Raw genomic sequence first — 144,179 nt, forward strand, 5'->3', positions numbered from 1 at the left:
CTGATTGAACCGGTGGATCAATGGTTCAATTTAAGTTATGTTATCTTATCTGTTTGTAGTTCAATTGGTTTACTACTTATAATGGAGGTCAGCTAAGGGTATCCTAGTCTAGTTACAATTGTCTTTAGTTGCTGTTATAAATAAAAAACAGGACAGCAATTGCAGCCCACTATTTTACTCTACAGAAATTTGTTTTCTTGGCTGTGGTGAAGCAGCGATCTCTGCCTTGTGGTGATTCAATGTGACAATTGTTGATGAAACCACAGCCCATAGATCCCCATTGCTAGTTATCAGCCTCCTAGCTAATTTTACTAAAAGAGTCCTATTATGAGTAAATGCAACTCTTAGTAAGCCACCCAAACAGTTAGGCATTCAAACTTTGCTCCATGCAATAAGAGAGATTCCTCTACTTCATTAGAGCCAACTAAGTATAATTGTTAAAATTGATGTGCAATGGCAAACATTCCATCAGAAACAGTTAAGGGTTGCATGTTTCATACCACCATATATATTGGTCTAAGAGGAACCTTTGAGTTTGACCCGTGGTGATCTACAACAAGGAGAGACGTCATAACAATATTTCCAAGATTGTATCAGTTATAAAATATTCTGGCCAAAGAAAACCATTGAACACAGTAAATCAAAGTTAACTATTCTTGGGCATTGAAGACTTGGCAGTGGATCCATTACATGCAATAAGATTGATCAAACAGATTACTTCAAAATAATGGAGAAAGGGGGGGGGGGGGGGGGAAGCTACAGACAATAAAAATGAAAGGAAAAGTTGTTCTTGAGTCCCAGTGGAATCGAACCACCATCCCATGGGTGAAACCCCATGTGCTCTTCCGTGAGCTAAAGACTCACCTACCTAAGCAATGACAAGGTTTTAGTGACAAATTGAAGTACCTAGTGTACTCCTAAAAGAGACTAAACAGTAGTCTTCATTCTTCAATTCTCCCGCTAGTCCTTGCATAACAAACAGACAAAAATCCACAAAGTCTGCTAATAAAGGCCTTTAGCAAGGTCCAAAAACAGAAAGCACAGTGGAATGTAAGAAAAATAAAGATACTGAAAACAGAAGCCCAAAGGCTAGTACCAGAATCAGGGTGTGAGAGAATCCAAAAATCAAGCTCAAGGCAACTAACAATGGCATCCTTGTTCTGCTTACCAGTTCCAACTTCCAAACACACACCCCAAGGTAAGTACATGCTTGTTCCCTACTCCCTAGTATGAAAGCCATAACAGAAAAAATCCCTTACAAATCCACACAAAAAGTCCTAACTTATGATCAAAAAAGTTCGATTGCAGCTCGTCTTATGATAAAAAAAAGTTCAAAAAAGTTCGGTCCCTAACACCAAATCCACACATAAAATGATAAAAAAATAAAAAACAACATAGCCCTAACTTATGATTTCAGAATCTCATTAGCACGAATGAAAAATCCCTAAGAAATCCCTATCATATGCAACAATTTGTGAGATTTGAAGAACTCACAAATCTCGCCGAAAATCCCTAATCCCTTGATTTCAGAATCCCATTATAAAACATAGAGCAAAGGAAGGAGGAAGAGAGAGCGAGATAGCCCTGGAACATACCTGGAGTGATTGAAGTTGAAGATGAACGATCGTCTCAGAGTTTGGCAGGGAGGGAGTTAGGGATTCCAAACCCAAGAAGTTCGATTGCAGCTCATCGCTGTTGGACATTGCGCCAGCGTGAGGGTGTTCCGCCGTGATAGATGTGCTCCATCGCGTGATGGTGGTCCACCGTGATACTCTGGTTTGGCCGTCGTTCACGAAGAGGATTTTTTATTGTAAACATTGGATTGGAATTTTCCACGTGTCGACCTCCCAGGGTGCACTTGAGGTGCAATGGGGGAACATGTACTGGGGGTGATAAAAATCCATCTACAACAGAGTGTGTGTGTGAGAGAGAGAGAGAGAGAAAGAGATGATGGAAGAATCATAGTTAATTACTTGTTTTGCTTATATTTTTAACCCTTACATATAAAGAAATGATACCATATCTCGGATGGTAATGAACCACATAGTCTCAATAGTTGAACGTGCATTTGCTAATCCCCATTCGTCTTTTGTTGCTATTTTCATAAATTTTGAGTCATGAGGAGAATCATGCCTATTTTAATGGCTCTTGAGACTTTATCGAGAATTTATGTTCTTTCTCAATATCTTCCCACTTTCCATAGTATTTCGCCCAAATTTAAACATTTCAGCATAACTTTCCGTGATGTTTTCGAGATCTCCCTAATGTGAAATGATCAGAGAATTTATGATTAACTTTTCATAAACCATATTTCCTATGGCAAAAATATATATACTTCTTGCCTCTAGGACTCCATTTCCCCCTATCAACCTAATGAGTAAGTCGGATTTTTTTTTAATTTCACCACTTTTTTTCTGTGTAAATATCTTTGTTGCTATCTATAAATGGTGCCCTACTGCACTCCTCTAATTGGTTGTTATTTGTGCATGAGAACCAATCATGTTGCAGGGTAACTGCTCTGTTTCCTTTGATGGAAAGACAGGGATGATTACTATTCTTTTCTTCAGGCAGAAACAAGTAATATTGAACAACAAATGAAAATGAAGGAAGTACCGCATATATTGGCAGGACAGAGGGTAAGTAAAACAAAAAGGTACTGAATCAATAAAAATTTATTAAAAGAGCTTGTACCTGATCAATGGATTGTGGAGACTCGTGAGTTGCTGCAGCTGAAAGCGCCGATACAAGGACTTGGGTTTCTAGTACAAGGTTCAATTAATTTATCCTGCAAAAACAAAGCAACTATCAGAAAAGTCCATATTCCCATTAAACATAATTGGACACTATGCATGGAGGTTTAGCATAATTTTATTTTAGAAAGAGCAGCTACCAAAGAAATTTCTCTCTTTCCGAAGGCGGGAGCAACTTGTAACTTGCATATGCTAACAAAGCCTCTTGGAGGAACTCGGCTAGCCAGACAACAGATAAGCTGGGCATGTTTGATATCTGTGGTACTGCTTGGGGGGGAACCCTGTGATAGGCGATTAGCCTTTTATTATTTTATTTATCCTTCTCTTTGGAGGCAAATGCATGTTTTAACTTCAAGGAAGTCAAAAATTGACTTGGGGCTAGTGTATTCAATAACATTTTAGTCAGAAATGCAAATGTTGTAGGCAGTCACAAACTGATGGAAGAAAGGCTTAACTGTGAGCATGTAGATAACTGAAGAGACCAACCACTATAAACATCAAAGGACAGAGACAAAGTTGCCTTTCAAGAATCCTGAAAATCTATTCGACTCATCTAGTTTCCAATCCCTAAGATAAAGGACATATATTCCAAAAGGGATACTGAAGGGGAGAATAATTTTCAGTAATCAAAGCTCTTATGAAAGAGCATGCTGGGGACAAGTTACAAGTATGCCACCATTTGACTGGAGCAATATAAGAATGAAAATATGATGGACCCAAGACTTAACAATGATCCACAGCAGTTCAAACTGCATATAATTGAAGTGGCCTGAAAAAATAAAGATTCAGAATTTTCAAGGATGCTTCTTCAGTGGGATATGGCCCCAAGACTACACAAGCTTTCCATGCAAAATTGCATTAAAGGGCATGCCCTATTCCATTTTCTGCCCATTTCATCACAAGCTTGAACAGGGCTTGTAAATTTTCCTTGCTAGTGTGTGTTTGTTTGGTGTAGTGGGGGGGGGGGGGGGGAGGAGGAATAAGTGGGTGAGAAGAGTCCGCAATTGTATACTTACTACTATCATATGAGAGGGGCTGAATTGGGGATTTAAGGTAGCTGCTCCAGACATCTCATATCCATGCTATGTAGGCATGAATGAATGATAGACTCGTTTGTTACTAAAAGATTTAATAATGATAGAAGAATAACATAGATATGATAAAAGAATCTGCAGAAAATGTTGCATTAAACAATGAAAGATCAAGTGTTTATATACATGCATGAACACTAGAGGCTATACCATCTGTACCCTCATGATAAATAAGGATTCCCTGTGAGCATATAAATCTATATCCAAAATTACAATCTCCCAAAACCAATGGAACCAAAAGAAACTAAATAATATCTATCCCGACGGACAAATTGCCCTTGTAAAAGTCAAAACCCCTCTCCATGATCAGTTCCTCCTACAGTTTGATACTTTTCTCTGTCAGTCTGTTCCACTATAATACCAAAGATATTGAATCCTTTGATACTGGATTCAATCTGTCATCACCAATAGAAGGCTCATCAGAGCCATTGATCCTCCTCCGCTTTTGACCTCCCACTGCAGATTCTTCGACATTACTCCCAGATAATTGAACCTTTGTATCATTGGACAATTCTGGAGCAGTTTGAACTTGAATACTCTCAGCTTCTTTGGTATTATCAGTATCCTCTGATACGAATGGATGATGCAAAAGCATGGCGGCTGTCCATCTGAACATGCTAGTCCTCACAAAACACCTCTTTAAGAAATCCTTCCCTTCTTTGGACATCTTACTCGGGGTCTCGGGCAATTCCCTGCTGAAGCCGATACGAGAAAGAAGCTCATCAACATCCATGTCAGACTTGCAATTCCAGGCAGGTTTCCCACTAATCATCTCAGCCACAACACACCCAAGAGCCCATATATCAGAGGGGGCTTCCTGTTCCTTACGTGCAACAGTTTCCGGTGACATATAAAGAGGGGTTCCTCTCAAACTCAAAGAATTGCGTTCGTTCATCTTCTTCCTCTGTTCTTTCATGGTATTCTTGGCGGAACCAAAATCAGCAATCTTCACGACACAGTCATCATGACTTGTCTCTGAAGAGGAAGAAGACGAGCGAAGCACGAGCAGAATATTCTTGGGCTTGATATCGCAATGAACGTAACCACGATCATGAATATGGTGAAGACCCTGAAGAATCGAGCGGGTGTAGCGCCTAACTTCGGCTTCAGGCAATCCGCCATGGGAGTTCTTAATCCGAGAAGCTAGGGTACCTCCAGAAGCATACTCCAGCAAGACGTTGTAGGTTAGCTCACCATTCTCCGTAGTGATCTCGTCGCCGTAGCAGCGTAGAATGTGAGGGCATCCTTCGAGCCTGGTGAGTATCTCCCTTTCCTTCTGAAGTGTCCAGGAGTGAGAGACCTCAGCCCACTTCACAGCCATTAATGGTGGGAGATGGTTTCGACGTCTGTTGGCTTTCTGCTTTGCTGTGGCCAAAGAAACAGTGCCGAAGTTCCCTCGACCAATGGTATCGCCTCTCCTCCACATTCCTCCTTGACTCTGTCGATCCATCTTGGAGGGCTCAGAAATCAGAATCTTAGGGTTAGGGCTTCTTTCTTTAGATGGGGAACTTACAATGGAGCGGTAGTTAGGGTTTTCTGGATCAAACAAAGAGCTAAGGATTACTTCCGCTGCAAAGGAACAATTAACGATTTGATAACCGAAAGGGTTCGCGGGGTTCTAATTTATAGAGAAGTAGAGAAGTAGAGAAGTAGAGTAGAGAAGTAGCAAGTCATCGACATTGAGTCCGCAACGGCGAAAAGCAACCGCGTTCGAAATTGAATGGAGACTTGGACGAATGACTAACGAACTCACGTGACGCCTTCTCTCACATTACATGAATCCCGCTTTCCTGCTACGGCGGTACAGAGTCAACTTCAATCCGGACCGTGTCATAGACGTTTACTAACCGCTGATCTGATGTTGGTAATCACTGAAAAGTACACGTGCCCTGTTGTCTTTACCAACTCTGTCTAGACAACATTTATTTAAGTGAAAAAGAATACCACACGTGGCCTGTCACCCCTACGCCCTGACAAAGGAGTGTGTGAAATGACAGCATTGTATCTAGCATGACAGAGTGGTGTTCTTTCTCGCTTTACTTATTTATATAAATTTATATAAAATTTTATAAATATAATCAAAGAAGCAACTTCTTGTCCCTAACGTGGTCAATTAACAAGTTAAATAATCTTTTATTGATTGTAAGGGGAAACCTCTTCATGTTGTATTTTATTCCAACGGTTTTCAATAATGTTGCGATTGGGGAGACTATGACATTAAGAGCATCGATGTTGGAAGTTATTTTAGAGCGTGTTGATCGTGTGTCGTTGGAACTGGATAATAGAAACATCATCAATTATCTTCATGGTGGTTTAACATCTTCACCGTTAAACTTGAGACTTATTTTGGAAGATATTATCTATCTATCCTCTTATTTTAAAGCATGTAGTTTTCTTTTTATTTCAAAGGAGACTAACAGCTTGGCTGACTCCCTGACGTGTACGATAACATGATCTATTTCCTATCCATGGTTAATGGAGTTATGTAATCTTTAGCCATGAGCTTTCATATTATCTAATAAATGACCTTTTACCCCCAAAAATCTTCTTTTGATTTCTCCTTGTTTTATTTTTAAAAAATTATTTAATATAATATTTAATGCAGAGATAAATAAGATTTTTTCAAAAAAAATTATTTAATGTAGTTTATATGTGAAATGATAACATTTAACCTCATTGAAAAAAATATGTATTATACTTTTTTTTTTGATAAATAAAATATGTATTATACTAAAAGGACAAAAAAATAAGATTACAATTTTATTGTAACCAATTTAGTTTACAAGTACTTATAACAAGATTTTCCCTATTATTAAACGATCAATATTTTAATTATTTGGGAGGGTGCCTTTTTTTATAGGTAAAGTTCAGGATTTTGTTTTCCACTTTGACTTCAATCTTGATTGAAACTAAAATATACCTTCAAAATGGTTGAAATGGCCCATTAAAATAGCTGAAATATTTAAATATATCATTAAAATGGTTGAAATGGCACCAAAATAAGATCATTTTAGGTGAAAATCCAAACATTGAAGTTGCCTAAATTCTCATGTCATTTTGTTTCGAAAATATGTCAAAATCAGAATATTTTGATTAAAATTTAGAATTATATTTATAGATGGGATTGACATTAAAACTTAGAAACTCCATTGAGCGGTGGGTGTTGTTGGGACTTGAGGTAAGAGTTGGGTTGGTGTAGAGACTTTCAGAATCTACAATCTTCTAATTAACCAGAAGTCTCTCTCACAGTCATTGGTGTGTTAATATGATGTTGTTAGAGGGATCGGGATCGGGATCGGTGAATCATCACGTAAGTGAGAGTCCACTTCACTTGCACCCTTTAGGCTGACACGTGGATTCCACTCATTTTTTGTTCTTCTCATTGCATTCATCGATTACCTCTTCCTTCCCCTTCTCTCTTTCATGGTTTATCAATTCCTTTTCATTTGTTTATTTTTTTTAAAAAAAATTGCATTCAATGTTCGTTTTTTATTTTAATCCGGCACAATAGTTTTAGGTATCGATCTCAAACATACCAATCCAATACTGATAAAAATAATAAAATGTTGGTATCATCACCAGATGGCGCTACGATCGTGACTAGTATCAATTTGTATCGACATATAAAAAAAATAGCCACCATGACGCCAAATCCCCAAATCATTAAATCATCATATTACTACCATGGCGTCATATTGCCAAATCATCGCCATAGCGTCATATCGCCAAATCACCATATAGTGTGATATGGCAATTTGGTGTCATGGCGACCAATTGGTGATATGACGATTTAACTGGGGCTATGGCGCTATGGTGGCAAAATTTTCCCAATACATCGATAGTGGTCATGACTATAGCGTCATAGCACCGTGGTGCTATCTAGTGATTATACCGATTTTTACCAGTTTGTTTGTTATTTCTTAATTTTTATCAATATCATATTAAAATAAAAATGAATATCTAATACAAAATTAAGGGTAAAGCTATTTATAACCAGCCCGGTTACAATAATGTGTTGTGACCATACTTATTTATCCATCCCAAATGACTCACCAACTTTTTAAGGCAGGGTAATTTTCATAATTTTCTCCTCCTCCCTCTCCTTTTCCCAATCTCCCTCTTGTTCTCTGTCTCGGTCTCCTCTACTCCCACTCCCTGCGCTCAGCCTTGTACCCCATTCCTCGTAACACCCCCTCCCAGCCCACTTCTCACAATTATCAGAGGTAGCAATCCCACCGTTTCCATCTCCACACCATTTTAGCTAAACCAAATCTTTAAAGCCCTGAAAAAGAAACTGCTAGACTTTAGGTACCCAACCCAAACTCCTCACAAACCGAAAATATTTGTTCTAAAAATCAAAAGTTGCAGAGTCCGACCGAATGCTCACAAACTATGAAGAATGAGCTTTCAAAGCACCAAAATCTCATGTACAAATCCAGAAATCTTTGTTTTGAAAATCAGATGTTTGTATTCGGTTAATGCAATGGGAGAGAGAATGAGTGGAATCCACATGTCGGCCTAAGAGGTGTAAGTGACGATTCACTAGGCTTGTTGTTAGAGTCTCTGATGGATGATGGGGGGGGGGGGGGGGTTTCCAGTTAGGGTTTCTCAAAGTTCTAGTCGTTGTTCGTCATCCCCCTCACACATGGATATGAATGGCTCTCCCTTCCATTCGGTGGCCTCTAATCGACCTCTGGTTTCATGTGTTGCAGGTGTTAAGGTAGGCGTGCGATGGTAGACTATATCTTTTGACGAGGGTTACAAACTTGTTTGTCTGCACCATTGGTGCCATAGATTTTGTTCCAAGGAAAGCCATAATGTTGTATTGACTGTTGCTAATGCTACTTCTTTGTCTTTCAAGGGGGAGGATGGAAATGGGTTGGTCTCTTCATTGGCTCTGAATGCTTTACCTTCTTCATTTGAAGGCTCTAAAGCAATAGTCTATAGTGCTCCTCTGTTGGTTGTTGTTTTGACGAGTGTTTACTGCCTAACCCTGTGGAAGCTCCGATGACTCTCGTTGAGTTCCAAGGTTCGTTGGAGGCTATAAATACCCATGTTGAAAGTCCTCCAATGGTATTTGCTATGGAAGTTCTTCCTCTAGATCATTCTATGATGGCAATTTCAAGTAAACCATCTATTTGACCTATGGATCAGCGACAGGCAAGTGATTTCAAGATTTTTTGGATGATGTATAGTTAAACTATACAGTGTTACCTTTGGTCACTAATGGTGGTGATTTAGTTGGGGTTAGCTTATTACCCAAAAAAAAAAGTTGGGGTTAGCTGAATGGGAGGGTTTGAGGACTGGTTTATTGGTTTTCTTCCTGGCCCAGTGGACCAAAAAGTCTCATTACCTCATCTCTCAGGTTTATACTTCTATTCTCCTTCTTCGGTGGTGATTCATAACCACTATTATGCTCTTCCAAACCCTATCTCTTCTAGTGGCTCCTTTGCTATTGGAGCTCCATCTAGTTCCCATATGACAGTCTCTGTTCCCTTTGTTAGGGTTTAGGGTTTTAAGCACAAGGTTGCTTAAAGCATTACACCCTGGGTATCTAGTTTGGAATATCCAGACTGCTGCCTCCAGCTAGTATTTCTAAGAAACTAGGGTTTAGGTCAGATGGACTAATTACTAGATTGCCCCTCACAGCATGAGTATAAATACAAGTAGGATGGATTATATTAGAACATATGAATGGATATTACATAAATACCCTTATAATCTCCTCCTATGTTCTACATATATCCATCACACATATATAGAAATCATTGTTCAATCAGTAATTGAATCAATATAAATTGAATATCAATAATCCAATAAATCAAATAAGCAATAAGTAAACTTCAAGAAATAAAACTAGGGTTTTAGATAAAAAAAACTAAACCTAACAATAAATCCGAAGTTCCACATGCAAGTGGCTAAACCAAAAGAAATAATCAAAAGAAAAAGTCCTTGCAATCCATGTGACTTTACTTATCAAGTAAGTCATCATCATCGAGATCTAGATTCAACCATTCTCCTCCATCTTCGTCATTCTCTGTAATTTGTCAAATATGAATTTCGTAAGATAATATGAATTCAATCATTTGCACAATAGTATCTAGTTCAACAATAAGAACTTAATACATTTCATATATGGCTGAAGGTAAATAAAAAAATAATAAGCATCATCATCAAGTTTCTTTACAAAAACTCGATCCTATATAGTCTCTATCATAAGGACCATACCATGTTTTCATTTGGAATACTGTGTTCGTCATATCAGTCATAGATTTATGTTGTATCATCAAATTTGGAATGGTACACCACACTATGAAAGACATGTCATCAAATTTGAAATGACATAAAGACTAGCATAATATCATTGAAACATATCAAACATTTTTCATATTCCTTTGTGGAAAAATAAAATAAGGAGACTTCACATGAAAATTTGCTACACCATCAAGTTTGGAATAGTTTCACAAACCCCCATACTTAGTAACTTAACTAAGTTATCTGAAACATGTAAACTGTCCCGAATGCTTACCAAGGCTAGATGAGATTCGAATAATTCAAAATAATTATGGGTTAGGTTAAGCCCTGATTAAATGGTCTTTAACCCCATCTCTCCCGTAGTTTTGAATGTTTGATCTTTGTTCAATCCCTTTGTAAGGGCATTTGCCATATTATCCTTCGATCTCACATCAATCAAAGTGATAATACCTTGTTCTGTTTTATAATTTAGCATGGCCTGTTTCAGCCTGATGCGTCTTATCTTACCATTAAAGAGTGAGTTATTCACAATTGTCTTTGTTGCTTGATTATCACAGAATATAGATATAGAGTTTAACTTAAAACTCCTAAATGGAATATCCATGATCAGATCCTTTATCCACTCTGCTTCATCTCCCGTAGAAGTTAGAGCATAAAGTTTCGATTTCATAGATGACAAAGCAATACTAGTCTGTCTCTTGGATTTCTATGCTACAGCTGCTTCTCCTAGTGTAAATACATAATCACTGGTGGATCTACTGTCTCCCAAATCTGAGCACCAAGATGCATCAGAATATCCTTCCAAAGTTGGAAGATGCCCAATATAACATAAAGCATAACCTTAAGTATCCTTAAGGTATCTCATCAGACTCGATAGGGCATCCCAATGCTCTTTTCCAAGATTACTAGTGAAACGACTTAGCATGCCTACCGTAAAGGCTATGTCTGGCCTAGTGCAACTCATTGCATACATGAGACTGCCAATCAGTTTAGAATAATATAACTGATTCATGGTGTCACCTGTGTTAGGTTTCAACCGTTTGTTATAGTCATAGGGTGTCTCAATCGGTTTACAATCACTGTATCCCCAACTAGAAAGTAGCTTCTCAATATAATGAGTTTGACTAAGGGTGATCCCTTGCTCACTGAAGCTTACTCTCATCCCGAGAATGGTGTCTACCACACCAAGATCTTTCATGTCAAATTCTTTGGATAAGATTTCTTTAATGTCACTCACTACAGAGAGATCAGAACCTAGAATCAACATGTCGTCTACATACAAGCAAATAATCGCGATCTTGTTTGACTTAGACAAAAAATAAAGGCACTTATCCGAGTTGCTGATTTGAAAACCAAAGCTCTTTACTGTCTTGTCAAACTTCTCATACCACAATTTATGTGCTTGTTTAAGACCATAGAGAGATTTGTTTAATTTACAAATTCTTTTTTAAGAACCTTGCATGACAAACTCTTCAGGTTGGTTCATGTAGATTTCTTCTGTTAGGTCTCCATTAAGGAAAGCCGTTTTTACATCCATTCGATGCACAATATAGTGCTCAATAGATGCTATGACAAGAAAAATCCTTATCGTTGCCAAATGGCAGACCGGGGAGTAGATGTCAAAATAATCTATCCCTCTCAATTGTTTATAGTTCTTAGCTACTAACCGTGCTTTATACCTGGCTATAGACCCATCCGGATTAAGTTTCTTCTTCAGTACCCACTTTACACCCTATTGTCTTGACCCCTCTAGGCAGATCAACAAGGTGTCAGGTCTCATTCTGCATTAAAGAGCTCATTTCCTCATCAATGACTTCTTTTCATAACTAGTGAGTCTAGATCTCATCGCTTTCTTATAGGTGGATGGATCAACCTCTAAATGGTAGGTTATAAAATCCTCACCAAAATTCTTGGGTACTCGATCTTTAGTAGATACTGTTCTAGATTCTTATTCAAGGAGCATTGTGGGAGTAGTGTTAGAAACAATTGGTTCAGATTTTAAAGGTGATTCTGTAACCACTTCAGTCAGACCAGGCAAGGTCAAGCCTTTATCTCTAAGGAATTTATCATCAAAGAATATAACATTCCTAGATTCTATCACCACATTGGTTGATAGATCCAAAAACTGGTCTGCAGCACTGTCTTCTGTACAACCTAGATATACACAAGTGTTTGTTCTAGTTCCTACCTTAGGTCTCCTAGAGTCTTGTATCCTAACATAACCTATATAGCCCTAAACCTTAAGAGTGTCATATCTACATGGATGATTATGCCATAGTTCATAAGGTGTAGAAGTCAATTTTGAATGTGGTAGTCTATTTAGAATGTGATTTGCAGTCAACACTGCTTCTCCCCAATAGCAAGAGGGCATGCCAGCTGTCAATAACATAGAGTTTAACATTTCTGTTAACGTCCTGTTATTTCTTTCAGCTATGCCATTTGATTGAGGTGAGTAAGGAGCAGTAGTTTCAAGGATTATGCCTGCAAAGACACAGAATTCCTTGAACTCTGTCAATTTGTATTCTCCTCCCCTATCACTTCTAAATCTTTTAATTTTTAAGTTCAACTGATTTTCTACCATATTTTTGAAAATTTTAAAATTTTATAATTTTAAAATGCTTCATCTTTAGATTTTAACAGGTATAAATGGCAATATCTAAAAAAATCGTCTATAAATGTTATCAAATACTTCTGACCTCCTCTAGTTGTGTAGCTTTTAAAGTCACAAATGTCAGAATGTATAAGTTCAAGAAGTTGAGTGCTCCTAGAAACCGGTTTGAAAGGTTTTCTAGTTATTTTGGTTTGAGCACACACCTCACATCTGTTAAATCTAATTGAAGTGTTTGATGGTAAATTATGAGTTTTAACTAGTTTGAGCATTTTCCTATAATTCACATGTCCTAACCTACAATATAGTATTTTGGGATTAAGTGAATTATAGTTAACTTGGTTTATTGTCTCATTAGCTAAACTCAACCTAAACATACCATTCAAATTATAAGCACATCCAAAATAAAAAAAAGTTAACAGACAATGTTACTCTACCACTACTAAAAGTAATAGACATGCCAGCATCAAGCAAAATTCCAATGAAAATTAAATTCTTTTCAAAATCAGGAAAGATTTTAACATTTTTCAAAGTTAATATTTTACCTGATGAAAGAATCAGGTTCGCTGTCCCATGTTGAAGCACTTTCACGACGTCTCCATTTGCAACAGTGACAGTCTCTGCTACTTGAACAATATCAGTGAGCAGGTTCTTGCTATTGCAAACATGACAAGTCGCTCCAGAGTCTAACCACTAATCTGAAGATGTATTGGCCAACCCCTTACCCTTGCCAACCATGGCAACAAAGTTAGTAGGCTCAGTCTTGTCCACCAACATGTGAATTTCCTTCTGTGGTGTGTCAGTGTTCCCTTTCTTAGGACCCCTACACTCAGATGCATAGTGACCCCACTTTCCACAGTTGCGGCACTTGCCCTTCTTTTTAAAATTAATCTTTTTGACCTCTAACTGTTGGAGTTCTTTCTTAGGTGGCTTGGACTGCCTAGGATATTTCTTGGGTTGTGAAACCAAATTGACAGATGCATGTTGTTGTTTCACCATCTCCAAGTTATTCCTGGCTCTGTTCTCATCTTCGATTCTAATGAACCATTTGAGATCATCTAGCCCCACTTGTGTTTTCTTTTTATGCATCTCAGTTTTAAAGGAATGCCAGGTAAAGGGTAACTTAAAGATAATTGCACCCACTAAGAATGCATCAACAACAGGGATGTTTTCTTGGTTCAATTTTGTTCTCAAGTTCTCAAAGTTTGTTACTTATGGAAGTATCTCCTTATCTTCTTGAAACTTGAAGTCCATAAACTTGTCAACCAAGTGAGTTTTTGATAGGTCCTCCTCCTTTTTGAATTGGGTTTCTAGGTTTTTCCAAATCTCTTTTGCAGTCTCATATTTACTATAAGTCTCTGCCAGCCTATCTGACAGGCAGTTCAATAGGTAGTCTTTATAAAAATCCTCATCACTTATCTATTGGGCTTCAGTTAAGTTCGTGCAATCAGAAAATTTATTTACTACAGTGTAAAAAATATTGAGGTACTTCAGTCCAAACTGAGTCCTCCTTTTTCAAGAACTAAACTCAGAGCCACTAAAGCTTTCCAATTTGATCATCTCAATTGGAACAGCGTGTTTCTCCATATTAAGTGATTTGTTTATATGCCCAAGAAAAAATTCAAATAAAATAAATGCTTCAAAGAATAATCACACCTGGAATGAACTACCCTGGATTTAGACGACGGAGGAAAGAATCACAAAGTTACAGTGGTGCCGGCTCTTATGCGATGTTGACTGCTCGCAGGTAGTGGCCGAACCCAAGAAGGTAATCTTCCAAACTGCTTTTGATTTGTATGGACAAAAACTGCTGTCAAAAGGTATCTTCCAAAAAGCTTTTGATTTATACAGACAAAAGCCAAAAGGTATCTTCCAAAGAATGCTTTTGATTTGTTTGTTTTTTTTTTTTTTTTCAATAACAATCAAAGCAGAATAGATTAATTGCTTTTCAAACAAAAGAAAGCACTCAATGTTCTGATCGAATAATCAATGCTTTTGATTTTTTATTTTTGATTTTATTTTATCAAAGCAATCAATCATGGAATAGCTTTTTGACAGAGCTCTCTGACATTTCTGCAAAACTACTTTTGTTTTTGTTTTGTAATCAAATACCACCAATGCCATTGAAGACAAACCTCAAAACCGAGTACGCTAAATCCAGAAACGTGATTCCAGTATGTAGCGCACGATCTCTCAAAATAGATTACAAAACTGATCACACAAATGGATCAATCGCACGATCGAATCCGAAACCAAAATCGAAGGCGATTGGAAAAAAAAAAAAAGAAAAAAGAAAAAAAAAACATTGATTATTCGATCAGAACATTGAGTGCTTTCTTTTGGTGTTGAGAAAGTTTCTACACAAGGATCTTTTGTTGAACCTATGTCAATATCGCCCAAAAGTCTCGCTTCTCCTCTCTATTCTCCAGAGATTGCATCTGTGTTTGGTGTTGAATCTCTGGACCATAAAAAACAAAAGGGAGGTTTATTGGATGTTAGTTTTGATGTTGCAAAAACAGAGGTGTTTAGGCGGTTCTCTTTGGATCTATTGGCTCATATAAGTGACCCAAAAGCTTTGTCCGAGAAAATACGCACTTTGTTGTGAGATTACTTCCAAGGCTGAGAATCATTAGTTTTCTGTTAAAAAGAACACTGTCAAAATGTGTGAGGTTGATGATCATAGCTCAAAGGGTAGGGAACCTTGGGTTTTTCATCTTGGAAAATGCACATGATGTGGAAATCAGAGGACTGGAAGGGACTACAATAAACACAAGGACAAGGATGGAAGGCAGTAGAGTCTAGACTGATTGCAAGGAAGTTGTGGACTAGTTGACACAAGGAAACAAGGATGGCCTTGGGAACTTTATATTCTCTTATCGGACGGTTTAAGCTTATTGAACTCCTTTTTAAACTGTAAATATTGGGGAAAATAGATAGAACTGTTGTTTTAAATGCCTATATTTTGGCTAGGAAAGCTAGGGTAGGTAAGCTTAACCCGTAAATATTGAGGAAAAAAAAGATAAAACTAATATTTTAGATGCCCATATTTTAGCTAGGAAAGCTAGGAAAGGTAAGCTTAAATGTAAATTTTGGGGGAAAAAAAAAAGATAGAACTATTGTTTTAGCTGCCCATATTTTTGTTAGGACGACTATGGTAGGTAAGCTAAATTGCATAGCACATGATGTATAGTCCTATTAGTTTTCTTAATGGTAATTTCCTTTTGGTGAATTTTTTGTCACAAAGGTTTATTATTTTTCCAAATGTCACAATGTATCTATTCTGCCAAGTGGACAAATGATATGTTCATTCTGACCGTTGGATAGAGAGGACATGAGAACAACCAAAATCTTAAATCTCCATCTCTCCCTTCACGCGGGAGTTATACCCAAGTCCCCTAACAAGTGGTATCAGAGCAATTGAGATCTTTTTCAATTTCATCCTTGGAAACCATTAAGGAGAGGGTGCCTCAGTACCTATAAATCTCAACATCGGGCTACTCACATCTAATGTGGGATTATTATTTATGTCTTCCGCGTGGAACCCCAACACACACATTTGTGTATGTCAATGCATGAATACCAATACTTTAGACACTGCTGTACACTCTCCTAACTCTGAGTGGGTCCGTGGGAACATACGTTTTAGATTAAAGAAAACCATAAAAATGTATGACTTAGATTTGTCTTTTGATTTTCGGAAACAATATCTGCCATTGATACATGGATAGTATTGGCATCCTGATTTCCTGTTCCAGCGGTATAGGTTTTCTTGATGGATTGATTCATTATTAATGCACGCAAAGATCATCAATTTGGTTTGCATTCTAAATTATCTTTGTGTGTCCTAACAATTTTGATGCTGGAAATTGTCATAAAAAAATATTTGGTATGAGAATCCTCACCAGAGTTCAAAATTTTTATTGTGTGGCATTTTTGTTGATGCTTAAATTTCAAAAATTAGTTATGCATGTGTGCATATATCTCACATGCATAACTAATAGATTATGTGGTTGTACTTTCCAAGGTTACACCCTTATTGATATGTGATGTTGTTGTTAACTGTAATACATTTAAGTTGGATGAGTTTCAATTGTTCTCTATAAATTTAAATTTCACTTTGCTATGGTATGAGAATCCTCTCATGAGGTCTCAAATCTTTTATTGTGTGGCATTTCTATTGGTGCTCGAAATTCATAAATTAGTTATGCATTTGAGCATATACTTCACATGCATAACTAATAGATTATTTGGTTGTACCTTCCAAGGCTACGCCCCTAGTGATATGCGATGTTGTTTTTATCTCTAGTACATCTACAATTGGATGGGTTTCAATTGTTCTCTATAAATTTAAATTTCACTTTGCTATGGTAAATTGTGGAATTCATGGAATCCGTTGGCACCATCTTACAAGGGCTGCTGCAACGAGCACTAGGACAAGGGTTCTGTCGAGTAGAAATGTGGATTAGTGATAAGGTTTTGGCTAGATGGCTGATTCAGGGATCATATGATGGGTGGCTAGTGGAGTTATTTAAGCCTCTTTTGGATATGTTCTTCTTGTTTAAATTTATGGATGTTTGTAAAGGTCATACCCAGTGCACCAGGCTCCCGCGTTTAGCAATGTCATAACTTGGTTATGTCTGTTGCATATAGGACTACAATGAAAGCCCATTCTTTCAAATTATGTGCTATTGATTAGGATGATTTAGGCATGAAAAAGGAACTTACTATACCTTACCTCCTTGTGCCTATAACTTGACCTCAGCCTTGAACTTATTTCTCATTGGGTGGATCCTGTGCCCCTGCCTATCACGGGATTCTTTGTTTCCAGCTCCTGCACAATGGCAAATCTGTATCACCATCCGCCGCCTTTTCGTTAATACTTGTATGGAGAAGAGGCTGATCTTGCATACAAATACACCGATTGGTGATAGCCAGAGTGAATGGTTGTTGGAGGATAATCAAATGGGGTAGAAGGGCTAGCTTGCCCTGGGGGGGTTAGATTCCCATGCGATCAGTGCGACAGAAGGCACTGGCTAATTGTCCTCTCGATTTACACATGAAAAACGACTCTAACATGCGATAAACTTTCCCATTGATCTCTTTCTCATCACTTGATCACACACAAAAGTGATTACTTTTCTATTTTAATTTTTTTATTTAGTTTCCATAAAAAAAACATTGGTTACAACAAGATTTTATATATATATATATGACGGGAACTGGGCCTGGAAACCCCAACCCAAGCCTTGGAATTTTCAGACGGGCTTCAGTTGGGGTGAAGCTCGCTGGGCCAAACTTGCACCCTTAGGCTAAGGATTATGGTCCCTCATTGGGCCTTGATAGTTTGCCAGTAGCGAATCCAAGGCTATACAATAAAATAATAGGAACTGCCACATCCAAGGTCTTAGGTATCGATATTGATGCCCGTCCTGACCAATACTGATACCAAAACAGATCAGAGTTTTGCCAATCAATAGATCGATAGCTTTAGCTTTTAACTAAAAAATAGAAGGGATTGAACAGAGAGAGAGAGAGAGAGAGATCCTCTCCGGCATATGTGGCCGATGGAGAGATCTCACTGAGAGATTCCCAGCCCGTGCTGGAGAGGATCCAAATCCATACTGCTACATATCGACCAATATGGCCAATGCGATACCAATACCTTGAACCATGGCCCCATCCACATTTCCACAAAAAACTATCCGAAGCATATAGGAATCCCTTCCTATAATCCTATGTGAGCCATGGAAAGAACTGTTTGCCTCCTTACACAACAGATAGACTAGACTGAAGATAAACAGGATTAGAGGATAATGTAGACAGGAAGCAAATGCAAGCAACATGAAAATCTTCGATCAATTCCTACCGGTTCTCGCTGATTAAGAGAAGGATTAATAATATATGAGTTCTCAAAAACTACTTGAAAGAGAAAAAGGGTTGTCACTTGTCACTTGCCATTCCCCAAGCTCTGACCAAGATTATATAGCCCACAAAAAAATTTAAGATATCCATGATCCAAACAAGCCCATGTAACCTCTTCAGAATTAAACCTTCCAAGTTGCTTATGCTAATACTGATTATCAAGGAAAAAGTAAAAGTGAAAGCCCAGTTCTCAGATTCTTCTATAGGTCTTTAGTATTCAATACTGTGTTGTGATTTCATTGCTCTTCTTTTTATCAAAGTTGACAGAAATCCAAGCAGGTAATTTAACACCACATAGACTCACCTGTACTAACTTGAAGAGCAATGCTTTCTCAAGTATGTGAGGTGCCCTCCCAAGTGCCCCAGGGTTGAATCCATCAACCTAAATCGAAAGCTTGCTGCCTCGGCTGTAACTCCCACAAATGTGATGCTGTTTGCAGACATAAGACATTCTTGAATTCATTCTCCAGTAATTTCAACTTTATTAGTTGACTGAAGCTGTTTATAGGACATCAAAGTCACAAGTTGGTTTCTCCTATACCAACATTTTTGTCCCTGATATGATCCAATTCAAGGGTGGCATCTGTTTAATGCTTTGACCCCTAAAAACTAATAGCTTGTAATTACTTTGAATCTCTTTATGATACTGATATGGACCTACCCCCCCCCCCCCCCCCTCAAAAAAAAAAAAAAAAAGGGGGATTTACCTGAAGTACAGGAACAACTAATTTTGCTGCACACATGGCCACAACTAAAGCTATGGTGTTGGTGGCCCCACACCATGGGAGTATCAAAATCCGGAATGGCCCACTAATCAGATTATGCTTGGTTCTAGTTATAAAGTAGGTATGAAATTAATTGTGAAGGCTGGTTAATCCTCTTAATAGTCCACCAATATTCTCTAACACCCTCCCCCCCCCCCCCCAACCAAAAATAAATAAATAAACAAAACCCTTTGACGTCATGAGTTTGAAACCAAATAGGAAGCCATAGCAAGAAGAGATGGTTCTATAAGGTTAAATCATGTAATTCCGACTTCAGAGGGTATGTGCAGTTAACAGAAGTCACTATAAGGATATTAAAATCCAGAAGACACATTTTAATCCCTGAAATATACCAAACACAAAATTGTTAGATTTGACAAATAGCTTAGCTTAGACCAACCTATGTCATGTCAGTCTCACTCCCTCTTGATAATTGATGCCTCTTTAAAATTGAACCCTTATAAGAGTTTTAGATAAAGTACAGTAAAACTAGAAGAGCAAAGTTTGATAGTGCAATGTCCACTTTGCAAGAATTGCAGCAGTGACAGAGTGAGCTGTTCTTTATTTCCCTTTTATCATTGTGAACAGAAGATTTACACAGTTAATGTATCTAGGAAATGAAAAGGCCAAATGAGAAAACAAAATATATTTCAAACCAATACAAAAGAATAATAAAAATCTTATGATAGTAACTTTGGCATGATTTGGAATGAATTCTCCAGGTGCTTTTGATGAATTATATTACAAACTGAAACACATTATCCGTGAAAAATCAAGATTAAAAATAGAAGAAACAGATAAGGAGAAACCTTTTAATTGATGGAGCAAAATTGTTCATTCCTCCACAGAATTGGAAAGAGGCCAGGAAGACCAATTCTTGTTTCAGCGGTCCCATGGCCAAGATCGCAAAGATTGGAGCCTTTCTCCATTCTCATCTTCCCCTAGGGTTTACCAGTTGAGAGAAGACTGCACTGGTGGCAGCATCTTCCGCATCATCGTCAGTACCCGAGTTCACCCCATCAATCATACTTACACTGTGATCAAACGGATCAAGTGGTGTCATTGAAATACCAGGGATGTGGTTTGTGCTGTTATCTTCTGGCTCAGTGAGTGCTGATGAGGTTTCCTCCAGCTGGAGAGCGTACTCAAGATTCCACAAAACATCTCCCATTGAAGGCCTGTCAACCCCATGTTCAGCCAAACACTTCTCAGCCGTCTCACCAAACTTCTTGAGTGATGCTGCATTCACCTTCCCTACCAAAGTTGAGTCCATGATCTGATCCAACATGCCTTTCTTCTGCCAGCTCATTGCCCACTCTGCTATGTTAACCTGGTCTCTGGGAAGCACAGGGTTGAGAGCAGGTCTGCTGCAGAGGACTTCCATCAAAACCACTCCAAATGAGTACACATCCGACTTCTCGGTAAGTTGTTGCCTTCTGAAGTACTCGGGGTCAAGATATCCAAAACTCCCTTTGACAGCAGTGCTCACATGGGTCTGATCCAGAGATGGACCTGTCTTTGAGAGGCCGAAATCAGCTACTTTAGCTACAAAGTTCTCATCCAATAAAATGTTGGTGGTCTTCACATCTCGATGAATTATGCTTTGAGCTGCACCAGTGTGGAGATAATGCAGCCCCCTAGCAGCTCCAATGCAAATCTCGAGCCTTTGCTTCCATGAAAGAGATGGGAGATCTGTCCCATATAGATGGCTTCGTAGGGGTCCATTTGCCATGTACTCATAAACCAGTATCATCTCTGACCGTTCATCACAGTAGCCAATCAGAGAGACAAGGTGGCGATGGCGGAGCTTGGATAACATCTCGATTTCAGTCCGGAACTCAGCAAGACCTTGCTCAGATCTTGGGTTCCCTCTCTTGACAGCCACTGCAGTCCCATCTTCAAATGTCCCTTTGTAGACCTTCCCAAAACCACCCACCCCGAGAAGCAAGCTCTCATCAAACTTATTGGTTGCATCCATTATCTCTTGGAACATGAAGATGCGGCCGAGGTTTGAGGAAGCCAATGATATGCAGCTTGCTGTTCCACTCTTCTGAGAGGTTGTGGAGCCCTTGGTCATGGTTTGAGAGTTCCCGTATAGGGGTAATGGCAGCCAAGGTTGCCCTTGGTGAGTGGTCTTTGCCCTACGGGCTACCAAGCAGCAATAACACAGAAGTATCAAGCCCACGGCAGCTATAGCTCCCAGAATTGATCCAACAATAATTTCTATCTTGGTCTTGTTCGAGGATGATTTGGGCAACAGATCCTCAACAGAAGTCGACCCATCCAAGCTTCCAGCATCATTGCTGATCTTCATTATCTCTAATCCGTTCAAAATTGCATCAGTTATGTCTGCCATTGTGTCTGGGCCCACACTAACAGTTAAAGTATCTGAATCGATTGAGGAGTTGGAGATGAAATCTTTGTAATAAGGTGTAGCCAACTTGCCAGTGATGGATGAGAGATCCAAACTGCCGAGGGCAATATCAGAGTTGATATAAGCATTGAACACGAGGTTGTTCAGAGACTTGCTCACAATGTCACAGAAGTGTAGCCGGATGAAATACATGAAATTAGGATCCACAGGTAAGACCCAAGTTACATTGAAGTTCATAATGGGAACATTTGCATCTCCCATGGTCTCTGCAGTGGCATAAACCCAATTTGGCGCGATTTCAGGTGTGACAGACATTGGATATGTTATGGTTGATGGGTTAACCGATACGTTCACAGCAGAGCTGTTCACATGGAGGTACTTCCTGTCATTCTCCCAAATTCTGCCAAGGGTGTCATTCTGTGGTGTGAGCAAAGGACCTCCCATGTTCAATCGGAAAACAGTCTCAAGGGCAAGATCAGAGAGGCCATTAAAGGGAGAAGAAGGGTACAGAGCAAGTGCCTGATCAGGTATCAAGGCATCAGGGATGGAAACAACTTCAATCGCATTGACAAATGTAACAGAGTTGTTCAATGGGATAAAGGTTAGGGTCAAAGTATCAGAGGTCACATTGATTGCATACTCCTTAAACATAAAGGAACCATCATAGCTCTTGAAGGTGAAGTTATTCAATAGCACAAAATTGTCTGTGACTACCGTTATTGGAGCAGATGCTAGGTTTTGGCCAGAATCAGGAAGAGGATAGAAATAGAGACGTACCCAGTGACGACCCTCTTGCTGGATTTTAAATGTGTAAGAAGCCGGAGAAGTGAAAACTCGGGCAGACTGGTAGATTGGCGATGGCACACTAGAACTGGATATAGCAGCCACGCTATCTCTTTGACCCTTCAATACAACAGAGAACTGCACTGAATCTGGAACAAAAGTCCGACCTTGGAAGGTGACATTTTGTGGAGAACCACACGCAATTAAGTAGTTATCAGCGGGAGCAAAAATAGCAAAGGAGCCATGGAGGCTAAACAAAACAAGAACAACAGAGAGAACCAGAGGCAGACACCCCTCCGTTTTCATTTTCATCTCCACTATTTCTGGTAAATCAAATCTTTAAAGCCCTAAAAAGATTCTTCAGAACCACAAACTCCTCACGAACCCAAAATCTTTATCTCAATCCATAAGCTGCAGAGTTCATACCCAATGCTCACAGAAGTATGAAGACTCTGCTTTCAAAGCACCCAAACAGCCCGAATTCGCAGAGGACGATTTCTTCAAATCCAGTGGAATAAAAAATTTTCAGAAACCCAGATCTATGCGAATAAATTTCAGACGCAGAGAACTCCAGTGGGACAAAACAAAGAAAGGAAATAAAATCTGGGTTTTAACTAAGAAACTAAACAGCAATATACGAAGACGAGGAGACTAGCAAATAAAAGTCCCCAACAGTCGGGAAAACGTCAATGAGAGACCAGTTTTGGATTCCTTCGAAGACCTTACCTCACCATGAGAGCTATACAGATATGTGAACATTTGAACGAGACTAGTAGAATAAAAAAGAAAACCCAGTTGTTTTGACACCAAATGCCACCCATGATACTGATAGACTCATCCTTTGAAGCTTCACTGCAACTCAATCAACCTTTCCAGCCTGTAGATAGATTAGGCTGTCAATTAACAGAGAAGCGAAGGACCCACAAACAGGAAAAAGAGAAAATAAAAATCAAAGTGTGGACTTAAGTCATGATATTCTAGTTTGCTTTTGATACCCGAATCATAGAACAGCTACGAAAAAAAATATATAATTAAAAAAAAAACGAAACGCCATGGAAGTTCTGCAACGGAGGAGCTCTGAGCTCTATTATTTTACGTTTTAGTTATACCCTTAAATGGATATCTAAATATCTAATCTCAAATTTCAATGTCTTTAAGAGGAAAAGCCATGGTTGCATTTGCTGGGACCAACGGTCCACTGGGCCCCTTTTTTTACGCGGTTTATAGAAACGCCGAACCAAAGAACCAGTGTCAGGAGGTAACCGCGCAAGTAGACAGAGATGACCAAAAGAGTCTGACGGCAATTTGACGGCGTTAGCAGCAGAAGTGATTGCTTCTGATGTTAAAGTGACACGTAATTGTATAGAGATTTAATGGACAAAAATACCCATTATCTTGTCGGATCGACCAAAACCTATTCCACTTTTTACTGTTATTTTTACCTCGTTGAGGGTGTTTTAATAGATCCAAGAAGTGAAGAAGGGGCAAAACTGCAAAAGTAGTTGAAACAGTAATACTTTTATGAACAATGATCGTAAGGAGCAAAAAGTAAACGTAGAAACTTTATGAACCTGAAGAGTGCGGGACCCAATAGATGGAACTCAACGTTGTAGATTCATTTCGGTTATGCTGATCTACCGTTCCAGATTTGATTGTTTATCGTGAAAAATAGCGATAAAAAAGGGCAAAAGAAGGCCACCTGGACGCATGATTCCTGCGTCGAGACACGGGAACAAGTGAAATTACCTCCTCAGTCCTCACTCTCTTGAAATAAAAATTTCATCCATGTTGATGCCCTCCATCAAACAAGAACTAAACCGTCAGGTTGAATTGGAGATGGAATGAAGTCAATTAAGGTCCGGTTTTGGTTGAGCTGAATTAGTTTCGAGGTCAAACAGAAACTCTACTCTTAAGATGAAGTTTGGCTTTGAATCAATTTATCAGTTTCTACTTTTCGGATTATTATTGGTCTAAATGCAAATATTTAAAAATATTTTGAGAAAAGAACGCTAATTGATCGTGTGGTTCCTATGCTTAGATACAAGACTGTGTGAAATTATTTTTCAACCTCCAATGAATTGCACGTACACTCTTATTGGTCCCCACGCTGGTGTAGGCACTACACGATCAGATTGCATTCTCTTGCCCAAACATTTTTTCACCTTTTCAGTTTCTTATTGATTTCCTATCAATTTTTTTTTATCAATTTCGGTTCTAGGTTCAATTTGATTTCGGTTACTTGTTTTTTACCAGTCTCCAAAAACCCTAATTTGTAAGTACTCAATAATTGTTTGGTCCAATTTTCATTCGGTTAGTTCTGATCAGTTCAACCAATTCAGGTAGGATTTTGAAACCCCTAAATTCAATGAATGGTCATGGTCATTTTTGGTTGGTGAAATTCATTTAGAACATCCAGACAAAGGGATAAATATCTCTGAGTTGACAGCATAACTATGTCATTACTCTCTCTCTTCTTGACACTCACTCTTTTTCTACGCTTTCTGACAAACCATCCACAGTGTTCTCCATTGACTTGCTCCCCACATCGCGATCTCATACCACTCTCCCTCCAAAAAAAATAAGAAAGTAAGATGCATGGTTGGATTTTACAAACTATAGGCAAATTAATATCTCATATGGGATCATTTCATTGTGGACCCTAATCTTCAATTCCTTATAATGAGCCACATGGCAATTCACTGTGCTATGAGTTGGAGGGGGTTAGGTCAAACACAATATATTGCAATATAAATATGTTAGCTCATTAGGAATAATAGTGATGACTGAACCCTGTTCACTAACTATCATGTCTACCTCCCAAAAAAATAAACAATAATAATTAATACTATTTGAGCATTTATTCCTTTCTTACATATTATAAAAAACATATAATAATAAACTAAATAAAACCAAATGTATTTTATAACTCTATTGTGTTTAACAAAAGTCAATCACAGCAAATCTTGTTCCATATATCATTCCACATGCCATGGATTTTAATCAATTCTTCTTAATTTCTCCAATTCCAAAAACATTTCTTAATCACCCCATCTCTCTTCATTTTTCTTAGATGATCAATTATTTATGGTTTTTCTTTCTCATGGTGATGTTAGGTGAAAAAGATAAATTAATTTATTACAATTTAGCATAACGTGCGAAGACGAAGATGACACCATGCACATGGCATCAAGGTTTTAAAACTCGGAACCAGAGATAGGATGGATCTCCATCGACTTTGATTCAATTCCGAGTTAAATCGGCTTAACTCTGTTGGACTCAATATGCAGAGTTCATTTAGAGAAGATAACATATATAGACATAATGGAATATGGCTATTGCATGTAGTTACTATTGTTACCTATAACTTTCTCAATATGTTATTGGAAAAATGGTCCTTAGTTGAGCATATTTATAAGTTGCCCAAGCCAGTGGTGCAAGCATTTAATTAAGTCACTTAAGAGAATGACTTTAAATAACCCAAACAAGCCGCAAAGCTAATGCGGTTGTCAATGCTGGGTAGTTAGGAGTGTGACTTCCTTGCAGTCTGGTAGGTGGTGTGGGCTATGCAATGTATTAAAATCCTTTGGAGTATCGACGGGGTGGCGGTGCACATCCGACGGCATAGCCGGTACATGTGCATTTTCCATCACATTCAACGAATACATCACTTCCCCAACAAACCATGAATCAATAACTAGTGATAGTAAAAAATTCATGTTTGATTCATGTTTGTATTCGTTTAGTAAAATTCATATTTGAAAAATCGATTTTTAAAAATTATCAGAATCTATTTAAAAACTAATCGAATGCGAATACAGATATTTCAATTTCAGACCATTCACATTCGAAATACGAATATTTCAATTTTAGACCAACTATTATCTTATCCATTTAGGTTTGATTATAAAAAGATAATTAAATAATAATTTCATGCATAATATTTCATGGGTCCTTTTAGGTGTCACTATGTCTAGTGAAGTATAACGTTTTTTGCCACTTGATAGTACATGGGTTGGTCCATGTGATAGAAGACTCCACATACATCTTAATGACCAAATTTTAGTTCAAAGTAAACAAGGAAAAATGCTCAAACTCTAATTCAAAATTTTAGTATTATTACCAAAATTTCATTAAATGGAGATGAATATAAAATACAAAAATGATATCTTTTGTAATTTTAGCAACTTCCTCAATCTTCTCATTTTAAATTGAAATTGTACTAATGAGATGCTTGTTTTCTCTTATATCACATGGATTAACCCATGTACTACAATGTGGCAAACAATGAAATGATATTTCACTAGGCATGGTGATGGGAAGAAAACCTATATATTATAATTTTATTTTTATGCCTCTTGTTTTATTCTCAAAAGTTATTTTAATGCACGGGTAATCTTGTCATTTCACATGTACAATAATATCTTTTGAAAATGACATAATGATAAGTCACTTTCAAATTATTTGAAAATCTTTTTTTACCCATGACTAAAATAACTTTTGAGAATAAGACAAAAGTTAAAAAAGTAAAGTTTTAATGTTGTTGTAACTAACTTTGGTTACAACAAGATTTATCCTCTTTTAAAATACCCTTATCGATTTATTGTATATTACAAGTAATTAAACAAGAAATTGAAAGAAAAATAGATTCACAAGGACATCCATATAATTGAAGATATGACACTTCGACATCAACCCTAGTGATGTCTCAGCCCTTTTACATTTGCATCTTCTCCAATTTCCACTACTCAACACAATTAGTGAAAGTGCAACACCACTCTCTTCAAACTCACTACTCCACTTTCAAATCTCCACTAGGGATTTAAATGGATAATTGAATTTTTGTATTTGATTAATGTTTGTATTTGTTTTAAGGGAATCTGTATTCGAAAAATTGATTTTCGAAAACTATCTAAATTTATTAGAAAGCTAATCAGATACGGATACAGATAGTGAAGCAAGGCGTTATAAAAGAAACGAAAATAAAAATGTAGAATTATAGAAGAGAAGTGAGGAGAGTCGATACTCACAAAGACAAAGGTGGAAGAGACGAAATTAAAATTAAAATCTTTGAACTCGTGTTTTAGTCTTTTAGGATTTAGTTTGGTTTATGTTCAATATATACAATTACACTTTATTTGATTTGATTCGGCTCAAACTAAAAAATGTTAACCTAAAACCAAAGTAAAAAAACGAATTGAATGAAACGTCAAATTTCAAAACCAAAATCAAATAAAAAATTTTCAGTTCGATTTTAAAGGGCCAATTTTGGTTACAATTTTCAATTATGATTCTATATTGACATCATTCCTCCTAAGGGGACCTAGTTGATCTCCCCCAATTTAATGTTCTCGAAAAATATTGAGGCTATTATTTCTAGTAATAATGCTTATCTATATTAAACCCATGTATTGTTATAATGCCCCCAAATGTGACCTAGTTAAAAGGGCAAGAGATCGTTGCTTGGTCATGTAGCCCCTACATCAATGTGGGGTCAATGAGAGCGCATGTAAGGGCATCAACATTGATGAGATTTTTTATTATGGAAGAGGTTGAACGGTAATTTTTTGTGCTCTCGTGTCTGGGTGCAGGAACCATATGATCAAACAACATCCTTTTTGCCTAGTTAAAAAAAAAAAGGGTGACCTAGTTAGGTTCTCTATGGGGATGGGGATCCAATCGCTCCTCTTTCAAAAGATTGTTGTGACCTTCTAAGGGTGTCAAAGTTCAGCCCAAAATGGTTGGACACAAAACAATTAGTTTAATCTAGATCAAATTGAATTGAACCTTATTGACTTGGTTTCAGATTAGGCTTTTATGGAATCTTAGAATTGAAATAAAATCAGACTGACCAAATGCACCGATTGAAACAAAAAAACAGACCGGAGGGATAATAACTCGATAAGAAACCAAAAAACCCCAAAATAAAGGGGGAAAAATAAGGTTTGTCCATTAATTTTCATCTGTATATATGCAAACCTGAAACCGGACCATACCAAACTTGATGGTAGTAGACCAATAACAAAAAAAAACTGATAAGAAAATGAATCAAACCGAACCAAATCTGAAAACTTCCTTAATATTTTGTTTTCTGGTTGGTTCAATAACAAATCGAAACCAATTCAAACTAAGGGAAACCAGATCAAATCAAGGGTAGTTTTGGTATTTAATTATCTGCGATGGAGGTCCTGACGTTTTCTTGACGCCGATCAACAACCCAACGGTAACCTGCGGCGTTGTCTAACGGTGTTTTGTTAGGATAACGACTCGTTAGGTCGTAGACAACTAGACAAGAATTTCCCCTGCACAGCAACTACACATCACATTATGCACCCTAAGACCCACAAGTGACGTTTAGTAAGGGGGTGGAAGAGAGAATCTTGACCCGACGACCGTTACATGTAGACGTCGTAGTCGCCGTCAAGATAACCAATTGTTTTATAATAAACGGAAGGATCCAAAGAAGCACATGGCCTTATGGCCACGAACACTAACGTCTCTATCGGTTACTTTATTTTTTGCACAGGCACTAACGTCCTTATCATCAACAACAACGCCGCTTCTCTAACGAAAGTAATTGATGCTTTTGTGGAATCGAGCTGGAATCGCGAATTTTGTTGTTCGTGAAGAAAAGTAGCTGTCACGAACTTACGACAGAAGAAGAAGGGAAAGCCCCATAGCAGTAATTTACCTTTCACACCCTCTCCGTGATTAAAGCCGGTACGTGCGTCAATCAATTTTGTTTGTTTGGAATAAAAAAATATGGGTCTAAGCAGATATTTAGTCAGATCAGGTCCGTCCATTCATACGCTTTATAAAGAGTCTTTTTAAAGTTCGCTTGAGGGTATTTATGTCAATAGAAAAAAGCCAATTATTTCTAATTTTAAATTTAGATTTTAGAGGTGGGTGTAGGTAGAGGAGTTAAGAGAGGACAAAACAAAATGAACAAAGATGGCGGACCGAGCCACGTTACCACGTGGGTGACGTTATCCTTCCTGTACCGACTTTTCTTTCTGACCATTTCTGTACGATCTAATTTTTTGGGATCGCTTTTCTATTTGGCGCCGTTCTCCCATCCACTGCTCAACATCAAGGTTCAAAATGCAGGTATCGGACTCGGCATCGGTTATTATTAAAATCTTTTTGGATTAGGATCGGATTGGTACAAATCGATCAGAATCCGTAAAAAAATCCCTCAAATTCGTTTTTTTATGGATCAAGTCATATATCGGTCAAAGTTGGTAGGTGTTGTGATCTCGAGATCGATATTATCTGGATTGGATTGGTCAAAATTGATTGGTATCGGTTAGTATCGATCAAGATAATATAAAAAACTTAAAACTTTAAAAAATAAAAAAAAATATTCAGTTGGATCGATCAAGGATCGGATCGAATCGGATCGCTCAATCCAATCGAGTTGGGCGATCCAATCAACGATCCAATCAAACCTTGTTGTATCCATCAAATCTCAGGATCGGCCTCGATCGACACTGATCTGATTCGTCCAATATCGGCCAATTCGATCCGATACCTCAAACCATGGTGCTCAACATGATTCTCTAATCTCGGATCAGATTGGCCGATATCGTTCAAATTGGATTGGTCTTGACCATGACCAATCTGGCAAGGTATTTCTGAATCGATCAACTCAATCCGATGTTTATCATTTTTATTTTTTTTGGTTTTTTGGTTGATATTTTAAGGATTTTGATCATTTTTTTCTTAAATTTGTTACTGATCTATACGTTTTTTTAGTATTTTATTAATATATTTTTATCGATCAAGTCCGATCCAGTAAATCCTGAATTTTGATCATTTTTAAGCAATCCAAATCGATTTTAATCGATCCTGATCCATATCGGATATCAACCATGACCGATCCCGAATCATACTTGGATTACAAACCTTGATTGCTGCTCAAGCAATGAAGCATTACGCGCAAGTCACAAGTCCAAAGGTCCAAGCACGGATTTTTATCGTCTCTTATTCTGACACCAGTCTAATCATCCAGTTCCTTAATCCGATGAATGCCACGTGTATCAAAACAGAAGACGATAAAAATCCCTATTTACCAGGCCCGATCCTGGGCGGGGCATCAACTGTTAGGTAAGGAATTTTTGCCAGGTTCGGGCCTGGGCCGCCTGACTCTACCTGGTTTTTGGGCATCATTAATTCATTACTTTTGCCCTAGCCTGCCAATATGCACGGCCAGACCGGTCCTATGCTTGCTTTCATTCAGGCTATGTTTGGAAGCCTCAAAGAAAAAATTCAAAACAAAAAATAAATAAATTTCAGGATTGAAATAGACACATATACCAATGATTGTATTATCATATATATATATATATATTTTCTTTTATTGGCTTCCAAACATTCCCTCAATGTCTTCTCAATTTTAATGAAAGAAAAAATTTCTTCAAATACCTATCCCAAACCCCCCATAACAAGGTTTCACCTTTGTTGGTAATTGGAACAGTTCTGATAAGTTCCGATCCATTAGAATTTGATCCCGTTTAATAATGGGGCAGTCTAGTTTCGATTTCTTAATAGTTTTAAGTACTCAAAGTCTAAAAAGGTCAAATATATACAAAATTTCTGTAAAGAAAATTTCTAAGAATTTTTCATTTATAAAAATAATTGAATATATATTTTTGAGTATAAAATAATCAAACATCAATTCTTAAGCATACAAATACTCAACTAAACTCAAAATCACCAACATCATGTCAAATTCAAATCTAAAACTATTGAAAGGGAGGGGGATCACTGCCAGGTTATATGGCCCATGCATCAGCACGGGATCAATGAGAGCGCATATAGAGGCATTCAATAGCGGTAGGATTTTTCATTTCACGAGAACAAGGCAATCATTTCGCCCTTCTTGTGTTTAGATGCATGTGCCATGCAGCTTAGCAACATTCTTTGTATCTTTTTCAAATAAACATTTTTCATATCCATCTTAACATCTCAAATCATTCTACCTCCCTAAAAAAAAATTAACTATTTTTTTTTTTTTTTTTGATAAATAAAGTTAACATCTCAAATCACTATAATATGGATTTTTATCCTCTCAACTACGGTGCATTGCCAGGGCGCCACACTTGAGAATCCAATCATCCACCCAACATTTGAGAAGATAGAAAACATCACTGCCCTTGATTTTAGGCATATTAAACGAGTCCTAGTGGTTCTAGTTCTAATCGGTTCTTTATTGTTTTGGTTCTACACCTATTGGGAAACCCATCCTAGATCTACCTTGTCATATTTAATAATCAATCACAAAACTAGCTCCCAAAGCCATCCCATTTAGTAATGGGACAGATCGATTTCAGGTTTTAAGGGATGAGTTTAGGACACTTTCCAATTCTGGACCCAAATTGACAGCCTTAGAAGTCACCCACAAATCCAAGGCCATTATTACTCCCTTCTATCTGTTAAAGGTCCGGCGTAACCCATTTGGCCATTTATCCTTTTTATGTTGAGATATTGAGCAAATTTAGTGGTGCCAATTTAGAAATAGGGCCAGAGAGAACCAGATCGAAACTAACATGCTAGGAACTGGAACCAGCTCACCCATAACTTATTGGTCTGGACCAATAGAGTTTGGATGAGAATGAACTTGATGAACGATAGCATCATTATCCTATGTAACCTGATCATCGTTGTGATCCTTATTCTTATCAGTTAAGAACCGTTGGAACCAGAACAGTTAAAGAACCATTTCAAAGTTAAAAGACACATCCATGATCCATCGCATAATTCAAGGTTTGTACTTTGTAAAGGAAGAGCCCAAGGGGGGAGAACTTGGGAAGAGAAGTCATGGGCTTGCCCAATCGTTATCCCCTTCAATTCGCTGTCCGTTCCAATTCTTCCAATTTCTCACATAAGGGACAAAAATGACCATCCTACCCTCTGCCCGAACACATTGTCCAAGGCTGCCCAAGGTGGGGTCCACTCCCTCTATTAGAGGAATTGGAGGAGATAATTATTCTGGGCTTGCCACGATGACTATTTTTGGGATTCGGCTCCTCTCCAATGAGCATCCAATGGCTGGGTTAATTGGGCGCATGCTGGGATATGTGCTTGCGTGGGGCCTGATGCGCATCCAGCCAGCCTAGCTGTTGAATTCCTCATTGAGCACTCATTGGACATGAGTGTCTGTTTTTTTGCTGGGATGTGTGCCTGTGGGGGGCCTGGCGCTTAACGCGCATCCAGCCAGCCCAACCGTTGGATGCCTCATTGAACAATCATTGGGTGGATCCTCATTGAAGAGGAGCGTTTGTTTTTTTTTTTTTGGGTTGGAGGGTTCTCTATGACTCTCTCTCTCTTTCTCTCACTCTATTATCTCCAATTCATCTATGGAAAATCTCTGCGGCCATAACAAGTTCCACATCCTCCCTCGGCATCTTTTGGTGTCTTTTCTTACATTTTTAGATCTCTTCACGATTTCTTCTCTATTAAGTAAAACTTAGGGGCTCTCAAAAGAAAGGGATAGTTTCATTTTCACCCCCACGGCCAAACATAGACCATGTGCTTGCTTTCTATAGGGGTTGGTCCTTATCTAAGCAAGAAACGTATCTAAATGAGCTAGCAACGAAGGGTTCTTACATTGTTCTAAGTATCAGTATCGCATCAGACAATACGTATCAGTTTTGCTAGTCACCAATATTGATACCATGTTGATACCGTATTGATAATACAGTATGGAAAAGGGGTAAAATGGTCGAAAAACTAATTTTTTTAAAAAATTCAGGAATATTTTTGTCCGATACAGCCGATCTAGGCTGATATTGTATCAATATCATATCGGTTTTGTGGATCATCGATACCCATTCTAATACCGTACACTAAAACCATGGGTTCTTGGGTATCAGGAGGAACAATCACATCATCTCCTCCTCTCTCTCTCTCTCTCTCTCTCTGCATGCAACAAGGCAAGGCTTTGATCCTTCATAGAACCTTAGTATCCTTCATAGAACCTTAGTGGCAACCGTCCCTTGTACTCTCTGACTACTAGCACAATTGGGCCCTGTTGGACTGTGACAACAGTAGGTCCCCACTTCATCCTCCCATGTTCTATAGGCCCATTTGTCACTCTGCAACAACGATGGTATTTCTGGGATTTTCTTAAATTTTGGTAAGGGTGTCAATTGAGAATCGAAATCAGTCCGTTTTAAAACCGAATCAAATTAAATTGGTTCAATTTTGATTTCAAAATCTGGATTCTTTTATCGGTTTGGTTTTGGTTTCATGATTGAAATCGTCTAACTGAATCAAATTACCCATTTTGAAATAGAATAAATAATATTTTTTAAAAATATTTTAATTAATCTGAATGATAAATTTTATTCTATTTTGATGTTTAGAAAATGTTTGGTGGATTATGACCCTAACAAACAAGGGGTTCTTTTGTTGTAAAGATGTAGAAAAATTTACCCAAAGACCTAAAAGAGGGACCAAACCAAATACAAATTGGGTCAAAACTGAACATGGAACCAAACCATGCCAGATTGGTTATGGTTTTTTCTTTTTTTTGGATCGAAATTCGGTTATGGCTTTGAAACACATTTTCCTATTCGGTTTCGGTTTATATATGTTGTATCTTGAACTGAATCAAAACTGGACCGAAAACTAAAACCGAACCAATTGATACCCTTAAATTTTGGACATTAAAACAGTAGAATTGATTAGTTTATTGGTCTCGTTCTGGTCCTGCCATTAAGGAACCAAACTGAGCCCAGAACCAGACCAATTTACACCCCTAAGTAGAGTACTTCATCATTGTTTCTTTAATTATTATCTATGGGCCTTGGGCTTTTAATGGCTAAGGGATCCAAATTTATATGAAATATTCAAGTCTAGGCTCTGCCCTAATGTTTTCGGGCTTTCCCATGCTCTGGCTAGGCTAAAATACAAGTCCAAGCCAACCCTGGATAGGATGGGTTTGCAGGGCCCACACGGAATTGGGCTAACAATTGCAACTCGGCCCACTTCTTCCAACATATCAAAAGTTCTCTGGTATGAATAAGATATGAACTAGGATAATTCGGATCTAATGCAATGAACCCGTTAATGGCATTAATCTTCCCTTACTTTGATAAGTCCCTTTAGTTCACAGTATCCCGATTGGAATCGAATCGATCACCGCCAATACTGATAACGATACTAATCCGTATCGATCCGTATCAGGCCGATACTGTATTAGAAAGTCATTTTTTTCTCAGACAAAGTCTAGGGGTCGGTTTCAATGTTCGGTTCAGTTCGGTCCTATCGGTGGCCCATTGGTTTAGCCCGAACCGAGCCAAAATCAAATGGTGTTCTAACCCGTAAAGCAAAGTCGAACCGATAAGGCATTGGTTCAGTTTGAATAGGCTCAATCGGGTCGGGCCGGGCCGGTTTGACAGATTCGATTTAGGTTTTGATATCCTTACATTAGATAGACAATAAACCCTAGGATAGGCTACAAAGTCATATTTAGTGGATCATCTTAACCATATGGTGCATCATTATGAAATTTTCTTTTTATTTTTTACAGGTGTTTGTTCTTAATTAAAACATATCCATTTTTTAAGAAATTTTGAATTTTATTTCATTATAAGAGCACATGAGAAGCGTGTATATGCGTGTGGAATTTAATATATGACTAGATGATGATGATGACAAAATATCCATTAAATTTAAATTTAAGTACAAACCTAGCTGCCATTGTTTGTTTTAAAGTTAATTCAATCTTATCTTATTCTTCAAATCGGAAACTTGGAAGACTTTTGAGACACTCAAATCAACAAAAGAAGACTTGCACTCAGTGGGAACTTCATTCTCGTATGTTGTGTACACCTTTATTTTTATTGGGAAAATTACAAAAAAAACCCAGTTAGTTTGAAAAAATTATACCGATCCTCTTCAAAATTACATTCACCTCCCCTCTTATTTTTTAGATTATCCTAATCAAGGGTCTGTAGGCCAAGTACAAACTAAGGGGATCATAAACCTACAACTACCAAGGGAGAGGGGAGGGGTTGTTTTTTTGGTACAAATCTGCAATTAGGAGAGTAGATCTCTTGACTTCCTGGGGGCATACACTTCAACCGACAAACCACCACCCAACCTATCAAGCACTCCATGATGGGTTCATTTCTCTTGTATTCATGACTCAATCAACAACAATGAGGATAGCTATCGTTGGAGAAAAATGGGGATTCACATTTGATAGAGGTGAGAGGAGTGTATTCTTCCTCCCAAATTTTGTGAACATGTTTACCATCGAGTACTCGTAGGTAGATTTTGAGATCAATCTATCATAAATTGGGAGAATGCTTTGTAAATTGTTGGGAAGACTCTTCATTTGTTTCCTGGAAAAAAAAGGGCTCTGTTTGTTTTCATGTAAATATGCAAAACTTTCCTTTGGAAATATTACATTAAATTTTTTCTAATGTTTGAAAGAGGTAAAATATGATGTGCAATGTTCTTGTAACATTTTTATGGGTGAAAGTTTTTTGTCCGGAAGTTTGGCCTATGCCAGTACTCACATGAATCTATCTCTTTTCTCACCATTTGAAAAGACACCTCTGCCCCCTTGTTTTGAGGAGGAGAGAGACAAACACATGGGAGTACTAACGTAGGCCACACTCTTGGACTAAAAACTACCTCCCCATTTTTAGGGAAGTAGTTTTCTGTCCGGGAGTGTGGCCTACGCCAGCGCTCCCATGTGTCTATCTTTCTCCTCCTCAAAGCAAGGGGGCAGAGGTGTCTTTTCAAATGAGGAGGATAGAGATAGACTCATGGGAATGCTAACATAGGCCACACTCCCGTACAGAGAACTTTCTCCCCCATTTTTATTTAGCGTTTGTTTGCCATATATTATAAAGCTCTTTAAAATAGTTTCATAAAATACCATTGTGATCAAATTTGAATTATACAACACTTAGCACATGATGGTAAAAATCATCTACAAACATGGCTGGGTGCCACAAATATAGGCCATATGTGATCCATCCAAAGCTACAAAGGATACCCTTAAGATATTGAAAATTTTATGAGATAAGATTTTACAGTTAAATTGCATATAAATTTTGTTAAGATCGACAAAATCTCAAATGTGTAAATTTTTTTTTTTGGTAAGCAAATGTGTAATCTATTTGTGAAAAAAGTAACGATTTTTTTTTAATGAATGAAAAATATATTAATGAAGCACAGAGAATCTTCCTCCCACCCTCCTCCAAAAAAAAAAAACAGAAGGAAAGAGCATTCCCTTTTTAAATCACGAATTTAAACATAAGTAATGAAAAGATTTTTTTACTTGTCAGGTTCCCTATCCCGTTCGGTTGTCCGGTTCCTCGCATAGGGGGGCAGAAATGACAACTTAACCACACCCGGGTAGTGTGTTTGGGCAGAGGGTTAGGTCATCATTTTTGCCCCCTTATGAGAGGAATCGGACAACTGTACCAGGCAAAAAACCTAAGACGATAATGATCCGTAAAAAAAAACTGAATTTTATGATAGAATTACTAGGAATCCATTCACTTCTTAGGTCTGCATGACAATACTTGCAATTACAAATAAGGGGAGAGAGAGGATCGGTACGACGCCAGAATGCAGTTTTCAACGAATTACGAGGTGGGTGATCATACTATAAGAGTTCAGATATGCTACCCACATGAAGGGTTCAAATCTGTCCCCACCTGTCCCATCTGTCCCCATGTGGATAGCAGATCTAAAGTCAATAAAAGACGTTTAATGAGGAGAGAGAATGAGTTCCATGGATGAGCTGTGAGTTGATCACTTGCGTACGAATATGCACATTAACATCGTGAGTTTCTTTTACTCTAAAAACTAAGAGTTTTCATAGAATAATGAAACACCTTAAATTTATTCAAACAGGAAGGAAAGGGCCAAGTGGATCTTAGTACCCACCAATTTTTTCTTCTTCTTCATCTTCATCTAATATAAAGAATCCTAACAAAACGTGTTGCATTCACGATAGAATATAGATAGGTATCGTCTTCACCCAATATAAAAAAAAAAAAACTTACAACTTTTCTATGTCTCTCTTCATGGACAAAAAATCTTCTCTGATGCTGCATCTGCCTGCTGTGTGGTGCAGTATGAACACTAAAGTTCAATACATGGAAGATGCGATATCCAATGGTGCCAAGCTCGAGAAAAATGAAAGAAAAAAAAAAACTCGAGTTATGCAACTTCGCCCAAATCGTTGGCTGCACTACCTCTCACGATGTCTGGTGCACCTTCGAGTGTTCCTATAATAGTCTATCCAATGCGCTTTTTTTTGCTAAAAGGTCAGTAAGTATATTGAGAAATGATAAATATGTACAAGAGGCTATACGCCAGAAAAAGATTCAAGTCTCAACCAAAACAAGACAAATTAGCAGAAGCGGTAGTACGATCTGCCCGTGGCTTCCCTATCAATCGAGTGTGCTATGAAAGATGGGGAATCATTCCACTTCTCCGTAGCCTTAGTGTATGCTGCCCGATTAGCAAGAACATCTGCTGGGACATTCCCTTCTCTGTAACAGTGAGAGATACGCCATTGAATGGAATTAAGATAAACCTTAATAGACCACCAGCGTTGAATGAACTCCCAAGGCATATTAGAAGCTAGAATGCCATTGACTACCGTGGCTGAGTCGCATTCCACCCACACTCGTTGCATCTCTAACTCCTGTGCTTCTTTTATGCCTAAGAAGAAGGCAGCCATCTCCGCTTGATAGTTCGTTCCATTGCCTTGATGAGAGGAGAAGCATTGTCTAGTTAACCCCTAGTGGTCCCTAAAGATTCCCCCTGCACCTGCATGACAGGGTTCCCAAATGATGAGCCATCGATGTTCAGCTTCCACCACCCCATAGGCGGTGGTTTCCAACGAACCTCAATCACCCTCTTCAGTTTTGGAGTAGCCTTGGAAACCTTAAAAATCTTAGCAAGCATGAGATCATTTACTGATTTAATTGTAACCCCTTTGATGATAGAACAGCTTGAGATCTCGTTGATGCATCTTTGCACCACTTGTCTTGGAGGGGAACGCTGGTTATCATATCTTCTTTTGTTTCTTTCAAACCAGATTTGTTGACATATAATAATAAGGAGAGCCTTCCAGATATCAGCTAACAAGACAACTTTAGCTTTCTTCCTCCACCACGAGAACAAGAGCTCCAAAGAAGGGAAGCCAATCCAAACTTCGTTGAACAGACTAAGAGCCTTGGACCACACTTGACTCGCAAAGTTACAGCTGAGCAAGATGTGATGACTAGTTTCTTCTTCAGCCCAACATAACTCACATCTGGAAGCCATAGGAACTCCTCTTCGACAAACATTCTCATCTGTGTACGTGGGAAGAGCCTTATGGGCTAGTCTCCAGCCAAACAAAGAACTGTGGGGGTGAAGGTGTTTATCCCAAATTGCCCAAATCCAATCCGGCCTAGCTGTTTTCTTTCTTAGTTCCTCCCAAGCAAACCGCACCGAAAAGGATCCAGATTTGGTGTGAGTCCAAATCGAGCATCCTCCCTTTCTGATGGAATAATGCCCAAATTTTGAATGCTATTGAAGACGCCTTGAAGCATATGATCTTCCACTTGAGGGATCACCCAGGTACCTTCGTCAATAAAGTCCGCCACCGAGGCTGATAGGTTGCTTGGAATTTGGACTGGAAGAAGCTGATCTACGATGCTCTGGTATCCCATCCACCTATCATACCAAAAGTGAATAGATTCACCATTCCCAACCACCTAACGTTCTTCAGTCTGTATAAAGCTGCAAACCTTCTTTAAACTTATTAGCAAAGTAGAAGTGCTCACATAGTTCTTTATTGAACCATCCTAATTAACCAATCTTCCTAGTAGAAAGGCTGTTAAGCTTGAATTGCCACTTCTGATAGACCAGGCGAATTTGGCTAGAAGGGCCAAATTAACTTCCTTGAGATGCCTTATACCCAACCCACCTTCTTGTTTAGGTTTACAAAGGGCGTCCCATTTCACTGTGATAGCTTTGGCTCTGTCAGCTTCCCTTGACCAAATGAAGTTACGAATCCATCTCTCCATGCTAGCAATTGCAGTCGCAGGCCAATAGTAAACAGAGAGATTATGAATAGGGATGCCTCCCATTACAGATCTTACTAGTTCAACGCGCCTTGCCAAAGAGAGAAGGCGACCCTTCCAAGAGGAGAGTCTTTTCTTGAAATGATCAAGAAGAGGTAACACATTGGCTTTGGTAACACATTGTCTATCCAATGCACTAGTTATGCAACTTCGCCTGTTTCTTCAAACCACTAAGCGTGGCTCCTCCACAGTTCAAGAGTAAGTACCTTCTAAAGCTCAAGAATATCACAGATCTCCTTGCAGCCGCGGGTAAACCTATAAGTGATGAGGACATGGTTTAAAGTATCACTGTCTCATCTCATCTCCGCAGATATGTATCGGTATCATAGGGTATCGATATGACACAATGGAATACTATTCTTTTTTTATTTTTGTTGCAAAAAATGGTATCAATCAGTGTCGCATTGTATCGGCTGATACAGTGCAATACGATACGTACCCATACTCTCTATATGATTGATTTAGGAGTTGAAAAAAACATTAAAGTATCGGTGCATATCACATTTTATTGGCCGATACAGTGTGATACAATGTGATACGTACATTAAAAGGCACATGTGACTTCAAAATCGTGATATCAAAAACTAAAAAACATCAACAACACCTGAACTGACAAGCTTTCACCCAAAACTTCAATTTTGTGACATCTTCTTTCAAATTTCATGCTTGGGGTTTTGATTCCTTGTTGAAAAACAAATTGAATCAAGAAAACTAACTGCACTTTGGTTGGATCAAGGAAACAAACTGTAATATTACTTATTTATATTGTTTTTTTTGCTAAAAAAAATGTATTTCTATGTATATCTTGATCATTTCTATGTGTATCTATGCAATATGTATCTCTAATATAATATGATACAATACGATACATCTCTTAAAAATCACCCCACCAATACGATACGTAGTATCGATATTTTAAACCTTGGATGAGGTTGCATTCTTTGTCGTTTAAACAATATTACAATCGATCTTGACAATATTCATCTCTCCCAAGACTACTTAATTTGGTACTGATCAGATTCGAGTAGGAAATGGTTCAGGTTTGATTCCCAACACGCCAGCTTCATGGACATATATAATTACCTCTCATGCTGCTTAGTTTATGCTTAATTAATTGGTATAATATGCCCACGTTCCTTTCATTTTTCTTTTATTATTGTTTTGTTTTCAAGTTGAAGCCCATGTTTGTGTGTATATATATATGGGTTTATATTTACATTTTGGATGAGTTCATTTCTCTTCTGCTTACACTTCTAAAGTATGAAGGTGTTAGGGTTGTCTCCTCTCTTTCTTGTTTTGACTGTTGGTTTTCTTTTCTTCTGGGCGCCCGGAGCTCAGGCCTGGAGCAAAGAAGGTCACATCATGACTTGCCGCATCGCACAGGTAGGCTTCTCCACTATAACATGCCACTTGTTGTATTTTGATAAGAATTGTGAGTTCAGAGCTACTTTTGATTGAGTCCCAGTTACGAGATTAGTAGAAATCTGTTGTCTACCTTTCTTGTGGCGAACTTTAGCCCGATGTTTAAGTTGTGCTATTGCAACCTGTTGGTTGTTAAAATACTTTTTCTGAGGTGGTCGGAAGACAAGATTTTAACATAGTGCATGGGCACCACTGCTTTGAATAGTTGACTAGTTCGTACTTGGGGACCAGCTGAATGGGTGAACAAGTTAGATCAGGGTTTAAAAACTCTCTGGTTCGATAGTGGAATTGGTCTGTAGATCCATTAATTGGGATCGACCGAATTAGCGAGTTTACCAACAAATCCAAATTTCTGTTGCTTGTTTTAGAATTTTCATGAAAAAAATGTTACAAATAAACCACATATTTTCATTGCACACCAAAAAAAATAGAGAAAAAAAAAAATCATATTTTTATTTTTTGGATTTTATGCGACCGTAAAATCTTCCTTCATGAATTTTCAATATCTTAATGACAACTTTAGTTGCCTAGGATGGATTACATATGACTTTATGTATAAGTGGGATCCATGGTCATAAATTATTTTCAGAACCAAATAATATATAAATGTTTTATTATTCAAATTTGATCACTATAGAATCTTATGTAATTTTTTAAAATAATTGTATCACGTAAAATAAATGACAAACAAAACATTAAAAAATTTACAATGATATTTTACATCATATTTTATCTCTTACAAATAACTAATGGAAAAATTTTAACTATATTTTATATGGAAACAAACAAAACCTTTCCTCTTATGCTAATGTAGGGAAGAATATGCACACCACACCATTTGTTGGATAATAAGAATCATCCACATGGGGTCACATGGCATGAATGAGAGAGAGAGAGAGAGAGAGAGAGAGAGAGAGAGAGAGAGTAAAGAACCCCTTGAGAAAGGAGTCTGAATCTGGTCCCCACGTGGAGACAGGTAGGGACAGACCTCACCCCTCTATATGGTGTGGGTCCTATGTGTTAGAGGTGAGTCACACACCCCATGGAGAGTGTGAGACCTGTCCCGCTCCCAAACTTGAAAGGAAATTCTTTTTATTTTTTTATTTTTTAGACAAAGCGGGAAATGTTCTCTGCCTGGAAGTGCACGGGGGCATATACAGGCTGTGCCGAAACGCATGGTGCCAGATGGGATGGTTATTTAGGGGGCGGGGCAATCATTTCGCCCACCCCCATGTGTCTGGGTGCATCTTGCATCTCCAGGGTAGAGAACATTTTCCCTTATGAAGTTGCTTCTAACACATTCGTTGTTACTCCCCCCCCCCCTCATTTCCCAGAATTGGGATCAACTACCCACATGGATCTCACCATTCATGGGTGTGGGTCCCGTGCATCAGAAGTAGGATCACATCGTCCATGAACGATGAGATCCATATAGGATGGCACCCCATATGGGTAGAGAATCCGGATTCCTTCCCCACCCATTTTTTTTTCTTCCTCCTCTTCTGTTTGAGATAAATTATCTGATTATGCTTTCTCCTTCATGTTAACGATTGACTAATGACTCTTAAAATGCATTTAGTCTCTTCTAGATCCCGCAGCATCAGAGGTTATTAGTAATTTACTACCTGATTATGTTAATGGAGACTTGTCATCCTTATGTACATGGGCGGACCAAATTCGTATCTTGTACAAATACCGGTGGACTAGCCCTCTTCACTACATTAACACTCCTGATGAAGCTTGCTCCTTTGATTATTCCAGTGAGCTCTCATAAATTAATTTCTTAAGTTCTTCTAAAATGTTCTATCTAAATCATTCTTGTTATTAATGTTATAATAATTACCTTCTTGCAAATGTTAATTAATTATATAGGGGATTGTCACAACCCAAAAGGAGTGAAGGACATGTGTGTGGCTGGTGCTGTTCAGAATTTCACAACTCAGCTGGCGAACTACAAAAAAGGATCATCTGACAGTCGTTGTAAGGGAGCTGTTCCTTGTAAAGCTTTAACTTCTCATGCATGATAGCAGAGAGCCCTGCATCTGATTTTGCTTTAAAATCTTGACTTTTAATTACTATTCTTATATTTCTTATCCAGATAATATGACTGAAGCCTTACTATTCTTGTCACATTTCGTGGGGGATATCCATCAGGTATGTATGAACTATATATGGTAGTTAGGCATCTTTAGTGTTCCTCTCTCTGGGTAATGGCGTTCAACCCAATAGCCCGAGCTTCAGGTTGGAGAGGCCCTTTCAAAATCATAAGTCAAATTGCTGCAAATTACTTGACTGATCCCCCTTTCCATTCTTGGCCATGGAACGCATTCACTGTATCAACTCCCACCAGCTTTGGGCCATGGGCCCCCACATGACCGGTGCCCGGACAATCCACTCTGATACCACCATTTAATGGTGTCCAACCCAAAAGACTGAGCTTCAGGGTGGAGTGGCCCTTCCAAGATCATAAGCCAAACTGCCACATACTACCTGACCAATCCTCTCCCCTTCCATTCTTGGTCATGGAGCACATTCACTGCACCATTGGGTATTGAGGGAATGTTTTGTATTCCATCGCTTGCATAAGTGAGCTGATTCTAAAAGGCCTCTAAGAGGACATTAAGGCTTTATGTGGTTTGGCAAGATTGCCTATGTCCACCGTGAAATGAGATCTCCTTTACTATCAATGGAAAATAGGTTCTTACAACATCTCGTCCTCACACCTATTAGATTGATTATAGAGAAAGGACTCTCCATCTAGCTAATAGAGTTTATAGTAAAATTCATGTTTAGGGTTTCGCTATAAATTTGTAGCGATGGTTCTTTCTCTGTAAGTAATCTGAAAGAGGTATGAGGACGAGTACTGACTGTAACCTTATTCTCCATTGATAACGATCCTTGAGTGCACTATGTGATTATTTGTTTGCGATTTCTATTCTTTTCTGCATCGTTATAGGTTTCGGTTCCTACACCTCTTTGTGGGTTATTCTAAAATTTGTTTCTTTTGTCTGTGCTTGTCCTTTCAGCCAATGCATGTTGGATTTTCAAGTGATGAAGGTGGGAACACAATTGAATTGCGTTGGTACAGGCACAAGTCTAACCTTCACCATGTGAGTGGTACCAAATTAATAAGAACTATCTGTTCTTTTATTTGCGTAGTAGTTTTAATTTAATGTTTACAGTATAGTTGTTTCTATATATTGTAGGTCTGGGATAGAGAGATCATTCTTACTGCCGAAAAGTTATTATATAACAATGATATGGATCTCTTCCAAGAAGACATACAGAAGAACTTCACCAATGTAAAAACCCTAAGCAGTTGTGTTTTCATATAAGAAGAAGAAGAAGAAGGCCGGTTCTATTTTAATATCAGATAGGCTTACTTAACTTTGAATGTGGTGTGTTACAGGGAATCTGGTCAGATGACCTTTCATCTTGGAAAAACTGTAGTAGTGATGATCTCTCCACTTGTCCAACCAAGTAGCTACAACTCTCTCTCTCTCTCTCTCTTTCTTCTTCTTCTTCTCTGTGAAGATCTACAAGTTCTCATTTTTACCATGTATTACAGGTGGGCTGAAGAGAGTATAGACTTGGCATGCAAATGGGGTTACAAAGGTGTTACGCCCGGTCAAACTTTATCTGGTAAGATGATAACCTCACCCTACGATATTACTCAAAAATACCTTTGGATATTAATTACTAGTCTTTAGGGGAATAATTGAAGATCCTCCCAAGTATAATGGGAAAAGGATTCTCTCCAGCCGTGCGTTCAGCCCCACTAAACGACAGCTAAATCATGGTGGGGTAGTCATTTCACAAGTGGGTCCCACCTGGGCCCCACATGTGAAATGATTACCCCTGTTTTGAGGTTGGTTTCCAAGCGTTGGACCGTCCAACTCCCGCCACGGCTGGACAGGAACCAGGTCTAGTACAATCTTTAACTTCTTAATTCTTAATCTTCATGAGACTAGATGTTTCATTGTGAAGAAGTTGTCATAATTGTTAAATAATGGGCATCGGTTCATGCACAGCCCAAAAAATGAAAGGGCCACGGGCTCCCTATTCGGCCCTAGTATATGCCCAACTGGTAGGTTGGATGGGATTGGAATTTTGTAGACCATTATATTTCTATAGAAATTAAAAAATCCCACTCCCTATTATGAAAAACATAACCAAGCGAGTAATAGCCCAATAACAAGCCATTAAGCCAATCTTATAAACTGCCAAATCAAACCGGATTGGAACGAAACTTTTGCTTGATGGTTTGGTTTCAGTTTGGCCAATTACGATCAAAATCAAATTAAATCGACCAATTGACACCCTAATTAGGGCCTATGATCTCCTACTCACCTGTCAAGTTTCGATTCAATAAAAAAAGATAAAATTTCAAAAATTTATATACAAAATTAAACTTTTCCTTAAAAATTGTTGGAAAAAATATGGGTCAACTCAGACGATTAGTGATACTAAGATGTTATATATTTTGTGTATTTGCAGATGAGTATTTCAATTCAAGATTTCCGATTGTTGCGAAACGAATAGCACAGGGTGGAGTGAGGTTATCCTTGATTTTGAACCGGTTATTTGGGCACCAGCCAACCCTCCACCACCACAGTCAAGAAATGTTGGCAACAACTTGAGCATTGCTTATCTCATCAGCTTTCCTTCTGCAATGTATTCTTTTAATGTTCAAACCGTGGGTAGCATTATCCCAACTTCTTCTCTCCTCCTCCTCTTCCTCTTCCTCTTCTTCTTATTGTTCTCTGGATTGTTAGGGTTTAATGCTGTGATATTGTTTCAGTGTGCCATGTGGCAGATTTTGTAGGGCTGACTAGGATTATCCATTCACTTAGCAGGACTGCAGGATAATGCTTCTTTTTAGATAATTGATAAAACAAAACCAACCATTGAAAGATAGAAGAGAAATCTATAATTGAAGAGCCAGGTGCACCAAGGAAAGTTTTCTAGATATTGCGTGAAGACCTAACTGGTAAGTATTTGATCTATATGCCAAAAGCTTCAAAGTAGATAGAACGTGTTAAATCAAACCCTTTAACTTATCTTATATTAGGCTGATCCAATCTAACGTCCATACATTAGAGTAGACCCCATTAGACACATATCAAAAAGGCATATTGGAAAAAGAGAGGAAGGATCCAAAAAGCATGATAGAAGATGCTAGGACCGAGTTCCCATCTTTGGTTCAGGTAGAAGTCTTGTCAAATCTATCTGATGAGTCCAAACTTCCTTAATTCGCCATCCCATTTTGGTGGCTTTTTGTTCATCCCGTGAAGCATGCTTTGCACTTTTGCGGCATAAATTTGACCTGTCGTTATGCAATCCAAACCTGTCAAAACAAAGTGGCCTTGGAGCAAAGTGCCATAGGCCCTGCCTGAAGCGTTCAAGAGACATAAGACCCACATTTCATTGTTTGGAAATAATAAAATCACTCACCCAAAAGAGGGACACATGACAAGAAACAGAAACTTGATCATGAAGATTACGAGAGGAAGGGATCCATGGGTCAAACCAGAAGGATGTTGACCTACCATTATCAATCTAACGGATCACAATAGATTTCAAGAGGTAAAATACCAGCAATGCTATTTCAGGTCCAAGAGCCCTTTTGGCTAAGACTTTAGGGTCAAATATGGATTTCCTTTCAAAATAACTGACTTTAATAATCTGAGTCCAAATGGTAGAATCCTCATTAATAAGCCGCCATCTCAGCTTCAGGAGAAAAGATTTGTTTTGAGTACCAGCATCCTGAAAACCTACACCTCCATTACATCTTAAGGGTACATAACTTAGACTAAGAAACTAGGTGGAGAGATCTGGAATTCTGCTTAACGCCAATCCAAAAGTTAGAACATATGGAATCCTAACTACGACAGATTTTATTTGGAAAGGCAAAACAAGACATAAGATATGCCAGAAAAGAAGAAAGAAAAGATTGGATCAATACCTGACGGCCCGTGTAGGATAGTAATTTGGCTTTCCAAATCGATAACCTGGATTCCACTCTTTTGACAATATGCTAAAGACTAGCAATACGAGATCGGGGAGGGAGAAACTACGTGCCTAAGTAGGAAGCATCACTAGACATTTCATTAATACCAAGAAGAGAACATAAATGGTATTTCTCAAAAGTTGGGACATTTTTGCTAAAAAATAAACCAGTTTTTCCGAAATTGATAGATTGGCTTGAAAGATCGGAAAAAGGCTCCAATACTGATTTAATGGTGAGTAAGTCCTTAGTAGTGATCGTGCAAAAGCTAAATGTGTCATCTGCAAATAAAATATAAGAAATTTCAAGGGTACAACGAGCCACCTTCATATCTCGAAAGAGTCCTAGTTCCATGGAGGTAAGTAAGAAACAAGAAAGAAATTCCATAGCAGTAATAAAAATGTATGAACTAAGCGGACAACCCTGTCAAATTCCTTTCGAGGGACATATATGTTCATCGAGGCTGGTTAGATCACCGAAGACTTCCCAACATGCTAATTAACCTCTCATGCATAAAAAAAAAAAAAAATAACTACTCTTTTTCATTTGGTTTTTTTTTGGGTAGAAATAACTACTCTTGTTATATTCTTCCAAGACGAGACAAATGAATAATAGATATATGGAGTAACATTGGTTCTCTCTTTTATTCCGTTTTGAGCTGCCGTTTTCAAGCTGTTTAGTCTGTTTATGTGGGTATATAATATGCCCATATATGTTCCTTTGCCGTTTTCTTATTGTTTGTTTTAAAGTTGAAGCCAATCTTATTCTCTAAATCGGAAGCTTGGATGACTTTTGGGGCACTCAAAACAATAAGAAAACTTGCACTCAATTGGAACTTCATTAATCTCGTATGTTGTGTGTGTATATATATGTCTTTGTGATGCTAGTATGTAATAGGTTAAAAAGTTTGATTTAGTTTTTGACATTTTGGTTAAGTACCTAACATTGGTAGCAAAGCCAGATACTACGTCGAGGGCTACCTACCGGCTAGGGGTGAAACAGGACTGGGTTGGGCCAGGATTTTTAAAACCCTAGCCCAACCACGAGTCCTCTTAGTTCAACCCAAGCCCAACCCGCCCTTATGTTGGGCTGAGATATTTCAGCCTAGGTCCAACCCTGTTGGGCTCAGCCCAATCCAGCCCAGTCCAATTGACTCTGATCAGGTCGGGCGAAGCGGGGTTGACCCTGATTTTCGCCAAGGGTTGGGTTGGCCCTGACTGACTCTAATTTTTTGCCATTTACGTCATCTTATACATTAAAAAAACGAGACACATGTGACTGGGTATTGGTTTGTTTCATATTCAATTGATTATTAGATTTTTCTTTGTGTTAAAATACTTGGTCCAATCTTAAAATTGCAAATATTTTCGTTCAATAAATAATTAGTTTTTTTTTTTTTTTTTTTAAACTAATAGATAATTAGATACTAAACAAAAATTGTAAAATATAAACAATAAATTACAAAGCATAACCTAGCACAGGGTCGGGCCGAGCTAGGCTTAGCCCGAGGCTTCAACCCTGGCCCAGCCCGACCCTGATCCAGAACCTAAAAATTTCAACCCTAACCCACCCTCAGGGTTGAAAAATCTATGTTAGACCCTGTTGGGCGCAAGCTGGGCTCAGACTAACAGGGCCAAACTTACACCCCTACTTTGGCATTAAAAATCATATATAATAAAGAGAGCGAAAGAAAATAAAATGTTAAAGTACTTGTGGATAGCAAGATGGATTGCAGCTCAAATAACTTCACCAACAAGACTCTCATTCAATTTAAGAAAATGAATGTTGAGATTCACCTCAACAGTAATAGGGTTGGGGATTATTAAAATGACACAAGGGGGGGGGGGGGGAGAGACAACCAGACTTAGCCGAACTTCTCTGGTGATCCCCCTTGTTATACCCGTACCCCGGGATATAATTAAATATCATTTCTTCTCGTGACGTGTAGATACCGCTGCCATGTATGCTGGTGACCTGTTCTCCATGATGGTCAAACCTAGCTACAAAATCGTTGACCACAGCACGGGTTTGCCTGTGGAGGAAAGATTTCTCAACCGCCAGTGGGGAAAGTTCGTGGACGGCGACTTCGTCGACTACCCTCCAAGTACCAGCCCGGGAAGCGAGGAGTTCGGAGAGAGCATCCTGGACCGTCACCTCACTGGATATTTCGTTCGGTGATGAGCTTAGCGTTGCCGTGGTGAAGTCGTTCGGGGTCATGGGTAATAAACCATGACAGGGGGAAAAGTAAGTTCTAGCCTCAAGTCTTATTAATTATTCTTCCCTTGGTAACCTCGAAGTGCGGGTCCGGGCTTGAACCGCCGAGCTATTTCATGAGAGAAGGGAATAATTTAAGTTCGGTCCCGCGTACCTTTAGGAAGTACATTGGGGACTTAAACCCATCTCATATGAACCCATCTAAGAATGGGTTTTTCCCTAATTGAGGTTGTGGGCAGGCCCATATAACCTATTGACCCAATGATGGGTTATTCCATCCACTTACCCACATAGGACTAATGGGTTGACCCATTAGGCCTCATGACCCATTTGACTAAGGGTACCCATAGACCCATTTGTTATAAATGAGTCCATGAGGGAGAGAGAGAACATCACTTCTTCTTCAACATCCTCTTCTACCCTAAATCGTGGAGGAGAGAAAGAGGAGAGAAAGAGGAGAGGAAGAGAAAGAGGAAGGAGAGAGAGGCTTGGAGGAAGGTGGAGACCCCATCTCTTGGGCCGAAATCGTGGAGCTCTCATCTTGGGGGTAGGTAAGCTTCTTCCTTCTTCTATTTTGGATTTCAAAAGGGGTTGGGTAATGGGAGAGATTGACCTAGATCTCTCTTGGAACCTAGGAGTAGATGGAGCTTTAAAGCCAAGCTATGGTGGAGTTAGTTCACTCCATTATGAGCTCTAATGTGAGGGTTCTCATTGCCTTTTGAGAGATTTAAGGTTGGACCCTAATGAGCTTAGGATGGAGTTTTCTAGAAGTCCTTGTGCTTAAAACCACTTGAAATGGGGTCCTTGGAGGGGAATCCTTTGGATTTTTGGACCTGAAGGTGTGAGGGTTACATGTGGGTTCGGACCTACAAGAAACCACCACGAAACTACCTTCCCGAGAAGGATTCATGAAGGTCGGATTTACACTCGGATTGTTTTTAAAACCACATCCGCATCCGACCTTGACAAAAATTGTCCGAGCCCTGTGAAGCTCGGATTTACACTTGGATTCAGTTTTTACGAAACCACATCCGCATCCGACCTTGACTAAAAGCTGTCCCGTTTCCTAGGATTTACATGTGGTTGCAGAATTTGGGCATGAAACCACTCCTGCAACCACTTCGTCTCGAAACCTTATACTTAAGTGTTTATGGGAGACCTTTGGGGATCCGTTCCTTCGCTCGTTTAACCTTATTCCACTCCTTGTATAGGTTAAAATATTCACTTTTGTGGCTTATTGCTTGATCGAGGCGACAGCGATAATCGTGGTGCTTGGCGTATACGAGTGAGTGGGTTTGGTTGTTTGGGTTTGTTATTATTATTGCACTATATATTATGTACTCATTATAATTAATAAGCATGTTTGCGCATATTGCATAATTTTATATCTATTTGTTATAATGTTGATTGGTAATGTTGTATCTTGATGGGTCTCGGTGCGGTGGGTACGGTCTTAACCCCGAACTCTATAAACATTTATGAAGAAATTATGTTGAATGTCATGTTGAATCGTATGCGCCGTGCGTCTTGTAACCGGGCACTAAACCGGATGAAAAGTTGATGCGCCCGGATTACCTCTCGGGACGATAGGACTTGCATGTAGTATATTTGTGGCTAGGATTTCACACCCTTATGCTACGACCCTTACCAACAGGGGTTTAGGTGTTGGGTAATCAGCACCGGATTTCGTGGAGGTGGGAGAGGCCGATCATGGTAGTATTGGTTATCGGGGTCCGCACCGAGTGGTCTTGGAGGCTTCGATCGGCGTAGGTCCCACGTGACAATTGAGGTTTCATTGTGGCGATAAGTTAAGTGACCCACAGTGTCTCTCCGAGTTGTCACGATAGCATATGCCATTGACTTAGTTGTTTGTTAGGTGGAAAAATGGACTTAACATGTGCATGCATCATTGGACTATGTGAATTGCGTGTTGTGCATTCCCATCCCCTCACCGGCTCGAGTGGAGCTAACCCCTCGTGCGCACATTTTTTTAGATTATGGTGCGGTGACGGATATCTCGCGGGACTTGGAGTTCAGCCCTCGGATACGATGAGATCGGTGAGGAGGAACCGGAGGCCGTGTTTGAGGAACATGGCACGGTGTCCTTGCGATGATTGTGCCTACGGCCGTGAGGATATTCGGGACTCGATCCCCTTTGATTACTTTTGAGGCTAAGGCCTATGGTGAAATACTTCATCAATACCATTTTTGATAGTTATTAGATGATCATTGGAAATGTAACTAATTCATCGTATTTATCATCTAGCTTTGAACATCTTGTAACTATTCGATTTATACGCCCGCAATACTACTGATCATTGGAATGTAATATTCCTCTTTCTCGCATTCTAATATTATATTGTGTTAATATTGGATATGATATGCGTTGGGACAATCGTGGTCGTGATCCAAGGCGGTTTAGTAGGATGACACGCGTCGCCCTAGTCACCCTTTATATGATATTATATCCCTTGTCGGGATGGGGCGTGCAGCGTGGTATCGGAGCGAGATGCTCGCACCACCACGCCTAGCGGATTTGTGATTTACTCTCCACAATAGGTTGCTAAGTTAAAAGCTTCCAACAATGCATAATTGGAATGTGTGTGAATGCTAGGGAGAAGACTAGCTTAGGAGAAAGCCGAAGACAATAGCAAATAATAGGCACGGTGGAAGGAAAAGACATGTGTTTATATTTATATATATAATCCTTAATTCCAGTGTGAAACATTTCCATAAGCCAAACGAGTGATTACAACAAAATTCAGCGAACTGGAGACTTCGAGTTCTTACAACCAAGAAAAAGAAAAATAAATTTCTTTGCATGGTAAGACAAAAAGCTAGGGGTCCATTGAGAGCATGGTGGGAATGGACGGAGGTCTCACCGCTCCATCTCATCATCACTACTGGGCTCGTCCTCTGTGCCCTCATCATGGAGGTAGGAGTGCAAGTCCTCCATCTCTGGCCGCCGAGGCTCTCCATGCGTCCTGTCGATGCATCGAGCCTAGTGTTCACTCCTTCAAACCCCGAGCCATGTTGGTGCTCATCGGCCCGTAGTTGCAAGAATTCGTCGATGTCGACCCACTAGGAGCAAGGTTGGATGAAGAGGCCGCATGCACATGGCCGGTGAGGAGGAGGCTCCTGCACGAGGCTCGTGCCCATGACCCTCTGGCTGGGACCAATGGCTCCCCATCACTATATGCATCCATCGCACTGCATCCTCGCCACTGCATTACGATCTAGAGGTGGATCTTCGGTTAAGTCTTGATCCTCCTCACTCAAGTCAACTCCAAAATGCTGAAAAATAGTGGTGAGCAACCTCCCATAGGGTAAATCTAAGTTCCTCCTGGGATTTCGCCGCATGATCCATGGTCCGCATGATAATGTAGGGCAGGCGAGATGGGAATGCCTTTGTAGAGGTGATAGGCCACATAGCCTACGAAGATGGAAGGCATGGTGCGGTGACTCGCTATAGGCACGATGTTGTCTTGCACAATCCGGCTCGATATCCTGGGAGAATTGGCAAAAGAAGTCTCGGCACTTTCTTCTCGAATGCCCCACGTGTAAGCTCCCCGTATAATTCCGTATGCCTCTCTCCGAGAAAGGAGTAGGGATTCTTCCATGGTGCGTGAGGTCTTCTCTCCCCGGATAGCTACATTGAGGATGCGCCAACCGTGCCCCCGTGAAGGATATGGTGACTCCTTGACATAAGAGAGGATCCAGGTAATCTCGCGTGCCTAGGTTCTCGGTGTGCAGGTTGGCGTAGAAGTGACGAACGAGCTTGGGATAGAATGGCTCGGAAGGTTGAGGAGGTTGGACCACCCCGATAGCTTCAAATCTCGGCCCTACTTTGTAGGCCTTGAGGTCTTCCAAGACCACATCTCTCCCCTCCAAGATACTCTTAAAGCGAAAGTGGTCTTGGTACATCTCCCGTTTCTCTAGGTCTTGGAACCATAGTGCATCCAAAGCGTGGGCAGCTTGTTCGGCCCGTGTACGCCTTGTTCTAGGAGCCATTTAGATTCCCTAACCTGCAACCAAAGAAGGCCAAGAATACAGAAACACATTAAGTCCATGCTTGGATATTAAGGTCTAAGTAGGTATACAATGAAAGGAGACAAGGAATTAGAACCTAGAACTTGATTCCTACAATGATTAACCACATTACGTAGGAATGTACTAGGACAATTTTGTTGTGAATGGTCTAAGGAGTTAGGGAAAAGGGGAAAGCATGGCCAACATGTAGATGCAATCATAGAGGATAAACGTACATGGCCACATTATGCTTGGAGAAGCATTATATCATACAAGCATTTAGTTCAAACAAAATTGGACTGAATTGATAAAAATTATACTATGAAACCCAAAGAGGAAATTTTCAGAATTTGGTTGGAAGTTGAATGATATAGTACACAATATACATACATGGCCATAGTATACCTAGAACATGAAGTTTATACTAAATACCTAGTTCAAGCAATATATGGAGCTAAATTGTAGTAAATAATGCTTGAATCTCTAAAAGAAAATTCAGATGTGATTCTTGAAGTTCCAATTTGCAAGAAATAAATAAGTAATGGCTTGAGACAACCCCAAATTATATACACCAAGCCTACCTAGCAAAACCGAACTTGAATTGGGCAAAAGACATAGAATTTCGGTTAGGGTTTTGGGATTTCACCAAAATCCAACCCAAACCCATGGTGAAGGTGCAAAATTGGGGGAAATACCTCAACTAGGTTGCATATGATGGGAAACGAATGGAGAATGGACAATAATCCATCTATTTAGCTAGGAGAAAACAAAAACCCAAATCTTGTAAACCCGAAATGGATTTTGGGGTTTCTCCATAATAGAAGTCGAAAGGAGAAAGAGATAGATCGATAGAGAGGGAAGAGGGCATACTGAACTCGATCGGATCTGTTGTGCGTGGATTGAGTGCCAAAAATCCACCTTGAAGGGAGAGGGAGCAAGGGACGAGTGCGGTTTTGGGTTCTCCGGAGCGTAGGGTGTGTTTAGAAAAAGGGTTTTGGGTTTTGAAGAGGAGTTTCGAGTGAGAAATTCTGCTTTTGGACCATGCGGTTTTACACTCGGATGCAAGATTTTGAATCCGATCGTGAATCCGCGGATTCCCGAGACCAGCCTTTGGTCTGTGAAGGTCGGATTTACACTCGGATGCAGCCTAGTGAAACCGCATGTAAATCCGACCGCCGTAAAGGGTTTTTTGACCTGTTTTGCTTAACCAACTTGTTTCTAATGTTTATTACCCTCATTATTGCTTCCCTTACCCCTCGTGTAACCTATGTTTACCTTTGCAAATCGATTTTTTTGATTGGTTTGCTTAATATTGCAATTGTGCCTATAACTGTGGGTGTTGATCGTAACCGTGTGAACCATGGTTAATACACGGCCAAATGCCAACCGTTCTCCTGCTAGGGAAGAGGCCGGTGAGGCTTCGAATACGGTTCTACCGGTAGCACCGCCAATTAGTAATAATGCGGATGTCGCCGCGTTGTTGAGCAATAGGTTGCAATCCATGGAACGAGAGCATAGGGAGGCGCAACAAGAGCAACGCCAATTTATGCAAAACATGACGGCTATGTTCCAAGCCTTTGTTAGGGAAAGGCAGCCGGTGCCTCCTCCCGTGCAAGTCAATCCTCCCCACCGCCTTGTGGGTTCTGCTGTACCTAGTGTTCCTCCGGCTCAAGCCACTGCGGAATTCCTTTGACACAAGAGGTGCCAAGCACCTATTCTACCTTCCACTCGTGGCTCCTTCGGTCCAAGCGGTGACTCCGGCTTGGGTGGATCGCTAGGTTATCGGAGAGATTTCGAAACATCGTCCTCCAACCTTCTACAAGATGGCCCATGATTCCTTTTTCCCGCAACATTTATAAGGGATCTTGAGAGAATCTTTGAAGTGATACAAAGTGCAATGACACGGACAAGATCCGGTGTGCTACCTACCACTCCGGGTGATTCGATGCGTGGTGGCTCTCCTCTAAAGACCATTTTTGGGCAACTCACCCGAGGCAACTTGGGCTCAATTCAAGGAAGTCTTCTTCAAAAATTTCTTCCCTCAAAACTTCCGTGATAGGAAGGAGTCGAGTTTATGAGCTTCTTTCAAGGATCCAAATCGGTCCTTGAGTACCAGCAAGCTTTTGAGGAGCTGTTTTACTTCGCCCCGACACATGAAGGCCGAGAATGTGAAGGCTAGGAAGTTTGAGAAGGGGCTTAGACCTATCATTAGTACTTACGTGGTGCTACACAAGTACCCTACTTATCTTGAGACGGTCCAAGCCGCTAAGGTGATTGAGGACAAGAGAGAGAGAATTACAGGGCCATTCAGGCGGTAAAAGGCCCATGACCTCTCATGAACCTAGGGGATCCACAAAATTCCAAAAGAGAGGATCTTACACTACTACTTTTCCGGTCCGATCCAGGAGGTCGATGCAGTGCAAGCACCCAGGCCTACATCAACTCCTCACTATGGTTCCCTGACTCTCATATGTTACAATTGCAAGGAGTCGGGCATATGGTTCGAGACTGTCCTCATCCGCGGATGATAGGTCCTCCAGTGCAGCTACGAAGGCACCCCAAGCCAAGGTTGTGCGTTCTCTTCTTCCGCTCCGGCCCATAGATCTCAAGGTCGGGTGTGATTCCGTGACAAATGAAGAGGCCCAGGCCGATCCCAAGTGTTAATACAGGTAATGCACTCTACTCTTAAGATGTGCATATAATAGCTTTTGTTTCTATGATTGGTTATCCGTTGCTTGTCGGTGTCGTTCTTGTTTGCTCTCACCTGCTTATGCTTTATTTGATTCGGGGCATCACACTCTTTTGTGTCCCCTAGTTTTGCTAAGAAGATGTCCATTGAACCAAAGCTAATGGCCCGAAATTGATAGTCGATGACACCAACGGGTAGCAAGGTTGAACTTAACTCGGTTTATGATCCTTGCCGGTAGGTGTGGGTGGTCACGGACTCGAAGCAAGCTTAAATCTGCTGGATATGAAAGACTTTGATGTGATTTTGGGAATGGATTGGCTATCAACTCACAAAGCCAGTCTAATCTGTTGGAGAGGAAGGTTCTATTCAAACCAATTGAAGGTGAAGAGTTTGTGTTTATGGGTACTAAGCGGAGAGACCCAAGAAAGTTATCATCTCTGCCTCCAAGTACGTGGTTGTTGGCGAGAGGGATGTCGGTGTTATCTAGCATCCGTGATAGACACTGAAGCCAAAGCGAGGCCTTTGGAAGAGTTGTACGTGGTGAAAGACTTTCCGGATGTCTTTCCCGAGGATCTAACGCGGTTGCCACCAGATCGCGAGGCGAGTTCATGATAGATCGATTCCTGGTGCAGCCCAGATATCCAAGGCACCTTACAGGGATGGCCCCAACTGAGTTAAAGGAGCTACAAGAAGCGGTTGAATGACTTTGTTGAAGAAGGGTTTCATTAGACCCAGTGTATCTCCTTGGGGAGCACTGTGTTGTTTGTGAAAAAGAAGGACGGTAGTATGCGTCTGTGCATTGACTACCGTGAGCTCAACAAATTGACAATCAAGAACCAGTATCCTTTGCCTAGGATCGATGACCTATTCGATCAACTACGGTGCGAAGGTGTTCTCGAAAATTGATCTCGGTCAGGGTACCATCATTGAAGATCGAAATAGTGATATCAGCAAGACAAGCATTCGAGATCTCGCTATGGTCATTATGAGTTCTTGGTCATGTCCCGCGGGCTGACCAATGCCCCGACGCCTTTATGGAGTTGATGAACCGGGTGTTCCACGATGTTCTAGACAAGTATGTCATTGTCTTCATTGATGACATCTTGGTCTATTCCAAGAGCGAGGAGGAGCACGCAGACCATCTTCGCCTAGTATTACAACGCCTAAGGAGAAACTTGTACGCCAAATTCGATGAAGTGTGAGTTTTGGCTACAACGGTGGCATTCTGGGACACCTTGTTTTCGGTAAGGGCATAGAGGTTGACCCTGGCAAGGTGAAGTCGATGAGTTGGTGGCGATACCCAAGAATGTGGCGGACATTCGTAGTTTCCTGGGACTAGTCGGCTATTACAGGAGATTTATTGAGAACTTCTCAAGGCTCTCCGCTCCTATGACACGATCGACCCGAAAGGGAGTGAAGTTCGAGTGGTCTCGATAGGCGTGAAAAGAGCTTCCAAGAGCTCAAGCAGAGGTTGGTTTCCGCTCCAAAGACTTACCATTCCTAATGGTACTTGGAGGGATGGTAGTCTCGATGATGCATCTAAAATGGGCTTGGGTTGTGTTCTAATGCAAGATGGGAAGGTAGTGGCCTATGCTTCTCGGCAATTGAAGGACTATGAGAAGAACTACCCGACCCATGATTTGGAGCTTGCCGCTGTGGTTTTCGCTCTGAAGATCCGGAGACATTATTTATATGGTGAGAAGAGCGAAATACAAGTGATCACAAGAGCCTCAAATACTTCTTTACACAAAAGGAGCTCAATATGAGGCAGCGCGGTGGTTGGAGTTGTTGAAAGATTATGATTGTACTATCCATTACCACCAGGCAAGGCAAATGTAGTAGCGGATGCGCTGAGGCGAAAAATCTCGATCCTTGTCACCTGGCATCACTAGCAACAAGGAGAAACTCATCGAGGAAGCTAGAAGGATGGACACGGAATTCTTGGTTGATGGTGTTACCTTATCTCTATCGACTTTATCAATACAATCCACACTTGGTAGGGCGAATTCAATCAGCCCAGGCTTCGATGAGGAGATTCAAAAGGTTATTGAGGCTATCAAGGGGACACGCATGGGGCTGGATTTTACTTTAGCAGAGTGGTGTTCTCATGTTCGACAACGGCTATGTGTTCCTAGTAACCCTCGGTTGAGGAAGGAAGTGTTAGCCGAGGCCCATGACTCTCCTATTCTATTCATCCAGGTAGTACGAAGATGTATAGAGATCGAAGGAATATTCTGGTGGAGTGGAATGAAGAGGGATGTGGCTGAGTATGTGGCAAAATGTCTTACTTGTGTCACGGTGAAGGCGGACGACAGCGACCTCATGGCCTCTTACATCATTACTGTTCCCAGTGGAAGTGGGAGCATGTAACCATGGATTTTGTCACGGGTTGCCCCGCACGCCTAGAGGTGTCGATACCATATGGGTTGTCGTTGTGATTGACAAAGACGGCTCACTTCATCCCCATGAAGATTACCTATTCGATGGACAAGTGGCTCGCTTGTACATTGATAATGTAGTTCGTCTACACGGAGTTCTGTCAGCATCATCTCCGATCGGGATCCCATTTACATCTAAGTTGGGGAGGTTTTCGAAGGCAATGGGTACCTTTGTTGAGTTTTAGTACAGCCTTCCACCCTCAAACCGACGGACGATCGGAGAGGACTATTCGGACATTAGAAGATATGCTCCGAGCTGTGCCATTGATATGCAAGGGTGGGATGAGCATCTCTCACTTATTGAGTTTGCTTACAATAACGAGTTACCAGGCTACTATAGGCATGGCACCGTTTGAGGCTCGAGATGGGAAGAAGTGTCGGACACCGTTATATTGGGACGAAGTAGGTGAACGGCGTATTCTTGGACCCGAGTTGATTCGAGGCAACATGCGAGAAGGTGGACTTGATTCGTGAGCGGATCAAGGCGGCTCGACCCAGGCGAAGGGTTATGCGGACTTGAGACGGAAGGACCTTGAGTTCACTGTTGGCGATAAAGTGTTCCTTAAGGTATCACCCTCTAAAGGGGTGATGCGTTTCACAAGAAGGGCAAGCCGAGTCCGAGATTTATAGGACCTTTTGAGATCCTTGCGGATTGGACCGGTGGCATATCGGTTAGCACTCCCTCCATCTTTAGAAGGTGTGCATGACGTCTTCCACGTATCCATGTTGAGGAAGTATGTCCATGATTCAAGCCATGTATTGACGCATGAACCACTGAACTTGCGGCCGACATGTCCTATAAAAGAGCTCTGAAAGATTTTGGACAGCAAGGTTGTTCATCTTCGCAACCGCCCATTCATTATGTGAAGATAAAATGGTGCAACCATCCGGAAGAGGAAGCTTCTTGGGAGGCAGAGGTAGAAATGCGGGCGAAATACCCTTTTCTTGCCTATCTACAAGTACGTCAAATTTCGAGGACGAAATTTCTTATAAGGTGGGGGGATGTTATACCTGCATTCCCGGATATAATTAAATATCATTTCTTCTCGTGACGTGTAGATACCGCCATGTATCTTTGGTGACTGTTCTCCATGATGGTCAAACCTAGCTACAAAATCGTTGACCACAAGACGGGTTTGCCGTGGAGGAAAGATTTCTCAACCGCCAAAGGGGGAAAGTTCGTGGACGGCGACTTCGTCGACTACCCTCCAAGTACCAGCCCGGAAGCGAGGAGTTCAGGAGAGAGCATCCTGGACCGTCACCTCACCTGGATATTTCGTTCGGTGATGAGCTTAGCGTTGCCGTGGCGAAGTGCATTCGGGGTCATGGGTAATAAACCATGACAGGGGAAAAGTAAGTTCTAGCCTCAAGTCTTATTAATTATTCTTCCCTTGGTAACCTCGAGTGCGGGTCCGGGCTTGAACCGCTCGAGCTATTTCATGAGAGAAGGGAATAATTTAAGTTCGGGTCCCGCGTGCCTTTAGGAAGTACATTGGGGACTTAAACCCATCTCATATGAACCCATCTAAGAATGGGCTTTTCCCTAATTGAGGTTGTGGGCAGGCCCATATAACCTATTGACCCAATGATGGGTTATTCCATCCACTTACCCACATAGGACTAATGGGTTGACCCATTAGGCCTCATGACCCATTTGACTAAGGGTACCCATAGACCCATTTGTTATAAATGAGTCCATGAGGGAGAGAGAGAACATCACTTCTTCTTCAACATCCTCTTCTACCCTAAATCGTGGAGGAGAGAAAGAGGAGAGAAAGAGGAGAGGAAGAGAAAGAGGAAGGAGAGAGAGGCTTGGAGGAAGGTGGAGACCCCATCTCTTGGGCCGTAAATCGTGGAGCTCTCATCTTGGGGGTAGGTAAGCTTCTTCCTTCTTCTATTTTGGATTTCAAAAAGGGGTTGGGTAATGGGAGAGATTGACCTAGATCTCTTGGAACCTAGGGAGTAGATGGAGCTTTAAAGCCAAGCTATGGTGGAGTTAGTTCACTCCATTATGAGCTCTAATGTGAGGGTTCTCATTGCCTTTTGAGAGATTTAAGGTTGGACCCTAATGAGCTTAGGATGGAGTTTTCTAGAAGTCCTTGTGCTTAAAACCACTTGAAATGGGGTCCTTGGAGGGGAATCCTTTGGATTTTTGGACCGAAGGTGTGAGGGTTACATGTGGGTTCGGACCTGCAAGAAACCACCCGAAACTACCTTCCCGAGAAGGATTCTGTGAAGGTCGGATTTACACTCGGATTCGATTTTCAAACCACATCCGCATCCGACCTTGACAAAAATTGTCCCGAGCCCCGTGAAGCTCGGATTTACACTTGGATTCGTTTTTGAAACCACATCCGCATCCGACCTTGACTAAAAGCGTCCCGGTTTCCTAGGATTTACATGTGGTTGCGGAATTTGGGCATGAAACCACTCCTGCAACCACTTCGTCTCGAAACCTTATACTTAAGTGTTTATGGGAGACCTTTGGGGATCCGTTCCTTCGCTCGTTTAACCTTATTCCACTCCTTGTATAGGTTAAAATATTCACTTTTGTGGCTTATTGCTTGATCGAGGCGACAACCGATAATTGTGGTGCTTGGCGTATACGAGTGAGTGGGTTTGGTTGTTTGGGTTTGTTATTATTATTGCACTATATATTATGTACTCATTATAATTAATAAGCATGTTTGCGCATATTGCATAATTTTATATCTATTTGTTATAATGTTGATTGGTAATGTTGTATCTTGATGCGTCTCGGTGCGGTGGTACGTGCGAACCCGAACTCTATAAACATTTATGAAGAAATTATGTTGAATGTCATGTTGAATCAGTATGCGCGTGCCGTCCGTAACCGGGCACTAAACCGGATGAAAAGTTGATGCGCCGGATTACCTCTCGGGACGATAGGACTTGCATGTAGTATATTTGTGGCTAGGATTTCACACCCTTATGCTACGACCCTTACCAACAGGGGTTTAGGTGTTGGGTAATCGTACCGGATTTCGTGGAGGTGGGAGAGGCCGATCATGGTAGTATTGGTTATCGGGTCCGCCACCGAGTGGTCTTGGAGGCTTCGATCGGCGTAGGTCCCACGTGACAATTGAGGTTTCATTGTGGCGATAAGTTAAGTGACCCACAGTGTCTCCCGAGTTGTCACATAGCATATGCCATTGACTTAGTTGTTTGTTAGGTGGAAAATGGACTTAACATGTGCATGCATCATTGGACTATGTGAATTGCGTGTTGTGCATTCCCATCCCCTCAGCTGCTCGGTGGAGCTAACCCCTCGTGCGCACATTTTTTAGATTATGGTGCGGTGACGGATATCTCGCGGGACTTGGAGTTCAGCCCTCGGGATACGATGAGATCGGTGAGGAGGAACCGAGGCCGTGTTTGAGGAACATGGCGACGGGTGTCCTTGCGATGATTGTGCCTACGGCCGTGAGGATATTCGGGACTCGATCCCCTTTTGATTACTTTTGAGGCTAAGGCCTATGGTGAAATACTTACCGTAATACCATTTTTGATAGTTATTAGATGATCATTGGAAATGTAACTAATTACTGTATTTATCATCTAGCTTTGAACATCTTGTAACTATTCGATTTATACGCTTCCGCAATACTACTGATCATTGGAATGTAATATTCCTCTTTTCTGCATTCTAATATTATATTGTGTTAATATTGGATATGACTGTGCGTTGGGACACTGTGTCAGTGATCCGGGCGGTTTAGTAGGATGACACGCGTCGTCCTAGTCACCCTTTATATGATATTATATCCCTTGTCGGGATGGGGGCGTGACACCCCTCCCCTGGGCGATCCTCTCTCTAAGGTGTGGTGTATGATAGTGATTAGGGTTTTGGAAACCCTAGTTCGTTGGTGATAATTTTGTTGATCGCTTGCATTGAATTGAAGAATTAAGAGTTGATCGTCGTCAATTCTCATCATTGCTCAAGTGAGGAAGAACTATTATTTGGAAGAAGAACTACATTTACGGTTCTAAGGGGACCTATTGCTCCCTTTTCGTTTATTTTGTTATGAGATGTTGATCTCAAACTTGAATGCAAAGTTTTTGCACCTGATCTGGTTCTACTTACGCATTCGGGTAAACCATTGTTTCTCAACACATAAGGCACAAATGTTTGTTGGTGATGGTTGTATTTTTGCCATTATATTTTGGAGAAGAAAATGCACACCGCCCATGTAAGCTAAACTAGGAAGTGACACTACTGGGGGCACAAAATGGGGTATCATACAAGAGAAGCAGGGTCATTTCAAAAAAGTGAAAAGAGAGAGATAGACATAGTGGAAGTAACCTTAGGATACACCAACGATGTGCCCAACCTTTTCCCATCACGGAATTTAATTTGTTCGGGGATTGGACTAATGGACGTCAGGCTCGCTCACTTGCTACTTACTTGGGTCACCGGCTCACATGTCGTCTCTTGCTGGTGTTGAGACTTGAGAGCCCTTGATAGCTCAACACTTACGTAGTGAAAAGAGCATGGTTTTAGTGCACAGTATTGGAACGAGTATCGGCAACACGCAAAATTGATATAGTATCGGCTTAGATTGGTTGTATCAGATAAAATTATCCCTGAAATTTCTTTAAAAAATAAATTTTCTGACCATTTTACCCCTTGTTCATACCATGTTATTGATACGATATTAGCATGGTATCGATATCGATGATTAATAAAACCGATAGAGACGATACGATACGATACGAATACTTGGAAACATGGAAAAGAGAAATAGAAAGACTGTAAGAGTTTTTTATGTTGGGTGAAGATGAAACCTATCAATATTCTATACGATGAATGCAACACGTTAAGTTAGGTTTCTAAATTAAGTTGCCATAATCCCATTTGCAGAGTCAACCCTCCTAGAATCCCAGTTCACACCTGCTTCTTTCGTTTTATTTAATTTGATTATAATATATATAGACCCTCCATTATTTGTTGGGGGAGCTAAGTCACCCAACACAGTCATCATTCCATCATAAAAAAAAATAAAAAAAAAAAAAAAGAAAACCCAAAGCCCTCATGTGCCATTTTATTATTCTATGGAAACTCATTATTTATTTTTAGAAGAAAAGAAGCCCACAATGTAGTTTGTATATTCCTTAACGATTCTTACTTTGGCGGTAACCTATGAGACATACAATCAGGGTCCCTCACATAATTTGTGAGATATCATTAGTTTTTTAGGTTCCATTTGCTTAGAAATGAATTGTGGTGAAAGTTTTACCAAAATATAAAAATTGAGGTGACAGCAGTATGACTCTTTGATTTTTATTATACCTTCTTTATCCAAAAAAGGAAAAAAAAATATATTAGAATAACGTAAAATAAAATTTTTCATGAAAAAGATGGCAGCGCAACAGCTATTATTGTGCTAGGGCTGGCGTATTGATCCAGTTTGAGAAGTTGTTGATCTTAGTTTCTAACCTCTGACCTTACTGAAATTTTGAAATATACCATTTTCAAATAATTACACCTAGCACTCTCTCATTGGTTGTGGGAATCTATCCATGGTGGGAGTTCCTCAAATTTCCCTTCCCAACCAACCCTCTTAGAAGCCAGACCCACAGTTAGGGATATGTAAATGGATAATCAAAATTTTGAATTCGATTCGTATTCGTATCCGTTTAGGGATATTTATATTCATTTAGAGATATCAAGAAAAAAAATCCCAATACTTAATAATAAAAAATTAAATAAATAATGATCTTGAGGGTTTTTGAAAATTCAACGGATTCTAGAACATGAGGAAAAGAGAATCATGATCTAAGAGATATGGATTGAGAGTGAATTGTATCCGATAAGAGGAGGAAGGTCCGGGTTATACATGACAGAGATATAAACGGATGATCGAAAATCCGAATAAGATCTGCATTCGAATTCGCTTAGAGGTATCTATATTCAGCTAGAGAATATCCGAATCCGATCCGTATCTGAGCCGAATCCCATCCATTTACAAGTCTACTTACAAGGTAGGTAGATAGATAGGTAGAGAGAGAGAGAGAGAGAGAGAGAGAGAGAGATGTTCCGTGGCCGGCCAGATCATCAGTGAAGACTTCCCAACACGCCAGGTTCAAGGGACATAAATAATTACTGTATAGATTCTTCCAACACAAGACGAAAGGCACTTATATTGGTTACCTCTTTTATTTAATTCAGTTTTTGGTATATATTAACGTTCTAAAGGCTAAAGCTGCTTAATTAGTTTATGCTGGGGTATATGCCCTTTTTTCTTCTAATTGGGAAATCTTTTATTGTTTTGTTTTCAAGTTGAAGCCAATTAATCTTCTCCACCGGAAACTTCGAAGACTTTTGGGACACTCAACAACATAAGAGAAAACTTGCACTCAATGGGAACTTCACCCATGTTTTGTGTGAGTATATATCACACACATATTGGATGACTTCATTTCTTCCCTTCTGTTCCTTATAAAGTCAACAGCAGCAGCAGCAGCAGCAGCGAAGTTAATAAGAATTGTTGGAGAAAAAATGGGTATGGAGGTGTTAAGGTTGTCTTCTCTCTTTCTTGTTTTGTCTTTTGGGTTTCTTTTCTTCTCGGCACCCGGAGCCCAGGGATGGAGCAAAGAGGGTCATATCATGACGTGCCGCATCGCACAGGTACAGACTTCTTCTAGCTACTCATGCCACTTGTAGTACTTTGATAAGGATTGGGACTAATTGGAACCTACTTTTGAGTTTTGATTGGGTCCCATAGCTAATTAAGAGATTAATTACTAGCTAGAAACAAAAATTAGTATAGCTTTATCAAAATGGTTACAATAGTGTTTTTCTTTGTTATTTTGATCAGCTCAGAGAAATTTGATTTGAGTTTCAAAAACCCCAGTAGAGTTATATTTTGATAATTTCATATTGGATAAGCTTAATGATGAATAAAATTTCATGAAACCCAGATTGATTTGCTGCCAATTTAGACAGATCCAGCCGATTAGATCCAGAATACTATTTCCTGAAACCAACCATTAATTTTAGGGAACTAGATTTAATCTTCCTCTTTGAGACTAAGATTTGTTAAACCCGTACCAATTCCTGCTTGTAGAAATCTATTATGTTCAAGTATCATGGGGCAAAGGTTCTGAAATCCAACCTAATCAATATAATGTACTTTTCTGAGGTAGAGGACTAGTTTTGAAATGCATGGCACCACCAAGAAAAAAAAGGAAGGAAAATTATCTCCTACAATTTCCTGTCGAGTCCAATTCCCTAGTGCCTGTAATAAGAGGGAGATGGACCCCACCTGGGCAGAGTGTTCAAGCAGGGGTGGAATAATCATTACCCCCCCTTTGTTAGGGGCAATAGGGTAACTGGACTGAGCAGGGAATTGCAGGGGATAAAGATTCAAAAAAAAAATTGCCGCTACCTAGGTTGCGGGAACTTTCCTCCTACTAAGGCTCTCATCCAAAGGAATCGAATGATTCATTTCCTTTTAGGTTCAAAAAACCCTTCCTAAGTTTATGCATTTTCCACAATTCCCTTTGAGATTTTAATTTTTTGGCTAGGAGCCCAAGTAATAGAAAAGTTCTTGCAACCAGTCGGCGAGTTGGGATTGTCCTTGAAGACCAGTTGAATGGGTGAACCAATGAAATTAGGGCAGTGTTTGGTATGCATTCTAGATCAATTTCACATTCTCGGGCCATAAAAATGACTCTATTTATCATCCAAGAATCAACTTGAAATGCATACCAAAATACTACCCTAGGGTTTAAAAACTCGTAATCGATATATAACGATTCAAATGGATTGGTCCTAGAATCGATTTCAAACCAACAATGGAAATTTTTCCAAGTGAAAATTTTACATGGAAACAAGCATAACCTCGTTTTTTCTTTTTCCCTATTGTGGGGAAAAATATGCATACCACACCAATGGACCACTGGTTGGATAACAAGAATCAACCACATGGGGTCACATGCAAGAGCAAGAGAGAGATGATAATAAAGAATCCTTTTTGAAAGTATTTTTTTATTTTAACAAATATGAAATTGCCTATGACACATTCGATGTTACTCCCCACCTCTCCTTGTGACACCCCACGTGGGTAGAGGATCTAGACTCCTTCCTCAAGTCCAGTATTTCTACCCATGTGGGTGGGGTGGCACCCCACATGGTAAATGCCAATGAAGTGAAATTTCTACCCCATCTGACATAGGGTCAAGATGTGGTCAGATGGATGAAAATTCCATTTCATTGACCTTCCTCCCTATGTGGGCCCCACGTGGGTAGAGGATCCAGAATCTCTTTCTCCCACATCTTTTTTTAGACTCGGATCTTGTCCAGCACCATGCCTGGGTTGCATGTGCAGCACCGAACACAGTGAGGCGTGAAAAGACTGCCTCACCCCTACCCGAGCGCCTTGCACGAGTAGGGGTGAGGTAGTATTTTCACACCTCACCAAGTCCGACGTTGCACATGCAGCCCGGGCAGGGTGCTAGACAGAATCCTTTTGGCCTTTTTTCTTCTTTTCTTTTGTTTGAGAAGAATTATCTAATTATGCTTTCTCTCTGTGTTAAAATGCATCTAGTCTCTTCTAGATCCGGCAGCATCAGAAGTTGTTCGTCATTTACTACCTGAAAATGTAGATGGAGACTTGTCGTCCTTATGTGTATGGCCGGACCAAATCCGGCACTGGTACAAATACCGGTGGTCTAGCCCCCTTCACTTCATTGACACTCCTGATGAAGCTTGCTCCTTTGATTATTCCAGTGAGTTTTTTTTTTTTTTTTTTTCTTTAATATTAATTAAGGCTCATGTTCTCTATGCCGCAGTGCATGCTGCTTCCAGACACATGGGCCTGCCACTCAGGGGGGCAGAATGGTCATTGCGCCCACCCCCATGTGTCTGGGCGCAGCTGACACAGAGAACATTCTCCCTATTAATTATTTACTCACCTCTCATATTTCTAAATTTTAATTAACTTGTTTTACCTTTCTTGGAAATGTTAATTATATATATAGGGGATTGTCACGATCCAAAAGGAGTGAAGGACATGTGTGTTGCTGGTGCTGTTCAGAATTTCACAACTCAACTAGAGCACTACAAAGAAGGATCATCTGACCGTCGCCGTAAGGAAGCCGACTCTTGTAAAGCTTTAACTTCATTCTCATGAGAGAGAGAGAGAGAGAGAGAGAGCCAGCCCTGCATCGATCTGATTTTGATTTAAGCTCTTGATCGAGTACTGTTAATTACTGTTCTTATATTTCTTATCCAGATAATATGACTGAAGCCTTGCTTTTCTTGTCACACTTCATGGGGGATATCCATCAGGTATGTATGAACCCAAACAAGTGTATTATTTGGGTTATATGAGTATTTCGGTAAATTTCTTGTATAGGATTTCGTTATAAATTTATAGTGATGGTTCTTTCTCAATAATCAATTTGAAAGAGGTGAGAGTGAACAATTATAACTCTGTTCTCCATTGATTGTAAAGCAGATAGGGCTGCAATATGGTCGGGTTGGGCTGGACTATTTAAAACCTAAGCCCAACCCTAAGTCCCTTTAACTGGGCCCAAGTCTGGCTGGGTCTTGACTTAGGGCCTAAAAAATCCAACCTTGACCCACCCTCACGGCCAGGCCAAGATGACCCTAGTTGGCCCTAACGATGGGCTGTAAAAATATGGTGCTATGTTCCTTCTTTTTTTGTTTGGATAGTTTAGTTCATATCAAGTTATTTTGCAATTTTAATGTTCGTTAGGCTGATCTTTAGAAAATGTATTTTAGCCACATGGTTTGAAATTCTATCTATTTTAACCTAAGGTATCATAGGCTACTAAGGTATGTATAAGTATCTTACTACTAAAGTACTACTATATGTATTATTATACGCAAAACTACATGAAATCAACCACTTTTAGGCTGCTATCATGATAAATCAACCAAAATTATCTTTAGAAGATGAAGGGGCTGGGATGGAGCGGTGAGAAGAAAAAAGAAAAAAAAAGAAGACAGGGTCGGACTAGGCCGGGCCAAGCTAAGCCCGAGTTTTAACCCTAGTCCGGCCCGCCACTTACTCAGGGCTAGAAATTTCCAGCTCTAACCCGCCCTCAGGGCCAAGGTATCTCATCCCAGGCATTGTTCGGGCTCAAGGTGGGGCAGGATGGGCTTGGGCCTATAGGGCCAAACTTACACCTATACAAGCAGATCGATCTCATCTCAGTGTGGACATAGAGGATAAAGGTCCTAGCTATCTTGTCAAACCATGTAAATACTTGTGTTCGATTGTGTAATTGTTTGGTTCTTTTATGCATAGTTATAGGTTTCGCTTTCTACAATGGGTTGTACTCAAATTCGTTTGTTTTGTCTGTGATTGTCCTTTCAGCCGATGCATGTTGGATTCACAAGTGATGAAGGTGGGAACACCATTGAATTGCGTTGGTTCAGGCACAAGTCTAACCTTCACCATGTGAGTGTTGTGAATGTTTCATCAAACAAGTTCTTGTTCCTCAACTTTACTGTTTTAGCTTAAATTCATCATCTAGCTGATCAAGTCTTTAACTTCAAATTTCTTTGTAAGATCGATAATCTTTGCTCCATATGTTAGCAGTTAGTCATTTACTCTCTCATTTTTTTTTCTACTGTGTAGGTCTGGGACAGAGAGATCATTCTTACAGCTGAAAAGGAATTATATAACAATGATATCGACCTCTTCCAAAAGGACATACAGAGCAACTTCACCCATGTAAAAAACACTAATTAATTAGCAACTGTGTTTTCATATAAGAAAAAGAAGGTTTCTTTTAGGCCAAATGTTCTCTGTGCCGGGGCGCAATTGCGCCCAGACCGCCCAGACACATGGCGGTGGACGAAAAGATTACCCTGCCCCCTGAATGGCAGGCCCATTTGTTTGGGTGCAGGCTGCACTGCGATACAGAGAACATTTGCTCTTTAACATCATATAGGGTTACCTAATTTTGAATGTGGTGTGTTACAGGGAATCTGGTCAGATGACCTTTCATCTTGGACAAACTGTGATGATCTCTCTGCTTGTCCAACCAAGTATGACTCTCTCTCTCTCTCTCTCTCCTCTTCTTCTTCTCTGGGAAGATCTACAGGTTCTCATTTTTACCATGTGTGACAGGTGGGCTGCAGAGAGCATAGACTTGGCATGCAAATGGGGTTACAAGGGTATTACGGCTGGTGAAACTTTATCTGGTAAGATAACCTCACCCTAAGATATTTACTCAAAAATACCTCAGTATATTAACTAGATATTTTATGGGAATAATTGAAAATCCTCACAAGTACAAAGTTTAACTTCTTAATTCTTAATCTTCATGAAACTAATAGATGTTTCAATGTGAAGTTGTCATAATTTGAGTTGGAAAAATGGGCATCGGTTCATGCACAGCCCAAATAGGAAGGGCTCCCTATTCGGCCCTAATAATTAGTATGTGCAACTTATTGAGGTAATCCCACATCGGTTGTGGGTTCTACGACTATCAAATATAAAAGCAACAAGTGGTCATCCCATTTTGAAACAATTGGTTTTTAGATGGAAGCTTGATATGGTATAAGAGCGGGTACGTTGGGCCTCCGTAAAGAGGAGTAATGAGGTAATTCCACATCGATTATTGGTGTATAAGAGCCATAAGATACTACCCCACTTTGAACCAATTGGTTTAAAGATGGAAGCAGCTTAATACAACTGTTAGGTTGGATGGGAGTTAAATTTTGTACACAAATAGGGTTAGTGATGTCAATTTCCAGCCCAAACGGATTGGACCAATTGAAATGAGCCGAACCCTTATAGGTATGTGTTTTTATGAAACCAGTTGAAATTGAACCCAGATCAGAAATTGAACCGAATCCAAAAAGTCAATGCAATTAAAAAAACTGCTTAAAAACCCATTATATTTATAGAGAAAATGAAGATTGTTTGGCGCCTGTGCCCAGAAATTGGAAGGGCGAAATGATCACCCCACCCCCAATGAAACAAAAATCCCACCCCCGTTATGAAAAACATAACCAAGTAAGTAATAGCCCTACAATAGGCAATTAAGCCAACCCTACAAAATACCAAACCAAACCAAAGTGGAACGAAACTTACGGCTTGATGGTTTGATTTCAGTTTGGCCCCTTACCAGCCTGACCAAAACCAAATTAAATCGATCAATTGACACCCTTAGGTAGGGCTTATGATCTCCTACTCACATGTCAAGTTTCGATTCAATCAAAACTTTTCATGGGACAAGATAAAGTTTCAAAAATCTATATACATAATTAAACTTTTCCTTAAAAATTGTTGGAAAAAAAAAAGGGGTCAACTCAGACGTTTAGTGATACTAAAATTGTTTTATATTTTGTGTATTTGCAGATGAGTATTTCAATTCAAGATTTCCGATTGTTGCGAAACGAATAGCACAGGGTGGAGTGAGGTTATCCATGATTTTGAACCGGGTGTTTGGGCACCAGCCAAACCACCACCACCACCATACTCATGAAATGCTGGCAACAACTTGAGCTTCGCCAATCTCATCAGATTTCCTTCTGCAATCTATTCTTCTAATTATCTTAGTGTGCCATGTGGCAAATGTTATAGGGCTGACCTGTATTAATCCATTCACTTAGTAGGACTGCAGGATAATTTTTCTTGTTAGATAATAAATAATGATTTTAATTTTTTTTAGACACCGAATTATTTATTAAACGATTTTATGATTTCAATTTGATTTTGACACCCATACCCACACCGATCGTGATGGACGAAGGAAACTGCCTCAATTAATTTTTCTCAAGAAAAATATTGTGAACAAATGGGATTTTAGGAGTGTTGTGTTGACTCTTCAAATGGCAATAACTTTACTGAAAAAGAAGCCTGGAAGATTCCAAGGGGAATCTCACTAATTTCTTCCATCTTCACAAAACATAAATGAGGAGTGGGGAGTCTCTCATGTCTCAACACCCACAGCATGCCATGGTTGTAAAACTCAGTCCGAGTTTGTTGAATCATGAATGTTTGGCCAACTCAGTTAACAATCGAGCGATGAAACCCAATTCTATGCACACCGAGTTAGGTCAAGTCCAACCGATTCAGATTGAGTTTGACTGATTGTAGCCAATTTTACAACTCGGAATCGATGGACACCGATCATATATCAGGTTCCGAGTTTTAAAACCTTGCACATGTAGCATGTGAGTCGGTTTGGACCATTTTACCCTCAAATTGGGATAATAAAAAAAACTGATTTTTGAATTGGCTATATCAAGCTGGAGATTTGACCATTTTGCCATCAATTTTGGATATAAAGTTAATTTATTGACCATTTTATTCTCAATAGATACTAATACTATACCAATATGTATTGACTAATACCTCAATACGATACCAATACTTAATACCAAAAAAAAACTTAAAAAAAAAAATAAAAAGATAAATAAAGTTAGTTTTTATTAAAATTTATGAATAAAATTGTTCGATACAAACTGATCGAGATTGGTATTGATCGAGATCAATACCGATTACCAAAAACCCTGGTTGGAGAGGCTTTGATTGAAGCAGAGTAGCTAACCAACCAACCAACCAACCCATAATAAGCGCCGATGACCTAACTAAGGAAACGCACCGTTCTCGTGTAGTTAATTTAAAGCAACAGTCCCAGTTTCAACAGTCCCAGTTTTGGTCATTAAGAGCATACCAGGAGCGTCAACGGCTATAAACGCCCCATACCAATTACTAATTCCCAATTCCCAATTCCCAAGTCCACCTAGTATGACCTTTTCTAACTTTCCTTTGTTCCTTTTTAGTTTTATAAGCTTATCTTCTTCGACATCACGGACCAAGGTTCAAAATCTAGGTATCGGTTGTATTGTTGTAAGGGTATTGATGTAATATTTTTTTATATGTTATAATATAATTTTATTTGTATTAATGCTCAGATTGTGAAGGGTAATCTAATAATTAGTTTATCTGATCTAAATATAATTTTTCTATAAATACTTGCTTAAGGCAGTAGCTTGGGTATTCTAAACTCGACACTCAGGATGTAATGCTTTAAGCAAAAGGTTGCTTAATCCCTAAACCCTAACTTCGGTTTCATCCCAAAAACAAAAAACCAAAAAAAAAAAAATCTAGATATCGGACTCGGTATCATTCATTGCCAAAACCTTTCTGGATCGGGCATAGATTGGTTCAAATCAATCAAGATCGGTCAAAAAACTCCCAAAATTGTTTTTTTTTTTATTTATGGATCGGGTCATGTATCGGCCAAAATTAATGAGTGTTTTGATCTCAAGATTAGATCGGCCGATATTATCTGGATCAAATCGGTCAAATATTTGTTGGGATCGGTCAGTATCGATCAAGATAATATTAAAAAAAACAACTTAAACACGATGAAAAAATAAAAAAATATTCAGTCGGATTGGTCAAGGATCGGATCGAATCGGTCGATCTAGGAAACGATCCAGTCAAACCTTGTTGTGTCAGCCTAATCTCAGGATCGACCTCGACCGATACCAATCCGATCCGACCAATATCAGCTGATCCGATCTGAGATTCAGAACCATGTCAAGGAATTCTCTTTTTGACTTTTAGGCTATGTTTGGATGCCAAGAAAGAGGGGAAAAAAGCACTGTTTTTAGCGCTAAGTTTCTGGAATTTGGAGTTTGGACAACCATTCCAAACATTTTCGAACAAATTAAGCACTTAACATCCACTTACTATCTAAATTTTAGTACATCTTAAAATATCACAGAATCAGTGATTATATGTTAGACTGTTAATAACTAACATAATTGGAAATAGATAAAAAAAAGAGAGAAAAAGAAAAAGGGGAAAAAAAAAAAATTCATCTGTAAGATTTAAGAATAGCTCCACAGAATGTGCAGATTATAGCTTTCCAGCATTTCCAGTGGAAGGGAACGTAGCAGAATCTGGTGGAAGTCTTCATATCTGCAACGCTCGCCCCTCCGCCGCACCGTGAACATATCCCTGCCGCAGGCTTGCTGCTCTTCACCTTCCGCCGCTGATCCACCAGGAAACAAAAGAATACCATCTTTCAAATCTTTCTTCCTCAGCCCTCACTCACTACTGCTTCTGTCTCTGGTTGTTAAAGTGGAAGAAATGTGTCATATCGTTTATATAGCAGAGTGGGAGTTAAAGGTCGAGCTGTTTCTGTCTCTCTCTGTTTGTCTTCTCTGTATTTAAACCGTTAGATGAATGCCACGTGGATACTAATTACTCCAACGTACGCGGTTAGAATAAATATGTTGCTGAAAGATCTCCACCGTTGGATATTTATCAAAGATATGAAAAGTGATGACGTACGAGCAACCCAAAGCTTTGATTACGACTGGGATTACAGTTGGGCCCGCCCATTTGCACATGTCGGACGGTGGAACTGTGGAAGTACGAAAGGGACTGCAGAAGAACCAGTTTGGACCAATAGGAGTGCGAAAATTTGTCATAAGGAAGTGTCAGGGTCAAAAACAATGTACGAGTGTTTTTTTAAAAAAAAAAAAAAAATGGAAAACAGTGTGTCTATCTCCCTTCTAGCTCCTCAAAACAAAGGGGCAAATGTGTCTTTTCATATTTTTTCTACGTTTAATTCTCTTTAGGGTTTTTTGTTCAAGGATTAGACGAGTTGGATCAGCCAAGATCAAGAATGACCTTGGACGATCTAGACCTGATTCTTCGAACATTGATATCAGTTCTTTCTAAGTGGTCTTTCCATGATCAAGTTCTTTCGAACATTGATATATATATATTTTTTTGGTAGAAAAAAAGGCTATTCATTCATGTGCGCCCAACGCCAAATAAAGAAGAACAAAAGACAAAACATTGACAAATAGCATGATAAACACATGGTATGGATAACTGGTACCCAAAACCAAGGAGTGGAAATTGACCCGGTCTCACATGTCATTGACTGGGTCATCCTAACTAGGGTTTGAACATTGATATGGGTTCATGTTTTTAGGAGATATAGTACTTAAAAATGCATCAAAATTTCAAGATGATTCTCACAAGTGATTTTTATAGTCAAGTTATGGACTGAGTTTCTCTTCAACCATGGTTAAGAGAGAAAACCCCAAGCAATGCCTTGGGATTGTAGTTGGAATGGGTGTTTTGGATTTTTTACAATAGAAAATGGGAGTTAATGATGAAATTCACCTATTCAAAAGTCCAATCATATGGTCAAATCATAGTAGATGAAGAGATTCTTTCTTCTTTTCCTCCTCTCCCGTCAAGTAAAAAATATAATTTTTAAAAACTATTTAAAAAATAGGAGAGAGAATGTTGATGGGTTGCATCTACGCCAATGTGAGAAACAGTGGGAGTGTGCAACTAGACATCCAACATGAGATCATTTTGCTACCCTATGTCCCTATGTGTCTAGGCATAGGGGGTGTGTGACCAAATAACATTCTTTCTCCCAAAAAAACAAAATAAAGAAAAAAAGAAATGAAAGAAGAGGGAAAAGTTGTGCACAACGGCATTTCAAAAATGAAATTGCGCATCTACTCTCACATATCACTATTCATGTAAGAAGGCGATATTTCATAAATGCCCCTCTCCCTATTGTCAAATTCCAAATGGGATTCTCTTATTCACATGAAACTACACATGAAGAGTGTAGGGAACCTTCTCGCCCAAAGAAATTACCATATTTCATAGCATATGTTAGCAACTCTTTGTATTTATCTCTCTCCTCCCTCTTATGAGTTATGACACAACGTAACAACAAGATTTTTCTCAACTTTTAAGCCAAAATTTCTAAAAATAGTGAACAGTAGCTTTCCAAAGATGATGTGTATCTAGGGATGTAAACGAATCGGATTCGGATATTCCCTGGCCGAATACGGATACCCCTAAACGGATTTGAATGCGAATCGAATTCGAATTTTTTATCATCCGTTTACATCTTTGCCTTGTGTAACCCACTAACCCAGACCTTCCTCTCCCTAACGGATATAATACAATCTCAATCCATTTTTCTTAGATCATGATTCTCTTTTCCGCATATTCTATAAACAGTTGAATCTTCAAAAACCCTCGAGATCATTATTTACTTATTTTTTATTATTAAATATTCATATTTATTTCTGAACGAATTGTTATCAGAATATTTGGAATTTTTTGTAGATTTTTTCTAAACGAATACGAATATCCCTAAACGAATGAGATGTGGATCAAATTCAAATTTTCAGTTATCCATTTACATCCATGATAGAACATCACAAAGACACAGGAGGAGAGGACCAGATAATGACACTTGAGAACACAAGAGATCCACGTTGGGAAGTGGAAACATCAAAGTAATCAAACATGTCATGCTTGAAGTAGCTCAGAGGCCATTTTCTATGCCTCTTAATGGCACGGTAGTTGGTGACTTAGTGGTTAAGTATTTGTGGTCTATATATTCATCCGAGAAAATCAGATATTTTTTACAAGGTAGAAAATTTTCCTATACCACTTTTCACTTCATAAGGTGATGTTTTTTGGCTTGTACTTAATTTTTGGTGAAATGTTCTTTGCAATGGGGGTGTAGGATGCATCCAGACACATTGGGGGTTGGCTAAATGACTGTCTTGCCCCTTAAATGAATGAAATGGTTGCTGTCTCGTGCCCCATGTGTTTGGGAGCAACCTACGGTCCTATACGCTCCCAGGTAGAAAACATTGTCCCTTAACTTGTTTCCACAAAAACAATATATAGGAAACCCAAAAACCTTAATTTCCACTCAATTACAATTTTACATCGTAAATATAATATTGTAACGAGTCGAAAACCCAACTTAATTACAAATATAATCTCAATAATAATTATGTGGCCCTGCAGAATACATGAAACACTCAACCTCAGTAGAATCAATCAAAATTGTTCTGAATAAACCTTAATTATTGTTTTTGAATAGTGATCTATCGATCTGAACCCAGTTTTTAAAACACTTGATAAGATAAATACATCAGACCTAATAAAGGTTGTAGTGATCACTACTAATGCAAAACTATTTCAATTAGAATTGTTGTTGGTTACAATTAAGTTAGACACAAACAAGTCGAGGACAAATTATACATTTGGTAGGCCCTTGCATTTAAAATTCCTATCTTAATTTCCCTTTTCTTAAGAGTTAAGGAATAAGAAACCAACATAATTGAATCCAAAGTTCTTAATAGCATCTTAGCTTCTTTTCATTTGATTTGTATTTTCTTACTTGTTATTTTATTTTTTCTTTGGGAAGAATGGGTTGGAAATTAAGAATGTAAAGAGTCATATAAGTTCATCACTCAAGTGGTCTTGACTCGGACCAGGATCCTTTGTAGTACCGGCGGGGCAGCGGTGCACATTCGATGGCACAGCAGATGCCAGGTGGCACACATGGCCTCTGCTGAGCCGCCAGATGTGCACCCCACCCCGCCGGTACTGCAGAGGATTTTAATACTCTTGACTCTTGCCCACAGCTATGGATGGTTGTAAGTGGGCTGGGCCCAGGAATAGATAAAGCTTGAACCAAACTGGACCAGAGCTCAACCCAGCATAGCTCATTTTGGTTTAAACTGGAGTTTGAATGCCAATCCCTGATTACCTGTCTTATTTATGACGAGATGCATGTTTGGCCCGCCAAGTCCGAGCCCAATTGAAAGCCCAAAAAATTTCTGGGTCTTAGCTAAGCTCTTTAACCTGCGGATTGGGTTAAGGTTGAGATTTTCAGGCACAAGGTCGTGCCAAATGGGCTTAAGCTATAGCCATGGGTTGAGCCTAACCCAGCCCAACCCTACCCTAGGGTTATGGTCTTATGGATCAAGTATAGTAATTTACATTTAATATATGTTTAGGTTAATATTTGTTTTTTATTTTTATGAAAAAAGAAACATAAAAATGAGAAAAGAAAGGACCAAGCTCAGATCTCTTGAAGCCTGGCATGGCTAGGCCGAGGCTGAGCCCTGGGAACCTCAGGCTGGGCCTAGATTTCAAAAACTTGGCCCAGCTTTACCCAATTGCACCCCATGCTAACCAATCTCTCTCTCTCTCTCTCTCTCTCTCTCTCTCTCTATAAGTATAGGTCTCTTTTAGTAAAGACAAAATCTTACATATGGACATGTCTCTTAAACATAGAGACATGCCTTTATACCCTTATAAGTATGTATACATCTCTACATACGTAAGAATATGACTCATATCGCTTTGTACATGTTAAAGTGTAACTCTTCCAGAGTCATATCTCTTGTTTATTCGCTAAGGCCCCGTTTGTTTAGAGGGGAAGGTGGGGTGGGTTTATTGGGAAGATGGGACCCATATGTTGATGGAGTTTTTTTGTGTTAGAAATATTTAGGTAAAGATACTATTCACATGGTAATTAAAGTCTTATCAATTTGATGGGATTTTGGATAGCAAATGGATGGGATTTTGAAGTGCCACATCAGTGGACAAAACAATTAATGATGTTCTCTGAGCTTTTGTAAGTTTACCATCCCAAAATAACCAATTATTAATGATGTCTCATCAGCTTTTGTAAATTCGTCATCCCAAATTAACTTAACAAGATTGGGGTGAGATTTTGAAGTGCTACATCAATATTTTCTCATCCCAATTTTCCCATCCCACCTAAGTCCCCTCTGAACAAACAGGGCCTAAAAGGAATGTGACTCATCCAAGCGTCATATCTCTTGCTCGTAAACTAAGGGATGTACCTCTACATACTCCACATAGACACCACATTCACTTAATTATAAATACGTACTAGGCCACGTAAATACTCACGTACTTGCGCCCTGTCTCATAATATAATAACCCGACATGACATGATGATGGAAACAAAGTACAAGCAAAAGACAGGTATTTTGAATCTTTGACTTAAATTCATTTTAAAAACGATAACTACAAAGTTGTGGCCCTAACCATAGTTAGCAAAAACAAGAACAGTAAAAAAACAAAGTCCTACGTACGGTACGGATTTTAAATGGTAAAAAATTACAAACGGACGGTCAAATAAAACGGTGAAAAAAACAGAGAACGGTAAAAAACAAAAAACGAACAGTACGGATTTTAAACATTTATATTTAAAAAAAAAAGGCACTATTCTCATAGAAATTGAGGAATTTTTATTTGAAATATATGTTTCTATTTTCAGTATCCGTGAATTGACCTTGAGTTAAAGGTGATATCATGGAAAAATGTAGCTCTTCAAGTCATCTTTACGTCGATGAAAGAATCAAGCCGATCAGAGTTTAAGAGAGAAAGATATGGTCAGTTAATTCCAAAGTCTTAAAAAACACCAAAAAAATGAAAACGTGTTTTAAACGCGTACGAGAATACTTGCCGTACGCCCCTTTTTACCTTATGTTTGGGTAACATACAGCAAAACGTGTTTAAAACGGTAAAAAATGGAAACGTGTTTAAAACAGAGTTTTAAACGCGTTTTTGCTAATAGTGGTCTTAAGTCCTAACTACTACAATGGTTCTGATGGTGGATTGTGAAATGTTTATAATCAGTCATGTACTCATGTTACGTGCATCTAGTTGGAGGCATAGTTAGCCAAAACGGGAATGGCAAAAAAACGGAGTCTTAGGTACGGGTTCTAAACTGTAAAAAAGTTGCAAATGAAAGGTGAAATAAAACGGTCTAAAAAACAGAAAATGGTAAAAAATGGAAAATGGATGGTATATGTTTTAAACGTTTATATTTAAAAAAAAGGTACTATTCTAATATAAATTAAGGAATTTTTATTTGAAATACATGCTTCTAGTTTCGGTTTCCTTGCATTGACTTTGAGTTGAAGGTGATATCATGAAAATTGTAACTCATGGAGTCATCTTTACGTCGATGAAACAATCAGGCCGATTAGAGTTCGGGAGATAGAGATATGGTCAGTTTTTTTTTTGTTTTTTGTCGAAGAGATATGGTCAGTTAAGTAAGCCATTGTTCAACAAGTTCAAGGTCTTAAAAAATACCAAAAAAAGGGAAACGTGTTTTAAACGGGAATGCTTGTCATTTGCCTTTTTTCCCGTATGTTTGGGAAGCATACAATTGCAATAAGTGTTTAAAACGGCAAAAAATGGCTATGCGTTTAAAATGGAGTTTTAAATGCGTTTTTGCAAATAGATCAAGGTCTCTCACACACAAACAAAGCATGATATTTAATTTGTTTGGAATTAAGTACTAAATTAACATGTTTACCAAAAAGAAAATTTATTGAGTTAACATCCACGTAGCTATGTTTGGTTGCCAATAAAATCAATCACTTTATCATCATTATTATGGTCTTATTATGTTTTTCTCTCTTTCTTTGTTTCTCTTCTCAACATCCAAACATAGTTAAACCTAATATCTTGAGGAAAAGACACAAAACTAAAGCAATAATGGAAATGCCCAGTTTTTGGATCCGGCTCCTCTTCAGGGAGCCCGATGTCCAAGACGAAAGCATGCCTAGGGAGCATCCAATGGTTAGATTGTGCCGCACACATTCCTGTGTTTGTACCGATATGTGTGCGACACAGTCCAATCATTGGATGCCTCTTGGGCACTCCTTGGACGTTGGGCTCCCTAGAGAGGAGTTTGATCCCAATTTTTTTCCCCATTTATTGAGCTACCATCAGGATTTCATCCTCTCAAGTGCAGTGCACTGCCCAGTGCACCTTTAAAGTGCATTAGATATTGTACCGCACTTGACACTTAGATTTTTATCCTCCCAAGTGTAGTGGCCAGTGGTCACCTTAAAGGTACATTAGTGCACCGCACTTGAGAGGATAAAGATTTACTATAATCAACCTATACCAATCGAATCGCTGTCCTCTCCAATTCGTTGTCCGCTCAAATTTCCTTCAATTCTTCACATAGGAGCAGAAATGATCACCCTACCCCACCTTGGGCAGTTTATTCAGGCAGGGAGTAACGAATTGGAGGTGATAATTATTCATACCAATCACATAAGACAAGTTACAATTATAAGCATACATCATTGTATGGTAATACATTAACCTTTTTTCCATAGAAAAAGAGTGTCACCAATCTTGTTACGCGTAAGCGGGCAATTCTGGTATGCCAGGTGTCAAACTGTTTGTTTGATTCGGTTTGGTCAATTTGAATCAATTTATGATGCACCGTCTAAAGGCTCTAAACCAAAGCCGAACTTTTCAGGTGAGTTTTTTGGTGTTGTTTAGTTTCAGGTTTTTAGTAAGTTGGATTAATGGGCTCTTGTTAGTCCATTATCAGGTTGTTAACTTGTTTTAGGTTTGATTTAAGTTTTCCTTTTTATATAAAAAGATGTAAAAAAATAAAATTTTATCAGCTTTTTTGGGTTTAATTCATTTATGGTTTAATTGGTCCGGTCATTTTGGTTTCTATTAATTTCTAAAGAGAATGGATCATCTGCACGTACCAACAAGTGAACATACGTCTTAGAGTCAATCACATTTTAATTTTGTTTTCATAAAAACCAAGTCAATCACATTTTAATTTTGTTTTCATAAAAACCCCTCCTCCCCTTGTAAATGGTAAAAATAGGACAGATGGTTGGCTCTCATATGTCGTTCACCTATTAGTACGTGTAGAGGAACCGAACTCATTTCGAGAATGGATCATCTACACGTATCAACAAGTAAACGTACATCTTAGAGCCAATCACTTTTTGATTTTGTTTCCATAAAAACCTAAGCCAAAGGCGAACTGGTAAAGTGTACGTTCACCGGTTAGTACGTGTAGAGGAACCGAACTCATTTCTTAAAAACCCAAGCCAAAGCCGAACTGGTAAAGTGTTCTGTTTAGTTTTACTGATCAATTCGATCTTGAATTTGAAACCCTTATGTTATAATATATTAAAGGCAAAAGGTTCCATGCATGGTCATGCACACCGTGCATGGTTCTATCCCCCTTCTCACATAAGGCTCTCGAAATGAAAGCTCCAACCTATTTATGCATTGTAACCAATTTCTTCTCTCATGCAACCGTGCAAAAAAACCTTCCCTTATAATTAAAACTCATTGTAACCATTTATAGTTATATCAAATACGATTTTTTCTTTATTGGGTAAAAGCATAGTTGGAAAACTGGGTTTTGACTGGGCTAGTTGTCCAGGTCAAGGTAAAAAATGGCGAGACTAGATCATAAATCGTCTGAGTCAAATAAGACTCGGTATTTTTACCCGAGTCATAACAAACTCGACGAGTATAGTCGTTTATAAAAAAATCGTAAAACATATTCACTTAGAAATTGAATTGAGTAAAATAGTAAATCCATATTCTAAAACAATAAGAAACCCTCAACTCCCTTGTCTTGTTCAATGATATGAACTCAAAATGCATTGATATGTGATTTTTTTTTATTTTTTTTCTTGGTTTTCTCTTATTTTTTTGTTTTTTTTCCTGGGTTTCCCATATATTTCTATTTTTTTTTTTTTACTAATTTATACATATTTATTGTATTAAAAAAAAAAAAAACATGATTAATTTTGATCGGGTTTGATAAGACCAAGTCATAGTGTTTTTTTGAAAGACGAGTTGAGTCAGAAAACTAGGTTTTCGAACTAGGAGTAAAAGTAAGAAAAAAGATTCAAACGCTTGAAGGTCAAGAAAAAGAAATTGAATTTAAAAAAAGATACACACATAAATCAATTATTATGTCATCATGATTTTTGTGCAAATATGCCATAAATTAGTGAGTTTTTATAATAATTGAAGTTGGTTAGTGTGCATTTTACTAAGTCTAATAAAAGGGGTGTTTGATCGGATTTTTGAATGAATTAAACGCAGACCATACCGGGTCAATGTGTAGAAGTGGAATATTCTGATGAAGTCTATGGATCTTAATTTTCTTTGTTGTTGGAAAGTCTATGGAAATCTTAATTAATGAATGCACTTGATGGCGTTTTCTTTGGAAAACGTGTATGAATTTTGACCAAATATGGTCAAAATTCATACATTGTGAAAGATGGCCTACATTTTTTTTTTGGGTGGTAAAAAAAAGATGGTCGACATATTAAGCTATTTCTTGTTTATCAAGTGTTCACGGGAAAATTATCGATCCAGTACTATTGGGGGTGTTGTGTGCATCGTGCGGTGCTAGTAGTACTTGGAGCAATAAAGGTTCGTGTTCACGTTTGTCTATTCCAACTGTAGGATAGAGAGGACATGATTTAGATTAGTCACATGTTAAATTTCAAAGTTTTTCTTTTTTTTTGGTTAGAAATTGGTTAAGAGTGACAGTTACATATGATAAGAGAGTGAGTCAAAAAGTGTAAAATAAACTTGTATCTCTTCTCTGTTCTTGTTCTTCAGGAGGCTTGCTACCCTCGAAGTAACTATAATTGTTGTGTTATTAATGAACATTCTTTCTCTCTTGTGAGCATTCTTCATCTCTGTTTCTCTCCAACTTCCATCAGTTCTCCCACTTTTCTTAAATTTGCTTAATTCACAATTTTTGAATGTCATACCCTATGTTTTTAATAAACTAATATAAAATATATTAATCAAAATATTTAGTTAGCATTAGCCACATGCCCAAGTTTCTCTCTCTCTCTCTCTCTCTCTCTCTCCACGTTTTTTATTATTTTTTTTTTCTTCTACTTTTTTGTTAATTGTTTATTAAACCATTCCAAGAGTTCATTCTAAATGAGGCCGGCTATATGGATATTTGTTATCCAATCAACTTTATTCAATGTCATACTTGATACCAGAACTAAGTTGTGCATTTTTTCCTCATCACTTCTTCTAGGGTCATTTTATAATTACCATCCCAAAATCTTTACTATCTATTATTATCCCCCCCCAAAACTTTCAAACAATTGTTACCCCTCTCTGATGCATACTAACCACTAATTGACCCCCACCAGTGTGCCGTTGTCACAAATTTTTTAGGATCAAAATGCCCTTTTGGGGTGGTAATTGTAATAAATAAAAATAAAAAAAAACCATCACCGTCCTTCTCCTCCTCCTCCTTCTTCTTCTTCCTCCTCTGCAACCCCAAAATGTGGCTGCCATCAAATCAGAATAAAAAACCTTGGATGGAATGAAACCACGCTGCGAAGTCTCTCCACCTTGCATCTACATTTGCTTCTCTCTCTCTCTATCCCTGTAATGAAGGCTAAAAACTAAATTCGGATGAGAAGCTTTCAGATAAACATTGTCTGAGAAGAGGACAAAATGCCGAATCAAAGCCCAAGGAGTGAAGACAATCTGGACCACACTCATTTCTCATAAATCCCCACACAAATTTCCGATTTGATCCCTTCCCTTCACTGTATATATATATTTGCAAGACGAAAATACATAACAAACACAAGTCCAAAGCCCTAATTCCGAAATTTTTGATTTTTACAGCCCGAACACATACCTCTAATGGCAAGAAAGAAAAAGAGAAGGGGAGGAAGTGGGAAAAGCACAGGGAAGCGGTTTCAATTAGTTTCATCTTTGAGCGTCAAATCCCTTCTGCTTCCTGCCATCCGAAACGCCTACAAAGCAACAATTAATTGCGGCTTAATTTTCGAAATCTCTCAAATAAACAAATAAAACGTTCAAAAAGAAAAATCAGTTTCAGGCTTTCAGCAACAGGTCACAAGAAGCAGAACAAAAAGGCTATATGGACTATGGGTTGGAGAAGAAACCATATTCCTAAATCCGCAAATGTACTTCAAAAAATAAGGCAATATAATCAGGTTTGCGGTTGCAGAGGAGGAAGAAGAAGAAGGAGAAGGAGGAGGAGGAGGAGGAGGAGGACGGTGATGGGTTTTTGTTTTTTTTTTTTTACAATTACCACCCCAAAAGGGCATTTTGGTCTTAAAAAATTTGTGACAACGGCACACTGTCATGATCAGTTAGTGGTTAGTATGCATCAGAGGGTGGTAACAGTTGTTTGAAAGTTTTGGTGGGGGATATTAATAGATAGTAAAGATTTTGGGGTGGTAATTGTAAAAAACCCCTTTATTCAATGTCATACTTGATACCAAAACTAAGTTGTGCATGTCTTTCCTCATCACTTCTCCTAGGATCATTTTAAGTCGGTTTTAACTTGTAGTTTCTTTATGGGGAATTGACTTCCAAGAGGGTGCACAGATTACTGTGAGGATGCATGAATATACATGAGAGTTGAAATAATTGAATTTAATGATGAAATTTATCAAATAGAAAATGCAGATTATTATCAATTAGCAAATACATAAATCTCTCTGAGCATGCAAAGTAGCCTATACCTCCTCACATGAATTATTATTATTTTTTGAATAAAGAAAAATGAATACATAAATCTTTGTGAAGGGACATAAGAGACATAGATTACTTGTTCAAAAAATTTGCATAGATAAATTTCTCATTTCTTAAAGGGTTAATCTTATTGTAACCAAAGTGGTGAATTAAGAAGTTTTAACCTTGCTCTTTTTATCGTTTTAAGATGACACACTATTTTTCATTAAGGGTAAATCTTGTCATTTCACATAAATACTGCATTAAATAACTTTCAACTTTTGAAAAAAACAGTTTTACCTATAACACTAAATATTACATTAGGACAAGAAAAGGCTAACCGATCGTGTAGAGTACATCATCACATCATCATCTCATCATCGGACCCTGCACACCAGAAAAATCTTTCACCAACAAACATAGTCTAAGACTGGTACTTTGAAACTTGATGGAAAAGTAGATCACGTGAGAAGACTTGAGAAACCAATTTTACACGTGTTACAACTAGAGCTGCCATGTGACCTTTTCATGTGTTACAAGTTACAACTAACTTAATATTTGGTGAGGTCACATGGACTATGCAGGCCAGAAAAAATCTTTCACCAACTAACATAACCTAAGACTAGTACTTGAAACTTGAATGATAAAAAGGTTGATTACTGGGGATGAATTGAGAAACAAATTTCGCTTTTGGTACAACAATATAGCCTAAGATGGTAATAGAAAGATGAAAAATTAGATTACTGGGATGACTTGATAAAATAAATGAATTTCTTATTGGACATACCGATTGATCTGACCGTTGTAGCATTTTTGACTTACCTTTTTTGCATAAAATAGTTGAATTAGATTTGGGAAGTAATTTTCTGTTTGAGAGTGTGGTCCGTCTACGCCAACTCTTTGATTTGTCTATCTCTTTCCTTCTTAAAACAAGGGGTTAGAGGTGTCTTTTCTCATATGGAAGAGAGAGATAGACCCATGGGAGTGTTGGTATAGGTCACACTACTTGACAAAGTTCTTTTTCTCATTAAATTTATAAGTAGGGGTTTCCCAGGCAACATGTGTGAGAGAATCTCTCATGCCACATCGATCACAACATGGAAAATGGTTTCTCAATAAAAAAAAAAGCCCACATGGTCATTTATTTTTTATAAGAAGAAGATGTTATTTAGATCAACGTGAGGAGCTCATGGAATGAGAATCAGTCATCTTTACAATCAATGGATCGAAATTGCGTCAAATCATTGTACATATTTCCAACAACGCTCTCCAAGCCAGAGAGTCAACTAAACTGTTAATCTCCCTTGGAACATAATTAAAAGTACAAGATAACAAGTAAGAAAACAATAAAATAATATCTTCAAGGATAGGCCGAAGTAGTAATGGTGACATTACTCCAGTTTGAGTGAACAAACCACATGGTCACAAAGGAGATAAGAGTGTCAGTGCATGATCTATATTTTTTTGTGAGAAAATAGAACAGAATCGAACATAAAAATTGAGTTAGTTTTATTTTGAAAGACGAAAATTTATTCAGTTCGATTTGATTTTGGTTAGCCTAAAAACCGATCGTTTTGAATCAAATTGAGCTGAATAAGTATAAATGATATAAATCGAACCGAACCTTAATAATAGTTAACTTTACAATCATGTGTCTTATTTAGGTTGTACAAAATTACCTACTATGGTTTTTTTTTTTTTTTTTGTTTAGTTGTGTAAAAAATGTCGAGAGGTACCATATTTAAATTGCGGAACTCTATATTCATGAGGTTGTAATTTCCTTTCTAATTTTATTTGTTTCAGAATGTTATGTCTTATTAAACCACATTTAAATTGAATTACTATTATCATATACGAACTGAATAAAACTGAACCGATTCAACTTAGTTTTGGTTTTGGAATTATGAAAATTAGTTGATTCAATTTGATATCGATTTGTACTAGGGCTGCAACAAGGCCGGGTTGGGCCAGGCTTTATAGAACCATACCCCAACCCTAATTCCCCACTAGCTGGGCCCAGGCCCGACCCTACTGGACCCTGACCCGCCCTCAAGGTCAGGTCGGACTGACCCTGATTGGCCCTGATTATGGGGAGGGAGAAGGAAATGCATGGACTAGAATGGGCCGGGAAGAAAATTATCAATTTTATGTAAAATAACACTGTAATAAAATTTAGTGTATCACTTATTGTCTTCATATATAATATTTTATATAACTAAATGTGGGTGACGTTTAAAGTTTATATTATATATATATATATATATTATATCAATATATATTTTATAGTATAACTTAAAACAGGGTCAGGTCAGGCTGGTCCAGGCTTAGCCCGAGGCCTTAACCCTGGCCCAACCTGATCCCAACTCAAGGCTAGAAATTTCCAGCCCTGACCCGCCCTCTGGGCCAAATATCACAGGCGGGCCCTGTTCGAGCTCAGGGCGGGTTCGGGCTATTAGGGCCAAACTTGCACCCCTAGTTGTACATATTATATCGTCAATCGAATTAAAACCAAAACCCAATCATTGACACCTCTAGTCTCAGAGAGGCACTAGGGCAGTCATCATCCTATGTGTTTATATATCTCTTCTTTACATGAAATGACCTTATTACGCCCTAATATAAACTTCTTTGCAGCACTTCCCAATGCGACTTGCTGAGAGAATCATCCTCTCTCATTTATTAATGTCAATCCGAAATTTTGCATTGGGATCTACTTGGGGATCCGAATGTGAATCTACTATGATTCTTCCCAACAAATGAGGATAGACGCTTGTTCAGAGAATCAAACTTTCAAAATTTCAAGCATGTTTATTCTTTTTAGGTTGAACTTTCAAACATGTTAGAAAGCCACCGTGATGGGAATGAAGACAGAATTTCAATCTGATGGGTGCCTCCCCTCCGACCTTGTCATTTACCCCTTGCATCTTGTTAAGTATCTATAATATTTAATTAAAGGGATAAAAAATGCTAACCGATTGCGTGGTTCGACATGTACCTGTGTAATTCCACGTGTAAATGACCGATACACCTTTGAAAAGGAAAAAAGAACCAAGAATGTGATGACCATTTCGCGTGCAATTGTGTTTGGACTCTAGGGACACGCTTTGACCAGCGATCGACGTTCCTTTTTCTTTAATTAATAAAAAAAATTTACGTTACATATGACACAAACCTCATCAGGTGGGGGTGTCGGCACTGAGAATGACAACCCTGATATCTGGGAAAAATATGAAGTTATATGCGCAATGAACGGTCCAGATTCTGTGAAGGTAGCAAACCAAATCCTTCTCTTTCTCTCGTAACTTTTGACCAACTGACCAGGAGGCGAAGGACCGTGGGAAGGACCCGTGATTAGCATGACAGAAAATCATAAAATTAAGTCTAAAAGGCGGCCCATCCAAAATGGTGGAAGAAGAGAAATAATATTAAAATGAAACCGTCTATTCAGCCCTGAGATCTGATTCCAATCATACGGTTTCAAGCATCATCACCATTTTGCTTTGATTTTGTCTTTACACTTGAAATACCCAATATGCCCTTATATTTTCCTCCAGGTCACTAAGTACAGCTTCCTCCCCAAAGCGGGGAATTCTCCTCAGAAACAGAGCTTTTTACATCTTTGGTCTTCCAGTCCAAGACAAAGTGGAAAGTGCTATTTAAGGAGTCGAGCCATGACTTGTTACGCTCCAAGCTGCCTCTTCTTCTTCTTCTTCTTCCTCGCTCCGGACTCATATTTTTTGCAGTATCGAAATATTTCGTATTTGATGAACAATTGAATACTCACCACAGAGCATCATCATTTTCATCTTTTAGTTTCAGATTCAGCTTCTGCTATCGCGGTAACGTATTTGATCTCCATTTTTATTTTCTCAAACTTCTTCGCTTAAGCATATCAATCGTTTTAACATATAATTTTTTTGAAATGTTCTTTCATTATTTGTAAAGAAGCTTGCTTGTTCCACCGCTGTTTGATGATGGATTTCGAGTTTCCAATCGACTTAAAATCATTTTTGTGGCTCAGATCTTGTTATAAGTTGATTCGATGCGGTAGAATTGTTTTTGCTTTTCGCTATCATGCTGTGTACAGCTGTAGTTGATTTACGCTGTTATTGTTTGGTTTGTTGTCAGGGATTGTGCGGTTAGGAGTTAGGAGAGCTTCATTCTTCTACCTTCGACCCGCGTGACAAAACATTGAATACAGAGGTAGGTAGATCGTGTGCGCCGACTGGTATGAAACGAACTTTAGGTTTGAACGTGTTATCCCAGGAAACCCGTTCCCTTCAACAAGTATTAACTTGTCTAAAATACCCTTGTCCTCCACTTTATGGGTCTCTCTAGAAGCGTTTATTTTACCGTATGCATGTGCTTCTGTTGCTCTTTACCAAAAAAAATTAAAATTTGTGTAGCTCTCTACCAAGAAAAGAAATACAAAAAAAAAAAAAAGCAAGCTTGTGTTGCTAGGACTCTGAGCAATTTCTTTGAGGCTCCACAAAAAAAACTTGAATTTTTTTCTTGTCCTGTACCCTGTCCCCGGTACAGTGGTACAGTGATGAAAGGACCATTTAATCTTCTTGGGCAGTATGTTCGGACAAAAGGGTTAGATGGTCATTTCCAACTCCCTATATAAGGCGGGTCAATCACATAGATGAAATTACCGTATCACCCTTTGATATTGTACAATTATAAATCACATAAGAAGAATTCGAGTCAAGGTCCTTTCCAGCACGCCAGTGAATGCAGCGAACATCGGACGGCTGGAACTGTTCGGCATACATGCTGCATTCGTTGACGTGTTGAAGAAGCATTTTTTTTCCTAACGCGCATCGGACAGCTGTTTGATCAGGACTTGAAGGTGAAAAAGTCCTTTCCATCCATTGGCGCTGTGGGGAGGGTTTTTTCGTCTTTACCCATTCATTATTACTTCCCCCTTTCCCAATATTTTGGAGATGAATAATATCTTCCACGTTTCCCCGTAACCGTTGGCATGGCATGAGGCAAACTTGTTTGACAAGCAACTCTTTAAAAAGAAACATTTTAAAATGTGCCTTTTCTACTGTACACGCTGTGAATCAAGACATGTGTAGGTGTAGCATGTTGGAAAATAATGTTTTCATTCCATTCATCTCAGTATTGTTTAACCTCTGAACTCCGAATCTCTCACCTCTTTTTTCCCCTTTACGATTTCAGAGTTGCAGTTCAAACTAGTGGCTACCACCTGACTGTTGTTTTGAAGAAAGAGTCTAAAAAGGAGGCCTCACACTCGGCTCTTTAAGTCAAGAGGTAGTAGTTCTTAACATGGCGTGGTCAAGGATTGCAAGTAGTAGCCTGAAACAACCTGGAAGAACCATTAATAGTTACATAAGAAAGACGGGTGTTGTTGGTGAGGGAGCACCAGCTGGGGATTACTTCTTAGCTCCCATCAGAAATTTTTCAACCAGTACCAATCTGATGCAACATTGTGGACTCGAAACGATAAATCAAACAAGTTTTGGGAGCAGAGGAATAAAGGTAACCCCACAATACCAATTTCCTTCGTCTTCAGTGGAGAGAATTTTAGAGGATTCTGATTCAGAGTATGAAAACGTAAGATTACCTGGGCTCAAACCAACTGGGACAAACGATAAGCCGAGGGTGGTAGTTCTGGGCACTGGATGGGCAGCTTGTCGGCTTCTTAAAGGACTTGATACAAACACTTACGATGCAGTCTGCATATCACCAAGGAATCATATGGTATTCACTCCTCTTCTTGCTTCAACTTGTGTTGGAACCCTTGAATTCCGTTCAGTTGCCGAGCCTGTTACTCAGATTCAATCTGCATTAGCGACATCTCCCAACTCGTATTTCTACCTGGCCAATTGCACTGGAATAGACATGGAAAAACACGAAGTAAGCCCCTCGATTCTGTTTCATTTGTTTCACAGATAACTACTTGTTTTCATCATTTTCGTTACTTCATGGATAAAATTTGAATTGCACAGAGTATATACAGTAATGGGCATATTCACAGATGAGTAGGCAAAAAGCAGAATCTTTCAATTGCTTTCGTCATTGGTTTGGTCCTGCTTACCTTTGCTATGGGCATTGGTATATGACCATTTTATGTAAAACAGAGCAAATAGGCCAAATAAATTTTCACTACCAAAATTTATCAGGAAGTTTTGCTAATACCATTCATTATTTTATTTGATTACCTTTAGGTGTTCTGCGAGGCGGTTGGCAACGTTGGACAATCTAATGAGCCTTATCGATTTAAAGTCCCGTATGACAAACTTGTCATTGCTACTGGGGCTGAGCCCGTGACGTTTAACATTAAGGGAGTGAAGGAAAACGCTTTCTTCCTTCGTGAAGTAAGTCATGCACAAGAGATACGAAAGAAGATTCTTCTGAACCTGATGCTTGCTGAAAATCCTGGTGAGACATGTTTATTAAGAGTATATGTTACTGCTGAGATATTGAATGCCTAATTGGGAATTGCTTTGTATATAGTCTTGAGTCGACCTGTTGCATCATTTGCTCTTCTGAAACCCCATTAGTTTTCGCAGGAGCTAGTATTAATTTGTTCTGTTCCATTAAAAATGATAGTTGAAATTTATTTTCATATCACTAAAGATCTTTCTAGTGCAAATCATTTTGGTAGCCGAACTAGCCATTGGTTTCATTGTTTTCTTTTTAGTAAACCTAGAGCAAATTAGATAAACCCTTGATATAATTGTTAATGCTGAACTCTATCCATGACCACAGGCTTACCAGAAGAAGAAAGGAAGCGCCTGTTACATTGTGTTGTTATTGGAGGTGGCCCTACTGGGGTGGAGTTTAGTGGTGAATTGAGTGATTTTATCATGAGAGATGTCCGTGAGCGATTCTCTCATGTAAAGGATGATGTTCAAGTTACTGTCATAGAGGTGGGTATATGATAACATTTACAGAAATCTTCATGCAAACTAGGAGGCAAAATATACTGTTACTAACTACTGAGTTGACTGGTTATTTTGCTTGAACAGGCAAATGAGATCTTATCATCATTTGATGTAGGACTACGGGATTACGCTACAAGACACCTAACCAAGGTAATATCAATTAGGTATTATAAACCAAAAGAAAAAAAAAAAAAAAAAAAAACAGTTCTTGTTTTTACCATTTATCAATTGTTGATTAACTGGCTTGGGGATCCCAAATTTGAAACAGAATGGTGTTCGACTAATGAGAGGTAGTGTAAAAGAGGTGCACGACAAGAAGATAATTCTCAACGATGGAACTGAGGTCCCTTATGGACTCCTGGTCTGGTCCACCGGTGTAGGCCCTTCACATTTAGTAAAATCAATAGATGTTCAAAAGTCTCCAGGTGGAAGGTGTGTTTTAACTTGCATTTCTATTTCAATGCTTATTTGATATTCTAATACATGTTCTTTCTATCCTCCCTATCATGTATCCAATTATTTTATGCTTGTCATGATACAGAATCGGTGTAGATGAATGGATGCGGGTTCCTTCTGTTGAGGATGTGTATGCACTAGGGGATTGTGCTGGATTTCTTGAACAGACAGGGAGGCCAGTACTTCCGGCTCTGGCTCAGGTGAGAACCCATGGTGTCTATTTAGTAATAGCTAACTTATATCTTTGCTGTTCTGTTCTTTTTAATTTTTGAACTGGTAGACCTTCGATTCAAGTACTAGTGATTTTGTGATTCTACATCTCTCCTAACTGATTCTTTATTTTTGTTCGGTAATTACTGTAAAAATTGAGTAGGGACATTTAACTTTAATGTTGAACTGCAAAATTACTCAGGGCAAAGAATCCGGAGATGATCAGATGCAGTTAGGATTTTAATTCTCAAGTCCAAATTCTAGTCCTACATAACATCAGATGAATTTGACAGTTCAACTGAGATGATTTTCTTCTTTATAAATCCATAATCATTTGACCCAGTCCTGGACAACTGATTTCCATGTCAGCTCACAGGTTATGGCAATTGTTTGTGAACTCAATCGCTGAGCTTGATTACAATTCGATCTTCAGAGCCCATAAGTTGGTCGTTATGTTCCTCAAAACTAATATACGATTAGTATTCAAAAACTTGAGGTTGACATTAATGTGGATTTGGATTCATCTTCCTCAACTAAAATAGGATTTGAATAAAAACTTAAGCTTGAAATTCAACTGGAATTGGATTCCTCAGTCAGTTTATAACAAATTAGTGAAAAAAAAAACAGGGAAATTCAGCAATGTCTCACAAATACTTCAAGATGATGAGGTGTCGAAAAAGCTATACATGGAAAGATATAGGGTGTATTACACAAAAGGGTGTTTGGAGGGGGGGGGGGGGAGATATAGTGATAGTGGACATTTCTGTACATTCATAGGATTATTGGAGTGAGTATTGGTTCCTTTAAATTTCAAGTCTTTGTGCTTTGAACTAACTAGTTACACCCTTTTAAACAGGTAGCTGAAAGACAAGGCAAATTTCTGGTAGAATTGATTAACAGGATTGGTAAGGAGAATGGTGGCAAGGGTTACAGTTCAAGAGGTATTCCCATGGGTGATCCTTTTGTCTACAAGCATCTCGGTAGTATGGCTTCTGTAGGTCGCTTTAAAGCGTTGGTTGATCTACGCGAGTCTAAGGTAATCTGCTATTTTGTTTTTCCCTTTTCCAAACCTAAATTATATTTTCTTCCTTCAGTTACTTGCACAATTACCATATCTTAAATTCTTAACATGATGTTGACTTGGACTCTCAGGGTTCAAGTCTTATACTTCTTGAGCCAATTAAACCTCCCTTGCCCCTTTTGATGGAGACCAAATTCCTGGCCACTTGTTGGGTTTTATCTATTCTATTGTCCAAAACTTAATTTGACTTTTTCGAAGTGTTATTTGAAATTTCTAATGTATGATAATGTAAGATTGGACTGAAATTCAAGGTATGACTAAATGAGGATGTGAACATGTCTACAAGAATAGAGCCCCAACAAGATTTTTTTTTTAATTCTTACTCATCCTTACATTCTATTTTGAGTCTTTGACTCAAGAATGAAATCTCACACTAATCTCTACCTGTTCTAATCTTTCCTTTTCTGGGTTTCGGCAGGATGCGAAGGGCCTTTCACTTGCAGGATTTACAAGTTGGTTGATATGGCGTTCAGCTTATCTTACACGGGTGGTCAGTTGGAGGAACAGGTTCTATGTGGCTGTGAACTGGGCTACTACTTTGGTTTTTGGTAGAGACAACTCTCGGATTGGCTGATGCTGTGATGTGTTAGTTTTAGTCAGTAACTTCTCTCCCTTAAAATCCTCCCTTTTTCTCCTTTTTTGACTATAGAATCGATAGCTTTCTATGTATTCTCCACTTATGCCAGGTCTCATGTATACGAGTCTCTCTGGTTCCTATTATTTCATTTTATGGGAAAAAAAATAGAAGCAAAAGCAATATTTTTTCTTTGGGTAATCTTATCATTTTGTGAAGAATTTTGCTTACCTGAAAATAACAGTTGTTGGCAACTTGATCAAGTTTCTGCCCGCTTGATAACCTTACGGGTGTTTCTGTTCTGGTTATGTGCTGAGAAACAGCAGAACAGTTTTTTCATTTTCTGTGCTGAGAAACCGCTTTTGACCCGCTTGGTAAACCTGTTCTAGAGAATTGTTCTCCTTTCTTTTTATTTTATTTTTATACCAAGTACTCTATATATGCTGATTGTAACAGGTGGTACATGAGCTCTGTAAAATTCACTAGAGAGGTCTTTCAATATTACATGAGTTCTCATTTGATCCCTTCAGCTGCCTCCATTCGTTGTCGCTTGGCTATGATCCTTCTGTAAAATCACCTTCTAACGTTCCTTCTCATCCCTTTCATGAAATCCTCCGAATTGGCCCAGCTGCTTCTTCTGTTCTCTAAAATTGCTGACCACCTATATATGAAACATTAAAAATCATATTTCCCAAAAGAATCATTGGACAGTCCTCAGACATGAGTTCCCCCCCTCCCTCTTCTCCCCTTCTTCCCTGTGAAAGTGTGGTAGTGTATAGAAAGGTTAGTAGATGAAAACGATTAACTAGCAAGGCTTATGTTATGATTGGTCAAAAGAATATTGACTAAACTAGCTAGCATCTTAAAAAGGGTCTCCAGATCGAATAAAATTCTCTTGAAAGGTTCTCATATGTGATGCGATTGCCCATTTAAGTGCTTCCCACAGTAGCATTCCAATATAGAATTACACTCTGGAAGGTGGGAGAAAAATGTTTACAATAGAGACAAGAATCATGCTTCAATCAGAAAATGCTGAGAATACCCAAATGCCTAGCGATTTTAGATTCAATGAAAATCAAGGAAATAAATGCATTTACATACACATGCACACAAATACTGAAATACGCAGAGAAAGATGAATCGAAGGTCCAAAAAAACAAATCTAACACAGATCATACAATTTTAGGTAACAGTAATTAAAAATCCCTAAAATCCATACCTAAGAATCGATTTTGCTCAAGAAATCCCTAAAATCCTTAAAATCCATACCTAAAAATTGATTTTGCTCAAGAAATCTCTAAAATCCTTAAAATCCATACCTAAAAATCGATTTTGCTCAAGAAATCCCTAAAATCCAAAACAGAGACGATCGAGAGAGAGAGAGAGAGAGGGAGAGAGCGAGAGAGAGTTGCAGAGACTGCGAGAGAGAGAGAGTTGCAGAGCCTGCGAGAGAGAGAGTGAGAGAGGGATTGCTGTTCTTACCTTGATATCTCAGGAGTTGCAGGTAGGGGTCTCCTCCTCTGCTCTTGCTCTTCCCCTTCTCTTCCCCTTCATTCACAAGGTGCTTTCTCAAAACGAATAAATGACAACATTTTATCGGGAATAACATGTCAAGTTTGTGCTGAGAAACGACAAAACATGTTGGACATTTTTTGTCAAAAGCCTTTTGAGGGAACATAAATTTTGATTTATCCACCCAAGAACATATTCTACGGAATACTGTTTATCAAGCACTTTTTAGGTGTTTTTTCGTTTCTCAAAATGGAAAAACACCAAAATCAATTTCTGATAAGGTTATCAAACGGGCACTTTCTTTTCTTGTCGTCTCTTCTTTTGTTATCCAATGACCAGTCTCATAGTCAAGCCTATCAATATTGATCCAGCACTTGAATTTAGAATTGCAAGATTTCAAATTCTTCATCTCTAACCCCATTTGATAAATTCTTCAGAAACATTGTTAAAATTAACAAAAAACTGTTAATTTTTTATAGGATTTCCTTAATCAAGACCCAAATTCCTAAACACAAACACAAGATCGATAGCATGAGGAAAGATAAGAAAAAAAATTAAGAGGAAGAAATAAGGATCATCTATTACTTGCAGCCAAAAAAAAAAAAATACAAATTATACATCTGAACAATTACATGGACAAAATTTTCTCTTCTCTCTACCAGGTTACCCAAGTACCAAATCCCTCAAGTCCTCATCTTTTTAGAGTCCAAAAAGAAACGCAGATTTCCCACACAAATCTTAAAAGACTCAATAATGGGTTCGTTTGGATTGTGCGAAGTGGGCTGCAGAACCTTTATTTCTGTGACTATGAGAGAAGAGAGAAGCGAAAGAATGGGCCAACCCTATAACTATCCCAGCCTTCACCCTTCCCCTCTTTGGAATCGGCCGCCTTGAAAGAGTCCTTGGTGTGAAGCTCCTTTCATTCATCATCTTTGTCCTCCTCGCACCACCTGCCATCTTTGTCTCTTTTGTTGTTCTTCTTCTTCTCACTCGCAGCAGGCACAAGACCAAATCAGGAGTTACCCAGCTAAAATTTGTAAGTGGAGAACTCTGATGTGGTTGTGACTTGTGAGAAGATGAAAGGGCAGATGACCAGTTATATACTGAGAGAGATAGTGAGAGAGGGACCCTTTGGTGCGGGAAAGGTAGTTAACTATCAAGGCATTTAGACTTTATATATAAATATCAAAGTGGTCAATTCAAAATTCAAAATTGCCTGCTTGGGTGTGTTAGAATTTCGATACATGAAGTGGGTGGGGCAAAACACCAATGCCCATCTGGGTTTTTGGAAACTTCTTTTGGAACTTTGAAGAGTAAATTGGAAGTCCAGAGTTCATTATTAAAAGTGGATTCCTATACCTGTCTTGGTCTCTTTCTCTAAAGTCTAAAGCTATATATATTCAATGGTGTGGTTTGTACTGACGATATTGCCCTTCTCAATCAGCTGTATATGGTCCAATAAGTCTTACAAAAAAATGAGAGAGAAAGGGAATGGCACTATAGTTATTTTGTGTTAGAGAATGGTTTAAACTTTAAGCCATTGTTTGGTGCATTGTATATGCCAGAGACTACATATACAACACGTGGTGAATGGTTTTGTTGGGTTGCGTGAATTGGACTCCTTTGCTTTATTTAGATTCCTTTTTATCTACTTTACTCTATTAAAGCCCCCACCACCACCAGATTTTGAGAGTTGAGAGATTGGATGTGTGATGTGTCTCCTCCTCCACCACCTGTCTTGCCCTCCTTGCAATACAAATCTGAAATTTGCCAAAACAGATTTGGGTGGGTCCAGTTCTAAATTATATATGGTTAAACCAGTGGGTTAACCCATGAATCCATGGATGAAGGATTAAAGTTGCAGCCAATGCACCAACTCGGCAACCTGTCCAAACTCAAGTAAAAGGTTTAAAATTCTAAATTTTTTGGGCAAGAGATGGTTGTCTGGTCATGTTTCCCCTGCACCAGCACTAAGTCAACGAGAATGTGCATTGCGGGATTTGTTGGAATGGGATTTTTAATTTCATTCGGTTTGAAACGTGGAGCCTGAGATCAAATCTGTGAATCTTCGATCAAACGGGAATTTCTACGTCCTGGCTCTGATACCACTTGTTAGGTACTTGAGTAGAACTCATCCTCAAAAGCTAGCTGTTAAGGAGGTACCCAAGTACCTCTTAACTCACCCACATTCCCATTCATATCCGATGTGAGACTAATTTTTTGGTTTTATGCGTGGATATCCCAATAGTATGGCCTTTGGGTCTAGACATATTTCTCCTTAAATGACCACTCTACCCTCCTACAAAATGAAAAAAAACCTCTAAGTCAATGTCCATGCACGTCCTCTCATTGCCCCCTATACTAGTTCAAAGGCCACACAATTGGGCAGTGTTGTTCTTTCTTTATTTTTTTTTAATGAAAAAACAATTTCATGGAAAATAAGAATGTGGGAGACATCCGGAGCTTCAGTGGAAGCTCATGAAACCATGTGAATGAGTGGCACTTAAAGTGTCCTACTTGCCAGACACCTCCCAAAAGAGCAAACCAAATCTCTTGTATCATGCCGATACCTCAAGAGGAGTCCACTGATGAACTAAAGCTTTTTTGGAGTTTTGTTCAACTTGACCAGAGTGAGGCAGGGTTCACTAAAAAAGGGTTCTGAATTTCACTTCAATTTTATCAGTGGGTTGTTATCCATGTAACAATAGAATGTGTTTTTTTTTTTTAAATCACATGATAAATTTGAGCAATCCATTTTACATTTTTTTCAATTTAAAATGTCTGTTCCCATTCAATATTGGAAGATTGCATAAAATATTTAGAACACTACTACACAAGCTAGCATAAACATACACAAGATATCTACCATTATAAAAGGGGGTATTTGATTGAATTAAACTCTAAACTTTGACATATGACTAATTCGGACTATTTCTTCTCTATCCAACAATCAAAATTGACATATCATTTGTTCACTTGGTAGAATAAATGTCTTGAAACATTTAAAAATAATAACAAACCTTTATAATAATTAAAGTTAAAAGTTTTCCTTCGCCCATAGAGGATAGTTCACCGACCGTCCTAGGGTTCACAATCCCTCCTAGGGTTTTGGTATATTTTTAAAATACCCCCCGATACTTATTCACACCCCCCATTCACCGTGGGTGAAGTGAAACTCAGTCCATAATTAGATGCGCAAAAGATCGTTGTTTGATCGTGTAGCAACGTGAGGGCCAATGAGAGAGCATGCACGAGCATCAACATGAATGAAAATTTTTAATTCAAGAAAAGCTGAATAGTACTTTCACATGCTTCTATGTGGGCAAGGGAAGTTAAGGAACCATGCGACCAAGCATTATTCTTTTTCCTTAAAATAATATTTTATAATTATCAGTGATAAGTGTCCCAATCCATTCAATCTTATTATCATTGTCTGTGTCCACTCCTCACGTCTCTACTCCCTTCCACCAAATTAAAGGTGAATGTGATTTATGAATCCCAAAGAGCAACACTTATCCCTATAATGTAACAAATTTTTATCACCTGCGGTTCCCTTGCCTGGTACTATTTTCCAGTACCTCTAATAAAAGAGGGGTGTATCTCACCCGGGTAGTGTGTTCGGCCAGGGGGTGGAATGATAATTTCAGTACTTCTTGAGAGGAACCACACAACCATACCGGTCAACAAACCTCAGGGGATAAAGGTCCCAAGGTCCATAATGTAACACACTCACTAAAGTTGATAGCACAATCCAGGCTACCATTCCACGTTTCTACTATACTATCACCCAACACGAATATATTGTTCTACAATACTTACTAGTCTTTATTTGAAAGTGAAGATCCGTATCCACAAAAGTCCTCACAGGTTTGTGAAAGACATTAAAAATTATTAATAATTTTGTTAATGTAATAAGCTTTTTAGCCCAAAAAGCATTAAGGCCACTACACGTTATTAAATTCGACCAGATTCGATGAACAATTCTACATTTAAAGATTCTGAGAGGAAAGATCTCATACGTGGTCCGCCAAATGATTGGGTTTGCTTATGTGGTTTCACATATGGTTCACCCAAATGGTCTTTTGTTTATACAACGTTCAAATTGGCTTAATCAGACATCTACCTAAGGGTGTCAATTGGTGTGGTTTTGGTTTAATGATACATTTCAGTTCACGTCACGGTGTAAAAAGTAGAAACCAAAATCGAAACCGTTTATTATTAAAACAGTTTCATATTGATACATCCAATATTCACCGGGCCTACCAACGACCGCCACGTGTCACAGACGACCCGCCCCATAGCCAGGGGGAACGAACTGGAGTCCCAGCCCCACTCGGGGGCGGCCACACATCCGGGCCGCGGCCTCACCCAGGCGCGGCCTCCTCAGGGCGCGGCCTCCTCACCCAGGCGCGGCCCCCTCACCTAGGCACGGCCTCACCCAGGCGCGGCCTCCTCACCAGGCGCGGCCTCACCTAGGCGCGGCCTCACCCAGGCGCGGCCTCCTCACCAGGGCGCGGCCTCCTCACCAGGCGCGGCCTCACCCAGCGCGGCCTCACCCAGGCGCGGCCTCCTCACCAGGGCGCGGCCTCCTCACCCAGGCGGGGCCTGCACCCAGACACAGCATCGTGGGCACGTGAGGTGGGGGCCACCCATCTACGACCCTTCGTATCGCTAAGACTCATGTCACTACCAGGACTCTAAACCGCCGCTTAGAGGTCACGTCATCCAGACGGATTCAAGCACCAAGGGCGTTATCACCACACGCAGGTATCTATCCACCAAGGATCCTGATGCCACCAGGACACTCCCTCCCACGGGGAGATGACCAATCAGGATAGAGCCCCGTTACCCCGGGGCCTCTATCCACTCAACGGCACAATCGTCAATCAAACGGGGACTCTCCACACCGCCATATGCTACTATAAAAGACAAAGGTACACAACCCCATAGGGGACATCTAAACTCATACTGAATAATCACTATTCATCTGTTTGCGCCAGGAGATCTAACTTTGGCATCGGAGAGCCCTAGGCCGGGACCACACCGGTTCTCTCTGTTGACCCCTTTGGTTTACTTACAGGTGACGGTACTCGCAGGACCGCTCGACGATTTCTTGACGCAACAGATTGGCGCCGTCTGTGGGAACGACGCTAGCCATTACAGCTACTAGCTCGCTTCCATACTCATTCAATGGCACGAAGGAAGACTACCACCACCAACAACGGAGCAAGGAATGGATCACCACCCCCAGAGTGCTCTCGCCGCAGAGCCAACCACCAGGACCATGTCCCTCTGGAGGAGGAGATCCCCCTTAATGACCAGTTCGTGATCGCCGAGCCCAACAATGACGAGGCCAACGATGTGGTGGTGGAGGTGACACCTGACCCCAATGCTCCAGCCACTGTGGGTCAGATCAACGACCTGCAACGACAGATCCTCGATGAACAACGACTCTTTCGAGAATACCTGACGCAGCGTGCGACATCTCACCGTCGGAGGACTTCACCAGCAGCAAGGGTGGAGTCCATACCTCAACAAGAGCCAAACCCAGGGAGATCATCTCTCAGGGGCGCGAGATCAGAGAGACTTGCGCGACAGGCAACCCCCACTCCGCAGCGGGGGGAGCCTTCCCAGCATCCCAGGAGAACAAGAGACCTCTCGCCACGGTCAGAACGTGGGAGGATGCCAACACCCAAGGCGAGGGTGTCTAGCCCGCAGAGATCGGTCCGGAGGTCCGTGTTTGACGGACGACTGGAAGAAAGTCACATACCACGACGAAGCCGGACCTACAGAGAAGAAAGCCCCTCACCTTCACGACAGGGTTCATCACGGCATGACCATTCACCATCCCGCCAACACTCAAGGCGGGAGGGGACATCCAGGAGAGAGCGTGAACGGGGTCGCAGCGAACGTCCGGCTAGGCGTGGGGGGCAGACAAGGGACGAGGAGCTCGATCAAAGACTCCGCGACCTGGATGAGAAGCTGGAAGGGTTGAAGAAGCAGACCAAAGGCGAGACACATTCCATACCTGGACAACACCCCTTCTCGGCAGAGATCATGTCAGCCACACTACCTTCCAGGTTTCGACTACCCACCTTTGAACTCTACAGTGGTACCACCGACCCTAATGACCACATCAACTACTTTAATGGCATGATGACGCTGCACGGGGGGTCGGACGTGGTATCCTGTCGGGCATTCCCTGCGTCCCTCAAGGGAGCAGCCACATCATGGTTCTCCAGGCTACGACCGAGATCTATATGCTCGTTCGCAGAGCTATGCGAACAGTTCGTCACCCGTTTCCAAAGCAGCGTCAAGCAGAAGAAGACCACCGTCAATCTACTAAACGTGGTACAGAACCCTGGGGAATCTCTCAGGGAATACGTTACCAGGTTCACCAAGGAGTCCCTGGAGGTTCGAGACTTGGATGACCAGACACAGCATGCAGCCCTAGCAGGAGGTATTAGGGACCTGGACTTGATCAAGGACCTGACACGTCACGAGACCAGGACTATGAAAGAACTCCTGGAGCGGTGCAACGAGTTTGCAAATATGGCCGAGGTACTACAAGCTAGAACAAAAATAATCGAGGCCAAGCCACAGGACAACAAGAGGTCAGCACCTGATGACCGCAACGAGAGTAAGAGGTCAAGGACAGAGCGCCGACAAGAGAAGAGCGACCGCCCATCTAGGAGGACAGACCGCCGCCCAGAGAGAAGCGAGAGGGCAAGCACCCCTGAGTTCACACCACTGAACACCACCAGGTCCCAGATACTCATGCAGATCCAGGACCATGACCTACTCCATTGGCCACGACCCATGCTAGCAGCGCCAGAGAAGCGAAACCCTAACAAATATTATCTCTTCCACAAAGAGAATGGGCACGACACAGAGGAGTGCTATCAATTGAAGAGAGAGAGATAGAACAACTGGTAAAAGCAGGAAGCTTGAGCAAGTATGTGAAGGGGAGACGTGACAACCGCTCAGGCCAAGGAGATAGAGGTCGCGACGGAGACAGAGTGGAGCCGAGACGAGAAGAAAGAAGAACAGATCGAGAGAGAGACCGCCCAGAAGAGCGGAGAGATGCCACAGAACCTAGTGGCACCAAGGGACCTCCTATCCTCACCATACTTGGAGGACCAGGGCAAGAGTCCACCAGAAAAGCTAAAGCTCATGCCAGGTTCGTGGGAGTGGCAGAGAAGCCCAGCAAGATAGCCAAGACTGAGGCGGTGATCTCCTTCTCGGATGAAGACCTGGAAGGACTAAACTTCCCGCATGAAGATGCCCTGGTAGTACAGGTGGAGGTAGCCAATCGACCTGTACACAGGGGCACTGATAGACACAGGGGCGTCCGTTGACGTACTCTCCTTGGACGCCTATCGACAATTCGGGTTCGGGGACGACCAGCTCAAACCAGAGCCCACTTATCTCCATGGATTCTCAGGTGCCACCGCCTCCATCAGAGGTACCATAGAGCTACCCGTCACCTTCGGGGTACACCCTCAACAAGTAACCATCATGGTAAATTTCATGGTAGTCAAGTCCGTGGTGTCCTTCAACGGCCTCTTAGGGCGACCATCACTGACAGCCCTTAGAGGAGTCATATCACCACTTCACCTGAAGATGAAGTTCCCCACCGAGAACGGGGTAGGCGAAGTCCGAGGAGATCAAAAGAAAGCAAGGGAGTGCTACGCCACCTTCATGAAAAAGAATAATGGCAACACCCGTGGAATGGCACTCTGCCTAGAGAGCATGATCAGTGACCAGAGAGATGAACTGACAGAGAGAAGGGGAAAGCCAGTGGAAGACCTCATCCCATGGCCCCTCAGCCAGGACGACCCCTCCAAGGTCGTTCAGGTCGGCTCGCTGCTAAGCAAGGAGCAGAAAGAAGGGCTTGGACACCTCCTCCAAGCGAACATGGATGTCTTCGCATGGTCGACCTCCGACATGCCAGGAATACCACGTTCCATAGCGGAACACCGACTACATGTCGACCCTACCAGGAAGCCCGTTCAACAGAAGCGGCGTAACTTCGCCCTCGACCGACAAGCAGCAATCAAGGAGGAGGTCGAGAAGTTAAGCCGATCAGGGTTCATCAGAAAGGAGAAGTTCCCAACCTGGCTCACCAACGTGGTCATGGTACCAAAGCCAAGTGGGAAGTGGAGGATGTGTGTCGACTACACCGACCTGAACAAGGCATGCCCAAAAGATGAGTACCCACTGCCCCGGATCGACCTACTGATCGACGCCACCGCCGGCCATGAGATGCTGAGTTTCATGGATGCCTACTCCGGATACAACCAGATCCTCATGTATGAGGATGATGAGTCTTACACCGCATTCCGGACGGACAAAGAGAACTATTGCTACAACGTCATGCCGTTCGGGTTAAAGAACGCAGGGACCACCTATCAGAGAATGGTCAACAAGATGTTCGAGGAGCAGATCGGGCGCAACATGGAAGTATATGTGGATGACATGCTCGTGAAAAGCGTCCACACCAACCAACACTTGACCGACCTAGAGGAAGCATTCACAGTACTGAGGAGGAACCAGATGAAGCTAAACCCTGCAAAGTGCGCCTTCGGTGTAACGTCAGGAAAATTCCTGGGGTTCATGGTCTCAGTCCGTGGAATAGAAGCCAACCCATCCAAGATCAAGGCCATCCAAGAGATGGCACCTCCTCGAACGGTTAGGGAAGTGCAGAGGTTGAATGGAAGGGTTGCCGCCCTTTCCAGGTTCGTGTCACGATCGGGTGATAAGTGCTTACCATTCTTCAAAATATTGAAGAACCTCCGAAGCCCTAAGGACTTCACATGGACGGAAGAGTGCCAAAAGGCGTTCGGAGAATTGAAGGAGTACCTAGAGAGTCCACCCTTGCTTGGGCGACCGGAACCTAACGAAGAGTTGCGCTCTACTCGGCCGCCACCCCCTGCCTGCGCAAGAGATCGCTAAAGGAAGAAGACAAAGTCCAGAGGCCTATCTACTACGTCAGCCATGTCCTGATCAATGCAGAGACCAGGTACACTAGGATCAAGAAGGTAGCCTATTCATTGGTAATGGCAGCCAGGAAGCTACGACCATACTTCCAAGCCCATACCATCACAGTCTTCACAGACCTACCCTTGAAGAAGATATTGCACAAGCCGGACGTCTCCGGACGATTGATAGCATGGGCGGTGGAGTTAAGTGAGCATGACATCAGGTTCCAACCAAGGACAGCCATCAAAGGCCAGGCTCTTGCAGATTTCATTGCAGAGTGTACCCAGTCTGAGATCGAGTCACAAACAGGGGAGCCCGAAGAGAAGGATCACGGATCGTGGGACATGTTCGTGGACGGGTCGAGCAATGCGGCAGGAAGCGGCGCTGGGCTCATATTAACCAGCCCCGAGGGATTTCGTATCCAATATGCTCTCCGGTTCACCTTCCAAGCATCCAATAATGAAGCAGAGTACGAGGCATTACTAGCTGGACTCCGGGTGGCCAAAGCCATCCAAGTCACACACCTATCCACCCGGAGCGACTCCCAGCTCGTGGTGAATCAGGTGAATGGAGAGTATGAGGCAAAAGATGAGAGGATGGCATCATACCTAGCACGCGCTCAAGCATTGATCGAGGGTTTCGAGAAGTTTGAGATGGTTCGAGTTCCCAGGGAGGAGAACGCCGCCGCTGATGCCCTATCCAGGCTAGCCAATGAGGAACTCCGAAATTTGGCTAGCGCAGTCTATGTGGAGATCCTGCATGAGCCAACGTATAAGGAAAAGCAGGTTAACGAGATCACGGAGGGACCTAGCTGGATGGACCCTCTACTCAACTACCTCCAGAACGATGTCTTACCAGAAGACAAGGCCGAAGCAAGGAAGATCAGGATGAGAGCTGCAAAGTACACCGTCCTAGACGGGGTACTGTACAAGCGGGGGGCAACAGCACCACTACTCCGGTGCCTAGGACCCAAGGGGGCAGAGTACGCCCTAGCCGAAGTCCATGAGGGGATATGTGGAAGCCACATGGGGACGAGCCCTAGCCTACAAAATCCTCCCCCGGGACTATATCGGCCACGAATGCAAGAGGAGGCCATCCAATATGCCAAGAAGTGCGAGCAATATCGCTTGTTCGCCCCAAGACCCATCTACCCGCCACCAAGCCGACATCAATCCTCAACCCCATACCTTTTGCCATGTGGGGACTAGACATCTTAGGCAACTTCACCGTAGCACCAGGAAACAGAAAGTACCTGGTCGTCGCGATCGACTACTTCACCAAGTGGGTTGAAGCTAAACCCTTGGCCAAGATAACAGAGACAGAGATGGAGAAGTTCGTCCGCGACGACGTCATCTACAGGTTCGGGGTACCACGGATCCTCGTCTCAGACAATGGAAAACAATTCAACAACCCTAAATTCCAAGCATTCTGTCACCGCTACAACATCGACTATCGGCCTGTGTCGGTAGCATACCCACAGGCCAATGGTCAGGTGGAGGTCACCAATCGAACGCTACTGGAAGGAGTCAAGAAAAGGCTAGAAGGAGCCAAAGGCAAGTGGGTAGAAGAGCTACCAAGCATCCTGTGGGCATACCGAACTACAGTACGGACACCCACAGGAGAGAGCCCATTCCGCCTAGCATATGGCACTGAAGCATTGGCGCCGGTAGAGGTCTGCGCTATGTCCCATAGGGTTCTGCACTTCAATGAATGCACCTATGTCGACGGATCTGCGGCAAACCTAGACTTTATAGATGAGGTCTGCGAAAGAGCACTACTAAGGAACGCCGCCTACCAAAGAACGTCATCGCCAGGTACTATAACGCCAGGGTCAAGGAAAGGCTATTCCACCAGGGAGATTTAGTACTACGGCGGGCAAGGGCATCGCAGCACTGAGCGGGAAGTCGTCACCCAACGGGAAGGACCCTACATAGTCTCAAGCAGATACGCCCAGGGACTTACCGCTTGAAGACTCCAGGGGGCAAGAAGGTAGACCGTACCTGGAACTCAGAACATCTAAAGAAGCAATTTACTACCAAGAGAAGCATAGCAGTAGTGGTAGTGATAATGTATGTGAGCAGAGTAGGGAGTAGCGATGAGACGACATCAATGACAATGTGAATTTCAGTCAAAATAAAGAAATGTTGCAAGAATACTTGTCTTCTCCTACCACTCAATCGAATCACGGCCACTACATTAAGGCAACATGCCAACACCGAGGCTTCATGCCTAAGGCGAGACGCCAACACTGAGGCTTCGTGCCTAAGGCAACATGCCAACATTGAGGCTTCAAGCCTAAGGCAACATGCCAACATTGAGGCTTCAAGCCTAAGGCAACATGCCAACATCGAGGCTTCGTGCCTAAGGCAATATGCCAACATCGAGGCTTCGTGCCTAAGGCGATATGCCAACATCGAGGCTTCGTGCCTAAGGCGATATGCCAACATTGAGGCTTCAAGCCTAAGGCAACATGCCAACATCGAGGCTTCGTGCCTAAGGCGATATGCCAACATCGAGGCTTCGTGCCTAAGGCGATATGCCAACATCGAGGCTTCGTGTCTAAGGCGATATGCCAACATCGAGGCTCCGTGCCTAAGGCAACATGCCAACACTGAGGCTTCATGCCTAAGGCGCCATGCCACCATTGAGGCTCTACGCCTAAGGCGTTAACTATAAAGGGTCAGAGAGCATCAACGCGCAAATAATCACCAAGAGACAAGGCAATCAAAGAGAAGCAAAAGCGATCACATAGAAAAGTCATAGTAGTTACAATTCAAGTTCAAAAAAGGAAAAAGGTGGAGACGTCTACAGGATCGGGACGACCGTAAGGTCAATGGATCACAGAGTGGTGGGTCACCTCCGACCCAGCTGGAGACATCATGTCCGCCTCAGGAGGACGTGCAGCAGCATCCCCCTCAGGCAGGGCAGCCTCCACCTCTGACACCGGAGCGCTCTCCACCCCAGCTGCACCCGGAAGCGCCGCAACAAACTCAGAGAACCCCGAGACAGAGAAGTCATAGTCAGGGGTCACCTCCAGGACACAAGCGGCTAAGTCCCGGACCCCTCCCTCATAGGCGGGCTGAAGCTGCGCCTGATACAACGTCAAAAACGCAGAGGATGCCTGGAACTCAGCCACAGCTCGCTCACCTGCAGATGCCAGGTCCACCTCATGCCTTCCCCTCAATGAATGAAGCTCCTCCTCCAAAGCAAGAACCCTAGTCGAGCTCTCGGCCGCACCAGCAGAAGTCACACGCAGCTCCTCGACACCTCTAGGAGCTTCCCGGACGCCACACGAGCTCCCCGACACCCTCTCGCGTCGGCCCTAGGCCCTCTCACGGGCATCGACCCGACCCTGGAGCTCCCTCTCCACGCCACGCAGGTGCGTCAGATCTCGCACCTCACGAGAAGCGTGACCCTCCAGTCGAAGCACCGCCTCAGCAATACGGTGATGTACCTACAATCAACATGGCAAGCGATAAAATAATGTAAAAATAAATGGAGCAATGGACATGAGGAGACAGTAAAGGAATAACTCACCGAAGCCATGTCATGGTAGAGGGTCTGAGCCAGACAAGCATCGCTAAGCCTCTGCAAGGCCATCCTCGCGGTAGGGAGCCTGCCCCTATCCACCCACTCCCGCGATACGCCGGCTTCAGCCAAGGTCGAGCCCTCCGGCACGCCCAAGGTGATCACCAGGGACTCACCCAGCGTGGGAAGATCAGTGGCAGTACCGCCCGAGGAACTCACACCTTTCCCCTTGGAAAGGGGCAATACAGAAGATTCAGAAGGAACAACAGAGGGAGGCAGAGGCACAGAGCCTGGAACGCCACCGTCACCAGGGGAAGTACGGGGAAGGAGGACCCGCACGCCAGAGCTCGTCACGCGGGCATGTCCTGGTCCACCCTTCCGCTTCGCTCCAACAACCACAGGCGCAGAAGCACCACTAACATCGGTCACTCCAGCAGATGGACCACCCTGAGAAGCGGCCTTCCTCCGCAGATTACATGTGAGCAAAGCGAAGTCCGGACGCGTATCCACCTGCATAGATCGACCAACCAATCAGATGACACATACATTCAAATACCAACATGCCAATCAAGTACAAAAGACAATGCTCTTACCAGGACTCAGCTTCCAGAGAGACAGGAAGGCCTCCGAGTCCAACTCCTGGACGTGGAACGGATCGCGACCCAGGCACAGCTTGAGGGAGTCACCCTCAAAATCACTCAGCTCAAGCCCCTGATTGACCCTCTTGAGGTCAATAACTTCCCTAACGGTCCGTAGTGGGCATCGGGGGACCGTGGCAAAAAAGAAGCGATCCCTCCAATACTTCACGTTGCTAGTGATCCCCGTGAGAAGCTCCACAGAGGCATAGGGCCCCTTGAGCACGCGGCGAGCAAAGTGATAACATCCATGGTTCCCCTTCTTCAACAGATAAAAGTGGGAGAACAGGGGAACAGTGGCGTACGCCCAGGCGGGCGAAGAAGACATAGAAACCCAAGATCACCCTCCAAGAGTTGGGCAACACCTGCCCAGGGGTGAGGTGCCAATGCTCTAACACCAACTCGACAAAGCGAGGGATAGGAAGGCGAAGGCCCTGGAGGAAAAATGAACGGTAGAGGCAGATCTCCCCCGCACGATGAGAGAAGGCATACTCGCTAGGCCCAGGAGCACGCAACATGACCTCGGCGGGAATATGAAACTCCTCACGGAGGGAAACCAAGTCAGAGGGTGACAAGATGCTAGCAACAGGGCTAACCTATCAGCAGGACCGGCAGCTGAGGATGCCGCCCCAGAGGGCTGACGATCCCTACGGGGACCGGAGACACTAGAAGGTCCCACTCGTCCATCAGTATCACTAGGGGAGGGCATAGAGGGCGGAGTACCCACAGAAGAAGGCGATCCAGGGGAACGCTCCTCTGAAGATCCAACCCCGACTGAAGCAGGGCCAAGGTCACCCGGGAACGACATGAAGGACAAGAGGGGAACGAACTACTTACTCGAGAAAGCAATCTCCCTGAAGCTGGCAAGAAAAATGAAAGGAATGTCACCTGCAAAATATAAACAGCAGATCCATCACATACAAGAGGAGGAATAGGGAAGAAGAGCGAGGGTCCATCACGCCCACGCCACGGCCACCATAGGCGCGGCATCACCGGCAAGGCGTGGACCACACCCAGGCATGGCCACCCAGCGCCGCCTCCTCACCAGGCGCGGCCTCACCTAGGCACGGCCTCCTCACCAGGAGCGGCCTCACCTAGGCGCGGCCTCACCCAGGCGCGGCCTCCTCACGAGGGCGCGGCCTCCTCACCAGGGCGCGGCCTCCTCACCCAGGCGCGGCCTCCTCACCAGGCGCGGCCTCACCCAACGCGGCCTCACCCAGGCGCGGCCTCCTCACCAGGGCGCGGCCTCCTCACCCAGGCGGGGCCTGCACCCAGACACAGCATCATGGGCACGTGAGGTGGGGGCCACCCATCTACGACCCTTCGTATCGCTAAGACTCATGTCACTACCAGGACTCTAAACCGCCGCTTAGAGGTCACGTCATCCAGACGGATTCAAGCACCAAGGGCGTTATCACCACACGCAGGTATCTATCCACCAAGGATCCTGATGCCACCAGGACACTCCCTCCCACGGGGAGATGACCAATCAGGATAGAGCCCCGTTACCCCGGGGCCTCTATCCACTCAACGGCACAATCGTCAATCAAACGGGGACTCTCCACACCGCCATATGCTACTATAAAAGACAAAGGTACACAACCCCATAGGGGACATCTAAACTCATACTGAATAATCACTATTCATCTGTTTGCGCCAGGAGATCTAACTTTGGCATCGGAGAGCCCTAGGCCGGGACCACACCGGTTCTCTCTATTGACCCCTTGGTCCACTTGCAGGTGACGGCACTCGCAGGACCGCTCGACGATTTCTTGACGCAACACATATAATGAAACCAAACCTATTCTCATTAATTAAAGAAAAAACATAAATAATTATTAAATATAAACACACTATCATATAAAAAAGTATAAATAATTATTTAATATACATCTTTTTTAATTTTGAATGATTATTTTTGAAAAATAATAGAAAATATAAAAATGTGGGGGGTGAGGGTTGTGAGGCCATGACGATGTCGAAGATTCAGAAGGGTGTTATTTATTTTATCAAAACTTAATTCGTTTAATCAAAACTTAATTCATTTAAATAGTTAAAACCAAAATCGAGCAGTTTATTAAACGTTACCATTTTTTAAATCAAAATCAAATCATTTATTAAACGATTTCACGATTTTAATATAAACAGTTCGGTTTGATTTCGATAAATGGTTTTGGTTTGGTTTTGACACCCTGATATCTACTATCCTCTAGTGGAATCAACTGACATTTACATGTGGCCTCCACTAGCTGCTTATGTAGAGATGCATTTCTAGGGGTGATGCCTTGTAGAACCTATGTAAAATTCCATTTTAAAGGGAAAGTCTTGTTGTAACTAAAGTTTGAGGGAAAAAATTGTAACTTTATTTTTATGCCCTTTTGGTATATGATGCTTCTTCTGTCAACAATGGTAAAATCTTATCACTTTACAGTTCTATAAAAACGTGAAAAACAATGATAGATTTTGAGAATGATGGAATGATAACTCACTTCTAATTATTTAAAACGATTTTCTTATTATCATCGCTAAAGGTGTCAAATAATTGGTAACGTTATTTTTGCCCTTCTAGTTTACAACAGAGTTTCTCTGCATCAGTGGTGAAGAGGAATCTCCAGATCCGTTGCCATTTGTACCATCATTTTCACATGTGTACTCCATCATTTGAGGGACAATAGCAACTCATTTTCACATTTCGTGTAAGAGAATAATGAAGAAAGAAATACGTACAGAGAAGAGACTTGGATATTAGAGGAAGACGAAGGAGAAGCAAGATTCCTATTGGAGCAAGGTTTTAAATGCGGAATCGGAGACAGAATCTGACAGTGACTATTCCGATCTGAATCGAAACCGGCCTTCAAGAACCCTAAAATCGATCCATAGATCCAAAATAAGAAAAACAAGAAAAAATGAAAAGAATGAAACAAAAGAGAGGATCGTTTACTTAATTGCGGACCAAAAAAAATCTTCAAAACTGTACATGGGGAGCAATTACATGGAAACAAAATTTGTGAAATGGCCTTAAAGCCTCATTCATTACTTCTCACCCCACCCCACTTGGTTTACCCAAGTACCAAACCCTTCAAGTCCTCTAATTTCCGGAGTTGGAAAAAATAAAGGCAATTTTCTGTCACACACATGATTCAAAGTTAGACAGATCGAGAAGACTCATAATTGGATTCGTTTGGGGGTGTGAGAGAAGTGAGCTGCAGCAACTTCACTAGCACCTCTATTGATGTGGCTATCTATCTATGACTTGTGATTGTGAGAGAAGAGGGAAGCGTAGGAATTGGCTAATCCTATAACTATCCCACCCTTCCCCCTTCCCCCTTCCCCCTTCCCCTCTTTGGAATCGACCGTCCCGGATGAGTCCTTGAGGTCATCGTGTCATCGTCGTCCTCGCACCAGCTGCCATCTTAATTTGTCTCTCTTCCCTTCTTTTTCTTCACGGTAATCATTGCTGCTCTCTCTTCCTCTCCTGAAGCAGAATCAGAAGTCACTAAGTGCCTCACACTTCATATGCAACACGTGGGGTGAATGGTTGATTATTTTAAAAATTTTATTGAGGGTGTCCGGTGTAATTTCCCAGTTCCTCTAATAAGGGGATTGAATGACAACCCTACCTTTGTCCAAACACTTTGTCCGAGTAAAATCCACCATATCTTATTAGAGGAACTGGAGAACTGAACCGGGAGAAGATGATTTTCTCTAAATTAACACCACCGCTTTTTTTAGATTCCCTTTTATATACTTTACTTTCCCATCGAAGCCCCCACCACCATCCGATTTAAGATATTAGAGATGGAATGGGTGATGTGTCTCCTCCTCCACCACTTCTCTTTTATTATGCCAAATTGTTTTGTAATTTTTATTAACATGTAGTTTTGTCCACTTGACCAGAGTGACGCAGGGCTCAGTGAATACTCAAATTATTATAATTTGTAGGTACCAGTAATAAATATCCCAATCCAACCCATTCCAACGCAATATCATTGTCTGACCCCACTCTTCACTTCTTCTTTTTTTTTTGTTTTCTCTGTCTACCACAAAATTAAATGGTGATTATCATTAATGAATCTTAAAGCGCAGAACCCCAATTCCAATGGTGATGCGTTTGTCCAGGAGTATGGTTTGTGTCAGCACTCTCATGTGTCTTTTTCTCCATCTCAAAACAAGGGGTAGAGGGCGTTGGGATCCTGTACTTACGAGCTGCCCATTCTATCGTGTGCACCCCACACACAACAAGATGGCAAAAAGACCACCTTACCCCTACCCAAGTAGGGGTAAAGCGATCTTTTCTGTCTTACTATGTGTGGGGTGCATGAAAGTAGGGGCAGCTTGGAATTGAAGTAGAGGATTTAGATCCGGGGTAGTGGTATCTTTGCAAATAGGGAGGAGAGAGATAGACTCAATGCCAACACTATTGGACAGAGAACTTTCTTTCTTTAAATTAATTTTCTTATTGATAGTTTTTTAACGAGAAAATAGATCAAGAAGACTTTTTGATTTTTTTTTTGGGGACTTTTTCACTGGGATATAGAAGGTCTTTCTTTTTTCGATACACCGCTCTACAAGCAAGGAGTACCATGCTCAAAGCAAAGCAAGGGTGGTCATAGATAAGCTCGACCACAAGGTGATCTACAATCAAATAGTCATAGATCAGGTAATCAAACTACTGCATGTTAATTAGCACCCAACAAGCAACCAAGCAACAGATGAGTGCGATGCGTGAGACGTCAATATAGGAGCACGCTAGTGCAACATTTTCTTGCTGGGGCATGCTAGCGCTCTCATGGAGTTGATTCTTTGGTAAGCAAGCAAAATCCCATGATTGTGTATTGAATATACATCCATGTCTTTCTTGTTTATAATCTGATATTAATCTTTTTAGTTTAACAGCGAATTTTTCTGCACTAGTGGTGAAGAGGACTTTCCACAACCACTCCCTTTAATACCATCGAATTGCTTTAAGGAGCAGTGATTTCGACTTCATCAATAGAGGGTGGGAGTGTGATGCAAAACCAATAATCCAATCACATGGTCACTCTCCAAGTGAAGGAAGAGTTAATATTTCAGAGTGATTCACTCTTTTCTTTCATTGAGAGTTAAATGTGTCATTTTCACATATGTACTTAATAAACATGCAAGACAATGACAATTCTTGAAAATGAGACATATTGTAAGTTAATTTCAAATAATATTGAAAATCCTCTTTCACCCCTTACTTTAAAAACTTTTGTATATAAGACAGTCACATGATATCAATACAAACATAGAGGTATTGTGAGAACCATAGCCTTGGTGGGACCCAATGACATTGGAGCATCGTGGAAATCCGATCCTCTCTTGATTAACTGAGTATAATATTGAGTTGTCATCATGAAATTATGAAAAATGCTTCTCCTTTCGAAAGAAATTAGGCTTCTCTAAAGACCTCGAATTGCAACTTAGATTAGGGTGTAGGACCCACCCCAAAGACAGGAAAAACAATTTGCTACAACTTGGGTTGCAGGAATGTTCTTGTTGCTGCCAATCGTAGGACCGACTTGAAATAATTCCCTCCCCCTTTGGATTCACAAATACCCCCTTAGGTGTTATATTTTCCAAAAAATATTTTGGAGTTCTAAATCAGCACGATAGCACCTGCGATTGGGGTATTAATTTTTTTTCCAAAGGAGAGTAATTACTTGATATATGATGGTATCTAAATAAAGAGAGAGGATGGTCCTTGGGACAAAGGAGTCTTTTCCAAGAGTTAGGCTCACGTCCTCATACAAGGACAGTCCTTGAGACCCCCTCTGCCCACCGACTTGGAATCCACTGCCCCCACACTCCTTTTCTAAGGAGGGAGGAAAGAGGATGACACATGCTGGCACCTTCACGAAGGAAAATTTTTGGCTACTACCCAAGTTAAAGTAATGTTCCTTAGAAACGGAATAATTCACTTCTCTTTTGGGTTCATAAATACCCTCTTAGGTTTTAGTATTTTTCAAAATACCCTTCTGAATTCTGTTTCTTTTAGGTGTCAACCGGGTAATAGGAACATTCCTGCAGGGTAACAGCAAAATTTCGTCCCTTCTCAACGTGCCCAGCCTTTTCCCCTAAATTTAAGATAAGTGAATGGGCTTACCGAATCCGGAACATTGCCCCTGCTTTTCTTCCCTTATTCCTTTTTTTTCCCCCTTTTCAAATCCAATAATCAATCTCACACTCAAGCCCATCAATATTGATCCTGGATTTGGATTAAATTGCAGGACTTCAATTTCTAATTAATATCAAATTCACAGACGGGAAACCTTCTGGTGAAGGAAAGATTGACCATCAGAATTAAATTAATATCAAATTCGTCAATTTAAATTGTGGGCCATGGGCTTTTTATAATTTTTTTTTGGTTAAAAGAGCGCTTATATATATTAGATAAAGATCACATCACCACCTAATAAATCAAACAATAGCATGTAGATAATGATTTTATTAAAATCTACTTGGTGGTGTTTCCTATACCCTCTCAAAGGGCACGGTGAAATGATGCCTTTGCCCCCCTAAGTAGATACGTGTTCCCCCATTAGCCTAGATGCTTGTATAGAGACCATGCAACCAAGTAGAAATCTTCTTTTTTTTTTTTAAATAAAAATTTATTGAAGATTAAAAGGAAGCAAACAAGCCTAAAGACAGACCAAAGACAAAGAAAGCTAAAACTAGAAAAAGGGGACTCAGTCCTAAAACATATTGGTGAGGGCAACAAGCCACTCGCTCACCTAAGAAAAATAATAAAATAAGACTACGGGAGATCTGTGAGTCGCACCGAGAGGGTCCTTATACTATTTGATCGTCGGTGGATCTCAACATATAAATTAGGCGGAACAAGAGCCACACGGGCCAAAAGAGCCTCCTCCTCTGGCGAAAAGGGAGATGAAATTTTTTGTAACCCCACTCCTAACTCCTTTTCAACTTGATGTTTTTCTACCGCCGCGTCTACCGTCTTAACACCAAGATTTGTATTCCTTTGACTTCGAGTTCTGCCAATAACTGGAGTTGCCATATGAGGACCCACACAACCACCTCGAAGAGCATTCCTACGACCATCACGATTTTTTCGACCCACCACCTGAGTCCACCCGTCTTGCACCTCCTTTTGATCAGATTGGCCATAACCCGATCCACGAGAATCCAATCTTTGAACTGATTCCACCTCATTAGGCATATTTAAAACGATAGCCCCATCTTGAAAGTGAGAATTATGCGCATTCGAACTCCCTCCCTCTCTTTGGTTCGGCACCAAAGAATTACCTTGATGCCCCGTCTCAACGGTACCAACCATGTTCCTCTAAGTTACCTTCCAATTACCTTTCATATATTCAAAAGAGATAGTCCCATCAGTATTTGGATGTAGTGTCGCTTGCACATGGGTCGGTGAAATGTCAAATGCTGCGATCCCTGTACATGTTGCGCCTGCTCTTTACCCCCTCAACTCTAATTAATTTAGAAAATGACAATTACCATCACTACCCTAAACTTAGCCTATTTTTACTGAAACTACCTTATCTTAAACTTCTTTTCTAAAACTACCCTGCTTTTAAACTTTTATATCTCCTTCTACCCTCATGTTTTCAAATACCCAGATTACCCTTCCTTTTCATCTAGTAACTTGCTAATCTATTTGACCTACCATTCATCTTCTACTTTTTTCCATTTTTATTCTTAAAATAGTAAAAAAATGAAGCACCCACCCACTTCTTCTCTCCCGTTTTTTACTCCATTCAATTTTTTTTTTGTTGTTTTTTCTTCAATTGTTTTATTTAATTAATTTTTTATTCAACATTTCATCCTCATCGTTCTTCAAACAGATCATGGTTCTAAGTATCGGTATCGTGTCGCCCATATCGGGCAATGTACCGGTTTTGTTAGTCACCGATACCAATACTATGCTGATACCGTATCGATAGCACGGTACTGACAAGGGGTAAAATGGTCAGAGAACTCATTTTTTAAGGAAATTCAAGGGTAATTTTGCCCGATACAGCCGATCCAAGCCGATACCGTATCGGTATTGTATCGATTTTGTAGGTTACCGATACCTGTTCCGATAACGTGCACTAAAACCATGGAACAGATCGACTCTCATAAAAAATAGTAAAAAGTAAATTGAATAAAAAGAGGAAGAGAGAGAAGAAGTGGGGTGTTTTGAAGAGAGTCCATCTGTTCCATGGTTTTGGGGCACGGTGTCGGAATGGGTATCGGTAACTTGCAAAATCGATACAGTATCGGCCTGGATCAGCTGTATCAAGCAAAATTACCCCAAAATCTCTTTTAAAATGAGTTTTTTTTTTTGTTTTACCATTTTACCCCCTTTTCGTACCGGGCTACCGATACAGTATCGGCACGGTATCAGTGAGTAGTAAAATCGATACGTATTGCCCGATACGGGTGATACGATACCAACATTTAGAATCATGATCTGTTCGAAGAAGAACGATGAGGATGAAATGTTGAATAAAAAATTAATTAAATAGAAAAATTAAAGAAAAAAAAATCGAATGGAATAAAAAATGGGAGAGAGAAGAAGCGGGTGGGTGCTTTCATTTTTTATTATTTTAATGACAAAAATAGTAAAAAGTAGAAGATGAATAGTAGGTTAAATAGATTAGCAGGTTACTAGGTGAAAAGGAAGGGTAATCTGGATATTTAAAAACATGAAGGTAGAAGGAGATGTAAAAGTTTTAAAGCAGGGTAGTTTTAGAAAAGAAGTTTAAGGTAGGATAGTTTTAATAAATATAGGTTAAGTGTAGGATAGTGATAGTAATTGCCTCATTTAGAAATGGATGTGGCAAACAAAGGTGGTTTGGTGGAGGTGCCCACGGATTCTAAAAAACATGCTATCCTTTATTCCCATTCAACACAACTTTTGGTATGGAATATGCAAGACATAATATCCTCCAACCTTCTCAGATTTGAGTTTTAGATTTAGATTCACCGATCGCTAGGGAACTCAAATAGGAATAAAGACCGAGAAGAAGAAGAAGAACGGTGTCAACTGTTAGGGATTTTGTATTTTGTAAGTTGCGATAAAGATAAAGAAGGGGCCCAAGGGCGAGGGATTTGGGGTTTCGTTCTGATTTTTTTTTTTAAATATAACAAGCTTAAGTAAAATCAGATCCCAATGTAATACCCATATACTTCTAAAAAATTTCCTCAGGGATTACTGCCCTAACCCCTTCGCAAACCCCAATTTGTCGAGACCCCAATAATTAATGAAGATAACACACAAAATGAACTGATTCTGCCCCAACCTCACACCCTACATATTCTTAACAACTATACAAAACATTGTACCCCTAACATAGATGCCGCAAACATCATATACATCATATACATCATATAAAAGCACATTAAGATAAAAGATTGAGGAAAAGACTATGTATTTCATTCATACCATATGTGAAAATATACAGAAGTGTACGTACAAGAGAGCAATCCCACGTATGTCGGGATCTAGATGAGCTAGAGGGAAAGAGAGATTTACATGAAAGAAGGAAACTAATCTAATAAGGAAAGAGCTAATATTGGGAGTCCTCGTGCTAGGGGGCGCTTAGGGTTTTGCTTTTATATATATAAAGGACATCTAACCCTAAGTATTTGTATACTCTTGGGATGCCATCTGTTTTGGATAAAAATTCTCTATAATATCGGCGGGGCGGCAGTGCATATCCAACGGTACAGCAGAGGCCATGTGTGCCATGTGTACCACTTGGCCTTTGCTGTGCCGTCGGATGTGTACTATCGTCCCATTAGTATTGTAGAGGATCCTGGTCCATCTGTTTTCAAGGATTTGTAGTATAAAGTTCTTCTTTGTATAGAAACCTGACAAGGTAGTCGGAGATTGTTCGTCCCTTCCGTACGAATCAATAACTCTGCAGTACATCGTTGACAATACACTTGGTAAACAAGAACAACTTAAGTCTGTGCTTCCATTTGAACCATATTTGGTTTATGAGGCTCCCTTCTTCTTCTTCTATTTTCTCAGTTCCGTGGTGACCTGACATCTCTTGTATATATCACTGGGTAGGTGTCCGTTTCCTGCAAACCCTACCCAAATCGAGGGAAAAAAATATATATATATGGAGATTGCAGACCCAGCCTGAAGTTTCTTTCTTTGTGGGTTGGGATTTGGGAACTTGGAACGGTGAAAACTATCTGCTCTCTTCTCCTCCTCCTTTTCCGGTCTCCTCTGTTTGTTTGCAGACCCAGCAAATATTCCTGATTTGGTGTCTCGGTTCATGTTTTGCCTGTTTTTGTTTCAAATTAAGATTCAGTTTGGAGAAAAAAAAGAATGAAATTTAATTTGTATTCAATGAGAACGGAATGCCTATTTTGTTTGGTTTCTCTTTTGATTTTAAGATGTTCTGTTATAGCTCAGAAATGCAAATTAAGCTTTCTTTCGAATTTCTTTAGCATTGATGATGCATTAATGTTGGATGTTTAATTGTTTCATCCATTTTTTAACCGTTCTATGTTTTTTATTTTTTTATTGCAGCAGGCACAATAAAAAGTTTAAACTATCAAACAGTAGTTGCATAATTAAGTCAGCATGGCTTCGGCTTCCCTTACCGACCATTGCAATGCTATGATTAATACCAACGGCTGCTCAACTACATATGGTACCAATAGAAAGCGATTGGTTACTCTAAAAAAAAGAAAAATTAGAAAGCGGTTTAAAAACTCTACTGAACATGGCCATGGTGTAAACAAGAATATTGCTGCACTACTTCCCGAGGATATCATGATTCTGATTCTAAACAAGTTAGACTTGGTGGGGCTTTCATCGTTTTAGTGCAGTTTGTAGGTCCTGGCAATCGATTGCTATTGCTGCCAAGAAAATTAGACAGTTTCTCCTTCGACCTCAACTCCCGTAGTTGATGCTTTCTTCCTCCTCCTCAGAGTCAGAGTTGAATGATAGATCATCATCATCATGGGTTTTTCAGTCTCTTCAATGGTAAAGTTTTCAAGTTACAATTACCTGAAGTCTATGGCGCTCGGTGTTGTGGGTCTAACTGGGGATGGTTGATAATGGTGGGCCATATTTTACCCAAAAAAACAAACAGGAAGATTATTGGTGGATAATATGAGATGCAATTTTCTTTTGAATCCATTTACTAGGGTTCGAATTGAACTTCCACTTCAAGCTACTCTTCCTGCTATCAATCAGAGATCATCATTTAAGGTGTCTGAAATTGGCCCAAACCACATTCGCAAGGCTATGTTGTTGTCGCCTCCTGTTGTTGCTGCTGCTGCTGCTGCTACTAACAATTCTAATTTGGATGATTGTTTGGTCGTAGCGATTTATTTTCATCACAGTTTAGCCTTCTGTAGACCAGGGGATGAGGCATAGACCCCCATCGCCATTCAAATTCCCTATTTACATAAAAGATTTGAAGACATTATTTTCTATGATGAAAAATTATATGCCATTACTTTGAATTATGATCTTAGACTTCTGGAGTTGGTTCCTCATCCAAAAGAAACAACGCTGTAACATTGTTCCCCCAGCAAAAGAGGAATTGAGGTTTCTATGGAAAAAAAAAACAGAGGAAGGCTAAATCGTGGGTGAAGTCTGTTTATTTGGTGGAATGTCTTGGAGAGTTGCTGATGGTTATTAGATGGGGTTGTTTTTTTGTTGTTGATCAAATAATGCCCACAACTACTGCATTCAGTATATTTAAGTTAGATCCACAGCGTCGGTGTTGGATTAAGGTGAAGGACTTGGGTGATCAAATGCTATTTATTGGCACAAGTACCAGCTTCTCTCTCTCAGCACTTGACTACCTTCCTCTATACCCACAAAAAAAAGAAAAAGAAAAAGAAAGACTGCCTCCCTCGATTTAGAGGAAACTGCATATATTTCACAGATGAATACTCTCACCGAATTGACCTCTTCCGGACAACTTGCCATGATTTGGGTGTGTTTCACTTGGAAGATAACAGCATTGAACCTTTTTTCTCAAATTATTTGCATTCCTCACTGTCTCTGCCCATTTGGTTCACACCAATTTCTTGGTAGAGGGGAAATGGGGGGTTTACGGACGGCTGTTGAGATGGGGTTGTCGTCTAATTTATATCTTCAAGCTTGTCTTATGATTAATATTATAGGGGATAATTTAAATTTTTTTGTTCTTATTTTGTAGTTTTTATACTTATGTTATTTAAAATGGCTCTCTTTTATTTTTCCTTATTAATGCGAATATCATGGATTAGCTCAAGTCGTCACTTGCTTGGGGCGTTAGTCAAGTGCTCAATTGTTGAACGTTTGGTCACGGGTTCAAGTCTTGGAAACAGCCTCTTTGGAAATAGAGGTAAAACTGCATACATTTGACCCTCCCCAGACCTTGCTAAATGCAAGAGCCTTGCGCACTGGATATGGCCTTTAACATGGATTGGCTGGCGGATTCTAAATTTTTACAATGTTCAATTGTTTATAAATTTTTTTTTTTGGATGTATCTAGATTGCTGGAATAATAGAGTTTGAATCCTTTCATCTCAATACAAATGGAGAACTTAATTTATCCAAGAGTATTATTGGGTTCATAACAAGTTTTGATCAAAATGCTGTCTAAAGAACAAACAGAATTGGGTTCATAACAAGCTTTGATCAAAATGCTGTCTAATAACAAGAGTTATGGATGGATACCATAAATTATATCCATAAAATTTCAATTCAAAGGTGATGTGTAGGGCCTTCCCTCGTGGACTCTGCATATTATATCAGTCTTCATTCAGTAAGATCGAAAACCCAATGGCCAACCATCATATCCGGGCAAACCAAATTAATTGGTTCCCTTATGGTTTTTATGCCTAACATCATTGATTTTGTTATGGTACTAGGGTGCAAGTACCAGTGCAGAAGGCTACTGTCATTGTGGGGTTTGGGGAAGGTCATAATGTTTGCTGCCTCGGCCATCTAAAACAAAAAGAATCGGAATTTTTTATTTTGCTAGCACATTATTAGGTGTCAAACCTGGCAGGGTTGAAAGGGGTCAACATGAACCTAGTGTGTTAGAAAGATTAAGAAGGTTCTCTTGCTCAAATCTATGTGAGAAGGTTATGTGATTTTGTAATAGCTAAACATTGAAAGGGTAATTTCTTGGTCCTTGATGATTTCAGTTATCCTTTTTCTCTTTAAATCTAATAGCATCTAGTACTTCTTCATTTCAGTCATCTTTTTTCTCCTTAAAGTTTAAGAAGGTTCTCTTGCTCAAAGCTATGTGAGGAGGTTATGTAATTTTGTAATATCTCAACATAGAAGGGTACTTTCTTGATCCTTGATTTCAGTCATCCTTTTGTTGAACTAGGCTTCACTATTGAGAGGGGGGGGGGGTGAATCAGTAGTCCTTTAAAAATTCTTTTCCAGCACAAATAATTCTTACTGACGATCAGCAAACTAAAACACACACAACGGGCAGTCAGGAGCTTTTTCTCCTTAAATTAGATAGCATCTGCTACTTTTAATTACTAATTTGAGCTATTACAGTTGAGGTGTAATTTCAAAGTCAAGTCCAGTTGATTCTTTGTTGTCGAGTGAGAGCAACATTCAAAGCAATCTTTACTCTTAAGAGAGCAACCCACAAAAAGACCATTGAATGACTCCTTTTTCCATCCCAATTTAAATAGAAAAGAAAAGAAAAGAAAAAAAACAGAAAGAAATTTCCTTCTTTCTGAAGAGATTGGATATCAATATCCAGTAAATCTTATTTTTCAGCTGCATGAACAGAAAGAAAAAATGACAGAGCAATAGAAACTTAAATTTATTGATAACAAAAGGATCATTTATCATTACACTATAATACTGTCTCATACCACCCACACGACCACGAGCTCGGATTGTGTCTTTGTACAAGTACCATCCAAGGCCCTCCAAGGCATCACATGGAATCTACTCCTCCTGTGGGTCTCACAGTGGATTCCACGTGTGATCATAGTAAAAAAAAAAATGTATGAAATGTTTAATACATAATAAATCGGGTTGAACCAGATTGAACAGGGTTTGATGGATACACATATCCAACAAAAACTTACCCCCAGTCCCAGTTGGTAGCCAAGTAGCTTCACAGCTTCAGGAGAGTTATCCATGTCGCTTCAGAGAAGTGAGCACTTCAGACTTGCACCGAACAATGGAGAGATATTTTGGTGAGACTCAGCAGTTCACACGAACAAAGTGCTTGTAGAGATTGTCGAAGAAGCCCTCTGTGTTCGACGATGGCGATGGCGAGCTCTATCTTCGATGATGGGGATGGCGATGGGGAGTAGCTATCTTCTTCTTCGAGAATTTCTTTCACTTTTTGTCTCGATGCTGTTTCAATATTCATTTAGGGTAAAGATGTAAAAACACCTTCATTAAAGGTATTATGGACAATAGTAATTATTTTGGTGATGGCATCACCACTTCTCAGGTAACGGTAAAGGTATGTGTGTGTAAGAATCTTTCAAAATAGAGGGACGGTATATGAAATAGATGAAATACCAAGAGTGATAGATATAATTATTTGAAAAAACAAGCGTAGTAGGTGTAAATTTTCCAAAAAAAAATTGGAAAGAGAAACCCCGAGAGGTTTCCATGATTTGGTTAAAAAAGCAATTTCTTGCAAGATTTTTGGCAAATAATAAATGGACTTGCCAACTCAAGAGAACTTTTTGGCCAAATGATGCTCTCGTAGTCTGACCCATAGGATGCAGACAGACTCTAAGAATGAGTTTGGTAACGATCTGGAAACTATTTTTCAAGGCAGGCTGGGACTGGGAGTGTCTTGGTCACAACAAAAAAGAATCTACCGTTTGGTAACACTGTTATATTTTCTTGTGCCCCAGAATGGAACCGGCCCCAAAAGTGGTCCTAGAAACCCTAATGGAGAATGAGAATGGATCATCATCTGCACGTACCATGAACCCCCGTACATTTTCTCAGTGCCAATCTCACATTTTAATTTTGTTTCCATAAAAGCCCCTCCTTCTCTTGTAAATGGCAAAAAATAGATCAGATGGTTGGCTCTCATGTGTACGTTCACAGAGGTTGGTTTTGTAGCGCAAAACATAGTTCTATCTGGCACTGTATGAACGACATCCTGGGTTTTTCTTGGAATTTTTTGAGGTTTTGAAACTAGAGAAAGTGAACTTATTAAGTGAATGAATGAAACAAAAGAAAGAGGATCATCGATCTATTTAATTGCAAATCGGAAGAAAAATTCTACAAGCTGTACTGTAAATTGAAATAATTAATTACATGGAACAAAATTTTGTGAAGTGAGAATTAAGGTGAAACTGTGGAAGGGAAGATGCCCCCCTCCCACTTATATACATACAGGGGAGAGACAGAAAGAAAGATACATGGGGGCACATCCCTAGCCATTTTCATCTTCCTAGGGGCCAGGTGCAGCGATCATTACGCGCATCCGGGGCATAACATGTGCTGCACAACAACGGAGTGGTGTTTTAAATTGATTTTCTTATTGATATCTTTAAGATGTCAAATAATTTGTAATCTAATTTCAGTCCTTTCAATTTAAGACTGAATTTTTCTGCACTAGTGGTGAGGGGGACTTTCCACATCCACTCCCATTGGTAGGTACCATGCATGGAATTGCATTAAGGAGTCATGATTTCGACTTCGTCAATAAGGAGTGGGAGTGGCAAACCACCCAATAAGCCAATCAAATGATGGTTTCTTCTCCTCCAAGTGAAGGAAAACTTTAATACTTTTTAATTCAATATTTTTTTTTCTTCATTCATTCAATAGGGAGTTAAATGTGTCATTTTTACATGTATAAGTACTCGATAAACATGCAAGACAATGACAACTCTTGAAAATAACACAACTCTAAATTAATTTCAAATAATATTGAAAGGGTGTTTTTTCACCCCTAACTTTAAACACTTTTGTATGTTAGACAACGAGCATTTAAAAGAATGTCCAATGATCTCAATACAACCTTAGAGGTACTGTGAGAACCATAGCTAAGCTTGGTCCGTGGGACCTGATGACATTGAATAATCGTGTAAATCCGACTTTCTCTTGAACAAATGAATGTAATATTGAGTTGTCATCATGAAATTATGAAGAATGTCGTTCCGACACGCTCCTTTAAAAAGATAGTAAGCTCCACTAAAGACTGTCAAGTTGCCACCTAGATTAAGATATTGTAAAACCCACAATTAAATTAACTCCACAGATTAACTGATTTGACTATCTAATCCCTTTATGGTGTGGGGATGGTGCTGGGCACACCAATCCACCCGGCGAAAAGCAATCTACCATTTTATGTTTTTTTTATTTATGAAAATGTAATCACACAAACCACACATCAATCCCAAAAGGTTAATCGATTTTTAAGACCATGGAATGACATCTATTATTTTATTTGATATTGTATTAAATGGGTCTTTCTATATGTCACTATGGAGAGAGTGAAAAGAAATGTTTCACTACTTATTTCTTATCCTTGCTTTTACACTTTTCAAATTTGGTGAATTTCTTTAAGCAATCAAACTAGCCATCAACACCGATAAAATTGTCACTCTGGTTCTAAGTTTGCAAAATCATTTGTAAGGATAAAATAGTCATAGTGAAGTGAACTAATTCGATCACTATTCCCCTTCGTGCTGAAGATTATTCTTAAAATTTTTACAATTATGTTTTTTTTTTTTTATAGGATTCTTTAATCAAATCCCAAATCTCTAAGCATAAACACCGGGACGACACCATTAGAAGAAGAGATGGAAAAACAAGAAGTGAGTAAATGAAACAAGAGATCAAGAAAAACCATCTATTACTTGCAGGAAAAAAAAAAAAGATCTACAAATCTACAGATGGACAATTACATGAACAAAATTTTTTGAAAGGACCTCAAAGTCCCATCTCGGCCTCCTCTATTACCAAACCCTTTTAAGTCCTCATAATTGATAGGAATTAGGCAAAATCAGAATCGTTTTGCATACGGTTCGATTTTATTGATTTTTATTCGATTTTCGTTATCTAATTCATAATTGATTTATATGCGGTTTGTGTGGTATCGTTTTTGGGAAATAGTAATGAAGACGAGGTTTTGAAGGCCTTTATATTACCGTGTTTCCCCATTCATTCCCGATCTCCCTCATTCATCATATTTCTCATGCTTATGTGATTTAAAAAAAAACTTCTCATCTTCACCTGTCTTTTTCTTTTCTTATTATTTGTTTTTCCATTTTTTTTTTCTTCTCCACTCTCACATGATAACAAATTATTTCTTCTATTAAAAAGTAGGGCTTTGTTAATCCGTTTTAACATCATCCATCATTTTCAATTTATACTTGTACAAATATAATATATAATTAATCCAAGACATTTTACTGATTTTATGTTTCAAGTATAATGCAATAATTATGTTAATTAAATTAATTATTACACTTTTACAAAAAAAAATAATAAAAATTACTTATTATATTAATAATTAATCCAATTAATGCATGAGCTAGTATTTGAGTAAGATGCACTAATTTCTATTCGGTTTTTCTGGTTTCTTATTTGGTTTAAAACCGCAGTTTTGCGATGTAAATCAAAATCGAACTGAAAAAAGAACTTATAAAATCAAAACCAGATCAATTTTTTGCGATGCGATTTGATTCGATCATAAATGGTCGATTCCGTTTCCAATATTCGGTTATAATTCCATTTTGACACCCTTATGCCCAATTATATACAGAGAGGGGAAACCTTCGGGTGAAGGAAAGATGACCATCAGAGACTTAAATTAATATCAAATCCATCAATTTAAAATTGCGGGCCCATGGGGTTTTATAATTTCGATGATACTGAAAGTGGCGTAAAAGAAGCTAATGCCAATCTGGTTTAAATCCGGGATAATAAAACTCAATGGTAATAATATAGTTCGTATTTTATACGAATCACTTTATAATAAAAAATATGGATGCATATACACTATGTAGCACTATGCACATGGTGAATATGCACTATGTAAGACATAATATCCTCCAATCTTCTCAGATTTGAGTCTTAGATGTAGACTCGCTGACCGCTAGTGAACTTAAATGAGAATAGAGACCGAGAAAAAGAAGAAGAGGGGCAACTGTTAAGGATTTTGTGTTTTGTGAGTTGCGATAAAGAAGGGGCCCAAGAGCTAGGGATTTAGGGTTTTATTTTGATTTTGATTTTTTTTTAATATAACAAACTTATGTAAAATCAAAACCCAATGTAATACCCATATAATTCTAAAAATTTTCCTTTGACCCTGAACCCCTCGCAAACCCCAACTTGTCGAGATCCCAATAACGAAAATAACACAGAAGATGAACCGATTCTGACCAACCTTACCCTACAGACTCTTAACGACTATACAAAACATCGTACCCCTAACATGTATGCCAAAAACATCATATACAACACGTGATGAATGATGATTTTTTGTTTTTTATAAAAGGTGTGATGATTTTAATTGTTACATTTCCTTACCCATTAAACTTTACTCCCATCCAATGATCCAAGGACGCACCAACAAGGTTTTTTTTTTTTTTTTTTGTCCACTTGATCAGAGTGAGCCAGGCTGCAAGGGTACATTCTGATTTTCACCTCAATTATATATTTTGTAGTTATCAGTAATAAGTAATAAGTGTGCCAACCCATTTTTGGAATGCATTCTAGGTTGATTTCACATTCTTGGACGATAAAAACAATTAAAATGCATTCCGAGAATGCATACCAAACTCTACCTTAATATCATTGTATATCTTTCCCCAGTCCCTAGTCTTCCTTTTTCTACTCTCTACCACCAAATAAAAAGTTCAGTTTTATGAACCCGAAAGTAGAGATTGCACTCACTAAAGTTGAAAGCACATTCCAAGTCCATGCTACCATTCGACCTTTCTACTATTCTATTAATGCATGCAACATGAATGTATCTTTCAGCAATACTAATTTTTTTATGGGAAAGTGAAGATCCGGATCCACAAAGATCCTCTCAGCTTTGTTGTGAAATACATTAAAAATTATAAAATTTATGCATATTGTTCACTTAATAAGCTTTTTAGCCCAAAAAAGCATGAAGGTCACTATGTACACATTATTAAAGTCGACCAAATTCGATGAACAATTCTACAGTTGAAAATGCTGAGAGGAAAGATCTCATATAATTGGGTTTGCTTTATATGATTTCACATATGGTTCACCCAAATGGTCCTTTCTCTATACAACATTCAAATTGGATTAACCAAACATCTACTATCCTTCAGTAAAATCATCTACAATTTCCAAATGACATAGAAATTACCTTTCTTGCGGCGGTGCCCGTTTAGAACCTATGTATCAAGAATGCTATGGAATGATCATTGGTTCTATCAAATTTTGTATCCGTTTTGAAAATTGGCCTGCTACAATATTTTTTGTGGCGACCCCAATTAGATTTATTTCAAGTTCTTGCTGTAATTTTTAGTGTTTTTGAGAGATCTTCAGTGTACTTTTCTTTCATTACATAGTGAATCATCTTCAGTTTCATCAGTGGGCGTAGTACATCATATTGGTGTGTGAACCACGTGTCAACTCAAGCCTATCAATACTGTTTCTGGATTTGAATTTTGAGTCACACAACTTTGAATTCTTAATCTCTGTATAGAAGAAAGAATCAGAGAAGTCCACATTCATCAAACTCCAATACCCTTTTGACCCCATTTGACAAATTTTTCAGAACATTGAAAAATTAACGAAACTATTATTCTTGGTAGGATTTCTTAATCAAGCCCCAAATCTCTTAAGAAGGAAAGAAGGAACAATCAGAAGAATTGAGGAAGTTAATGAATGAAGCAAAAGAGAGGATCATCTATTAATTGCAAAAAAAAAGAAAGTTTCTCAAATTGTATATACATCTGAATAATTACATGAACAAAATTTTGTTAAAAGGCCTCATAGCTTTTAGGGACTTGGGTCTAACTCATTCTTAAAAGCCAACGATTAAGAAAGTGCCAAATACCAACAACTCTTCACATCGGGCTATTTACTTTTTTGGATTTTTACTTTTGCCTTCCACGTGGAACCCTAACAAAAACCTCATCCCCCGTTTTGAACCCACTTGGTTTACTCAAGTACCAAACCCTTCAAGTCCGATCCTCGGACATCATTTAATGTTAAAGAGAGGAGACTCATAATTGGGTTCATTTGGAGTGTGAGAAGTGAGCTGCAACACCTTCCCCAACACCTCTATTGATGTGGGTGTGACCTGTGAGAGAAGAGGGAAGCGAAGGAATTAGCCAATCCTATCATTATCCCAGCCTTCACACTTCCCCTCTTTGGAATTGGCCGCCTTGAATGAGTCCTTTGGTTAAAGTTCCCTCCGTTCATCATCATTGTCTTCGCACTAGCTGCCATCTTTGTGTCTATCTTCCCTTCTTCTTCTTCTTCTCACGGCAAGCACAGATCAAAACGGTGGCTTTCTCTCTCTCTTTCTCTCCCCGTTTCTCAAATAGACTCTGAGGTCGTTATGACTTATGAGAGGTGGAAGGGCAATATATATGCACATCAGTAAATCCCAAACACCATATGCAACACATGGGGTTGAACCATGATTTCTTTAATTCTTAATTGGTTTGCCTGAATTGACACCACCACTTTTTAGATTCTCTTTATCTCTAATTCACCACTTTTTAGATACCCTTTATCTCTAATTCTCTATACTCCATCAATACCCCCACCACCTCCCTATTTGAGATATGAGAGATGGGATATGTGATGTGTCTCCTCCTCCACCAGACCCCACCACCACTTCTCCAATCCCTTCCTTCCAAAATAGATTACAATGCTTTAACACCGGTCCGGTCATGGTACAGAGTCAAGATGATGGGCTTGTTCTAAATGAAGTCTGGATGAACCAGTGGTCCATGAATCAATTGATGAAGGAATATCAGGGTTGGCAGATGAACCAGAGCCTTTTTGTAGTTTTGGGGTTTGCTCTACCCTCAATTGTGTATTTGGTGTCATTCCTATCCGGATGGATGATCTCCTTAGAGCATTGTATCTCCTTTGTTGCCCCTGGGGCTTAACTAAGTGCCCCCTTGCGGGGTTTTCAAGCCCAAAAAAGAAAAAGATTTTCACTTTAATTTTTATCTCATATCTACGTGGTCTGTCATATGATTGGGAACTATGGGGATGGTGAGAAGAGATATATTTTACATCCAAGAAGGGTTATAATTAGAAATTTCATTCTATCTGGTATAAAAAAAAAGTTCATATAAATATAAGAAATACCATTAGGAATTGCCTTATTTTTAAATATAGTTTGAATTATTAATATAATATTTAATGGAAGTACTCAATTAGGTTTACGCTGAAACTTAGAAATCAATCACTAATTCAGTTAAAGTTTTTTACTTATGTGATTTCATATATAGTTCACCCATGTGTCCAAGTTTTTTCTTGCAAAAGCTATGTCATTGCGTCATATTCATAAAAAACCAACAAATAAAGGAACATAACGACATCAGTTCTTGGACGAAGGGTCCACATCGATGACACTCCAGAGGAATTGGGATATCACGCCGTTGCAGATCTGATGTTGTTGCTAATAACCCAAAAAGCACATGCTCACTAGAAGAAAGATCGAATCTTTGGTAGAGTATAACAATCCCATATTATTTTCCATACCTTGTTAGGTACTTGTTTCTCTACCTAGGAGCTGGTGTTAGAGGAAGATGGACTCAACGCATCCTTTTGTGGTAGCTTGGTTGCTAAGCATATGATAATCTGATTTGACAGAGAAAATACCATTATTTTCGTAATGCCTCATATTTGATTATTCGCCCTTGGGAAAAATGATAAATGAATTTTGAGTATTTCAGCAGCATCTGATGGGCCAAAAAGTGAATCCAGAATTTCCCGTTTCCAAGTTCGATTCTCTTGATCAATGAGTTGAGATACAGAGTTTATTGAACAATTATCGGGTGGTAGAGTTTGGATTCGATAATTTGGTATCGTAGGAATCCAATTGTGATTCCAAATGTGAATTGCAATTCCAGCTCGGATCTTAGAATATGAATCTCAATCTCACACTCAACTCAAGCCCAATCAATATTGATCTTAGATTTGAATTTTGAATCGTACAACTTCAAAATTCTTCATCTCTTGATGGAAGAAAGAAACAGATAAGTCCGTATTCATGAAACTCCAATATTCCCTGACTTACTTTATTTGAGAAATTCTTGAGACACATTGAAAAATTGGTAAATTCCATCGGACACCCATTGCATTTAGGCCTAATTACATACACACCTTAAAAACTTTTAATATATCACGGGATGAAACCATTAATTAGAAGGAGAGAAAGAAAGACAAGAAGAATTGATGAAGAAGTGAATGAATGAACCAAAAGAAAAGAATCATCTATTAATTGCAGGAAAAAAAAAAAAAAAAAGAATCTACAAATTGCATATCTGAACAATGACATTGCCCAAAATTTTCATAAAGGACCTCAAATAAAGCTCCATCCCTCCTCTAACCACTGGCCCCCTGGCCCTCTTTCCTTAACCTCTAAAGAAAAGAAGGAAAAACAAGAGGAATTGAAGGAGTTAATGAATGAAGAAAAAGAGAGGATCATCTATTAATTGCGAAAAGAGAAAGTTCCTACAAACTATACATCAGAATAATTACATGAACAAAATTTTGTGAAAAGGCCTCATAGCTGTTAGGGAGTTAGTGAAACTCATTTTCAAAAGCCAACCATTAAGAGGGTGCCCAAATACCTATAAATCTTCACATTGAGCTATTTATTTCTTGGGATTTTTATTTACTCCATCCACGTGGAACCCTAACAAAATCTTCATCCCTTTTGAACCCACTTGGTTTACTCAAGTACTGAACACTTCAAGGCCTCATCCTTCCAGAGTCCAAAAGAAACGTAGACTTCCACACACATCATTTAAAGTTAAGCTGAGGAGACTCATTATTGGGTTTGTTTGGGGTGTGAGAAATGAGCTGCAACACCTTTATTGATGTGGCTGTGACCTGTGAGAGAAGAGGGAAGCGAAGGAATTAGCCAATCCTATCACAATCCCAGCCTTCACCCTTCCCCTCTTTGGGATTGGCCGCCTTGAATGTGTCCTTGGGGTAAAGCTCCCTCCGTTCATCGTCATGGTCGTCCTCGCACCAGCTGCCATCTTTGTGTATCGCTTCCCTTCTTCTTCTTCTTCTTCTTGTTCTACCTCTTCTCACTCATCCATGGCAAGCACAGATCAAAGAGGTCCCTTGAGGCGGAATCAGGAGCTACTGAGCTCAAATTTTGAAGTGCATATAATAGACTCTAAGGTCGTTGTGACTTCTGACTTGTGAGAGGTGGAAGGGCAGATGCCCACTTATATACAAATAGAGGGAGGGACCCTTTAGCAGGGGAAAGGTGAACATCACACTTAAAATTATTATCAAATTCGTCAATTCAATTAAAAAATGATCCTTTTTTTATTGAAATTAGGAATGGCCATTGAGTTTAACCTTTTATAAGCATTATGCACATCAGTTTCATCCCCAATTCCCCCACAAAACTCCATATGCGACACGTGCGGTGAATGGTGATTTCTTTGATTCTTATTGGATTGCGTGAATTGACACCACCGCTTTTAGATTCCTCTCTATCTCTATATTCCATCAAGCCCCCATCGGTTTCCCAAGTTCTAACTCATTCAATCTTAATATTATTGTCTAGCATCCCGTCGGGACTGCATGTGCAGCGCCGGACACAGTGAGGCGTGAAAAGATCACCTCACCTCTGTTCAAGTAAGACACTCGAACAAGGGTAAGGCAGTATTTTTACGCCTCACTGTGTCATGCATTGCATGTGCAACCCAGACAGATTGCTAGACGGGAGTCAAGTCCCTTCACTTTTCTACTCAATGGTCATTACCACCAAAATTAAAGGTGCCCCACCATAATATTGCAACGCATTATAAATAAAGTTGAAAGCACACTTTATATTAATTTTTATTTCAAAGTGAAGATCCGTATCTACACAGATCCACTCAAATTTGTGAAAGTCATAAAAAATTAATAATTTTGTTCTTATTGTTCATGTAATAAGCTTTTTAGCCCAAAATGCATTAAAGCCAATACAAATTATAAAAGTCAATCAAATTCGATTAACTTAATTATACAGTTGAAAATGATGAAAGAAAAAACCTCATACATGGTCCGTCATATGATTGGGCACTATGGAGATGGTGAGAAATTTATATTTTACAACCAAGAGGAGTTATAATTGGAGATTCTATTCTTTGTGGTATAGTATTAAAATAAGTAATGCCTTATTTTTAAAATACAGTTTGAATTATTAATATAATACGTAATGGAACTAATCAATTAGGTTTACGTTGAAACTTAGAAATCAATCACTAATCCAATTTGAGTTTTTACTTATGTGATTTCATATATAGTTCACCCAAGTGTCCAAGTTTTTCTGGCGAAAGCTATGTCATTGTGTGATATTCATAAAAACCAACAAATAAAGGAACATAACGACATTAGTTCTTGGCATGCATGTCGTCCCTTTAAAGAAAAAGAACCCCAACTCTGAATCCAATCATGGAGAATTTGAGCATTATCGATCGGTAGGGATTGAAGTGAAAGAAATCACATGGCTCGGGCGAAAGGATAACCCAAAAGAATGTGGGAAATTTTCAGGGAAGAAGGGCCCACATCGATGACACTCCAAAGGAACTAGGACATCACGTCGTCGTAGATCCGATGTTGTTGCTAACCCAGAAGCACATGCTCACCATAAGAAAGATCAAATCTTTGGTAGAGTGTAACAGCCCCATATTATTTTCCATACCTTACTTGTTGCTAGGAACTGGTGTTAGAGGAAGACGGACTCAATGCATCCTTTGTGGTAGCTTGGTTGCTAAACATATGATAAGTCGATTTAACAGAAAAAATACCATTTTTTGCAACGTTTCAAATCTGATTATCCACCCTTGCGAAAAGTGGTAAATGACTTTCGAGTATTTCAATAGAATTGGTCGGACCTAACAGTGAATCCAGAATTTCCCGCTTCCAAGTGTGATTCTCTTGATCAATGAGTTGAGATACCGAGATTATTGAACAAGTATCTTGTTGGAGAGTCTGGACTCGATAATTTGGTGTCATAGGAATCCAATTGTGATTCCAAATATGAATTGTATCTCCAGGTAGGATCTTAGATGAATCTCAATCTCACACTCAACTCAAAAGCCCATCAAATAATGATCCTAGGTAGATTTGGATTTTGAATCGCATGACTTCAAATTCTTCTATCTCTTGATGGTAGAAAGAAACATAGAAGTCCATAATCATGAAACTCCAATATTCCTCAACTTATTTGACAAATTCTTGGGAACATTGAAAAATGGGTAAATTTCACGAATACCGCTTGCATTTAGGCCTAATTATATAGACACTCCAAAAACTTTCAATATATCACTGGAAGAAATCATTAGAAGGAGAGAAAGATAAACGAAAGAGAAGAATCATCTATTAATTGCAGAAAATAAGAAAGAATCTACAAAATTGTACATCTGAACAATTACACTAACAAAATTTTCGGAAAAGGCCTCAAAGAAAGCCCCATCCCTCCTCGATCTACACACTTGGCTCTCACCCAACTACCAAACCCTTCAAAAGTCCTCGTATTTCGGGAGTAAATCCAATCTCACGTACATACTTCATTCAAAGTTCAATAGAGCGAGGAGACTCAATAATGGATTGGTTTGGGGTGTGAGAATTGAGCTTCAGCATCTTCATCAGCACGTCTATTGGTGTGAGTACTGTGAGAGAAGAGGGAAGCGTAAGAATGGGCAAATTAAGCCTATAACTATCCCGGCCTTCACCCTTCCCCTCTTTGGAATCGGCCGCTTTGAATGAGTCCTTCCTCCGTTCATCATCCTCGCACCACCTGCCATCTTTTTATCTCTCTTTTCTTCTTCTTCTTTTTCTTCTCACACACGGCAAGCACAGACCAAAGCTCTGGTGATCACTCTCTTTCTCCCTTTCCTTAGGGCGAATCAGGAGTTACTGAGCTTAAATTTCTTCTAAGTGCAGTGAAGCTCTGATGAGTCTGATGTCGTTGTGAGAAGGTGAAAGAGCAAATGGCCAGTTATATAGAGAGAAGAGATGGACCCTTTTAGTGGAGCCGTGGAGGAAAGGTGTGACCCATCAGACTTAAATTGATATTAAATTCGTCAATTGAAAATTACCCTTCGCACCTTTAATTAGCTTTTGTTTTTTTAAGAATTTCGATACCGAAAGTGGGGTTATAATTATAAAAACGACAATGCCCATCTGGTTTTTGGACGCTTCTTTGGAACTTGAAAGAGTTGAGACTTGAGAGGTCGAGGTCCATTTCATTAAAATTGGACTGCAGTACCTCTCCCCTCCTGGACCCCACTGTTTCGCTTTCCCAGAAATATATCATATGCAACTCGTGGTGAATGCATGTTGATTTTTAATTATTTGGTTGCCGGAATTGGGATCAGCACTTTGTTAGATTACCAACTTATCCTTTACTTTATTTTTCTCCCTTCCAAGTTCCAATGGTTCAAGACCCTACCCCGACCACAAATTAAAAAAAAAATAGATAGCAATGTTTGAACTTGAACACCGGTCCAGTCATGGAACAGGGTTATTGTGGGTCAGTTCTAATTTATTGAAATGAGGATTGCCCCATTGGGTTTAATAAACTTTTAAGCAATAAATATATGCACATCAGTTTCATCCCCACTATGTTTAAATGTAAATCCCTTAAAACTCCATATGCAACACATGGGGGTGAACCCGTGATTTCTTTAATTCTTAATTGGGTTGCCTGAATTGACACCACCACTTTTTTAGATTCCTATATCTCTGTACTTCATCAAACCCCCCCCCCCACCACATCCGGATTTGAGATAAGAGAGGGACCTGGCTTGGCAGGAGCTGGACGGTTCAACGCTCAAAAATAACCTCAAAAACAGGAGTGGTCATTTCATAAATAGAACCCAAGTGAGATCCACCTGTGAAATGATCACCCCATCCCTGTTTATGTTGTCGTTTAATAGGACTTGACCCTCCAGCTCCTAGATGGGATGTGTGGTTTGTCTCCTCCACCACCACCACCACCATCAAAAGTAAAAGGTGATTAGCGGGGAACAACCCATCCATATAATATTGCAATTTGCAACGCACTAAATAAAGTTAGACAGCAGGCTCTATCTCTATATATACTGTTCTACAATACTTTTTTGAGTTTATTTGAAAGTAAAGATCCGCATCCAGACAGATCCACTCAAATTTGTGATAGTCATAAAAAAAAAAATTAATAATTTTGTTCATATTGTTCATGTAATAAGCTTTTTTAGCTCAAAATGCATTAAAGCCATTGCACATGCATCATTATTAATAAATTCTCGATCAAATTCGATGAACTTAATTATGCAGTTGAAAATGCGGAAAGGAAAAATCACATACATGGTCCGTCATATGGATTGGGCACTATCGAAATGGTGTGAAGCTTTATAATTTACATCCAAGAGGGGTTATAATTGGAGATTCCATTCTTTCTGGCCAAAAAAAGTTCATATAAAAATAGAAAATGACCTATGATTAGGTAATGTCCTTATATTTAAATGCAGACTTAATGGATTTAATTATTAGGTTTACTTAGTTTACCTAAGTGTCCAACTTTTCTTTACTCTATCCGTTTATTTCGGCGTGAAAATTTTCCTCACTCAATAAGAATTTTCACTTTAAAAAACTTTAGATGTAAAATTTTAAATGTTGAAATTTTAGAAATTTTTCTGACATGTAAAATTTTACATTTATCAAGTAAAATTTGCGATGTAACCAACAAATAAAAGAAACATAACGACTTCAGTTCTTGGCTTGTCTGTCGTCTCTATGAAGAAAAGAACTCCAACTCTAAATCCAAATGAATGAATGAAATTGCCTTAAACGGAGCTCCCGCATCGATGACACTCTGGAGCAACTGGGATATCACGCCATCACTGATCTGATTTTGTTGCTAACCCAGAAGCACAGGCTCACCATAAGAAAGATTGAATCTTTATTTGGTAGAGTATAACACTCCCATATTATTTTCCATACCTTGGATCTTAGATGAATCTCAATCTCACACTCAACTCAAGCCCATAAAATAATGATCTTATCTAGATTTGGATTTTGAATCGCACGAATTTAAATTCTTTCTTCAGCTCTTGATAGTAGAAAGAAACAGAGAAGTCTGTATTCATGAAACTCCAATATCCCCTCACTTATTTTATCCTATTTGAATAATAAATCTTGAGAAAATTGAAAAATTGACAAATTTGTTAGTTTTTTTGAAAGGATTCCTTAGCCAAGCCCCAAATCTCTAAGCATAAACACAGGGAATTGAAGAAAGCATTAATTAGAAGGAAATCGAGAAGGAAAAAACAAGAACAAGAAGTGAAGAAGTGAGCGAATGAAACAAAAGAGAAAGAATCATCTATTAATTGCAGAAAGAAAAAAAAAAGGAATATCTAGATTGCTGGAATAATAGAGTTTGAATCCTTTCATCTCAATACAAATGGAGAACTTAATTTATCCAAGAGTATTATTGGGTTCATAACAAGTTTTGATCAAAATGCTGTCTAAAGAACAAACAGAATTGGGTTCATAACAAGCTTTGATCAAAATGCTGTCTAATAACAAGAGTTATGGATGGATACCATAAATTATATCCATAAAATTTCAATTCAAAGGTGATGTGTAGGGCCTTCCCTCGTGGACTCTGCATATTATATCAGTCTTCATTCAGTAAGATCGAAAACCCAATGGCCAACCATCATATCCGGGCAAACCAAATTAATTGGTTCCCTTATGGTTTTTATGTCTAACATCATTGATTTTGTTATGGTACTAGGGTGCAAGTACCAGTGCAGAAGGCTACTGTCATTGTGGGGTTTGGGGAAGGTCATAATGTTTGCTGCCTCGGCCATCTAAAACAAAAAGAATCGGAATTTTTTTATTTTGCTAGCACATTATTAGGTGTCAAACCTGGCAGGGTTGAAAGGGGTCAACATGAACCTAGTGTGTTAGAAAGATTAAGAAGGTTCTCTTGCTCAAATCTATGTGAGAAGGTTATGTGATTTTGTAATAGCTAAACATTGAAAGGGTAATTTCTTGGTCCTTGATGACTTCAATTATCCTTTTTCTCTTTAAATCTAATAGCATCTAGTACTTCTTCATTTCAGTCATCTTTTTTCTCCTTAAAGTTTAAGAAGGTTCTCTTGCTCAAAGCTATGTGAGGAGGTTATGTAATTTTGTAATATCTCAACATAGAAGGGTACTTTCTTGATCCTTGATTTCAGTCATCCTTTTGTTGAACTAGGCTTCACTATTGAGAGGGGGGGGGTGAATCAGTAGTCCTTTAAAAATTCTTTTCCAGCACAAATAATTCTTACTGACGATCACCAAACTAAAACACACACAACGGGCAGTCAGGAGTTTTTGTCCTTAAATTAGATAGCATCTGCTACTTTTAATTACTAATTTGAGCTATTACAGTTGAGGTGTAATTTCAAAGTCAAGTCCAGTTGATTATTTGTTGTCGAGTGAGAGCAACATTCAAAGCAATCTTTACTCTTAAGAGAGCAACCCACAAAAAGACCATTGAATGACTCCTTTTTCCATCCCAATTTAAATAGAAAAGAAAAGAAAAGAAAAAAACAGAAAGAAATTTCCTCCTTTCTGAAGAAAGTGGATATCAATATCCAGTAAATCTTATTTTTCAGCTGCATGAACAGGAAGAAAAAATGACAGAGCAATAGAAACTTAAATTTATTGATAACAGAAGGATCATTTATCATTACACTATAATACTGTCTCATACCACCCACACGACCACGAGCGCGGATTGTGTCTTTGTACAAGTACCATCCAAGGCCCTCCAAGGCATCACATGGAATCTACTCCTCCTGTGGGTCTCACAGTGGATTCCACGTGTGATCATATTAAAAAAAAATGTATGAAATGCTTAATATATAATAAATCGGGTTGAACCAGATTGAACAAGGTTTGATGGATACACATATCCAACAAAAACTTACCCTCAGTCCCAGTTGGTAGCCAAGTAGCTTCACAGCTTCAGGAGACTTGAGGAAGAGTATCCATGTCGCTTTAGGGGAGTGAGCACTTTAGACTTGCACCGAACAACAGACAGATATTTTGGTGAGACTCAGCAGTTCACACGAACAAAGTGCTTGTAGAGATTGTCGAAGAAGCCCTCTGTGTTCGACGATGGCGATGGCGAGCTCTATCTTCGATGATGGGGATGGCGATGGGGAGTAGCTATCTTCTTCTTCGGGAATTTCTTTCACTTTTTGTCTCGATGCTGTTTCAATATTCATTTAGGGTAAAGATGTAAAAACACCTTCATTAAAGGTATTATGGACAATAGTAATTATTTTGGTGATGGCATCACCACTTCTCAGGTAACGGTATAGGTATGTGTGTGTAAGAATCTTTCAAAATAGAGGGACGGCATATGAAATAGATGAAATACCGAGAGTGATAAATATAATTATTTTAAAAAACAAGCGTAGTAGGTGTAAATTTTCCAAAAAAAAATTGGAAAGAGAAACCCCGAGAGGTTTCCATGATTTGGTTAAAAAAGCAATTTCTTGCAAGATTTTTGACAAATAATAAATGGACTTGCCAACTCAAGAGAACCTTTTGGCCAAATGATGCTCTCGTAGTCTGACCCATAGGATGCAGACAGACTCTAAGAATGAGTTTGGTAACGATCTGGAAACTATTTTTCAAGGCAGGCTGGGACTGGGAGTGTCTTGGCCACAACAAAAAAGAATCTACCGTTTGGTAACACTGTTCTATTTTCTTGTGCCCCAGAATGGAACCGGCCCCAAAAGTGGTCCTAGAAACCCTAATGGAGAATGAGAATGGATCATCATCTGCACGTACCATGAACCCCCGTACATTTTCTCAGTGCCAATCTCACATTTTAATTTTGTTTCCATAAAAGCCCTTCTTTCTCTTGTAAATGGCAAAAAATAGATCAGATGGTTGGCTCTCATGTGTACGTTCACAGAGGTTGGTTTTGCAGCGCAAAACATAGTTCTATCTAGCACTGTATGAACGACATCCTGGGTTTTTCTTGGAATTTTTGAGGTTTTGAAACTAGAGAAAGTGAACTTATTAAGTGAATGAATGAAACAAAAGAAAGAGGATCATCGATCTATTTAATTGCAAATCGGAAGAAAAATTCTACAAGCTGTACTGTAAATTGAAATAATTAATTACATGGAACAAAATTTTGTGAAGTGAGAATTAAGGTGAAACTGTGGAAAGGAAGATGCCCCCCTCCCACTTATATACATACAGGGGAGAGATAGAAAGAAAGATACATGGGGGCACATCCCTAGCCATTTTCATCTTCCTAGGGGCCAGGTGCATCGATGATTACGCGCGTCCGGGGCATAACATGTGCTGCACAACAACGGAGTGGTGTTTTAAATCGATTTTCTTATTGATATCTTTAAGATGTCAAATCATTTGTAATCTAATTTCAGTCCTTTCAATTTAAGATTGAATTTTTCTGCACTAGTGGTGAGGGGGACTTTCCACATCCACTCCCATTGGTAGGTACCATGCATGGAATTGCATTAGGGAGTCATGATTTCGACTTCGTCGATAAGGAGTGGGAGTGGCAAACCACCCAATAAGCCAATCAAATGATGGTTTCTTCTCCTCCAAGTGAAGGAAAACTTTAATACTTTTTAATTCAATATTTTTTTTTCTTCATTCATTCAATAGGGAGTTAAATATGTCATTTTTACATGTATACGTACTCGATAAACATGTAAGACAATGACAACTCTTGAAAATAACACAACTCTAAATTAATTTCAAATAATATTGAAAGGGTGCTTTTTCACCCCTAACTTTAAACACTTTTGTATGTTAGACAACGAGCATTTAAAAGAATGTCCAATGATCTCAATACAACCTTAGAGGTACTGTGAGAACCATAGCTAAGCTTGGTCCGTGGGACCTGATGACATTGAATAATCATGTAAATCCGACTTTCTCTTGAACAAATGAGTGTAATATTGAGTTGTCATCATGAAATTACGAAGAATGTCGTTCCGACACGTTCCTTTAAAAAGAAAGTAAGCTCCACTAAAGACTGTCAAGTTGCCACCTAGATTAAGATGTTGTAAAACCCACAATTAAATTAACTCCACAGATTAACTGATTTGACCATCTAATCCCTTTATGGTGTGGGGATGGTGTTGGGCACACCAATCTACCCAGCGAAAATCAATCTACCATTTTATGTTTTTTTTTTTATTTATGAAAATGTAATCACACAAACCACACACCAATCCCAAAAGGTTAATCGACTTTTAAGACCATGGAATGACATCTATCATTTTACTTGATATTTTATTAAATGGGTCTTTCTATATGTCACTATGGAGAGAGTGAAATGAAATGTTTCACTACTTATTTCTTATCCTTCCTTTTACACTTTCCAAATTTGGTGAATTTCTTTAAGCAATCAAACTAGCCATCAACACCGATAAAATTGTCACTCTGGTTCTAAGTTTGCAAAATCATTTGTAAGGATAAAATAGTCATAGTGAAGTGAACTAATTCGATCACTATTCCCCTTCGTGCTGAAGATTATTCTTAAAATTTTTACAATTATGTTTTTTTTATAGGATTCTTTAATCAAATCCCAAATCTCTAAGCATAAACACCGGGACGACACCATTAGAAGAAGGGATCCAAATCCTCTACTTCCAAAATTCCAACTTCCATCCTACTTCTAGCTGTTCACAGTACGTCACCTAGTCTGACCAGCATCCAACGGATGATATTGAATAAATTCAAAATATTTTGAAAAACATATGACACCTTTTTGAACCACCTATGAACCCCAAAACAAACCCATCCACCGATTCAAATTCACCCAAACCAAACCCATTAACACTCAAACCAAACTAAAAATCCCCAAATCTGAGAACCCTGCAACCTCTCCAACGAACATACATTTTCTTCTTCAGAAAACTCAGAAGAGTTCCATTGTACACATCTCATTTGATCGTATAACTCTTCCATGGTGCATTGAAGAGCATGAACGAACTGACCTTGGCACTTTCAAACTTTGACCACTTTGTTCTATCCACATTTGAGATAAATCAGATAAGAACCTCAGCAAGGCCATAGTTACACAGAATAGAAGAATTGAAAGTTCAGAATTTAATGGGAAAACAAACCAAACATAATGTAACTTCAGTTTCAGTCTTATGACTTTTGGTCAAAAAGGTTAAATTGTTCTCTGAGCACTGAAGAGTAATGGCTGTTCCGCTCTTTTTTTCTGTGTCTTATCTATTAATACTTTCTCTAGTCTCTCTTAAGAAGATATATAGATAGATAAACTCCTTCACATTACAGATTCAGAACAGCCATCTTCCACTATGGCCTGTGGTGGTTCTTAATATAGCATTTGCCTTTGTTTCTTCTGCAGATATTTAACTTATAAAAAAGAGAGACAAGTTGATCAGATTTTTCTTGGGATAACTCGAACCAGCACCAAAATTATCCTGAAAATTTTCCGAATCTTCAGTTTTTTATCTAAGGAAAATCTGCTATCTCCTGGTGAAAAATCAAATCGTCACATTCCATAGAAGAAGGGAAATCTTCAATCAATAGCTGATTAAGGGCCTTCTCCCTATGCCATGTAAGAGCTTTCTCCTTACGATTTCCGGTTTACCGTTGGCAGTTTGGATGAAGCAGAGGAGGAGTATTTTTTTATTCTCGGATTCCTATCTACAATTTTCTCTCACTCTCTCTCTCTCTCTCTTCAGCACGAATTCAAAGAGAATGCCTTGCCCGTGAAGATTAGTCTAGTAAAAGAGAATCTGAACCAAAACCCAATACTCTAATTTCTGAGCTTGCTTAATAACCTGGATCACTTTGCCCTTTCTTTGCTATGCCTTGACCTTGGCACGTTCTGTCGTTCGTTCATGGTCTTCAGTGCGCCATGGAAGAATTCTACGATCAACTGAGATGTGCGCAATGGAACTATTCTGAGTTTTCTGAGGAAGAAAATGTCTGTTCGTTGGTGAGGTTGCAGGGTACTCAGATTTGGGGATTTTTAGTTTGGTTTGAGTGTTAATGGTTTGGTTTGGGTGAATTTGAACCGGCGGGTGGGTTTGTTTTGGGGTTTATAGATGTTCAAAAAGATGTCATTTGTTTTTCAAAATATTTTGAATTTATTCAATATCATCCGTTGGAAGTTGATCAGGCCAGGTGGTGCACTGTGAACTGCTAGAAGTAGGATGGAAGTTGGAATTTTGTAAGTAGAGGATTTGGATCCTAAAAGAAGAGATGGAAAAACAAGAAGTGAGTAAATGAAACAAGAGATCGAGAAAAACCATCCATTACTTGCAGGGAAAAAAATTAATAATAAAAAAAAAGATCTACAAATCTACAGATGGACAATTACATGAACAAAATTTTCTGAAAGGACCTCAAAGTCCCATCTCGGCCTCCTCTATTACTAAACCCTTTTAAGTCCTCATAATTGATAGGAATCAGTCAAAATCAGAATCGTTTTGCATACGGTTCGATTTTATTGAATTTTATTCGATTTTCGTCATCCGATTCATAATCAATTTATATGCGGTTTGTGTGGTATCGTTTTTAGGAAATAGTAATGAAGACGAGGTTTTGAAGGCTTTTATATTCCCGTGTTTCCCCATTCATTCCTAATCTCCCTCATCATCATATTTCTCATGCTTATGTGATTTAAAAAAAAACTTCTCATCTTCACCTGTCCTTTTCTTTTCTTATTATTTGTTTTTCCATTTTTTTTTTTCTTCTCCACTCTCACATGATAACAAATTATTATTTTTATTAAAAAGTAGGGTTTTGTTAATCCATTTTAACATCATTCATCATTTTCAATTTATACTTGAACAAATATAATATATAATTAATCCAAGACATTTTACTGATTTTATGTTTCAAGTATAATGCAATAAATATGTTAATTAAATTAATCATTACATTTTTACAAAAAAATAATAAAAATTACTTATTATATTAGTAATTAATCCAATTAATGCATGAGCTAGTATTTGAGTAAGAGGTACCAATTTCTATTCGGTTTTTCTGGTTTCTTATTCGGTTTAGAACCGCGGTTTTGCGATGTAAATCAAAACCGAATTGGAAAAAGAACCTATAAAATCAAAACCAGATCAATTTTTTGCGGTGCAATTTGATTCGATCGTAAATGGTTGATTCCGTTTCCAATATTCGATTACGATTCCATTTTGACACCCTTATGCCCAATTATATACAGAGAGGGGAAACCTTCTGGTGAAGGAAAGATGACCATCAGAGACTTAAATTAATATCAAATTCATCAATTTAAATTTGTGGACCCATAGGCTTTTATAATTTCGATGATACTGAAAGTGGCGTAAAAGAAGCTAATGCCAATCTGGTTTAAATCCGGGATAATAAAACTCAATGGCAATAATATAGTTCGTATTTAATACGAATCACTTTATAAGCAAAAATATGGATGCATATACACTATGTAGCACTATGCACATGGTGAATATGCACTATGTAAGACATAAT

The 144,179-nt window shown here is 39.7% G+C and overlaps 8 protein-coding genes across 8 annotated transcripts; 3 read left to right on the plus strand and 5 right to left on the minus strand.

Moving 5' to 3' along the window:
• Positions 1 to 3,148: 3,148 nt before the first annotated feature.
• LOC122638635 (mitogen-activated protein kinase kinase kinase 20-like) lies at positions 3,149 to 5,342 on the minus strand. Its single transcript, XM_043831493.1, has 3 exons — positions 4,404 to 5,342; positions 4,203 to 4,370; positions 3,149 to 3,238 (listed from the first exon to the last, which is right to left on the minus strand). The coding sequence occupies exons 1-3, from the start codon at positions 5,289 to 5,291 to the stop codon at positions 3,149 to 3,151; spliced, it is 1,146 nt and encodes a 381-aa protein (XP_043687428.1). The 5' UTR covers positions 5,292 to 5,342.
• A 14,715-nt stretch (positions 5,343 to 20,057) lies between these two features.
• Positions 20,058 to 23,013, minus strand: LOC122640144 (receptor-like protein kinase THESEUS 1). The gene has a single exon (XM_043833294.1). The coding sequence runs from the start codon at positions 22,857 to 22,859 to the stop codon at positions 20,322 to 20,324; it is 2,538 nt and encodes an 845-aa protein (XP_043689229.1). The 5' UTR covers positions 22,860 to 23,013; the 3' UTR covers positions 20,058 to 20,321.
• Positions 23,014 to 37,926: 14,913 nt separating this feature from the next.
• Positions 37,927 to 38,259, minus strand: LOC122638637. Its single transcript, XM_043831494.1, has one exon. The coding sequence runs from the start codon at positions 38,257 to 38,259 to the stop codon at positions 37,927 to 37,929; it is 333 nt and encodes a 110-aa protein (XP_043687429.1).
• Positions 38,260 to 38,312: 53 nt separating this feature from the next.
• LOC122638638 lies at positions 38,313 to 38,849 on the minus strand. Its single transcript, XM_043831495.1, has one exon. The coding sequence runs from the start codon at positions 38,847 to 38,849 to the stop codon at positions 38,313 to 38,315; it is 537 nt and encodes a 178-aa protein (XP_043687430.1).
• A 2,063-nt stretch (positions 38,850 to 40,912) lies between these two features.
• LOC122638639 (endonuclease 1-like) lies at positions 40,913 to 45,758 on the plus strand. The gene is made up of 9 exons (XM_043831496.1): positions 40,913 to 41,035; positions 42,654 to 42,834; positions 42,947 to 43,054; positions 43,173 to 43,228; positions 44,101 to 44,184; positions 44,281 to 44,376; positions 44,484 to 44,554; positions 44,643 to 44,716; positions 45,572 to 45,758. Exons 1-9 carry the CDS (start codon positions 40,913 to 40,915, stop codon positions 45,712 to 45,714), a joined length of 936 nt encoding a protein of 311 aa, XP_043687431.1. The 3' UTR covers positions 45,715 to 45,758.
• A 19,243-nt stretch (positions 45,759 to 65,001) lies between these two features.
• Positions 65,002 to 71,051, plus strand: LOC122639416 (endonuclease 1-like). The gene is made up of 9 exons (XM_043832271.1): positions 65,002 to 65,100; positions 67,022 to 67,202; positions 67,455 to 67,580; positions 67,709 to 67,764; positions 68,819 to 68,902; positions 69,083 to 69,178; positions 69,431 to 69,495; positions 69,578 to 69,651; positions 70,814 to 71,051. The coding sequence occupies exons 1-9, from the start codon at positions 65,080 to 65,082 to the stop codon at positions 70,957 to 70,959; spliced, it is 849 nt and encodes a 282-aa protein (XP_043688206.1). The 5' UTR covers positions 65,002 to 65,079; the 3' UTR covers positions 70,960 to 71,051.
• A 2,232-nt stretch (positions 71,052 to 73,283) lies between these two features.
• Positions 73,284 to 83,399, minus strand: LOC122640633. The gene is made up of 2 exons (XM_043833846.1): positions 83,363 to 83,399; positions 73,284 to 73,499 (listed from the first exon to the last, which is right to left on the minus strand). Exon 2 carries the CDS (start codon positions 73,491 to 73,493, stop codon positions 73,287 to 73,289), a length of 207 nt encoding a protein of 68 aa, XP_043689781.1. The 5' UTR covers positions 73,494 to 73,499; positions 83,363 to 83,399; the 3' UTR covers positions 73,284 to 73,286.
• Positions 83,400 to 89,783: 6,384 nt separating this feature from the next.
• Positions 89,784 to 94,008, plus strand: LOC122640968 (internal alternative NAD(P)H-ubiquinone oxidoreductase A1, mitochondrial-like). The gene is made up of 9 exons (XM_043834267.1): positions 89,784 to 90,499; positions 90,811 to 91,024; positions 91,355 to 91,515; positions 91,615 to 91,680; positions 91,799 to 91,962; positions 92,072 to 92,186; positions 93,053 to 93,232; positions 93,696 to 93,881; positions 93,921 to 94,008. Exons 1-8 carry the CDS (start codon positions 89,909 to 89,911, stop codon positions 93,849 to 93,851), a joined length of 1,647 nt encoding a protein of 548 aa, XP_043690202.1. The 5' UTR covers positions 89,784 to 89,908; the 3' UTR covers positions 93,852 to 93,881; positions 93,921 to 94,008.
• The last annotated feature ends 50,171 nt before the right edge of the window (positions 94,009 to 144,179 follow it).

The sequence above is a fragment of the Telopea speciosissima genome, chromosome 9 (genome assembly GCF_018873765.1).
Source record: "Telopea speciosissima isolate NSW1024214 ecotype Mountain lineage chromosome 9, Tspe_v1, whole genome shotgun sequence".
Lineage (NCBI taxonomy): Eukaryota > Viridiplantae > Streptophyta > Magnoliopsida > Proteales > Proteaceae > Telopea > Telopea speciosissima.

Excerpts from the sequence above, each read along its gene's own strand:
- LOC122638635 (XM_043831493.1), bottom strand. The coding sequence starts at position 5,291 with ATGGATCGACAGAGTCAAGGAGGAATGTGGAGGAGAGGCGATACCATT. Across the intron at positions 4,371-4,403 it reads ATCCATTCGTATCAGAGGAT|GTTCAAACTGCTCCAGAATT; the intron begins ACTGATAATACC and ends GAGAGTATTCAA. Across the intron at positions 3,239-4,202 it reads CAAAGGATTCAATATCTTTG|TGGTTGGTCTCTTCAGTTAT; the intron begins GTATTATAGTGG and ends TGATGTTTATAG.
- LOC122640144 (XM_043833294.1), bottom strand. The coding sequence starts at position 22,859 with ATGAAAATGAAAACGGAGGGGTGTCTGCCTCTGGTTCTCTCTGTTGTT.
- LOC122638637 (XM_043831494.1), bottom strand. The coding sequence starts at position 38,259 with ATGGCTGCCTTCTTCTTAGGCATAAAAGAAGCACAGGAGTTAGAGATG.
- LOC122638638 (XM_043831495.1), bottom strand. The coding sequence starts at position 38,849 with ATGGCTTCCAGATGTGAGTTATGTTGGGCTGAAGAAGAAACTAGTCAT.
- LOC122638639 (XM_043831496.1), top strand. The coding sequence starts at position 40,913 with ATGAAGGTGTTAGGGTTGTCTCCTCTCTTTCTTGTTTTGACTGTTGGT. Across the intron at positions 41,036-42,653 it reads TGACTTGCCGCATCGCACAG|TCTCTTCTAGATCCCGCAGC; the intron begins GTAGGCTTCTCC and ends AAATGCATTTAG. Across the intron at positions 44,377-44,483 it reads TACAGAAGAACTTCACCAAT|GGAATCTGGTCAGATGACCT; the intron begins GTAAAAACCCTA and ends GGTGTGTTACAG.
- LOC122639416 (XM_043832271.1), top strand. The coding sequence starts at position 65,080 with ATGACGTGCCGCATCGCACAG. Across the intron at positions 65,101-67,021 it reads TGACGTGCCGCATCGCACAG|TCTCTTCTAGATCCGGCAGC; the intron begins GTACAGACTTCT and ends AAATGCATCTAG. Across the intron at positions 69,179-69,430 it reads TACAGAGCAACTTCACCCAT|GGAATCTGGTCAGATGACCT; the intron begins GTAAAAAACACT and ends GGTGTGTTACAG.
- LOC122640633 (XM_043833846.1), bottom strand. The coding sequence starts at position 73,493 with ATGGTATTCTTTTGTTTCCTGGTGGATCAGCGGCGGAAGGTGAAGAGC.
- LOC122640968 (XM_043834267.1), top strand. The coding sequence starts at position 89,909 with ATGGCGTGGTCAAGGATTGCAAGTAGTAGCCTGAAACAACCTGGAAGA. Across the intron at positions 90,500-90,810 it reads TAGACATGGAAAAACACGAA|GTGTTCTGCGAGGCGGTTGG; the intron begins GTAAGCCCCTCG and ends GATTACCTTTAG. Across the intron at positions 91,516-91,614 it reads TTCAAGTTACTGTCATAGAG|GCAAATGAGATCTTATCATC; the intron begins GTGGGTATATGA and ends TTGCTTGAACAG.